General features: G+C 46.8%; 1 protein-coding gene across 1 annotated transcript; it reads right to left on the minus strand.

Annotated features, from left to right (window-relative positions):
- Positions 1 to 28,142: 28,142 nt before the first annotated feature.
- Positions 28,143 to 106,223, minus strand: LOC137385015 (lectin-like). The gene is made up of 6 exons (XM_068059751.1): positions 106,190 to 106,223; positions 106,029 to 106,111; positions 82,208 to 82,383; positions 47,573 to 47,713; positions 45,296 to 45,407; positions 28,143 to 28,292 (listed from the first exon to the last, which is right to left on the minus strand). Exons 2-6 carry the CDS (start codon positions 106,081 to 106,083, stop codon positions 28,213 to 28,215), a joined length of 564 nt encoding a protein of 187 aa, XP_067915852.1. The 5' UTR covers positions 106,084 to 106,111; positions 106,190 to 106,223; the 3' UTR covers positions 28,143 to 28,212.
- Between the last annotated feature and the right edge of the window lie 37,956 nt (positions 106,224 to 144,179).

Below are 144,179 nucleotides of genomic sequence, written 5' to 3' on the forward strand. Positions count from 1 at the left end.
ATATGCAAACTGCCTCCTGCATGCAGAAGAGGCTAACCTCATTAGACGTTCTGCCGTCCAAGGCTCAACTACATCCAGACGTCTGAGTGGCAGTGTCAGCGAAGATGGCGTCTCTCCATGGAGTCTGTCACTGACGTGTGTGCCATGCTGCAGGAGCTGAAACCCATGGTGGTTAGTGGACACCCAATGCCAGTGGTACAGAAGATCACCATGGCTTTCAACTTCTTCACCTCCGGATCATTCCAGGATACACTGGAGATATGTGTGGGATCTTGCAGTCTGCGGCACATCAGTGCATCAAGGAGTTGACCAATACCCTGTTCAAGAGGGACGGTGACTTTGTGCAATATCACACTGACCCAGATGGTCAGGCGGAGAGGTCCATTGGGTTCCGGGCCATTGCTGGATTTAGAAACCATAGAAAACATAGAAAAATTATGGCACAGGAAGAGGTCATTCAGCCCATTGTGTCTGCAACAGTTGAAAAATCTGATTCCACCTTCCAGCACCTGGTCCGTAGCTTGCAGGTTACAGTACTTCAAGTGCATTTTCAGGTACCTTTTAAAAGAGTTGAGCATTTCTGCCTCCACCACAGTTCCTGGCAATGAATTCCAGACACACACCACCCTCTGGGTGAAAAAGTTTTTCTTCATGTCCCCTCTAATCTTTCTACCAATCACCTTAAATTTGTGCCCTCTCGTAATTGACCTCTCTGCTCGGAAAACAGGTTCTTCCTGTCCACTCTATTTAGGCCCCTCATAATTTTGTACACCTCAATTAAGTCACCCCTCAGCCTCCTCTGTTCTGAGGAAAACAACCCTAGTCTATCCAATCTTTCCTCATTGCTGTAACTTTCAAGCCCTGGCAACATTCTTGTAAATCTCCGCTGTACTCTCTCCAGAGCAATTATGTCCTTTCTGTAATGTTGTGACCATAACTGTACACAATATTCCGGCTGTGGCCTAACCAGTGTTTTATACAGTTCCAGCATTACATCCCTACTTTTATATTCTATACCTCAGTCAATAAAGGAAAGCAATCCATATGCATTCTTCACCACTCTATCTACCTCTTCTGCCACCTTCAGAGACCTGTGGACATGCACTCCAAGGACTCTCACTTCTTCTACCCCTTTCAATATCCTCCCATTTATTATGTATTCCCTCTCTTTGTTTGCCTTCCCCAAATGCATTGCTTCACAATTCTCAGGATTGAATTCCATTTGCCACTTTTACACCCACTCAACTAAACCATTGATATAATTCTGGAGTCTAACCCTATCCTCTTCACTATCAACCACCTTTTGTGCCATCTGCAAATTTCCCAATCATGCCTCCCACATTTAAGTTCAAATCATTAATATATACCACAAACAGCAAGGGACCCAACACTGAAACCTGTGGAATGCCACTGGAAACTGCTTTCCATTCGCAAAAATATCTGTCGACTACTACCATTTGTTTCCTGTATCTGAGCCAATTTTAGATCCAACCTGCCACATTCCCCTGTATCCCATGAACTTTTATTTTTCTAAGCAGTCTGCCATGCGGGACCGTGTCAAATGCCTTACCAAAATCCATGCAGACCACATCCACTGCACTACCCTCATCAATCCTCCTTGTTACTTCCTCAAAAAAACTCAATCAGGTTAGTGAGACATGACCTTCCCTTAACACATTCATGCTGACTATCCCAAATTAATCAGTTTATCCTGTCTCTCAGAATTGTCTCGAATACTTTACCCACCAATGAGGTCAGACTGACCATTCTATAATTATTGGCCTATTCCTTGCGCACCTTTAAATAATGTTACAATGCTCTCAGACTCCAATCCTCTGGCACATCACCCGTATCCAGTGAGAATTTGAAGATGACCCTCAGTGCGACCTGTTATCCACTTTCAAGGATGTCAGACCCTCTAGTACTTCCTCTCTCATTATGCTTATCATATCTACTATTTCAAACTCCTCCTCTTTTACTACAATGTCTGCATCATCCCTCTCCTTTGTGAAGAGAGAGACAAAAAATTCATGAAGAACCATGCCCACATCTTCTGTATCTATGCATAGGTTCCCATGTACATCTCTGATAGACCCTACCCTTTCCTTAGTTATCCTCTTGCTCTTAATGTAATGACAAAACATCTTTGGGTTTTCCTTGATTTTACCTGACAATAATTTTCCATGTACTCTGTTTCTTTTCTAATTTCCTTTTTTACTTCACCCCTGCACTTTCCATACTCCTGTAGGCTTTCTACTGTATTAAGTTTTTTGTGACCATCATAAGCTTTTTTTTGCTGCTTTAATTTACCCTGTCCACCTCTGGATAACCAGGGGGCTCTAGATTTGGCAGTGCCACCCTTTATCTTTGTGGGGACATGTCTACACTGTGCCCATAGAATCGCGCTTTTGAATGCCTTCCTCTGGTTTGCCACTGGTTTGCCACTGATTTTCTTTTATGGGCGGCACAGTGGCGCACTGGTTAGCACCGCAGCCTCACAGCTCCAGGGACCTGGGTTCTCCCTGTGCAGAGTTTGCAAGTTCTCCCTCTGACCGCGTGGGTTTTCGCCGGGTGCTCCGGTTTCCTCCCACATCCAAAGACTTGCAGGTGATAGGTAAATTGGCTGTTGTAGATTGCCCCTAGTGTAGGGACGTGATAGGGAATATGGGATTACTGTAGGGTTAGTATAAATGGGTGGTTGTTGGTCGGCACAGACTCGGTGGGCCGAAGGGCCTGTTTCAGTGCTGTATCTCTAAATAAAAATAAAATAAATAGCTGTATCCAGTCCACTTTCGCCAGATCACCTCTCAGTTTTGGAAAATTTGCCTTCCCCCAATTTAGAACTTTTACTCCTGTTTTATTTTTGTCCTTTTCCATGATTATGCTAACACTAACTGTATTATGGTCACTATCTCCAAAATGGCTACCCACTGCTACTTCATCCACTTGCCCAGCTTCATTACCGAAGACTAAATCTAGAATAGTGCCCCCTCTTGTTGGGCTTGTGACGTGCTGGCTAAAAAAGTTCTCTTGAATGCAGTTCAAGAATTTGCTGCCCCCTGTGCCCTTCACACTGTTTGTATCCCAGTTGATACTAGAGTAGTTGAAATCCCCAACTGTTATCGCACTCTAGTTTTTGCACTCAGAAATGTGCCAACATATTTGTTCTTCTATCTCCCTCTCACTATTTGCGGGTCTATAGTACACTCCGAGTAGTGTGGCTGCCCCCTTTTTTATTTCTGAGCTCAACCCATATGGCCTCATTTGATGATTCCTTTAGCATAACATCCCTCCTGACATTGATTCCTTAACTAATAATGCTTCACCCCCTCCTTTTTTAACCCCCTGTCTATCCTGCCTGAAAACTCTACACCCAGGAATGTTGAGCTGCCATTCTTGCCCCCCATTTAAGCCAAGTTTCCGTTATAGCAATGATATCGTGTTGTTGTGTTTCTGTCTGTGCCTCAGCTCATCAGCTTTAATTGCTATACTCCTTGCATTTACATAAATACCTTTTCACACTGCCAAATTCCTGTGCGGCACACTTTTTAACCTTTGCTTCTTCTGCCTTCATGGTGCTCTGGTCATGACTTGCGTTGTACTCTTCAGAGGAACCTTCTCTCCTATTGGACGTCACGGAACGGCTACAGGACATTCTTTTGGGGGAGGCTGAACAGCCAGAGGCCATGGTCCATGTTGGCACCAATGACATAGGTAAGAAGGGGTATGAGGTCCAGAAAGCAGATTTTAGGGAGCTAGGAAGGAGATTAAAAAGCAGGACCTCAAAAGCAGTAATCTCAGGATTACTCCCAGTCCCACGTGCAAGCGAGCATCGGAATTGGAGAACTGAACGATTGAACACAAGGCTGGAGAACTGGTGTATGAGGGAGGGCATCAGATTTCTGAGGCATTGAGACCAGTTCTGGGGCAGGTGGGACCTGTACAAGATGGACGGGTTGCATCTTAACAGGCCTGGGACTAATATCCTCGCAGGGAGATTTGCTAGTGCTGTTGGGGAGGGTTTAAACTCGATTGACAAGGGGATGGGAACCTGAGAGGGAGCTCAGACTGGAGGGAAGCAAAACTGGTAACTTGTCAGCAGTGTGAACCAGGACCAAATATTAGAAAGGAATACCAAGGTGCACAGAATACTGGGGAGATAGATAGCACTGGAGTAGGGAAGAGTAAGTTATTAGGTGGGGTCAGAATAAGGGAAAAATGAATATCGAAACCATGGTTCATATGCATGTTTGTGAATGCACGGAGTGTGGTTAATAAGATTGGTGAGGTACAGGTGCAGATTGCAATGCAGAAATATGATGTTGTGGATATCACAGAGACGTGGCTCAAAGAAAGGTAGGACTGGGTGTTCAATGTTCCTGGATACAAGGTATTCAGGACAAATAAGAAAGGGAAAAAAGGGGGAGTGGTGGCGGTATTGATTCAGGAGCGTATTGCAGTGCTGGAGAAAAAGGATGTCCCAGAGGGGTTGAAAACAGAATCAATTTTACTAGAGCTAAGGAACAAAAAAGGTGCAGTTACATTGCTCAGTGTTGTCTATAGGCCACCAGCGAGTGGGAAGGATGCGGAGGAACAAATTTGCAAGGACATTAGAGAGGTGTAAAAATTATAGGTTAGATATAATGGGGGGTTTTAATTAACCAAACATAGACTGAGATAGCAGTCGTGTAAAGGGCAGTGAGGGGCAAACAGTTCCTAAAGAGTGTTCAGGAAAATCTTCGATAACAGCATGTTTCTAGCCCAATGAGAAAGGAGACAATGCTAGACCTGGTTCTTGGGAATGAGGTGGCCCAAATGGATCAAGTATCAGTAGGAGAGCATTTAGGGGATTGTGATCATTGTATTATAAGGTTTAGGCTGACTATGGAAAAGGACAAAGAGCAATCTAGAGTAATAATAATTAACTGGGGGAAGGTCAACTTCAATGGGGTAAGAATGGAGCTGGGGTGAATAAATTGGAGTCAAAAGTTGGCAGGAAAACCAATAGCTGAACAATGGGCTACCTTCAAAGAAGAGACAGTTTGGACTCAATCAAGGAATGTTCCCTCGAAGGGGAAAAGTAGGGCAAACAAATCCAGAGCTCTACAAAAGTGGTAGAGATTTAGATAAAGAAGATAAATTGTGCTTATGACAGGTACCAAGTAGAAAATACTATTGAGAACAAAGCTGAATATAGGAGGTCCAGAGGGGAAGTGAAAAAGCAAGTAAGAGAAGCAAAGAGAGAGCATGAAAAGAGACTGGCAGCTAGCATCAAAGGAAATCCCAAAGTTTTCTATAGACCTATAAATAGTACAAGGGTGGTAAAAGGAAGAGTGGGGCCGATTAGGGACTAAAAAGCATATTTATACATGGAGGCAGAGGGCATAGCCTCGGTATTAAATGAATACTTTGCATCTGTCTTTATCAAGGAAGAAGATGCAACACACGCAATGGTGCAGAGGAGGTAATTCAGACACTGGAAGAGTTTAAAATTGATAAGGAGGACATATTAGATAGACTGTCTGTACTTAAAGTGGATAAAGCACCAGGACCAGATGAGATGCATTCAAGGGTATTGAGGGAAGTGAGGGTAGAAATTGCAGAGGTGCTAGACATAATTTTTCACCCTTCCTTAGCTTTGGAGGTGGTGCCAGAGGACTGGAGAATTGCAAACATTACACTCTTGTTACAGGTCAGTCAGTTTAACTTCGGTGGTGGGGAAACTTCTCGAAAAAATAATTCGGGCCAAAATTAATAGTCACATGGACAAATGCAGGTTAATTAAGGAATGCCAGCATGGATTTCTTAGGGGAAAATCATGTTTAACTAATTTGCTGGAATTCTTTGAGGAGGTAACATTGATGAGGGTAATGCTGTTGATGTGGTGTACATAGACTTTCAAAAAACGTTTGATACAGTGCCACACAACAGACTTGTGAGCAAACTGAAAGCTCATGGAATAAAAGGGTCCGTAGCGACATGGACACGGAATCGACTGTGTGACAGGAAACAAAGAGTAGTGGTTAATGGATGTTTCTTGTGTTGGAGAAAAGTTTGTAGTGGAGTTCCCCAGGGGTTAGTGTTGAGCACTACCCAGAATTATACTCCAGGGTGAATGTTGTCACTGAGACTGCCCTCAATGCAGCCCAGCCTCTACCAGTCATGGTTGAGCTGGACAGACAGCCAACAAAATCGGAACTCAGTGATGCCATTGGCGGCTCTTCATCAGACCCCTTTCCTTTCCTGAGTGGTGTGAAACAGGGCTGTGTTCTCGCACCCACACTTTTTGGGATTTTCTTCTCCCTGCTGCTTTCACATGCGTTCAAGTCTTCTGAAGAAGGAATTTTACTCCACACAAGATCAGGGGGCAGGTTGTTCAACTTTGCCCGTCTAAGAGCGAAGTCCAAAGTACGGAAAGTCCTCATCAGAGAACTCCTCTTTGCTGACGATGCTGCTTTAACATCTCACACTGAAGAGTGCCTGCAGAGTCTCATCGACAGGTTTGCGGCTGCCTGCCATGAATTTGGCCTAACCATCAGCCTCAAGAAAACAAACATCATGGGGCAGGATGTCAGAAATGCTCCATCCATCAATATTGGCGACCACGCTCTGGAAGTGGTTCAAGAGTTCACCTACCTAGGCTCAACTATCACCAGCAACCTGTCTATAGATGCAGAAATCAACAAGCGCATGGGAAAGGCTTCCACTGCTATGTCCAGACTGGCCAAGAGAGTGTGGGAAAATGACGCACTGACACGGAACACAAAAGTCCGAGTGTATCAAGCCTATGTCCTCAGTACCTTGCTCTATGGTAGCGAGGCCTGGACAACGTCTGTCAGCCAAGATCGATGTCTCAATTCATTCCATCTTCGCTGCCTCTGGGCAATACTTGGCATCAGGTGGAGGACCGTATCCCCAACACAGAAGTCCTCGAGGCAACCAACATCCCCAGCTTATACACACTACTGAGTCAGCAGCGCTTGAGATGGCTTGGCCATGTGAGCTGCATGGAAGATGGCAGGATCCCCAAAGACACATTGTACAGCGAGCTCGCCACTGGTTTCAGACCCACCGGCCGTCCATGTCTCCGCTTTAAAGACATCTGCAAACATGACATAAAGTCCTGTGACATTGATCACAAGTCGTGGGAGTCAGTTGCCAGCGTTCGCCAGAGTTGGCGGGCAGCCATAAAGGCGGGGCTAAAGTGTGGCGAGTCGAAGAGACTTAGCAGTTGGCAGGAAAAAAGACAAAAGTGCAAGGGGAGAGCCAACTGTGTAACAGCCCCGACCAACAAATTTTTCTGCAGCACCTGTGGAAGAGCCTGTCACTCTAGAATTGGCCTTTATAGCCACTCCAGGCGCTGCTCCACACACCACTGACCACCTCCAGGCACTTACCCATTGTCTCTCGAGACAAGGAGGCCAAAAAAGTGTTGGGACCCTTGCTTTTCCTGATATTTATTAATGAGCTAGACCTTGTTGTACAGGGCACAATTTCAAAATCTGCAGATGATACGAAACTTAGAAGCATTGTGAAATGTGAGGAGGATAGTGTAGAACTCCAAAAGGACATAGACAAGTTAGTGGAATGGGCAGACAGGTGGCAGATGAAGTTCAATGCAGAGAAATGTGAAGTGATTCATTTTATTGTGAAGAACATGGACAGACAATATAAAAGAAAGGGTACAATTCTAAAGGGGGTGCAGGAGCAGAGGGACCTGGGGGTATATGTGCATAATTCATTGAAGGTGGCAGGGTAGGTTGAGAGAGTGGTTAATAAAGCGTACAGTATCCTGGGCTTTATTAATAGGGGCATAAAATACAAGAGCAAGGAAATTATGTTGAACTTGTATAAGACAGTAGTCCTGCCTCAGCTGGAGTATTGTGTCCTGTTCTGGGTGCCGCACTTTAGGAGAGATGTGAAGGCTTTGGAGGGAGTACAGAAAAGATTCATGAGAATGGTTCCAGGGATGAAGAATTTCAGTTATGAAGATAGATTGGAGAAGTTAGGACTGTTTTCCTTGGAGAAGAGAAGGTGATTTGATAGAGGTATTTAAAATGATGAGGAGCTGGACAGAGACGATAGAGAGAAACTGTTCCCACTCATGAAAGGATCGAGAACGAGAGGGCACAGATTTAAAGTATTTGGTGAAAGAAGCAAAAGACATGAGGAAAAACTTTTTCACGCAGAGAGTGGTTAAGGTTTAAAATGCGTTGCCTGAGAATGTGATGGAGGCAGGTTCAGTTGAAGCATTCAAAAGGGAATTCGATTGTTCTTTGAAAAGGAAGAATGTGCAGGGTTACGGGGAGAAGGCGGGGGAAAGAAACTGAGTGAACTGCTTTTTCAAAGAGCTGGTGCGGAAATGATGGGCCAAATGGTCACCTTCTGCACTGTAATAATTCTGTGATTCTATGATACAGTCTGTAGGAGTTGGGAGGAAGTCTGTAGGAGGCTGGGAATTCTGCACTGAGTAACTCACCTCCTGTCTCCCCAATGCCAATTCACCATCTACAAGTCAGGAGTGTGATGGAATATTCTCCACTTGCCTGGATGAATGCAGCTCCAGCAGCAGTCAAGAAGCTCGACACAACCCAGGACAAAGCAGCCCACTTTCAACATTCACTCCCTTCACGACTGACGCATAGTGAGAGCAGTGTGTACCATCTCCAAGATGCATTGCAGCAACGCAGCAGGCTCCTTCGAGCCTTCCACTCCTTCGAGTGGATTGCACGTTTCAGGAGGTGATCTTGCCACAGAGCTCAGGAGTAGAGGGAATGGGTGACCACCAGGCAGACTAGGAGGGATTAGGTTTAAAGTAGTTATGGAAATTGACAAAGAAAAATCTAAGATGAAACATAACTTGTAAAAGGATAGTTAAGGGAATGGCGGGATCGATTAGGGACAAAAAGTAATCTTCTTGTGGTGATAGAGGACATGACTAAGGTACTGAATGAATACTTTGCATTTGTCTTTACAAAAGAGGAGGATGAAGTTAATGTTGGTGTGGAGGAGAGGGAATAGGGATAGAGGATAGGATAAAAATAGATAGAAAGGAGGTGCTAAATGTGTTGTCATCACTCAAAGTTAACAAGGCACCCAGTTCAAAAGAGATGCAACCAAGGTTGCTGAGGGAAGATAGGAAGGGGATAGTAGAAATTCTGGCCATAATCTTTCAATCATCCTTGGATAATGGAGTGATGCCAGAGGTCTGGCAGATTGCAAATGTTACATCCCTGTTCAAACAGGAAGAGAAGAATAAACCTGGTAACTGCAGGTCAATGTCAGTGGTGGGAAAACTACTAGAGACCTTTGTCAAGGGCAAAATTAATTCTCACTTGAAGAAGCATGTCTGAGTAAGGAACAGCCAACATGGATTTGTCAGAGTTAAATCACGTCTGATGAAGTAACAGAGAGGGTTGATGAAGGTAGAGCAGTAGTTGTTTTACGTGTGGACTTTCAAAAGGCAGTTGATAAAGTACCTCATAACAGACTTACTTGGAAAATAGAAGCGTATGGTATGAAAGAAACAAGGGTTGTAACTTGGGTACCTAATTGGCAAAGGGGTAGGATGCAGATAGTACTGGTGAACTGACATTCTTCTGGCTGGATAGAAATGTGCAGGGCTCATTATTTGGACCATTATTTTCTCTTGTATAAGTGACCTGGACTTAGCGATGGGGAGCACAATTTCAATGTTTGCAGCTATCACAAAACATGCCAATATTGTAAATACAGTGTATGATAGTAGCAGACTTCAGAAGGACATAGATTGGTGAGGCAATGTAATCTAAATGGTACTAGGCTGAGTGGTGGAAGAACAGAGGGACCTGGGGGTGTATCTTCACAAATCCTTGAATGTGACAAATAAGTCGTTAAGAAATTATATGAGATATTTGGCCTTGTAAATGGAATATTAAATATAAAAGCAAGGAAGTCATGTTTAACCTTTACACATCCCTGGTTCAGCCTTATCTGAAGGATTCTGTACAATTCTGAGCACCAAACTTTAGGATGAATGTCAAGTCCCTGGTGAAGGTACAGAGGAGATTTACCAGGAATGTAGGAGCTCAGTTACATTGTTTTGTGTTGTTGCAGTTATGTGGAGGGATTGGAGAAGCTGGGATTGTTCTCCTTAGAGCAGAAAAGATTAAGGGGAGACCTAATAGAGGTATTAAAAATTATGGGAGGTGTTGATGGAGCATATGGGGAAAATAGTTTCCTCTGGTAAGTAGATTGTTAACCAGAGGTCAAAGAATTAAAATGATTGACAAAAGAACCAAAGGAGAAACGAGGAGAAATGTCTTCACATATGGATTGTTAAAATCTTTATTCTACTCGAAAGGCTGATGGAAACTGATTCCACAGGAACTTTCAAAATTGGACATGTACTTGAAGAGGACTAATTTACTGAGTTATGGGGAAAAACTGGGTTGTGGGACTAAACTGGACAGCTCTTTCAAAGAGCCAGCACAGACATCATTGGCCAAAGGCCTCCTTATGTACTGGATGATTCTATGATTATATTCTAACAACTCAGACAAAGTTACCTTGCACAAGTCAGTCGAACCAATCCAAGTCTCAGGATCTGATGGATTTGTTGCATTTATAACCTGTCCGATAAACTGGTTCTGTACTTTTGAATGTATCGAGGCAAGATGGCCACCTGGAGCCAATGCATGGCAGTAAATCTTCAAATAAAAATAAAAACAGACCATTTGTTGTTCATCCTGTGTATTATGTTTAATGTTGACACATTCTGATCTTTTGCTAAATGTGAGCAATAAAATATACAGCCTGCTGTTATATGTTGATGGGATCCTGAAATGGACTGACTCCAAACTTCACTGTGGATTAAGTGACTAGTGGAACACTGGCACTGGTTACTAGGAAACAATCTCATTGTGGCTTCAATGGCTTCAAACCACCAGACTGAAGTTTCAGCAGCTTCTAAGCATCAGCTGACACTGGGCAGGGTTTGTGGTCGAATGTTCTGGGTGCTATCTGGCATTGTTTCCTGTTCCCCCCAACCTTTATCCATACAGCTGCTTTCAATACAGATGTTGACAGTCATTGGAGCCCATGTCTGACCATGCCCACAAGAACAAATTTATCAAATATCACGATCCTGTGTTTTTTTTTCTCCTCGGGAAATATCACTTAATGCCTTTAAGGCTGTGAATGATCAGTACTTCATTAAGGCAGCCAGCTTCAGAGACTGTAAGCCAAAGTGCATTCTGGTTTCCTGGCAACAACCTACAGAGAGGGAGAACAGCTTTCAAATGTACCCATTTTGCCATTGAAACTGGCTGGCAAAAAACTGGTTTAGCAGAGACAAACAGCTGTGCCAGCTCAAGGAAGAAAGGAGAGCTCTCTAAGTCAATTTGTGTAGTTTCTCACTCAAAATTCTAAAAGAGTTTCAAGCCAGATTAATTTCTTAAAGACATAACAAATTATTGATCTACTGAGTTCATCACTGGAAAAAGAAACGTTTAATACTAGAACTGCTGAACTAAACTGCTGAACTGAACTGCTGAATTCCTATCTCTGGAAAGATATTTGGATTCATCGGACCTTGGAAGACTGCAAGTGAACTTGGACTGTGTTGTATCAGGAGACCATTCGTCGTAAGTGTAATCTGCAAAGACTTTATTGTTTTTTTCTACTTTTTGGGCAGCTAATAGAAATCCAAATTACTGTTAGTTTGAATATATGTATGTGAATGCGGGAGTTAGTTTTAAAAAAAAATAAGTTATAAGGTCTTTGGATACTTGTTTATCTTAGTAGTGCTTAAGATTTTAGTTTTTTTAAATAAATAGTTAATTTGTTGATATCTAAAGATACCTGGTTTGGTTTACCACATTCGGGGGTTACTAGGTCGATTCAATTCGGCTGCTGCTTTCTTCGATTTGGAAAGATTATGGATAGATAATACGACCTGTGGAGCGACGGGACTGAATTGACAGTGTGTTGCTCCCACCGCAATCAGAATCATATATTTTGATTGGGGACTTTGTCCTCACTGGTCATAACATATATATTTAATTGTGGGCTCGTCCACAGTCGAATCATACATTTAATTCGGCAGCTCACAACTGGCATCAGAATCAGACTAATTTGGAGGGCTTGCATTTGGAATCATATTAATTGCTCTCGCATCTGGGATTATATCAATTGGAAACTCAATTGTTGGGATCAAAATCTAACACCAACTATTGAAGAAATAAAAGGAACCAGATCTCTTGTATAATAAGGTACAGTCTATACCATAGTAATGGAATCAGTGATTGCAGAAGAGTTTTTGGGAAATCAGAATGTTTCCCTGGGTGACTTGATAACTTTAACTAAGAACAAACTAAAAGAATTGGCAGCAAAATTGCTGTTAGAATTGTAATTAGGTGCCAAAAAAGCAGAGATAATTGATATAATAGCCCACCATCTGGAATTAGAAGAAGAAGAAGAGAAGAAGAAGTAGAAGGGGAATATGAGGAACAAGGAAGTAGTAGGTCAGAGAGTGATGCAATGGTATTGGCTAGGATTCAGTTAGAAATGAAAAAAACTTGAACTGGAAGAAAGGGAGAAAGAGAGAGCATTTCAGAGAGAAAGTGTAAGAGAAGAGAGGGAATTTAGGCTAAAAGAGATGGAACTAAGACAAAGTGGTAGTCTTAAATCCAGGGAAAATTTGGGTCAGGAAGAATCTGAATTTAGCTCAGGACTCGCTGAAAAGTTGTTTAAATTTATTCAAGCTCTTCCTATGTTCGAGGAAAGGGGCATAGAGGCATTTTTCATATCATTTGAAAAAATAGCCAAAAAGATGAAATGGCTAGAGGAAATTTGGACACTGCTTATGCAAAGCAGGTTGGTTGGCAGAGCTCATGAAGTTTATGCCATGCTTCCAGAAGAGGGTTCTGCAGATTATGAGATGGCAAAAAAGACTATTCTCATTGCATATGAGTTAGTCTCTGAAACTTACCATCAGAAGTTTCAGAACTTACGGAGATTGGCTGGGCAGATGTATGTAGAATTTGAGAGGGTGAAGCAAAGTAATTTTGACATTTGGATATGGGCATTCAAGATGGAAACCAAATATGAGAACCTTCGAGAATTGATTGTCTTAGAAGAGTTTAAAAACTTAATCCCTTCTGTAGTGAGAACTCATATAGATAACCTGAAAGTTTTGAAAGCTAGGCAAACAGCGGAAATTGCTGATGATTTTGAGCTTGTGAATAAGCTAACCTCTTTTGTCCATTACCCCCATAAACCTGAGAAGGATAAAAAGTGGGAGAGTGAAAGGAAGGCAAGTAGCTGGGGACAAAATCTAAAATCTAAATCTAAATCTAAATCAAGAAGGAACAGCTGGGAATGCCCCTGGATCACCTCCTCAGGCAAGAAAGAAAGGTGCTGAGGGTAGAAGTGAGGTTCACAAGCCGAAGTATTATCATTGCCACAAAACGGGTCATCTTTGTTCAGGGTGCTGGAAATTGCGAGGTAAACCATAGGACCTGTTGGGGTACGCAAAGCTAGTGCAGAGGAAAAGACGATCACTGAGAGTATCGCAGACCAGGCTATAGCTTTAATGACTGCTGTAAAACTAGTTCCCAAAACTAAAAGGAGTGTAGAGCTTAAGAATAAAACACCTGAAAGTTATAATGAATTTTTGTCAAAGGGGAAAGTAACTCTATATCCTGTAAGTGAGGCAGGAAAACCTATCATTATCCTCAGGGACACAGGAGCAACCCAAACTCTCTTGCTGGGGAAAGATATAAGGTTTCCACCAGAGAACACCTTGAACACTAAACTTTTAGTTAATAGAATTAGCAGGGAGTATATACCCATACTTTATATAAAGTGCACGAAGAGAGCGTCTTAATATCTGGGATAGTAACTGTAGGAGCTGTCCACAGTTTGCCAGTAGAAAGAATTGATCTACTCCTAGGAAATGATTTGGTGGGATCAAAAGTATTAGCTTCTCCTATAATTACAGAGGAACCAAGTGAAATTAAGGAAACAGAGCAATGACAGGAACAAGTTCCGGGAATATTTCCTGCGAGTGTAGTCAGCCAAGCAATGGTTAAACAGGATCCCTTGTCGGAGGTAAAAGGGGCAGCACAAACAGATAGACAAGTATATGAAAGCTTACTTGGGGATTCAGATAATCCAAATGAGATGTTTAACAGATATTCTATCACAGCAGCACAGCAAGCTGATCCAGAGATCTACTGAATAGTATAGACGGCTCTGACAAAAGCTGAGGCAAAAGAGTTCCGGAAAACGGGTTTTGAGGAGGAAATGGAGACCGCCTCATAGACTAGCAGATGAAGACTAGACAGTTGTTGAACAGATAGTGGTACCACCTAAATATCGCCAAGGATTATCAAGGTTCGCACACGGTATTCCTTTTTCAGGACAGAGGGAAATTTGGAAGACCAAATCATAGGTCAACATTATTACTGGCATATCTTACAAAGCATGTGAAACAATATTATAGGATATGCCATACCTGTCAAATGGTGGAAAACCACAATCGACCATAAAACTTGCACCACTAGTTCCCATACCAGTGACTGAGGAACCATTAAGCACTATATTAGGAGATTCTGTAGGACCCTTGCCAAAAACAAAAGTGGGACATCAATACATACTTACTATCATGGGCATGGCTACTCGATATGACGATTTCTTTGAGGACAATTACTGCTCGAAAAGTAGTAGAATAATTAACCCAATTATTTACGAGATATGGATTGCCACTTGAAGTACAATCAGATCAAGGTTCTAATTTCATATCTAGGATTTTTCAATAAGTCATGGGAAATCTGGGGACAGTTGAAATCTTCAGCATATCACTCACAGTCACAGGGAGCTTTAGAGAGATTTCACCAAACTCTCAAAACAATGATTAGAACATATTGTCATGAATATCCACATGACTGGGATAAAGGACTAGACTTTCTTTATGTGCCACAAGAGACTACCGAATGAGTCTAGAGGCTTCAGTCCTTTCGAATTGGTTTATGGACGTGAAGTAAGAGGCCCTCTAAAACTCATAAAAGACAGATTCTTGGAACAAAAGAATGAATCTTCGATACTTGACTATGTATCTGTGTTCCGGGAAAGGCTCAGGAAAGCTTGCCGTGTAGCTCAGGAACACCTTAAAGCATCCCAAGCCAATATGAAAAAACAGGCAGACAAGAATGCAAAAGTCTGCGATTTTCAACCAAGGGATGAAGTATTAGTGTTGTTACCATTACAAGGAGAACCATTAAAAGCACGGTTCAGTGGCCCATATGGAGTGACCAAAAGAATGGGTAAGGTAGATTACTTGATGATACCCCTGATCACCGTGATAAGAACCGCTTGTATCACATCAATCTGCGAAAGCAATATTATCGCAGGGAGGAGGATAAGCTAGTACAGCTATGTCAGGTAAACGGGAATGTTTAGAAGGAAAAGGATAATCAGGATGAGGCAGAAGCAGGTCGAGGAAATTCTCAGATTGAACCTCCAACTATTAGATTAGCAAATCCAGACTGGCTAGGAAAATTATACCATATGCTTTTGCACTTAGAGGTAAAACAATTTGAAGACCTAACAAGGCTTTTCACAATGTTTAAAAGAGTTTGTAGGGAGAAGCTGGGATTTACACCCTTAGCCAGGCATGATGTGGGTATAGGGGGAACCATTCCTTTTAAACAGCATTCTCGCTGCTTAGGTCCAGATAGACAGGCCCAAGTGGAAGCAGAGGTACAATGCATGCTGAAGGGCAGTTTAGATAAACCTCGTCCGGACAGCTGGAACTCACAGGTGGTCTTGATGCCTAAACATGGTGGGTTGGCTCAAACTTGCATTGACGAGAGAAATGTAATTGCAGTAAAGAAGGCAGACTCCGACCCAAATTCTCACTTAAAGGACTCTATGGACAGACTGGGCAACACCATGTGTTGGAGGAATACTGTCAAATTCTTTTGACACCCCAGGATAAGAAAAAGTGAGCTTCTGTTACACTGGACAGTGTTTTCCAGTATCAAGTGATACCACACAGGTTAAGGAGTATTCGAGAAACTCGAGAATCAGAATCATATATTTTGATTGGGGGCTTTGTCCTGAGCAGTCGTAACACATAGGCCGGAATTTTACGCACCCCCCCCCCCTCAACGAATGGGAAGGTGGCGGGGGTAAAATGGAGTGGGAGGTTCGGCGGGCCCTTCACGACCCACACCCACCTCCACTGCCACTTTACACAGGGTTGCAGCGGTGATAAAAGTCCTGCCCACCCCAGGCCAATCATAGCCCTTAAATGGCCACTTAAGGGTATCTGCCCGGCACTACGGGGATTCAGACCCAAGAAAAACCACCTGTTAAAAGCAGACCTGGAGGGGGAGCCCTCATGATTGGGCACCCTGTGCCCAATGGAGGGCTGCCCTCGCTTCTCCAACCACCCCCAATACACAACTCGGCCTCCCTGTCCCCCCATTCGACAACCCTTGCCTCACCAGGGCCAGACCAATGACCCCTGGTGAGGCAACAAAAACTTACCTTGGTTCCGGGCTCGCTGACATCTTTGTCTTGAAGCTGGGCTGCAGTCCCAGCAATGGCCATTGCTCCCGATGGTGCTGCTGGGACTAAGAGCTGCTGGCCCGCTGATTGGCTGGCAGCTCTATTCGGCAGGATCTCCTTCCTCAAGTGGGGAGAAGTCCTGCCTCAGAGCACTTAAGGACCAGGGACCCGCAAAGCGCGGGTCAGATCCCTGGGCCAGGCGGAAGCGGGCTCGCCACCGAATTTTCAGTCGGTGGGCGGCTCCCGTCTGCCAAGAGTAAAATCTTGGCCATAGAATTTTGAATTTTAGAATTTAGCAAAGGAGGACCAAGAAACTGACAAAGAAAGAAAAAATAGAATATGAAAGTAAACTAGCGAGAAACATAAAAACCCATTGTAAAAGCTTCCATAAGTATACAAAAAGGAAAAAATTAGCAAAGACAAAAGTCAGCACATTAGAGGCAGGTAAAGGGGAATCATGGGGAAGAAGGATACACGACGTGCCCACGTTAGCATGCATATGCGATACACACATGCAAATAGAGATGGCAAAGAGCAGAAGAAAATGAAGTAGAAAGGATTGAGGCAATATCTGAAGAGTTTTTGTTATGGTTCTTTGAGCTCACTGTAGAGTCCTTGATTGTAGATCGATCTTGATTTTCATTGGGGCCCAGTATTCTTCTTAAACCTTGTTCACTGTAGGAGCTTTTTCTCTCTTGGGCTTCATGTGTCTTCAGTGGATTTGGAGGCTTGTGAGAAAGAGATGGGCGCAGACAGAAGAGATCTTCTCAGTTCAGGAGCAAACAGTCTTTCTCAGTTCAAACTGTTTGTGGCTAGTTCAAAAAAGCCTGGAACAACCAATTAGTCATGTGATCAGCTGGTCCAACCAGTCCTGGCCCCTGTGGATTGTATCACCCCAGCAGTCCCTGGAATGCACTTCCCCCACCTCCTCACAGTCCGGTGATCAACATCCATTGTGTGTTGAATGTGTCAGAGAATGGTCCTTTGTCTACACAAGTACCGTCTGTTAGTACGCAAATGTTTTTTCCAGCCACGGCTGATCTGTTCAACATTCATTTCCTCGCTCCAGCAACAGTTCAAAATCAATGTTCATATGACAAAATTAATATGCCTCATTCTTGGCAGGTGGAGGTCTGCATGATAATGTGAACATAGATCTCAAAATGTTGTGAAGCTAATAAGGGACCCAAGGTTTCTGGACTGTGGAGTACCTTTTCTGGCATCTGTTTAGCTTTTTTTGAGAAATATGAATTGGACACTGGATCCCAGAGTCATCTTCCTGATGCAGGACTGCTCCCACTTCTAAAACGCTGGCAGCAATGGCCACTCTGAAAGGTTTGCTGAAGTCTGAGGCAGCCTATACAGGCTTGTTCACCAGGATGGCTTTCAATTTTGTAAAAGCCTCCTGGCACGCCTCTGTCCATTTCACCTTTACTTTTTTCTTCATGGCATCTGTTAGTGGGGTGGCTGGGGGTTAAAGTTTGGGACAAACTTTCTGTAAAAACTGCATTTCCCTAGGAATCACCTGATTTCCCATTGGTTCTTAGGAGTAGATAATTCGACTAGGGCACGTACTTTGGATTTGCGGATTAACATAGTTCCTTGTCCCACTACATGACCAAGGTAAGTCACTCTGGCCTTAGTGAACTGGCTGTTTTCTAAATTCAGCACCAAGCCTCCCCTTTTCAGATCCTGGAACACAGCCTCCAGGTGTTTTAAATGCTCATCCCAGGTGTCGCTGTAAATGATCAGGTTGTCCAGGTACACAACACAATTGCTAAGTCCAGCTACTACCTGGTTTGTCAACCTCCGAAACGTTACTGGGGCATTTTTAAGACCAAAGGGTCTGATATAGGCCATCTGGGGTGACAAAGGCCTAGATTTCTCTCGCTCAGGGGGTTCATGGGGACTTTCCAGAACCCTTTTAAAAGGTCAATTTTGTTGAGGTAGGCCAAGTGGCCACCTTGTCTATGCAATCCTCAAGGCCTGGGATTGGATAGGAATCAGCTTTGGTTACAGGCGTTTACCCTTTGGTAATCAATACAGAACCGTATGGCTCCATAAGGCTTTGGAACCAGTACAATAGGTGAGCACCAAATACTTTGGCTCGGCTCTACCATGAGGGCCTCTGCTGGTCCTTTACTGGGATATCCTCCTCGGGTCTGACTTTGCGGAGACCTATTATTTCCATTTAGTCTCCATCATTCTGGCCTGGAGTGACCCATTTTATTGCAATGGGAGCACACTGGCCTCCGGGGTTTCTCTTTGTGGGTTTGGAGTGGACTCTTTGCACCCTCGTTTGTATTCCCCTTTCCATGTCCGGCTTTCTATCCCACTTTCCTTTCTTATCCTCCCACTATTTTTGGGGTTGACTTTTGTAAGGGACTGCTTGAGTTGCCAGGCCTATGTTTAAGATCATGTCTATCAGCAGCACCTGCGGCCTCTCTAGCTGTGCGGACTCTCTGCTGCTCCAAGTGCGCTCTCTGGTTGGGGGGCGGGGGTGGGTGCAGTGGGGTTAGGCTATTTTTAAAGTCCTCCAGCAATATTAGCTCACGTCATTTCTCATAGGAGCGCTGTATTTTTACAGATCTGACTCACTGGTCAAAAGTGATTTGCTTCCGCCTTTCGAATTTCAGATAACTCTGCATGGGTTCCTGTCGAGCATTCCTGAATTGCTGGCGATATGCCTCTGGGACCAACTCACTAAGGATGGCAGCTTTGGTCTGCTCGTATTTAGCGGACATTTCAAGTGTCAGCATTAAATACCCCTCTTGAGAGCCTTCCCTGATAACTGACCCTGAATTATGAGGGTCCACATTTCTTGCGACCATCGCAGCTGTCCCACTATCTTCTCAAAAGTGGCAAAAAAGGATTCCACCCCACCCTCTTCAAATTTTGGTACGAATTTTACATACTTAAGAGCCTCAAAATCTGATTCTGGGTTAGGGAGATTTGAGCGGTTGCCAGGTGAATAGAGATTTTCCCTCGCAACCTCCAACTGTCTTGCATCTCTCTCTCTTTCCTTTTTTCTCTCTTGAAACTCCAGTGCCATCCCGAATTTTGCCAGCTCCATTCTGGTCGTGGGACATGAGTCAGTTTCAGGAGTTAATTCTTCATCTACCTGTTCTGGAATGGGACTGTGTCCTAAGTGCTCAGCCACTTTGCTGGGCAGTTTCACTTAAAGGCCTGCTCAGGTCAGGAAAAAGAAACCCGACTCGAACCCGATAGAACCACATCGGACCTGAGCCCGACCCGACCCAAATCCTTCCATTTTTTCCGCGGCCGACCTGAGCCCGACCTGACCCGACCCCCGGAATGTTCACTTTACCAAACTGCCGATTCTGAATCTGTTTTTCACTTTTTCAGTTTGTGCAGATAAGCAACAAAAACTATAATTTGACTTGAAAGGTTGCTTAAAAAGATAAAATTGGAGCCACGAAGTCAGTGATTGTTTGGTCACCAGTTAAACAGAAACCCATGGAGTTGTGACCAGACAGGTTGTGCCACACTGTACCAGTATCTGAATTGCTTAAAATAAACACAGCAATTGCCTGAAGGCTCAGAAAATATCATTATACATTATCTAGGCTCTTGCTTTCCAGGTTGAAATACTTGCTGCAAGTTTATCCAGTGAGCAGCTGAGATGCAGAGGCCAGAAAGGTCCTGAATGATTAATTATTATAAAATATTCTGTATTTATATAAAAATATAAGATGATCACTGTCAGGACTCTAGTTACACACATACAGTAGAGTCGGTCCATTTTGGGATCCCATTGACAAATAACAGGAGGTTATGCACGTTTAACAAAAGAACAGAATGATTCAACATTGAATATATGATATGTACAATGTTTGAGTGATCTGGCACTCTTCAGTGTGAGATGTTAAAGCAGCATCGTCAGCAAAGAGGAGTTCCCTGATGAGGACTTTCCGTACTTTGGACTTCGCTCTTAGACGGGCAAGGTTGAACAACCTGCCCCCTGATCTTGTGTGGAGGAAAATTCCTTCTTCAGAGGACTTGAACGCATGTGAAAGCAGCAGGGAGAAGAAAATCCCAAAAAGTGTGGGTGCGAGAACACAGCCCTGTTTCACGCCACTCAGGATAGGAAAGGGGTCTGAGGAGGAGCCACCATGTTGAATTGTACCTTTCATATTGTCATGGAATGAGGTGATGATACTTAGTAGCTTTGGTGGGCATCCAATCTTTTCTAGTAGTCTGAAGAGACCACATCTGCTGACGAGGTCAAAGGCTTTGGTGAGATCAATGAAAGCAATGTAGAGGGGCATCTGTTGTTCACGGCATTTCTCCTGTATCTGACGAAGGGAGAACAGCATGTCAACGGTCGATCTCTCTGCACGAAAGCCACACTGTGCCTCAGGGTAGACGCGTTCAGCCGGCTTCTGGAGCCTGTTCAGAGCGACTCAAGCAAAGACTTTCCCCACTGTGCTGAGCAGGGAGATTCCACGGAAGTTGTTGCAGTCACCGCGGTCACCTTTGTTTTTATAGACGGTGATGATATTGGCATCGCGCATGTCTTGGGGTACTGCTCCCTCGTCCCAGCACAGGCATAGCAGTTCATGTAGTACTGAGAGTATAGCAGGCTTGGCACTCTTGATTATTTCAGAGATAATGCTGTCCTTCCCAGGGGCTTTTCCGCTGGCTAGAGAATGAATGGCATCACTGAGTTGCGATTTGGTTGGCTGTCTGTCCAGCTCAACCATGACTGGTAGAGGCTGGGCTGCATTGAGGGCAGTCTCAGTGACAGCATTCTCCCTGGAGTCCAGTTCTAGGTAGTGCTCAACCCAGCGGTCCATTTGTTTGCATTGGTCAGTGATTATGTCCCCTGATTTAGATTTGAGGGGGACGATATTCTTGATGGTTGGCCCAAGAGCTCTCTTCATGCTATCATACATTCCTCTGATGTTTCCGGTGTCTGAGGCCAGCTGAATATGACTGCATAGGTGTTGCCAGTAGTCGTTTGCGCAGCGCCTGGCTGTTCTTTGTGCAGTGCTTCTGGCTGCTTTAAGTGCTGCGGATGTTAAATCGCTGGGGGCTTTCTTGTAGCTCAACAGTGCAATGCGCTTAGCGGCTATGACAGGTTCCAGCTCTTCAGTATGAGATTGAAACCAGTCTGCATTTCTCTTCGCACTTTTGCCGTCGGTGGTTAAAGCTGACTCATAGATGGAGTCTCTGATGTGGGCCCACTTGGTCTCAGCATCCCCTGTGGGAGTGTTTTGAAGGGCTGTTACAAGTGAATTTAGAAATTTTTGTAACAGCTGTGGGTGAGAAATTCTGCTCGTGTTGATGCGCGGGTGGCCCTTCTGCTTGGAATGATGCAACTTCTTTGGTCTGAGTCTAACCTTGCTGCACACCAGGGAGTGGTCGGTGTCGCAGTCCGCACTGTAGAAGCTGTATGTGATTTGAACACTGTTTAAGGCGGCTCGCCTTGTGACGATGAGGTCTAGCTGGTGCCAACGACACGATCTTGCGTGCCTCCATGAAACCTGGTGACAGGGTTTAGTGTGAAAGAACGAGTTGGTGTTGCAGAGGTTATGATAGGTACACAACTCAAGCAGTCTCTGCCCATTTTCATTCATCCTTCCAACGCCATAGCGCCCAAGGCAGGAGGGCCATGAGTCATGGTCGGCCCCAACCCTGGCATTAAAGTCCCCCAGCAGGCATAGGTGTTCGGTGTTGGGGATGCTGCTAATGATGTTATGGAGTTCCTCGTAGAACTGATCTCTAGCTTCAGGTGGGGAGCAGAGTGTTGGAGCATAGATGTTGAGTAGGTGTACTGGACCAGAGGTGGAGAGCAGTCGGATGGACAGTATGCGTTCCGAGCCATTTGAGGGAGGCTCTATCATGCTGAGCAAGGAGTTTCTGATGGAGAAGCCCACTCCATGCTGTCTTGGTTCTTCAGGATCCCAGCCCTGCCAGAAGAAGGTGTAGTCTTGCTCTGCTAGAGATCCACTCGCGGGGAGGCATGTCTCCTGAAGTGCTGCAATGTCTCCATTGAGTCTACTAAGCTCGTTGTTAATGATGGCGGTCTTCCGAAAATCGTTGATTTGTATAAGGTCTTCCGACAGGCCAGGACACATAGTTCTGATGTTCCAGCTTGCAAAGCAAAGGGCTGGTACCTTCTTTCCTTTTTTTGTTTTGTTTGTTGCGGTGTTGCAGTCCACCTTTTGGTCAATGACCCTGAGCTCCAAGCACTCATTGAAGCAGGTAGACTGTGGTGGGACAGAACCTTAATGACCAGGGGCTGCCCGGTTTGAGGCGGGCGGTAGCGTCCAGTGAGGTGCGATGACCTCTCCCACCGACAAAGGCAACCCGTGGCGCCCAGTTTCTACGCCAATTTATCTGGACTTATAACCCGTAACTGCTTCCTTCCGTGTTGTTTCAGTCGCTGTGAGGCAACTATGGAGTGACCTTTGCATGGCGCATGCCTGGGCGAATTTATGGAGGTTGAGAGTTGCCCAGTCGTCAAATCCCCCCTCTCGGCCTTTCTGGTGGGGTCCAAAGGAGTGCAGAGCACGACGTTTGGCACTGGTATCGCTGCAGGAACTGCCGGAAACATGCCAAAGGTGACACATGACCGCCTACGGGGTTCCGCTCCGGATTATCTGTTAGGGTTTACTCCCTTAGCCTTGGTCTCTCCCGAGACGCCCACAAGGCAGTGGGGTTGTTAGGGCCCCTACACAGGGGTAGGATGATGCCGGTGGGAGGAGGGGGTGCGAGGGGGAGGGGTGGAGGGATGGGTGTGCGAGGGGGAGCTGGGCAGGGGGCTGTAAGGGGATGGGGGGGGTGCAGGGGAAAGGGGTGCAGGGGGAAGATGAAGATGGTGCGGGGGGGTGCTGGGACGGGGTCGTGAGGGGGTGAGCTGAGAGGGTGGAGCAGGGAGGGGGAAGGGGGGTGGAAGGGGGGAAGGAGGAGGGGAAGTGGGGGGAAAGCGGGTCCAGATAATAAGCCATTTCCTCAGTTCCCACCATCGACGTCCGGAAAGCTCATCCGCGTCCTTCAGGAGGTGAAGCATCTTTTGGCAGACTTACAAAGGTGATTATATTCGCTCAGGGTTTTTTGATGTGGTTGATATAAAGGCATACAGCATTGCCGACAGTGTGCTGCAGATGCTCTCCGAGCCATCTCCCGCGGGCACATCTCCCGTAACTTTATACATATATATATATATTATCCAGTTAAGTTATCATGATAAACAACATATTCTTTATATGTTACTTGGAGTCCTGTGAATCTTCCAATAGTTCACATGCCAAAGGAACAAGTCATATTGTAGGTGGTGGAAGTAACGGTTTGGGATGTGCTGTCAAAGAAGCTTTGGTGAGTTGCTGCAGTGCATGTTGTAGATGGTACACACTGCTGTGTCACTGTGTGCTGGTGGTGGAGGGAGTGAATCATAGAATTATAGAATCATAGAATGGTTACAGCACAGAAAGAGGGCATTCAGCCCATCATGTCTGTGCTGGCTCTCTGCAAAAGCAATTCACCTAGTCCTGCTCCCCTGCCTTTTTCCCATACTCCTGCAATTTTTCTCTCTTCAGATAATTATCCAATTCCCTTTTGAAGACCTTGATTGAATCTGCCTCCACTACACTCTCAGGCAGTGTATTCCAGATCCTGACAACTCACTGCGTAAAACGGGTTTTCCTCAGGTTGCCATTGCTTTTTTTGCCAATCATCTTAAATCAGTGTCCTCTGGTTCAAGATCCCTGGAAACAATTTCTCCCTATCGACTCTATCCAGACGCCTCATGATTCTGAACACCTCTATCAAATGTCTTCTGAATCTTCTCTTCTCCAAGGAGAACAGACCCAACTTTATAATGATGTTATTCTTTCAATCAGGATTGACTGTAACTGATGTGGTGGGTGTGTTGAGTTTAATCAGTGTTTAAGACACAATATAACACACTAGGTATACAGCAAAAGCATACGACCATGAAAAGTAGCAAGTACCAGTCCAGATCGGGCAGGTCAGTTGGCATGCATGAACAGCTCTTTTTCTTCTTTCACTTCTCTTCTCGGTGCTTCAAGCATTCTCGACTTCTCAAACCACTCTGGAGTGTTGGACCAGAGTCTTCCTTGAGAGACCTTCTTCATCACCTCATTACACTGAGGTCTCACAAAGTCTCTTACTTTATATCCTTTCTCAGCATTGTACACCTGGATGGATTATTGACAAGGTCTTTTCGCCCGATAAGGATTTGCTTTATTTTCAAGTAATCTATAAAACGACGGGTGCTTTGTCTAAACTATGGGTTGAAAACCCCACCTTTAATGCCATTCACCTGCCATCAGCTTTTTGAGTCTTTGCATGTTTCTTCTGTTCTTGATCAATCGTTTTTACTTCATCCTTTCTTTATTGCATCTCAAGCTGTTCTCTCTTCCTACTTCTACCCTCCCCAGAAGCATTCCATCTATGGTGTCAAACTAACTCCCAATTATTTCATTATCCATATTTGTCTTACAACCATTTATTTATGTCTAAGGTTGTTTGTAAGGTCTGTTAACAAGCTGTTCACAATGACCCTTCAATTCAGCTGTTCTTATATCTTATTAAACTATTGAACCATGGAGTGATTCACTAAAATAAGTTTGTTTCTACTTCCACACACTAAGTAACTTACATTCCAGCAGATAGACAATTAAGCAAGGTTGAACGAATAGCCCATCACAGTTTTGTAGTATGGTTGTTTGTTTTATGTATCCATGAGTTGCATTCACACTGGGCCTCGTCTGACCATGGCTCCTTTCTGGGCTAAGTACTGCTGCCACTACTTAAGAATAATCATTCCAGTGATTTGTTTCCAGAGAAACGTAACCTTGAGCAGTTTCCAGTAAAACAAACCTTACAGCAGTAATCTATTTCTTTACCTATTCCAGGTTGGTTTTACGAGGCATATTACTAATTGCTAATCGCTTCTCCAATTGATCCACGTAACTGAAGTTCCTCATGTCTGGAACTATTCTCATGAATCTTTTCTGCATCTTCTCTTTGTCATAACTTCCTTGTTTTTGTAATCTGTGCCCCTATTTATAAAGTCTAGGATGCCATATTCTTCATTAACTACTTTCTCAGTCTGTCCTGATTGGTGCACATTTACCCCCAGGTCCCTCTGCTCCTGTACCCCCTTCAGAGTTGTATCCTTTAATTTATATTGCTGCTCCTCATTCTGTTATGAAAATTAATCATTTCGCACTTTCCTGCATTAAATTTCATCTGCCACGTTTCTGTCCATTCCACCAGCCTGTCTCTTGAAGTTTATCACTATTCTCCCCACAGTTCATAATAATTTCAACTTTTGTGTCATCTGTAAATTTTGAAATTGTACTCTGCACACCCAATTTTAAGTCATTAAAATATGTCAAGAAAAGAAAATGTTTAAGGATAGGGTGTCAATCAAGCGGGCTGCTTTGTCCTGGATGGTGCTGAGCTTTTTGACTGGTTGGAACTGCATTCTGCCAGGCAAGTGGAGAATATTCCCTCACACTCCTGACTTGTGCCTTGGAGATGGTGGACAGGCTTTGGGGAGTCAGTAGGTGAGATACTCATCATTGAGATGTGGCACCAGCAGAGCCATGTATGTGCACTTGATGCCTCCCTGTACCATTGGCTAACCCACTACACTGGCCAAGCCATGTGCTCGCTCCTCCTGCTTCTCTCTGCTTAGAGAGAAGCCAATGAATTTCCGTCTGTTTGTGTACAGAGTGTTGGGAACCACCTGGATGCAGAGATGCTTGGAAAACTGAGACATGTTGGCAATGTCGCTGTCTCCAACCTGGGAGGATCTGCTGGTGTAGAAACTGAGGGCCACAGTGACCTTGATGGTCACTAACAGTGCCGTTCCCGCCCTGCTTTATGGCTGCAGGTTTGGTAGGAGGAGGTGGCACAGGTCTGTGACCACCTCTTTGCTGAAGCATAGCTGCTGCAGACACTGCTCCTGGCTGAGGTGCAGGGAGAAGTAATTCTCTCTGAAGACCTTAGGTGGGTTTGGCCTTGTGTTGAGAGCCCTCCTCCTCCCTCTGCAAATTTTTTCTCCTCTCTGCCGCCTCTGTTCCATCTTCCAGTCATGCTGCAGCCCAAGAGGAACTGCAACAGGAGCCCCCATGAGAGCAATTTTTCTGCTCAGAGGCCTTTCAAATGGATTCCACTCCTTCTGAAGTTCCAGCACCACTCCCTTCTGACTGAAAGAAGGTTTATCAACTCTTTTGACTATAAAGTACAAAATACTGACACTAACTCTGAGGCAGCTACAGGGAATCAAAAACACCTCACCTAAAATATTTCTGATGATCCCTTTAGCATTTGTTGTGGGGGTCTGGGGGGGAGTCACTCATGCAGCTGAATGCATGTTCACCTCTATGTATTTAAGAGAGGGAGTTAACAGGACCTACAATATCCAAAATGACAAGTTGTGTGTTAAATCAGTATTAGATACTGAATGATGCTACAATCTGCCCATTCTGCATGCTCTGTGGTGCTGCATGCATTCAGCTGCACAAGGGACCACCATCCCCTCCCCCCACCCCTCTCACCAGCATTAATTAAAGGTCTAACCATGCAACTTCCAGGTGAGGTGCTTTTGACTTATTTTTGCTGGTGCAGAATGAGTGAAAGTTCTGAGTTGTGTTAATGGGGAGGTTTTGCTAACTTGTTGTCTTTTCAAGGACAAAGGAGATCAGAGAAGCTGTTTGGCCTGTCAGGAAAAAGCCTACTTCAGAGATGGGGGCTCTGTAGTCACTGTCCTTCATGGGCTGATATGGGTCTCGTCACAGGGGGCTGAGGGTCAGTGCCAATAGCATCAGCGCCAGTGCCTGGATCCAATATAGAGAGACGATAGTGATCTCACAATCAGAACAAAACTGAGTCCTCCGTGTCCTCACATCCCTCTGTGTAAAACTCAGCTAAACTGTTACTTTGACTTTTTATTCCCATCCCTTGTGAACTGGCCAAGACTGTTGTACGTGTACAAATCAGCACATTGTTCGATTAATTACTCTACTTATTGAATCAAACTGTTTAACAGATAATACTAGGAATAAAACTAGTGCAGTGATGGAAAGTATGTGTCTGATCGGACGTGAGTATAATCCAGTGGTAAGTTTACAATAAATGGGAGGGAGGGGATCATTAGTCGATGTTTATCTTACACTCAATGTATAAGGTAAAGTGCCTGGAACCTGCTATTTATAGTGAAAGTTGTGATAACATATTGGGAGTGAGTCTGAATTGTAAATCTACAGTGGATCAGGATTAAAACAGTTCTATTTTCCATTGGCAGATTCTTTTCAGCAATATTTCCCATTTCATTTCTTTCAGTTCATCTCATTCCTTTCAAAATTGTCGTCTTAAAGTCAATAAGAACCTGTATTGAAAGTTAATTTTACAACGTCTGCATGATCTTCTCCCCAATGCAGTATTGAGTGAAGAGGTGGGTAGGAAGCTACAGTGGGACAGGGAGACTGTGATAAACTAGACTCACACAGCAGCAAACACACAGCTCAAGATGCAATTACATTTATTATTGACTGAGAGACTAAGTCAGTCCAGTCACCAAAGGCAGTGACTGCAGCAACAAACAAATCGAGACACTGAATCCACTCCTGGAAAGGATCTGTGGAGCATCGCCAGTTTCTTCTAACTTTGGTGCAGTTTATAGGAGCAAATAAATCTATTTTCGTGACCACATTTTTCATCACTCCATTTGAGGGGCAGCACTGCAAATAAAAGAGTTAAATCCAACATTCAGCATCAGTGAATCAGCTGCTGTTTATGACATTATTTCATCCTTTCTCTTTAAATAGAAATGTTTGCAATGGATCAATCTGTCTGAGTCAGTGTCTGTGATCCATTCGTTTTACCTGTCCCTCGATCGATTCATTGTGTCCAAATTATATCATCTTAACTCCGGGAAACTGTGTAAGACCATCAGTAAAGTGAGGAATAGATGCAGCAATGTTGAATAATGTTCCTGGGAATGTTATTCAGACAGACTGGAGATCATTAGGATCACAGATCACATCCACTAACCCAGAGTACATTCCTCTATCTGCATTGTTACACCCAGTGTGTATTACTATTTGTACAGCATTACATCCAGTGTACATTTATCTGTCTGCAGTGTTACACCCAGTGTACATTCCTCACCTGCATTGTTACACGCAGTGTACATCTCTCTATCTCCATGTTACACCCAGTGTACCTCTATTTGCAGTGTCAGACCCAGTATACCTTTCTCTATCTGCAGTATCACATGCAGTGTCGGTTCCTCTATCTGCAGTCTGTCACCCAGTGTACATTCCTTTATCTGCAGTCTTACATCCAGGATATGTTCCTCTATCTGCAGTTTTAAAGGCAGTGTAAATTTCTCTATCTCTCTGTTACACCCAGTGTCCAACCTCTGTCTGCAGTGTTACACCCAGTGTACATTCCTCTACCTGCAGTGTTACACTCAGTGTACGTTCCTGTACCTGCAGGTGTCAGATCCTGTATACCTTTCTCTATCTTCACTATCATGCACAGAGTGCGTTCCTTTATCTGCAGTGTCAGACCTAGTGTACATTCCTCGATCCACAGTGTTATACCCTGTGTATGTTCCACGATCTGCAGTGTTACACCCATTGTACTTTCCTATATCTGCAGTCTTACACCCAGTTTACATTCCTCCATCTGCAGTCTGATATCCAGTGTACATTTCTTTATCTGCAGTGTTACACCCAGGGTATGTCCCTCGATCTGCAGTGTTACACCCAGTGTACATTCCATTAATTGCAGTATGTGACTGATGGACATTCATCCAATTCACACTTTTAGCTGGATGGTGGCTGCAGTCTGCTCCAAACTGTACAGGAAGTAGTGCCCTGGTAAGAATCTAAATCTCAACCACACTGAGTTCACTGACAATCTCATTAGTTTCATCGGTTGATCTATCCCTTTGTCTGCACCTAACTTGCAATTCAACACTGGCTGGAATTTTATGGGGCCATTTTGAACGGTTTCAGAGTCTGGAGCTTGTAAAATAGGAACAGAAGATGTCGGTCTACAGGTCTGACGCCTTCACATCATTTCTGCATTATACCGATGTCGGCCAACATGGAGGGTGAACTTTGCACATCGACCCGGTGGGAAGGTAATAAAGGCACTTAACTGGCCAATTGACTGCAATTTTACAGCACATTTTGTATTTTACTCGTGGTGAACAGGATCCACGAGGCTCCAGAGCCTTGTCTGGTTAAAGGAGGTAGCAAGCAAGTGAGAGCTCAGTGCTGGCTCTCCAGCCGTCATCGAGAGATCCAGCGTGCCATGCCAGGGAGGGTGGAAGCAGCGTGGGCACCAGGAAACCAAAGGCAGGAGGAGGAAAAGGTGCCAGCACAGTGGGGGCATGCTGCCAGGCTGCCATTGGGGGAAGTGTCACATGTTGAAAAGAAATGAGTGTGGGAAAGCATGGGTGCTCGTCTGGATAGAAAGCTTTGCAGTAGGAGATAGGTCACCAGACTTGAGCCTTTTCCACCCAGGCTTCAGGGCCCTGATGAAGAGGAGGAGCAGCAGAGAGGGATGGAGGGAAGTTCAGGCACCATCAGTGGGACATAAGCATTGGGGTGGGGACACCAGAGAAGGATGCAGAGGGGAATACAAACTGTCTCCTGCATGCAGAAGAGGCTAACCTCATGAAAGGGTCTACCGTCGGAGCTCAACTCCATCCAAACATCGGAGCGGCAGTGTCAGCGCAGACTGTGTCTCTCCAGGGAGGCCATCACTGATCTCTGTGTCATGCTGCATGTTAGCTTATTACTTCCAGCACATTGAGGGAGCCAGGCGGTAAATGAAGTCCCAAAGGGCAGCAAGAATTGGAAGGTGATGTAGTAACAATACATCAACCCAGTATTACACGGCACAACAAATGCAAGGCTCAGCATCTAAACTCTCTTCACCCGTGATTGCCAAATGCAGCTACGAGCTCTTCGTAAATTTTTTACACGTGCTCCGATGTGATGCTCCCCCTGCCCAGTCAGCTGAGATGCAGACAGGCTGCTAACCGTGCTGCCCTCTGGCAGAATGACCTTGGCAGCCGTTCTCTGGCTTCCCAAGGCCTAGACGGCCCCAGCATGCTGAGGGGCTCCTGTACAGGTGCAGGATCCTCCTCTATCATCGCAGCTACGTGATGCACTGATGTCACTGTCAGAGGGGCCGAGGAGCCGCTGTCCACGCCAGGAGTTTCCTGAGAGGAGGACCCAGATTCGGAAGGCAGACACTCCTCCCCCCTTGCAAGGCACACTTGTACCTCCCTGCTGACCTGAGAAGCATGAAGACCTGGCAGAGACTCCTGGCACCTCGTCCCCTCTCAACTTCCTACCACTGTATGGAGCTCATGGACAAGGCAATGGCATGCAGGTCCATGTGCATCTCCGGCATCCACTGAGTGGTTTGCTGGATCAGGCTCTGCATGAGGGTCTCTAATCTCTCCATGGAGGAAGCCATGTGTGAACATGCCAGAGACATTGCAGCATTCATGGCCTGGATAGACTTCACCATCATCCACGCGTGGGTGCATATAGACTCTGGCAGCTCTGCCGGATGTTCCCTTACCTCTCGCTGTAGCTGCAGCAGCTGCCCTGTTGCTGACAACTCCAGGGGCACGACATCAGGCTGGCCTCCCACAGTCCTCTGACTGTCAGTGGCCTCGGCTGTCACAGCCTCGGTCAGCTGCTCAGGTGCATCCGTGCTGTGCTCACCAGGTGGTGTGCCCAATTCTAAACGCAAACAGGTACTCACCAATGTGAGAGTGTCTGTGCTGATGGAGAGTGTGGCGGAATGATATGATGGTGCACCCTCTGAGGATCCTTCCTCCACCTCAGAGGCAGCTGACTGGGCCCTGGTCTCTCCAGCTCTCGGCTCTTCAGCATGACCCTAACCTGCATTAGAGAACAGATACATCGAAGGATTAAGGGCTTCTCATTACATCATTCCAGCTTTCCAGCTTTCCCTACTGTGGAGTTTCATGTGTGCAGTGGTGGACATGTGCACTAGGTCTCATGTATTCCAGATGCAACCTTGTGCCCCTGCACTCATTCACTCACTCTCTTGCATTGACACTCATCCTTCATCATCTGTGATGGATCGGATGCCCAGCTGTCCTGTCAGTTCCCAGGCCGCCTCCTCCATGGGGTCAGGATGGATAAATACAGCACCCCTCCACCTGTCTTGGCCCTTTCCTTCATGTTATGGTCTCTCTTCTCCTGCAAGTACCAAGACAAGCACTGTTAATTTCCCCACGGAGACAAACACGATGCCCGTACTGGTGGCAGCCCAGTGGTACATGATAGGAGGCACATGAATGCCTTCTATATGTTGCCACTCATGAGGGAGCTTGTGGGCATCAGCAATGACAGATGGGCAGCTCTCACCGAGACCAACCGTGCCTCTGGCAGCATTTCCTGCTGCCTAACCCCATTGCCAGTGAGTGGGTGGTCACTGCCTCTTCACTAAATGCACCCTCTCACGTTGCCACATGCAAGGCCAAAAGGGAAAGGAGGTATCAGGTCATCACCTTGACAGACTGAATAAGGTCATTGATGCCTTTGCCGCTCTGCATCCAGGTTCACGGGGTGACCCCATGGCTGCTGACCTCCTCTGCAAACTCATTCCGGGCATACATGGTCAGGGGGTCAGACTCCCCCCCATCCCTGGGGAAGAGGCCCTCCCACCTTACCCTTGCAGCTTCGAGGAGAGCCTGGAGGGAGGCATCACTGAACCGTGGGGTCCATATTGGAGTCGACAATCTGCCATTGAGGCTGGAGGTTTCAATTCGATTTTTGGATTTCCAGGCAGGCAGTCTGTAGGAGCTTGGAGACAGTCTGCAGGAGTTGGGAGACAGTCTGTAGAAGCTGGGAGACAGTCTGTAGGAGCTAGCAGACAGTCTGCAGGAGCTGGGAAACAGTCTGTAGGAGCTGGGAGTCAGTATGTAGGGGCTGGGAGTCAGTCTGTAGGAGCTGGGAGTCAGTCTGTAGGAGCTGGGAGTCAGTCAGTAGGAGCTGGGAGTCAGTCAGTCGTAGCTGGGAGACAGTCTGTAGGAGCTAACAGGCAGTCTCAAAGAGCTGGGAGACAGTCTGTCGGAGCTGGGGGTCAGTCAGTAGGAGCTGGGAGTCAGTCAGTCGTAGCTGGGAGACAGTCTGTAGGAGCTAGCAGACAGTCTCAAGGAGCTGGGAGACAGTCTGCAGGAGCTGGGAGTCAGTCAGTCGTAGCTGGGAGACAGTCTGTAGGAGCTAGCAGACAGTTTCAAGGAGCTGGGAGACAGTCTGTAGGAGCTGGGAGTCAGTCTGTAGGAGCTGGGAGACTGTCTGTCGGAGATGGGAGTCAGTCTGTAGGAACTGGGGGACAGTCTGTCGGGAGTCAGTCTCTAGGAGCTGGGAAACAGTCTGCAGGAGCTTGGAGTCAGTCTGTAGGAGCCTGGAGACAGTCTGCAAGAGCTGGGAGACAGTCTGCAGGAACTGGGAGACAGTCTGCTGGAGCTGGGAGACAGTCTATAGGAGCTGGGAGTCAGTGTGCAAGGAATCAGTCTGTACGAGCTTGGAGACAGCTTGTCGGAGATGGGAGAGTGTGTAGTAGCTGGAAGACAGTCTGTCGGAGATGGGAGAAAGTCTGTAGGAGCTGGGGCTCAGGCAGTAGGAGCTGGGAGACAGTCTGCAGGAGCAGTGAGACAGTCTGTATGAGCTGGGAGTCAGTCTGTAGGAGCTGGGAAACAGACTTTCGGAGCTGGGAGCCAGTCTGTAGGAGCTGGGAGCCAGTCTGTAGGAGCTGGGAGTCAGTCTGTAGGAACTGGGTGTCAGTCTGTAGGAGCTGGGAGACAGTCTGCTGGAGCTGGGAGACAGTCTATAGGAATTGGGAGTCAGTGTGCAAGGAATCAGTCTGTATGAGCTTGGAGACAGTTTGTAGGAGATGGGAGAGTGTGTAGTAGCTGGAAGACAGTCTGTAGGAGATGGGAGAAAGTCTGTAGGAGCTGGGGCTCAGGCAGTAGGAGCTGGGAGCAGTCAGTAGGAGCTGGGAGACAGTCTGCAGGAGCAGGGAGACAGTCATTCGGAGCTGGGAGTCAGTCTGTAGGAGCTGGGAGACAGTCTGTAGGAGCTGGGGGTCACTCTGTAGCAGCTGGGAATCAGCCTGTAGGAGCTGGGAGTCAGTCTGTAGGAGCTGGGTGTCAGTCTGTAGGAGCTGGGAGACAGTCTGCTGGAGCTGGGAGACAGTCTATAGGAGCTGGGAGTCAGTGTGCAAGGAATCAGTCTGTACGAGCTTGGAGACAGCTTGTAGGAGATGGGAGAGTGTGTAGTAGCTGGAAGACAGTCTGTAGGAGATGGGAGAAAGTCTGTAGGAGCTGGGGCTCAGGCAGTAGGAGCTGGGAGCAGTCAGTAGGAGCTGGGAGACAGTCTGCAGGAGCAGGGAGACAGTCATTCGGAGCTGGTAGTCAGTCTGTAGGAGCTGGGAGACAGTCTGAAGGAGCTGGGAGACAGTCTGTAGGAGCTGGATATCAGTCTGTTGGAGCTGGGAGTCAGTCAGTAGGAGCTGGGAGTCAGTCTGTAGGAGCTGGGAGGCAGTCTGTAGGAGCTGGATATCAGTCTGTTGGAGCTGGTAGTCAGTCAGTAGGAGCTGGGAGACAGTCTGCAGGAGCTGGGAGACGGTCTGCAGGAGCTGGGAGACGGTCTGCAGGGGCTGGGAGACAGTCTGCAGGAGCTGGGAGACAGACAACAGGAGCTGGGATTCAGTCTGCAAGGAGTCAGTCTGTACCAGCTGGCAGACAGTCTGTAGGAGCTGGGAGTCAGTCTGTAGGAGCTGGGAGACAGTCTGCTGGAGCTGGGGGTCAGTCTGTAGGAGCAGGGAGACAGTCTGCTGGAGCTGGGAGACAGTCTGTTGGAGCTTGGAGACAGTCTGTAGGAGCAGGGAGACAGTCTGCTGGAGCTGGGAGACAGTCTGTTGGAGCTTGGAGACAGTCTGTAGGAGCAGGGAGACAGTCTGCTGGAGCTGGGAGACAGTCTGTTGGAGCTTGGAGACAGTCTGTAGGAGCTAGGAGACCGTCTGTTGGAACAAAGAACAAAGAACAAAGAAAATTACAGCACAGGAACAGGCCCTTCGGCCCTCCCAGCCTACGCCGATCCAAATCCTCTGTCTAAACATGTCGCCTATTTTCTAAGGGTCTGTATCTCTTTACTTCCTGCCCATTCATGTATCTGTCTGGATACATCTTAAAAGACGCTATCGTGCCCGCGTCTACCACCTCCACTGGCAATGCGTTCCAGGCACCCACCACCCTCTGCGTAAAGAACTTTCCACGCATATCCCCCCTAAACTTTTCCCCTTTCACTTTGAACTCGTGTCCCCTTGTAATTGAATCCCCCACTCTGGGAAAAAGCTTCTTGCTATCCACCCTGTCTATACCTCTCATGATTTTGTACACCTCAATCAGGTCCCCCCTCAACCTCCGTCTTTCTAATGAAAATAATCCTAATCTACTCAACCTCTCTTCATAGCTAGCGCCCTCCATACCAGGCAACATCCTGGTGAACCTCCTCTGCACCCTCTCCAAAGCATCCACATCCTTTTGGTAATGTGGCGACCAGAACTGCACGCAGTATTCCAAATGTGGCCGAACCAAAGTCCTATACAACTGTAACATGACCTGCCAACTCTTGTACTCAATACCCCGTCCGATGAAGGAAAGCATGCCGTATGCCTTCTTGACCACTCTATTGACCTGCGTTGCCACCTTCAGGGAACAATGGACCTGAACACCCAAATCTCTCTGTTCATCAATTTTCCCCAGGACTTTTCCATTTACTGTATAGTTCACTCTTGAATTGGATCTTCCAAAATGCATCACCTCGCATTTGCCCTGATTGAGCTCCATCTGCCATTTCTCTGCCCAACTCTCCAGACTATCTATATTCTGCTGTATTCTCTGACAGTCCCCTTCACTATCTGCTACTCCACCAATCTTAGTGTCGTCTGCAAACTTGCTAATCAGACCACCTATACTTTCCTCCAAATCATTTATGTATATCACAAACAACAGTGGTCCCAGCACAGATCCCTGTGGAACACCACTGGTCACACGTCTCCATTTTGAGAAACTCCCTTCCACTGCTACTCTCTGTCTCCTGTTGCCCAGCCAGTTCTTTATCCATCTAGCTAGTACACCTTGGACCCCATGCGCCTTCACTTTCTCCATCAGCCTACCATGGGGAACCTTATCAAACGCCTTACTGAAGTCCATGTCTACGACATCTACAGCCCTTCCCTCATCAATCAACTTTGTCACTTCCTCAAAGAATTCTATTAAGTTGGTAAGACATGACCTTCCCTGCACAAAACCATGTTGCCTATCACTGATAAGCCCATTTTCTTCCAAATGGGAATAGATCCTATCCCTCAGTATCTTCTCCAGCAGCTTCCCTACCACTGACGTCAGGCTCACCGGTCTATAATTACCTGGATTATCCCTGCTACCCTTCTTAAACAAGGGGACAACATTAGCAATTCTCCAGTCCTCCGGGACCTCACCCGTGTTTAAGGATGTTGCAAAGATATCTGTTAAGGCCCCAGCTATTTCCTCTCTCGCTTCCCACAGTAACCTGGGATAGATCCCATCCGGACCTGGGGACTTGTCCACCTTAATGCCTTTTAGAATACCCAACACTTCCTCCCTCCTTATGCCGACTTGACCTAGAGTAATCAAACATCTGTCCCTAACTTCAACATCCTTCATGTCCCTCTCCTCGATGAATACCGATGCAAAGTACTCGTTTAGAATCTCACCCATTTTCTCTGACTCCACGCATAACTTTCCTCCTTTGTCCTTGAGTGGGCCAATCCTTTCTCTAGTTACCCTCTTGCTCCTTATATATGAATAAAAGGCTTTGGGATTTTCCTTAACCCTGTTTGCTAAAGATATTTCATGACCCCTTTTAGCCCTCTTAATTCCTGGTTTCAGATTGCGCCTACAATCCCAATATTCTTTCAAAGCTTCGTCTTTCTTCAGCCACCTAGACCTTATGTATGCTTCCTTTTTCCTCTTAGCTAGTCTCACAATTTCACCTGTGATCCATGGTTCCCTAATCTTGCCATTTCTACCCCTCATTTTCACAGGAACATGTCTCTCCTGCACGCTAATCAACCTCCCTTTAAAAGCCTCCCACATATCAAATGTGGATTTACCTTCAAACAGCTGCTCCCAATCTACATTCCCCAGCTCCTGCCGAATTTTGGTATAGTTGGCCTTCCCCCAATTTAGCACTCTTCCTTTAGGACCACTCTCATCTTTGTCCATGAGTATTCTAAAACTTACGGAATTGTGATCACTATTCCCAAAGTAGTCCCCTACTGAAACGTCAACCACCTGGCCCGGCTCATTCCCCAACACCAGGTCCAGTATGGCCCCTTCCCGAGTTGGACTATTTACATACTGCTCGAGAAAACCCTCCTGGATGCTCCTTACAAATTCTGCTCCATCTAGACCTCTAACACTAAGTGAATCCCAGTCAATGTTGGGAAAATTAAAATCTCCTATCACCACCACCCTTTTGCTCCTACATCTTTCCATAATCTGTTTACATATTTGTACCTCTATCTCACGCTCGCTGTTGGGAGGCCTGTAGTACAGCCCCAACATTGTTACCGCGCCCTTCCTATTTCTGAGTTCTGCCCATATGGAGCTGGGAGACATTCTGTTGGAGCTGGGAGACATTCTGTAAGGGCATGGAGACAGTTTATAGGAGCTGGGAGACAATCTATCGGAGATGGGACTCAGTCTGTAGGAGCTTGGAGACAGTCTGTAGGAGCTGGGAGTCAGTCTGTAGGGTGTTAGTCTGTAGGAGCTGGTAGACAGTCTGCAGAAGCTGAGAGGCAGTCTATAGGAGCTGGGAGTCAGTCTGTTGGAGCTGGGAGACGGTCTGTAGGTGCTGCGACAGTCTGTAGGAGCTGGGCAACAGCCTGTAGAAGCTGGGAGTCTGTCTGTAGGAGCTGGAAGACACTCTGCAGGAGCTGGGAGACAGTCTCTAGGAGCTGGGACTCAGTCAGTAGGAGCTGGGAGACAGTTTTTTGGAGCTGGGAGAAAGTCTGCAGGAGCTGGGAGTCAATGTGCAAGCAGTCAGTCCGGAGGAGATTAGAGACAGTCTGTCGGAGATGGAAGAGTGTGTTGGAGCTAGGGAACAGTCTGTAGGAGCTGGGTGTCAGTTTGTAGGAGCTGGGAGACAGTCTGCTGGAGCTGGTTGACAGTCGATAGGAGCTGGGAGTCAGTGTGCAAGGAATCAGTCTGTACGAGCTTGGAGACAGTTTGTTGGAGATGGGAGAGTGTGTAGTAGCTGGAAGACAGTCTGTAGGAGCTGGGAGACAGTCTGTAGGAGCTGGGTGTCAGTCTGTAGGAGCTGGGAGACAGTCTGTAGGAGCTGGGAGTCAGTCGGTAGGAGCTGGGAGTCAGTTTGAAGGAGCGGAGACAGTCTGTAGGAGCTGGATATCAGTCTGTTGGAGCTGGGAGTCAGTCAGTAGGAGCTGGGAGTCAGTCTGTCGGAGCTGGGAGTCAATGTGCAAGGAGTCAGTCCGTAGGAGATTAGAGACAGTCTGTCGGAGATGGAAGAGTGTGTTGGAGCGAGGGAACAGTCTGTCGGAGCTGGGAGTCAGTTTGTAGGAGCTGGGAGACAGTCTGCTGGAGCTGGGAAACAGTCTCTCGGAGCTGGGAGTCAGTGTGCAAGGAATCAGTCTGTACGAGCTTGGAGACAGTTTGTAGGAGTTGGGAGAGTTTGTAGGAGCTGGGGAACAGTCTGTAGGAGCTGGGATTCTATCTGTCGGAGCTGGGAGACAGATTGCAGGAGCTGGGAGAGAGTCTGTAGCAGCTGGGAGACAGTCTGTAGCAGCTGGGTGACGGTCTGTAGGAGCTGGGAGTCAGTCTGTAGGAGCTGTGTGTCAGTCTGTAGGAGCTTGGAGACAGTCTGCAGGAGCTCGGAGGCCATCTGTAGGAGCTGGTGAACAATCTGTAGGAGCTGGAAGACAATCTGTAGGAGCTCGGAGACAGTCTATAGGAACTGGGAGACAGTCTGTAGTAGCTTGGAGACAGTCTGTAGGAACTTGGCACCAGTCTGTAGGAGCTGGGAGAAAGTCTGTAGGAGCTGGGGGTCAGTCTGTAGCAGCTGGGAGGCAGTCTGTAGGTGCTGGGACATTCTGTAGGAACTGGGAGACAGTCTGTAGGAGCTGGGAGTCTGTCTCTAGGAACTGGGAGACAGTCTGCAGGAGCTGGGAGTCAGTCTGTAGGAGCTGGGTGTCACACAGTAGGATTTGGGAGTCAGTCTGTAGGAGCTGGGAGTCAGTCTGTAAGAGCTGGGAGACAGTCGGAGCTGGGAGCCAGTCTATAGGAGTTATGGAACAGTCTGTCGGAGCTGGGAGAGAGTCTGTCGGAGCTGGGAGTCAGTCTGTCGGGAGTCAGCCTTTCGGAGCTGGGAGATAGTCTGTAGGAGCTGGGAGTCAGTCTGTCGGGAGTCAGCCTTTCGGAGCTGGGAGTCAGTCTGTAGGAGCTGGGTGTCACACAGTAGGATTTGGGAGTCAGTCTGTAGGAGCTGGGAGTCAGTCTGTAAGAGCTGGGAGACAGTCGGAGCTGGGAGCCAGTCTATAGGAGTTATGGAACAGTCTGTCGGAGCTGGGAGAGAGTCTGTCGGAGCTGGGAGTCAGTCTGTCGGGAGTCAGCCTTTCGGAGCTGGGAGATAGTCTGTAGGAGCTGGGAGTCAGTCTGTCGGGAGTCAGCCTTTAGGAGCTGGGAGACAGTGTGCCAGAGGTTGGAGACAGTCTGTAGGAGCTGGGTGTCATTCCGCAGGAGCCAGGAGACAGTCTGCAGGAGCTGGGGAACAGTCTGCAGGAGCTGGGAGACAGTCTACAGGAACTGGGACAGTCTGCAGGAGCTTGGTGACAGTCTGTAGGAGATATGACACAGTCTGTAGGAGCTGGGAGTCAGTCTATAGGAGCTCGGAGACCGTCTGTAGGAGCATAGAGACAGTCAGTAGGAGTTGGGAGACAGTCTGTAGGAGCTGGGTGTCAGTCTGTAGGAGCTGCGCAGTCAGTCTGTAGGAGCTGGGTAGTCAGTCTGTAGGAGCTGGGAAACAGTCTGTAGGAGCTGGGAGTCAGCCTGTAGGAGCTGGGAGTCAGTCTTCAGGAGCAGGGAGTCAGTCTGTAGGAGCTGGGAGACAGCCTATAGGAGCTGGGAGTCTGTCGATAGGAGCTGGGAGTCAGTCTGTAGGAGCTAGGAGTCGGTCTGTAGGAGCTGTGTGTCTGTCTGTAGGAGCTGGGAGACAGTCTGTAGGAGCTGGAGGTCAGATTGCAAGGAGTCAGTCTGTAGGGCCTTGGAGACAGTCTGTAGGAGAAGGTAAAGTGCGTAGGAGCTGGGAGACTGTCTATAGGATCTGCGAGTCAGTCTGTAAGGACCCAGTCGGTACGAGCTTGGAGACAGTCGGTAGGAGCTGGGAGACAGTCTGTAGGAGCTGGATGTCAGTCTGTAGGAGCTGCGCAGTCATTCTGTAGGAGCTGGACGTCAGTCTGTAGGAGCAGGGAGTCAGTCATTCGGAGCTGGGAGACTGACTGCAGGAGCTGCAAGTCAGTCTGTTGGAGCTGGGAGACTCTCTGTAGGAGCTGTGAGACAGTCTATAGGAGCTGGGAGTCAGTCTGTAGGAGCTGGGAGTCAGTCAATAGGAGCTCGGAGACCATCTGTAGGAGCTGGACGTCAGTCTGTAGGAGCTGGGAGTCAATCTATAGGAGCTGGGAGACAGTCTGCAGGAGCACGGAGTCAGTCGGTAGGGAGACAGTCTGTCGGGGCTGGGAGACAGTCTGTTGATGTTAGGAGACTCTCTGTAGGAGCTGGGAGACAGTCTATAGGAGCTGGGAGTCTGTCTATAGGAGCTGGTGACATCTATAGGAGCTGAAGGTCAGTCTGTAGTAGCATGGAGTCTGTCTGTAGGAGCTGGGATTCGGTCTGTAGGAGCTGGGTGTCTGTCTGTAGGAGCCTCGTGACAGTCTGTAGGCGCTGGGAGACGTCTGTAGGATCTGGGAGACAGTCTGTTGGAGCTGGGAGACAGTTTGTAAGAGCTGGGAGTCAGTCTGTAGGGAGTCAGTCTGTAGGAACTGGGAGACAGTCTGCAGGAGTTGGGAGTCAGTGCGCAAGGACACAGTCTGTAGCAGCTTGGAGACAGTCTGTAGGATCTGCGAGTCCGTTTGTAAGGAATCAGTCTGTAGGAAATTGGAGGCAGTCTGTAGGAGCTGGGAGTCAGTCTGTAGGAGCTGCGAGACAGTCTGTAGGAGCTGCGAGACAGTCTGCACGAGCTGGGAGACATTCTGTAAGAGCAGGGTGTCAGTAAGTAGGAGCTGGGAGTCTGTCTGTAAGAGCTGGGCGTCTGTCTGTAGGAGCTGGGAGTCAGTCTATAGGAGCTGGGAGACAGTCTGCAGGAGCTGGGAGTCCGTCTGCAGGGAGACAGTCTGTCGGGGCTGGGATACAGTCTGTAGGAGCTGGGAGACAGTCTGTAGTAGCTAGGAGACCGTCTGCAGGAGCTGGGAGACTGTCTGTAGGAGCAGGGAGGCAGTCTGTAGAAGCTTGGAGAAAGTCTGTAGGAGCTGGGAGGCAGTCTGTCGGAGCTGGGAGACAGTCTGTAGGTGATGGGTGTCAGTATGTTGGAGCTGGGTGTCAGTCTGTAGGAGATTGGAGGCTGTCTGAAGAAGCTGGGAGTCACTGTTGGAGCTGGGAGGCAGTCTGTAGGAGCTGGGAGTCAGTCTGTTGGAGCTGGGAGGCAGTCTGTAGGAGCTGGGAGGCAGTCTGTAGGAGCTGGGAGTGAGTGTGTCGGAGCTGGGAGTCAGTCTGTTGCAGCTGGTAGACAGTCTGCAGGAGCTGGGAGACAGTCTGCAGGAGCTGGGAGACAGTCTGTAGGAGCTGGGAGTCAGTCTGTTGCAGCTGGTAGACAGTCTGCAGGAGCTGGGAGACAGTCTGCAGGAGCTGGGAGACAGTCTGCAGTTGCTGAGAGACAGTCTGTAGGAGCTTGGAGACAGTCTGAAGGACCTGGGAGGCAGTCTGTATGTGCTGGGAGTCATCTGTAGGAGCTGTAAGACAGTCTGTAGGAGCTGGGAGTCAGTCTGTAGGAGCTGGGACTCAGTCTGTAGGAGCCTTGTGACAGTCAGTAGGAACTGGGAGACAGTCTGTAGGAGCTGGGAGACAGTCTGAAGGAGCTGGGTGACAGTCTGCAGGAACTGGGAGACAGTCTGTAGTAGCTGGGAGACAGTCTGAAGGAGCTGGGTGACAGTCTGCAGGAACTGGGAGACAGTCTGTAGGAGCTTGGAGACAGTCTGTCGGAGATTTGGCATAGTCTGTAGGAGCTGGGTGTCATTCCGCAGGAGCCGGCAGACAGTCTGTAGGAGCTGGGAGACAGTCTGTAGGAGCTGGGAGTCAGTCTATAGGAGCTCGGAGACCGTCTGAAGGAGCTGGGTGACAGTCTGAAGGAGCTGGGTGACAGTCTGCAGGAACTGGGAGACCGTCTGAAGGAGCTGGGTGACAGTCTGCAGGAACTGGGAGACAGTCTGTAGGAGCTTGGAGACAGTCTGTCGGAGATTTGGCATAGTCTGTAGGAGCTGGGAGTCAGTCTATAGGAGCTGGGAGACCGTCTGTAGGAGCTGGGAGACAGTCTGTATGAGCTGGGAGACAGTTTGTAGGAGCTGGGTGACAGTGTGTAGGGTGTTGGAGACAGTCTGTAGGAGCTGGGTGTCATTCCGCAGGAGCCGGTAGACAGTCTGTAGGAGCTGGGAGTCAGTCTATAGGAGCTCAGAGACCGTCTGTCGGAGCTGCGAGACAGTCTGCAGGAGCTTGGAGACAGTCTGTAGGAGCTTGGAGTCAGTCTGCAGGAGCTGGGTGTCAGCCTGTAGGAGGTGGGTAGTCAGTCTGTAGGAGCTGGGTATTCAGTCTGTAGGAGGTGGGAGACTGTCTGTAGGAGCTGGGTGTCAGTCTGTAGGAGCTGGGTAGTCAGTCTGTAGGAGGTGGGAGGCAGTCTGTAGGAGCTGGGAGTCAGTCTGTAGAAGCTGGGAGTCAGTCTGTAGAAGCTGGGAGTCAGTCTGTAGGATCTCGGTATCAGTCTGTATGAGCTGGGAGTCTGTCTGCAGGAGCTGGGAGTCAATCTCTAGGAGCTGGGGGTCAGTCTGTAGGGAGTCAGTCTGCAGGAGCTTGGAGAAAGTCTTTTGCAGCTGGGAGTTAGCATGTAGGAAGTCAGTCTCAGAGCTGGGAGTCAGTTTGTTGGAGCTGGGAGGCAGTCTGTAGGAGCTTGGAGACAGTCAGCAGGAGCTGGGAGACAGTCTGCAGGAGCTGGGAGACAGTCTGTAGGAGCCATGTGCCAGTCTATAGGAGCTGGGAGACAGTCTGAAGGAGCTGGGTGACAGTCTGCAGGAACTGGGAGACAGTCTGCAGGAGCTTGCAGACAGTCTGTAGGAGATTTGAGACAGTCTGTAGGAGCTGGGAGTCAGTCTCGGAGCTCGGAGACCGTCTGTAGGAGCTGGGAGACAGTCTGTATGAGCTGGGAGACAGTCTGTAGTAGCTGGGGGACAGTATGTAGGAGGTTGGAGACAGTCTGTAGGAGCTGGGTAACAGTCTGTAGGAGCTGGGAGACAGTCTGTATGAGCTGGGAGACAGTCTGTAGTAGCTGGGGGACAGTATGTAGGAGGTTGGAGACAGTCTGTAGGAGCTGGGTGTCATTCCGCAGGAACCGGGAGACAGTCTGTTGGAGCTGGGAGACAGTTTGTAGGGAGTCTGTCTGCAGGAGCTGGGAGTCAGTCTGTCGGGAGTCTGTCTGCAGGAGCTTGGAGAAAGTCTTTTGCAGCTGGGAGTCCATCTGCAGGAGCTGGGAGACAGTTTGTATGAGCTTGGAGAAAGTCTGCAGGAGCTGGGAAACAGTCTGTCGGAGCCTGGAGACAGTCTGCAGGAGCTCGGAGACAGTTTGTAGGAGCTGGGAGTCAGTCTGCAGGAGCTGTGAGACTGTCTGTAGGAGCAGGGAGGCAGTCTGTAGGAGCTGAGAGACAGTCTGTTGAAGCTTGGAGAAAGTCTGTCGGAGCTGGGAGACAGTCTGCAGGAGCTGGGAGACAGTCTGTAGGAGCTGGGAGTCAGTCTGTGGGAGCCGGGAGACAGTCTGTAGGAGCTGGGATTCAGTCTGTTGGAGCTGGGAGACAGACTGTAGGAGCTTGGAGACAGTCTGAAGCACCTGGGAGGCAGTCTGTAGGAGCTGTGAGCCTGTTTGTAGCTGCTGGGAGATAGTCTGCAGTCGCTGGGAGACAGTCTGTAGCTGCTGGGAGACAGTCTGTAGGAACTGGGAGTCAGTCTGTAGGAGCTGGGAAACAGTCTGTAGGAGCTGGGAGACAGTCTGAAGCAGCTTGGTCGCAGTCTGCAGGAACTGGGAGACAGTCTGCAGGAACTGGGAGACAGTCTGCAGGAGCTTGGTGAGAGTCTGTAGGAGATTTGAGACAGTCTACAGAAGCTGGGAGTTAGTCTGTAGGGAGTCAGTCTGTTCGAGCTTGGAGAGAGTCTGTATGAGCTGGGAGTCTGTCTGTTCGAGCTGGGAGACACTCTAAAGGAGCTGGGAGTCAGTCTGTAGGGAGTCAGTCTGTAGGAGCTGGTAGACAGTCTGCAGGAGTTGGGAGACAGTCTATAGGAGCTGGGAGTTAGTCTGGAGGGAGTCAGTCTGCAGGAGCTTGGAGACAGTCTGTAGGAGCTGGGAGTCCGTCTGCAGGAGCCTGGAGACAGTCTGAAGGAGCTGGGAGACAGTCTGTAGGAGCCTGGAGACAGTCTGCAGGAGCCGACTAGTAGGCGGGGAATTCTGTGGCGAGTAACTCACCTCCTGACTCCCCAAAGCCTCTCTACCAGCTACAAGGCAAGAGTCAGGAGTGTGATGGAATACTCTCCACTTGCCTGAATGGGTGCAACTCCAACAACACTCAAGAAGCTCGATACCATCCAGGACAGAACAGCCTGCTTGATTGGCAACGCATCCACCACCTTCAACATTCACTCCCTCCACCACCACAGTGGCAGCAGTGTGTACCATCACCAACAGGCACTGCAGCAAATCACCAAGACTCCTTTGACAGCACCTTCCAAATCAATGACCTCACCACCTCGAAGGACAGCGGCAGCAGATGCATGGGAACACCACCACCTGCAAGTTCCCCTCCAAGCCACACAACATCCTGACTTGGAACTATTTTGCTGCTCCTTCACTGTCACTGGGTCAAAACTCCCTTCCTAACAGCATTGTGGGTGTACCTACCCCACATGGACTGCAGCGGTTCAAGAAAGCAGCTCACCACCACCTTCGCACGGGCAATTGGGGATGGTCAATAAATGCTGGCCTAGTCAGTGACGCCCACATCCCATGAAAGATCTAAAAACGGTTGGGACACGGTCAACACTAATGTAGGGTTGGCAGTCCTTTAAGTATTTCACCAACAACTGCCATGGCGTCAGCTGATGTCACCTCCGCTGGCTCACTTCCCGCCTCTACACTGTGAGTGGGCAGCCCACACGCCTCCCCAGTGTTCAATGGCCGGCACGGGAAGATTGTTTGCAGCCAGCTGCTCAACGCCCGAACGGAAGCAGCACTTAGGACGGCCCTGATATCGGGACCTGCAGTCTCGCCACAAAATTCTGCCGACTGTTTCTGTCACACGTGGGTCAACTAACCATGATTAGTACGAACACAGTCTTCGTTTCTTCCAGCACCATTATTGGGTTCTCCTAAATACCAGTTACTGAAATCCACTGAAGATCCATCAGTCGAAAACCAAGTCCCTTCCTGTGGGATAGAATGAACATCATCATTTAAAAATGGGTGTTTCGGTTACAATAAACTATTGGTGATGTCACAAACGTGAGCTGAACAGTTAAAGAGCCTTATAACGAAAAACATTTTAAATAACTGTTATCTAACATGGCAGGACAGCTGGGTCCTGTCGCATCCAAATTCTGTGTCATGTGGGAACTCCTGAACACTTGGTCTCTCCAAGAAAACCACATATGCAGGAAGTGCCACTAACTGCTCGAGCTCGGAGTTTCTGAGCTTCGAGGCGACTGGTGTCATTTCAGTTCACACAGGAAGCTGATAGTCTTGTGGATTGCACGTTTCAGGAGGTAATCATGCCACAGAGTTCAGGAGTAGAGGGAATGGGTGACCACCAGGCAGACTAGGAGGAATTAGGTTTAAAATAGTTCTGGAAATTGACAAAGAAAAATCAAAGATGAAACATAAATTGTTAAAAGGGTAGTTAAAGGAATGACAGGGCCAACTAGAGACAAAAAGGAATTTCTCGTAGTGACAGAGGGCATGACTAAGGTATTGAATGACTTCTTTGCATTTGTCTTTGCAAAAGAAGAGGATGAAGTTAATGTTGGTGGAGAGGTGAGGGAGTAGGGATAGAGGATAGGGTAAAAATAGATAGAAAGGAGGTGCTAATCGGGTTGTCATCACTCAAAGTTAACAAGGCACCCAGTTCAAAAGAGATGCATCTAGGTTTGCTGAGGGAAGATAGGAAGGAGAGAGATAGTCGAAACTCTGGCCATAATCTTTCAATCATCCTTGGATAATGGAGTGATGCCAGAGGTCTGGAAGATTGCAAATGTTACATCCCTGTTCAAACAGGAAGAGAAGAATAAACCTGGTAACTACAGGTCAATGTCAGTTGTGGGAAAACTACTACAGACCATTGTCAAGGGCATAATTAATACTCACTTGGAGAAACATGGGTTAATAAGGAACATCCAACATGGATTTGTTAGAGGCAAATCACGTCTGACTAACCTGATTGAATTATTTGATGAAGTAACAGAGAGGGTTGATGAAGGTAGTGCAGTGGATGTTTTACATGTGAACTTTCAAAAGGCAGTAAAGTACGTCATAACAGACTTACTTGGAAAATAGATGCACATGGTATTAAAGGAACAATGGTCGTAGCTTGGGTATCTAATTTGCAAAGGGGTAGGATGCAGAGAGCTATGATGAACTGACGTTCTTTTGGCTGGATAGAAATGTTCAGAGCTAATTATTTGGGCCAATATTTTTGTTGAATATAAATGGCCTGATTTGGGAATGGGGAGTACAATTTCAATGTTTGCAGTTGTCACAAAACAAGGCAATATTGTAAATACAGAGCATGATCAGAGCAGACTTCAGAAGGACATAGTTTGGTGAAGCAGCGTATTCTGAGGGATTGCAAAAACCGAGGGACCTGGAGGTGTATCTTCACAAATCCTTGAATATGACAGGGCAAGTTGATAAATGGTTAAGAAATTATATGAGATATTTGGCCTTGTAAATGGGATATTGAATATAAAAGCAAGAAAGCCATGTTTAACCTTTACAAATCTTTGGTTAGGCCTTGGCTGAAGGATTCTGTACAATTCTGGGCACCAAACGTTAGGAAGAATGTCAAGTCCCTGGTGAGGGTACAGAGGAGATTTACCAGGAATGTAGGAGCTTGTTTTGTGTTGCAATTACATGGAGTGATTGGAAAAGCTGGGATTTTTCTCCTCAGAGCAGAGAAGATTAAGGAGAGACCTGATAGAAGTATTAAAAATTATGGGAAGTTTTGATAGAGCAAGTGGGGAAAATCTGTTTCCTCTGGTAAGTAAATAGTTAACCAGAGGTCAAAGAGGTAAAATAATTGGCAAAAGAAGCAAAGGGAAACTGAGGAGAAATTTCTTATGAGGAGAAATGCCTTCACACATGGATTGTTAAGATCTGGATTCTACCTGAAAGGCTGATGGAAACTGATTCCACAGGAACTTTCAAAATTGGACATGCACTTGAAGAGGGCTAATTTACTGGGTTATGGGGAAAAACTGGGGTATGGGACTAAACTGGACAGCTCTTTCAAAGAGCCAGCACAGACATCATTGGCTAAATGGCCTCCTTATGTTCTAGATGATTCTATCATTCTATTCTAACAACTCAGACAACGTTACCTTGAACATGTCATTCACACCAATCCAAGTCGGAGGATCTAATGCATCTGTTGCATGTATAACTTGTCCGATAAACTGGTTCTGTACTTTTGAATGTATCGAGGCAAGATGGCCACCTGGAGCCAGAGCATGGCAGTAAATCTTCAAATAAAAATAAAAACAGACCATTTGTTGTTCATCCTGTGTATTATGTTTAATGTTGAAACATTCTGTTCTTTTGTTAAAGGTGCACAACCTCCTGTTATATGTTGATTGGCCCTGCAATGAATTGACTCCAAACTTCACTGTGGATTAAGTGAATAGTGAAACACTGACACTGAAACAATCTCATTGTGGCTCCAATGGCTTCAACCCACCAGACTGAAGTTTCAGCAGCTTCTGAGCATCAGCTGACACTGGGCTGGGCTTGTGGTCGAATGTTCTGGGGGGTATATTGGAATTGTTTCCTGTTCCTCCCAACCTTTATCCATACAGCTGCTGTCAATACAGATGTTGACAGTCACTGAAGTGCATGTCACTGTAAAGTGACCACACCCACACTAACAGATTTATCACAGTATTTTGAATTTTAGATTTGAGCAAAGGAGGACCAAGAAACTGATAAAGAAAGAGAAAACAGAATGTGAAAGTTCACTAGTGAGAAACATAAAAACACACTGCAAAAGCTTCTATAGGTATATAAAATGGAAAAGATTAGCAAAGACAAATGTCAGCCCATTACAGGCAGAGACAGGGGAATCATGGGGAATAAGGAAATGGCAGAGAAACTCAACCAATACTTTGTGTCTGTCTTCATCAAGAAAGATAGAAAAACCTCCCTGCAATACTAAAGAACCAAGGGACCAGTGAGAATGAGGAACTGAAAGAAATTAGTATTCGTAAAAAAGTATTACTGGAGAAATTAATGGGACTAAAAGTTGAAAAGTCCCCAGGACCTGATGATTGACATCCCAGAGTGTTGATAGAGAGGCTGCAGAGATAGTGGATGCATTGGTGATCATCTTCCAAAATTCTATAGATTCTGGAACAGTTCCTGAAGATTGGAAGGTAGCAAAGGGCGGCACAGTGGCGCAGTGGTTAGCACCGCAGCCTCACAGCTCTCGGGACCCGGGTTCGATTCCGGGTACTGCCTGTGTGGAGTTTGCAAGTTCTCCCTGTGTCTGCGTGGGTTTTCTCCGGGTGCTCCGGTTTCCTCCCACAAGCCAAAAGACTTGCAGGTTGATAGGTAAATTGGCCATTATAAATTGTCACTAGTATAGGTAGGTGGTAGGGAAATATAGGGACAGGTGGGGATGTTTGGTAGGAATATGGGATTAGTGTAGGATTAGTATAGATGGGTGGTTGATGTTCGGCACAGACTCGGTGGGCAAGTTTCGGGAAACTTGGATAACACGGGATATTGTGAGCCGAGTCAAAAAGAAAAAGGAAGCATTTGTAAGGGCTGGAAGGCTAGGAACAGATGAAGCACTTGAGGAATATAAAGACAGTGGGAAGGAACTTAAGCAAGGAATTAGGAGGGCTAAAAGGGGTAATGAAAAGTCATTGGCAAGCAGGATTAAGGAAAATCCCAAGGCTTTTTATACATATATAAAGAGAAAGAGGGTAACCAGGGAAAGGGTTGGCCCACTCAAGGACAGAGATGGGAATCTATGTGTGGAGCCAGAGGAAATGGGCGAGGTGCTAAATAAGTACTTTGCATCAGTATTCACCAAAGAGAAGGAATTGGTGGATGATGAGCCGAGGGAAGGGAGTGCAGATAGTCTCAGTCATCTCATTATCAAAAAGGAGAAGGAGTTGGGTGTCTTGCAAAGCATTAAGGTAGATAAGTCCCCAGGGCCTGATGGGATCTACCCTAGAATACTGAGGGAGGCAAGGGCAGAAATTGCTGGGGCCTTGATAGAAATCTTTGCATCCTCATTGGCTACAGGTGAGGTCCCAGAGGACTGGAGAATAGCCAATGTTGTGCCTTTGTTTAAGAAGGGTGGCAAGGATAATCCAGGAAATTATAGGCCGGTGAGCCTTATGTCAGTGGTAGGGAAACTATTAGAGAGGATTCTTCAGGACGTGATTTACTCCCATTTGGAAACCAACGAACTTATTAGCAAGAGGCAGCATGGTTTTGTGAAGGGGAGGTCGTGTCTCACTAATTTGACAAGGTCCCGCATGGCGGACTGGTACAAAAGGTGAAGTCACACGGGATCAGAGGTGAGCTGGCAAGATGGATACAGAACTGGCTCGGTCATAGAAGACAGAGGGTATCAGTGGATGGGTGTTTTTCTGAATGGAGGGATGTGACTAGTGGTGTTCCGCAGGGATCAGTGCTGGGACCTTTGCTGTTTGTAGTATATATAAATGATTTGGAGGAAAATGTAGCTGGTCTGATTAGTAAGTTTGCGGACGATACAAAGGTTGGTGGAGTTACGGATAATGATGAGGATTTTCAGAGGATACAGCAGGATATAGATCGGTTGGAGACTTAGGCCGAGAAATTGCAGATGGAGTTTAATCGGGACAAATGTGAGGTAATGCATTTTGGAAGGTCTAATGCAGGTGGGAGGTATACAGTAAATGGCAGAACCCTTAGGACTATTGACAGGCAGAGAGATCTGGGTGTACAGGTCCACAGGTCACTGAAAGTGGCAATGCAGGTGGATAAGGTAGTCAAGAAGGCATACGGCATGCTTGCCTTCATCGGATCGGGGCATGGAGTATAAAAATTGGCAAGTCATGTTGCAGCTGTACAGAACCTTAGTTAGGCCACACTTAGAATATTCTGGTCGCCACACTACCAGAAGGACGTGGAGGCTTTGGAGAGGGTACAGAGGAGGTTTACCAGGATGTTGCCTGGTCTGGAGGGCATTAGCTATGAGGAGAGGTTGGAAAAACTCAGATTGATTTCACTGGAACGACGGAGGTGGAGGGGCGACATGATCGAGGTTGACAAAGTTATGAGCAGCATGGACACAGTGGATAGTCAGAAGCTTTTTCCCAGGGTGGAAGAGTCAGTTACTAAGGGACATAGGTTTAAGGTGCGAGGGAAAAGTTTAGAGGGGATGTGCGAGGCAAGTTTTTTACACAGAGGGTGGTGAGTGCCCGGAACTTGCTGCCAGGGGAGGTGGTGGAAGCAGATACGATAGCAACGTTTAAGAGACATCTTGACAAATATATATGAATAGGAAGGGAATAGAGGGATATGGGCCCGGAAGTGCAGAAGGTGTTAGTTTAGGCAGGCATCAAGATCGGCGCAGGCTTGGAGGGCCGAATGGCCTGTTCCTGTGCTGTACTGTTCTTTGTTCTTTGTTCTTTGAAGCATACAAAATTCTTACAGGGCTCGACAAGGTTGATACAGGAAGGATGTTTCCCTTAGATAGGGGTCCCGAGCTTGGGGACACAGTCTCAAAATAAGGGATAGGCTATTTAGGACTGAGATGAGGAGGAATTTCTTCACTCAGAGGCTGGTGAATGTATGGAATTCTCTACCCCAGAGGGCTGTGGAGGGTCAGCCATTGAGTATGTGCAAGACAGAAATGAGATATTAAAGATATCAAGGGATAGGGGGGTGGTGCAGGAAAATAGTGTTAAGGTAGAAGTTCAGCCATCTAATTGAATGGTGGAGCAGGCTCGAGGGGCCGAATGGGCTACTCCTGCTTCTATTTCCTATGTTCCTGTAATGACAGACCACTGCTAATATTTATATGTGTTTATATTCAGTTTAATTTAATTTAGATACAGTTGTTACCTGGAGATCATGTGGCTCTGTGTCAGGAACACAGTGAACAAGTTGATGCTGCGGGAGGTGAAATGTTACGCAATAATCTGCTCTGTTTAGATCTGGTATGTGTAAATAATGAATGAACACTGCGGTTGACTGCAGATTAAAAGGGGATGTGAAAACTGGAAGGTAATTGTGATGGGTAACTTCAATCACTGATATCTGGTTCCACTGTGCACTGACAACACCCAGATCTACCTCATCACCCTCTCTGTCGACCCCTCCTTTGCCTCTGTTTTGTCACACTGTTTGTCCAACATCCAGTTCTGGATGTGTAGGAATGTTTTCCAATTAAATATTGAGCAGCCATCAAATTCGTTTCCCGCAACAAACTCCGTTCCTTAGCAAGCGTCTCCACCTCTCACCCAGCATTGTCTGAGTCTGAACCAGACTGTTCATAACCTTGCTGTCCAATTTGACCCTGAACTGAACTTCTGACCTCAGATCATCTCCATTTACAAGACTGTCTATTTCCATCTGTGTAACATTGCCCAAGGCTGCCCCGCCTCCACTCATCAGCTGCTGAAATCCACACTCACGCCTTTGTTATCTCGACACTCAATTATTGCAATGATCACCTGTATAATCAGGACATGGTGTACATTAAAGGAAAATAAAGACTTACATTTATACAGTGTCTTTCATGACCACAGGACATCCCAAATTGGTTAACAGCCAATTCAGTACATTTTGGAGTGTAGTCACTGTTATAATGTAGCAAAAGCAGCAGCCAATTTACACGCTGCAAGTACCCATATCCAACAGTGTGATAATGACCAATGAATCCCTGTTTATGATGCTGATTGAAGGCTAAATATTGCCCAGGACACCAGGGATAACTCACCTGCTCTTCTTCAAAATAGTGCTATGGGAGCTTTTACATCCATCTGAGGGCAGATGAGGCCTCGCTTTAACGTCTCATGCAAGAAGACAACTTATCTGACAGTGCAGCACTCCCTCAGTGTCACCCAGAATTTTTTCTTGCTCAAATCCTGGAATGGGACTTGAACCCAGAACCTTCAGACTCAGAGGCAAAAGTGCGAGCAACTTGTAGGATAAGGGTCCAAAGGGTTAATGTGAAAGAGTATCAAGAATACCTTGATGATGATGTAAGAGATCACATGTGAGAGTCACACAGATTGGTGTGAAGTGTAAATAGTTATAATGCAATAAAAGTTAATTCAGACTAAAGAATCTCTCTAGCTCGATTAACTAAGGTGACAAAGGACTGAACAAACATATATGGTGATCAGCGGTGAGATGGAGAACAGCAGACGTTCTTACCATCCCACACCCAGGAGAAGAATTTAAAGCAAGTGATTAAAAAGGTCTGACCTGGGAAAAAAGCACCAACAAACAGCAGAACATGAGAGGAGGCTGTGGTAGAGCTACAGACACAGAGAGTCGGGGAATCAGCGGTAGAAATTCAGTCCAGCAATCGCAGACTTGAGTCGGAGAACAAAGCAATGTTCCAGGATGTGGTGAGCGACCCTGAAAGAGGCGAGAAAACTTTGTCCATAAAAGCATTAGACAGCAGCACTGGGAAAAGTCTGTAGTGAGGGCTGATCCGAGATCGACACCATTACACATGGTGTCCGGAGCGACAGAAATAAAAAGCAAGCAATGAGGCTGCAAATACTCGATTCTCCACGAGAAGGGAGTTAAAGGAATATAATAGTAATGCTATAAAATGGAGCTTAGTACAAGGAGAAAATTAATCCTTAGTCTAGCAGTGAGATTTCTAAGGCTAAAACATTTGCCATTGCGGGAATTACTGTGGAGCTGGAAAAACGTGGGAAAATTCTGATTCTGGAGGGAAAAACTCAAAAGAGAAAGTAGAATAAATTGAAACAATGCAGCTTAAATTTCAGTTCCAGAAAGTTTAGGACAAATGGACGTCCAAATTGAATCCAAAATTTGTTGCTCTGGAGAAAAAGATGTCTCAAATATAAAATTGCATCTAAGTTAGAAAGCCTGTTAGAAGTAGAGCAAAGTGAATACACTATTGTATTCTGTTGGGGCTATAGCAGATCATTGCCAGACAAGGTCTTAATGAGGGATCTGCCAAATTGAACAAAGTTTTAAAAGTGTTTGATTTTTATTTCAACTTGCCGATCAATAAGATTTTAGAAAGAGCAACAAAGGGGTCCAGAAACCGAATGAAACAATCGATGCTTTTATCAATGTCCTTTACAGGCTAGCTGAAGGATTTGACTATGGAGACCTTAAAGCAGAATTAATAAGAGACTGCATTGTTGTGGGTATTGCTGATGTGTCCCTATCAGATTTATTGCAGTTGAAAGAAGATAAAGCTATTCAGCTGGTGAGACAAGCTGAGGTCCGAAAGAACAACAGAGCAATCCTGTGAGATGAAGACAGGCCTCAGGAAACCTCCAGCAACTGGTCAGTTCCTTCACCAGAGGACTGAAAAAGAGACACCAGGAGAAGAGGTACACTGAGGGGGAAAGTGAAAGATGCCAATAAACTCTGCCAGCAATGTGGCACCAAAAGTACCCACAGGAACAATGTCCTGCAAATAGAGCAGAGAGCTTTAATTGTAGAAAATTAGGGCATTTTGGTAAATGTGCCAAAATAACATCTCGACTACATCAAGTTCTAAAGAAAAAGCATTTAAGAATAGATTGATTAACAGAGTTAAACAACCTCCTGCAGCAGACCAATCGATACATTTTCTTGGCGACATCAATGATCTGAATCAGACATTTTGAACTGCAGACATAGATGTCAACAAACATATCACTAATTTCAAACTCGACACGTGAGCAAGTGTAACGGTCTGATCAGACAAAGAGCTGTGGCTTCCCACACACTTTCTGCAACAAACAGAAACTCAGTTACATGGTCCAGGAGGGTTGAACTTGAACAAAAGGGAAAGTTACAAATAACAACTCAGTACATCGGAAAGCAGATATTAGAAACATTGAACGTTTTAAGAAATTAGGAGTTCTCACTCTTTAACCAGAAGACTTTTTATTGACCTTCAACTCACAGAGAAAGTAGAAGAAATTAAACAATAAGAATCCAGGAGTCACTTGCAAGAGGAATTCCAGAAATTGTTCAATGGTCTAGGGAAACGGAAGACCGAAGATAGTATTACTTTGCGAAAAGATGCTCAACAGTTTGTCTCTTCACGCCCAGGAAGATTCCACACCCACTAATGAAGCAAGTCCAACATCAACTAGAAGACATGTCCAGGATAGGAGTCATTTCTCCTGTTACTGAACCTACAGAGAGATGTTCAGGAATAGTTCCAGTTCCTAAACCTAACGGTGATCTTCCCATTTGTGTAGACATAACTCAACTTAATAACACTGTGGCACGAGAAGTCCATCCGATGTCCTCAGTGGATGAAAATTTGGCAAAGTTATCCAGAAGTACTGTCTTCACGAAACTTGACATGAATAGTGGTTTTTGGCAAGTTCCATTGGATAAGAAATCAAGGTTATTGACAATTTTCATTACACTGTTTGGAAGATTTTGTTTTAACTGTCTTCCATTTGGTATCATGTCAGCACTGGAAATCTTCCAGAGAACTATGTCAAATATTATAAAGGGCCTTGAAGGTGTAATATGCCATATGGATGACATCTTAATTCATTGAAGAAGATTACCTCAGGGTTATAGCGGTTTTGAATTATCTGCGGGTATAATATTTAATGAGAAATGCGAGTTTTCAGAAATGTCCATTCATTTTTTAGGACTCATTGTCAGTCCGACAATGGCAGACCCTGAAAAGATGAGAGCCATTAGTGAAGACCCACTTCCCACTTCTGTCCATGATCTCCAACAGTTTCTTGGCATGGTCAGTCAGTTGGCAAAATTACAACCTAATTTAACCCAAGTTACTGAATCTTTGTGAGAACTGTTGAGGAAAGCTTAAACATAGTGCTGGGATGCACATCAGAAACAAGCATTTCAGTGGATCAAGGAGATGCTGATTTTGCTGGATGTTTTAGCGCATGGTAACCCTTCACTTCCCACTACAGTCACAGCCAATGCCCTGACCACAGTGATAGGGGCAGTCCTTTTCCAAGAACAGCCCAATGGAAATCAAAGACCGGATCATTACAAGTCACGAGCACTGTCTGACACTGAGATGAGGTACACATGATAGAGAAGGAAGCTCTCGCAGTCACTTGGGCTTGTGAGAAGTTTTCAAACTACATTATCAGCTTAATGTTTTTCATCATGACAGACCACAAATCCCTAGTTTCCTTACTCGATGAAAAGGAACTCATTAGGATGCCACTGCCGATCCACAGATTGCAGGTGAAGCTCATGAGGTTCATGTATGAAACAGTATATGTACAGGGCAAGCAACAAACCATAGCAGGTGCATTGTCTCAAGTGACGGTCGACCATCCTACTCAACAGGATGTTAACTTTATTAACAAAATTGAATCATATTCACAGGTCACTGCATCACAATGGCCGGCAAGTTCAAACAGACTCCAACAAATTCAACAGGTGCAGATGCAAGATGAAGAATGCATCGATGTTCACCAATATTGCGAGTAATATTGCGACAACAGAGTCCCAAGGGGAAGAGGATGAAAAACTCCTTTGAATACAGAAAACACTTTCCCATCGTGGATGATTTGCTGATATATTTAGTTTAGTTTTAGTTTAGTTTAGAGATACAGCACTGAAACAGGCCCTTCGGCCCACCGAGTCTGTGCCGACTATCAACCACCCATTTATACTAATCCTACACTAATCCCATATTCCTACCACATCCCCACCTGTCCCGATATTTCCCTACCACCTACCTATACTCGTGGCAATTTATAATGGCCAATTTACCTACCAACCTGCAAGTCTTTTGTTTGTGGGAGGAAACCGGAGCACCCGGAGAAAACCCACGCAGACACAGGGAGAACTTGCAAACTCCACACAGGCAGTACCCGGAATTGAACCCGGGTCGCTGGAGCCGTGAGGCTGCAGTGCTAACCACTGATTCCAGAGTCACTCCAAGTAGATATCTTGTAGAAAATACACCAGGGTCATATGGACATAAGTAAATGTAGAGCACGGGCTCAGGCATCCGAGTAGTGGCCAAGAATCTCGAAGGATCTCAATGAACTGATTTTGAATTGTGACGTATGTGCAGTTCACAGATAGGATCAGAGAGAACCTCGCATTTCCACCCAATTCCCAACTCGGCAGCTGGCGAGGGATCTAATATAAAAGCAAAATATTGCAGATGCTGGAAATCTGCAATAAAAACAAAAAGTGCAAGAAATACTTAGCAGGTCTGGCAGCATCTGTGGAGAGAGAAGCAGAATTAATGTTTCAGGTCAGTGACCTTTCCAGTTCTGATGAAAGGTCACTGACCTGAAATGTTAACTCTGTTTCTCACTCCACAGATGCTGCCAGACCTGCTGAGTATTTCCAGCACTTTTTGTTATTATGGTGATGGATCGATTCTTCTTCGATGGAAAATCCTATCTAATTGTAGTCAATTACTTTTCAAGATGGATTGAGGTTAAACAGATATACAGAAAAACAACTGAAGCAGTTATAAACATTTTTACACAAAACTTTCACAACACATGGTATATCTGTTCAAATAGTATCTGATAATGGACCACAATTTGCAAATGATTACTTCACACACATTGTGGAAAAATGTGGATATGTACATCTAGCAAGTTCCTCAAGGTATCAACAGTCTAATGGAGAAGCTGAGTGAGAAGTCAGGACTGTTGAAGCAATGTTAAAGAAAAATCAAAATTTCCAACTCGCACTTCTGACCTACAGAACTACTCCACAGTTATGTGGATTAGCACAATCCAAAGTTCTAATGGGAAGAAAACTTTGAATGCAACTTCCAATCCTACCCAAGAATTTACTTTTGAGTATTACAAAGCAAGGATTATCAGAATACAAGACAACGAAGAGTCTTACTGAAAGAAACAAACTCATAATTATAACAAGACATATCATACCAGAAACCTACTGAAGTTGTCAGAAGGGCAAAAGTTATGGGTATGAGACAAAAACAGAGACGGAGTAATTCTCAAGAAAGAGGAATATCAACTGTGATCTTATTTACTAAGAACTTCAGAAGGAATTGTTACGAGGATATTTTATGTATTAAAAACTTAGGATTCTGCGTTTTTAAAAACTGAGAAAGGATTTCAGTGAACATTGAGACACCTGCAAATAGTTGAACTTTATGGATGTTTTGAAAGGAAGTCCAACAAAAGCTGAACTGGTAAGCAATGTCTGGAATGCAGGTAATTTCAAGGAAATCAGCAGGGGGTTGACCTCAGAGCTACCCTCTGTTATGCCAAAGAGAATTTATGACTGGGCCTGTGACCTGTTTCAGGAAGGTTTTGGTTTCAGTTTGGAACTTTTAAAAGCCAGTGAGTTTGGACAAAAAAGCAGGCATTTGAAATTTGATTTTGACCTGCATGGAGATCCGAAGACGATGCAGAAAAATTATTATCTCTCTGTAAAGGAATCCTGAATTTCTTGAGAAGAAACCCTGGATCCCAAATGTGGCAGATTCCTATTGCCTCCTTGCTCTGAAGAATCCCTGCATCAAATGTAGTTCACGTTGCCTCCTGTGTTTGAAGAAATCCTGAAATTTTAAGAAACCTTGGAAGACCTGTGGCTACACCCCCTGATGGAATATATTATATGAAGTCTTCTACTGCTGAATTTCTTGGAACGCCTGCCCATCACAGACTGTTCATCAACCTCGCCTGGAAAGACTTTGAGTGGCATCCAGATATTCGACTTTAGGACACCTCGTCAAACTGAAGAACTTCCTTCCAGATCATGACAATCTAAGTTTCTTTGATTCCTTTCATTCCTATGAAACAGCTGCCAACAAAAATCCTTTTTTTTTGGATGTATGTGTGTGAGTGCATGAGGGCTAGGGAAAATAAGGAGCTTTAATATCTCAATTCGTATATAGATTTACTTCATTATTGGTTAAGACTTGGTTTTATAATGAACAGTTACATTTTGTTGTTGATTGAAGAAACCTGGTTGGTGTGCTTTATCTGGGGACAAATAGAATATCTAATTGGCTGTTTTGGTAGGTGGGAAAATTTTTGATACGTTGTGACCTGTGGAGAAGTGGGACCGAATTAACAGTGCACTCCTCCCACCTTGGTCATAACAGTACTATAAAAAGAAATAGAAGAAATTGCATTCCTATTCAGCAAAGACGCTTATCAGTCCTACATTTGGGCGAATCAGATGTTGAACCTGAAATTTAGAAATTTAGGAGAGGTGTCGTCGGGCATTTTCTCGCATTTATTTAGTCGTTTTGGAGATTTCAGTCTGCTTCATTTTTATTAGACAGAGGTTGCTCTGCCGTTGTAAGTTGCTCTGAAAACATTTCCATTGTCTGGGGCACTGCATGTGCTCCAGTGCCTGTTGTAAATTGCTCGGAAAACATTTTCATTGTCTGGGGAATGCATCTCAGCGCTGATCTTCCACAATAGTGTCCTGGATTGGGAGCGCTCCTATTACACATTCCTGCAGGGAGCCTCTTTCAAGCGCATCACTGAGGCACCAGCAAATCTACAATCATTTTACACAGGATTCACCAGACATGCTGTGAAGATGATGCATCAGGATCATAGCCACATTCAGCGCGTACATGTCAAGCAGCAGGATGAAGGCACAGTGACTGTGATTTCTGGTGCCAAACAGTACACACTGCAGATACATGATGGCCAGGCTACCTGCAGCTGCAACTTCTCCATTCAGACTTTGTTGCCCTGCAAACATGCTATTGTTGTGCAGCGGCATCTGGGTCTGCCTTTGGAGAGGCTTGCCCCCAATTGTCGCTGGCGTGCATCTCAGACACCGACGACGACAGGCATGGCTGCTGCCATTGTGATTACAGAGGAACAGCCAAGGCCCCTCAGCTACAACTAAAAATACCGCTGGCTTTCAGATCAATGGTACCAGCTACAACAGGCCGTTCTGCAGAGTGGAAAGGCATCATTCAAGCGGAAACTGGACTGGCTGCAGCGACAGACTCTCCGCTGGCAGCAAGGATTGGCTGATGAGATGGAGCCAATTAATTTGCCCAACAATTGCCTGGAGGCACCTTCGGATGGAGGTGGCCACGCGCTGGACATCAGTCGCGTGCCACAATCCATGGATCCTGAGCGATTCACCCTCTGGCCTAATGATCTGATGGACCAGACAAACGCCTGCCTGTTCAAAGCTTCACTTCCCCTACCTGCGGTACCCTCTCCTTGCTGTTCAGATACACAGATACCTGCTCCTGCACCCATCAGAGCAGTACACATGGACACACAGCCATCTGTTCCCGCATCCATCAGAGCAGTGCACATGGACACACAGCCACCTGTTCCTGCACAGATCCGAGCAGTGCACATGGACACACAGCCACCTGTTCCTGCACCCATCACAGCAGTGCACATGGACACACAGCCACCTGTTCCTGCACCCATCACAGCAGTGCAAATGGACACACAGCCACCTGTTCCTGCACCCATCCGAGCAGTGCACGTGGACACACAGCCACCTGTTCCTGTACCCATCTGAGCAGTGCACATGGACACACAGCCACCTGTTCCTGCACCCATCAGAGCAGTGCACATGAACACACAGCCACATGTTCCTGCACCCATCAGAGCAGTGCACGTGGACACACAGCCACCTGTTCCTGCACCCATCTGAGCAGTGCACATGGACACACAGCCACCTGTTCCTGCACCCATCAGAGCAGTGCACGTGGACACACAGCCACCTGTTCCTGCACCCATCAGAGCAGTGCACGTGGACACACAGCCACCTGTTCCTGCACCCATCAGAGCAGTGCACATGGACACACAGCCACCTGTTCCTGCACCCATCAGAGCAGTGCACATGAACACACAGCCACATGTTCCTGCACCCATCAGAGCAGTGCACGTGGACACACAGCCACCTGTTCCTGCACCCATCAGAGCAGTGCACATGGACACACAGTCACCTGTTCCTGCACCCATCAGAGCAGTGCACATGGACACACAGCCACCTGTTCCTGCACCCATCAGAGCAGTGCACGTGGACACACAGCCACCTGTTCCTGCACCCATCAGAGCAGTGCACATGAACACACAGCCACCTGTTCCTGCACCCATCAGAGCAGTGCACGTGGACACACAGCCAGCTGTTCCTGCACCCATCCGAGCAGTGCACATGGACACACAGCCACCTGTTCCTGCACCCATCAGAGCAGTGCACATGGACACACAGCCACCTGTTCCTGCACCCATCAGAGCAGTGCACATGAACACACAGCCACATGTTCCTGCACCCATCCGAGCAGTGCACGTGGACACACAGCCAGCTGTTCCTGCACCCATCCGAGCTGTGCACGTGGACACACAGCCACCTGTTCCTGCACCCATCAGAGCAGTGCATGTGGACACACAGCCACCTGTTCCTGCACCCATCAGAGCAGTGCATGTGGACACACAGCCACCTGTTCCTGCACCCATCCGAGCAGTGCACGTGGACACACAGCCACCTGTTCCTGCACCCATCAGAGCAGTGCACATGGACACACAGCCACCTGTTCCTGCACCCATCAGAGCAGTGCACATGGACACACAGCCACCTGTTCCTGCACCCATCAGAGCAGTGCACCTGGACACACAGCCACCTGTTCCTGCACCCATCCGAGCAGTGCACATGGACACACAGCTACCTGTTCCTGCACCCATCCGAGCAGTGCATGTGGACACACAGCCAGCTGTTCCTGCACCCATCCGAGCTGTGCACCTGGACACACAATCACCTGTTCCTGCACCCATCCGAGCAGTGCACCTGGACACACAATCACCTGTTCCTGCACCCATCAGAGCAGTGCACATGGACACACAGCCACCTGTTCCTGCACCCATCCGAGCAGTGCACCTGGACACACAATCACCTGTTCCTGCACCCATCAGAGCAGTGCACATGGACACACAGCCACCTGTTCCTGCACCCATCAGAGCAGTGCACGTGGACACACAGCCACCTGTTCCTGCACCCATCAGAGCAGTGCACGTGGACACACAGCCACCTGTTCCTGCACACATCCGAGCAGTGCATGTGGACGCACAGCCACCTGTTCCTGCACCCATCAGAGCAGTGCACGTGGACACACAGCCACCTGTTCCTGCACCCATCAGAGCAGTGCACGTGGACACACAGCCACCTGTTCCTGCACACATCCGAGCAGTGCATGTGGACGCACAGCCACCTGTTCCTGCACCCATCCGAGTAGTGCACATGGACACACAGCCACCTGTTCCTGCACCCATCAGAGCAGTGCACATGGACACACAGCCACCTGTTCCTGCACCCATCCGAGCAGTGCACCTGGACACACAGACACCTGTTCCTGCACCCATCAGAGCAGTGCACCTGGACACACAATCACCTGTTCCTGCACCCATCCGAGCAGTGCACGTGGACACACAGCCACCTGTTCCTGCACCCAGCAGAGCAGTGCACGTGGACATACAGCCACCTGTTCCTGCACCCATCAGAGCAGTGCACGTGGACACACAGCCACCTGTTCCTGCACCCATCAGAGCAGTGCACATGGACACACAGCCACCTGTTCCTGCACCCATCAGAGCAGTGCACATGGACACACAGCCACCTGTTCCTGCACCCAGCAGAGCAGTGCACATGGACATACAGCCACCTGTTCCTGCACCCATCAGAGCAGTGCACGTGGACACACAGCCACCTGTTCCTGCACCCATCCGAGCAGTGCATGTGGACACACAGCCAGCTGTTCCTGCACCCATCCGAGCAGTGCACGTGGACACACAGCCACCTGTTCCTGCACCCATCCGAGCAGTGCACGTGGACATACAGCCACCAGCTCCTGCACCCATCCGAGCAGTGCACATGGACACACAGCCACCTGTTCCTGCACCCATCAGAGCAGTGCACGTGGACACACAGCCACCTGTTCCTGCACCCATCCGAGCAGTGCACGTGGACATACAGCCACCAGCTCCTGCACCCATCCGAGCAGTGCACGTGGACACACAGCCACCTGTTCCTGCACCCACCCGAGCAGTGCACATGGACACACAGCCACCTGTTCCTGCACCCATCAGAGCAGTGCACGTGGACACACAGCCACCTGTTCCTGCACCCATCCGAGCAGTGCATGCGGACACACAGCCAGCTGTTCCTGCACCCATCCGAGCAGTGCACGTGCACACACAGCCACCTGTTCCTGCACCCATCCGAGTAGTGCACATGGACACACAGCCACCTGTTCCTGCACCCATCAGAGCAGTGCACGTGGACACACAGCCACCTGTTCCTGCACCCATCCGAGCAGTGCACATGGACACACAGCCACCTGTTCCTGCACCCATCAGAGCAGTGCACGTGGACACACAGCCACCTGTTCCTGCACCCATCCGAGCAGTGCACGTGGACATACAGCCACCTGCTCCTGCACCCATCAGAGCAGTGCACATGGACACACAGCCACCTGTTCCTGCACACATCCGAGCAGTGCACGTGGACATACAGCCACCTGCTCCTGCACCCATCAGAGCAGTGCACAGGGACACACAGCCACCTGTTCCTGCACCCATCCGAGCAGTGCACGTGGACACACAGCCACCTGTTCCTGCACCCATCAGAGCAGTGCACGTGGACACACAGCCACCTGTTCCTGCACCCATCCGAGCAGTGCACATGGACACACAGCCACCTGTTCCTGCACCCATCAGAGCAGTGCACATGGACACACAGCCACCTGTTCCTGCACCCATCAGAGCAGTGCACGTGGACACACAGCCACCTGTTCCTGCACCCATCCGAGCAGTGCACGTGGACATACAGCCACCTGTTCCTGCACCCATCAGAGCAGTGCACGTGGACATACAGCCACCTGTTCCTGCACCCATCCGAGCAGTGCACGTGGACATACAGCCACCTGTTCCTGCACCCATCAGAGCGGTGCACGTGGACATACAGCCACCTGTTCCTGCACCCATCAGAGCAGTGCACGTGGACATACAGCCACCTGTTCCTGCACCCATCAGAGCAGTGCACATGGACACACAGCCACCTGTTCCTGCACCCATCAGAGCAGTGCACATGGACACACAGCCACCTGTTCCTGCACCCAGCAGAGCAGTGCACATGGACATACAGCCACCTGTTCCTGCACCCATCAGAGCAGTGCACGTGGACACACAGCCACCTGTTCCTGCACCCATCCGAGCAGTGCATGTGGACACACAGCCAGCTGTTCCTGCACCCATCCGAGCAGTGCACGTGGACACACAGCCACCTGTTCCTGCACCCATCCGAGCAGTGCACGTGGACATACAGCCACCAGCTCCTGCACCCATCCGAGCAGTGCACATGGACACACAGCCACCTGTTCCTGCACCCATCAGAGCAGTGCACGTGGACACACAGCCACCTGTTCCTGCACCCATCCGAGCAGTGCACGTGGACATACAGCCACCAGCTCCTGCACCCATCCGAGCAGTGCACGTGGACACACAGCCACCTGTTCCTGCACCCACCCGAGCAGTGCACATGGACACACAGCCACCTGTTCCTGCACCCATCAGAGCAGTGCACGTGGACACACAGCCACCTGTTCCTGCACCCATCCGAGCAGTGCATGCGGACACACAGCCAGCTGTTCCTGCACCCATCCGAGCAGTGCACGTGCACACACAGCCACCTGTTCCTGCACCCATCCGAGTAGTGCACATGGACACACAGCCACCTGTTCCTGCACCCATCAGAGCAGTGCACGTGGACACACAGCCACCTGTTCCTGCACCCATCCGAGCAGTGCACATGGACACACAGCCACCTGTTCCTGCACCCATCAGAGCAGTGCACGTGGACACACAGCCACCTGTTCCTGCACCCATCCGAGCAGTGCACGTGGACATACAGCCACCTGCTCCTGCACCCATCAGAGCAGTGCACATGGACACACAGCCACCTGTTCCTGCACCCATCCGAGCAGTGCACGTGGACATACAGCCACCTGCTCCTGCACCCATCAGAGCAGTGCACATGGACACACAGCCACCTGTTCCTGCACCCATCCGAGCAGTGCACGTGGACACACAGCCACCTGTTCCTGCACCCATCAGAGCAGTGCACGTGGACACACAGCCACCTGTTCCTGCACCCATCCGAGCAGTGCACATGGACACACAGCCACCTGTTCCTGCACCCATCAGAGCAGTGCACATGGACACACAGCCACCTGTTCCTGCACCCATCAGAGCAGTGCACGTGTACACACAGCCACCTGTTCCTGCACCCATCCGAGCAGTGCACGTGGACATACAGCCACCTGTTCCTGCAACCATCAGAGCAGTGCACGTGGACATACAGCCACCTGTTCCTGCACCCATCCGAGCAGTGCACGTGGACATACAGCCACCTGTTCCTGCACCCATCAGAGCGGTGCACGTGGACATACAGCCACCTGTTCCTGCACCCATCAGAGCAGTGCACGTGGACATACAGCCACCTGTTCCTGCACCCATCCGAGCAGTGCACATGGACACACAGCCACCTGTTCCTGCACCCATCAGAGCAGTGCACGTGGACACACAGCCACCTGTTCCTGCACCCATCCGAGCAGTGCATGTGGACACACAGCCACCTGTTCCTGCACCCTTCCGAGCAGTGCATGTGGACACACAGCCAGCTGTTCCTGCACCCAGCCGAGCAGTGCACATGGACACACAGCCACCTGTTCCTGCACCCATCAGAGCAGTGCACATGGACACTCAGCCACCTGTTCCTGCACCCACCCGAGCAGTGCACATGGACATACAGCCACCTGTTCCTGCACCCACCCGAGCAGTGCACATGGACACACAGCCACCTGTTCCTGCACCCACCCGTGCAGTGCACATGGACACACAGCCACCTGTTCCTGCACCCATCACAGCAGTGCACATGGACACACAGCCACCTGTTCCTGCACCCACCCGAGCAGTGCACATGGACACACAGCCACCTGTTCCTGTACCCATCAGAGCAGTGCACATGGACACACAGCCACCTGTTCCTGCACCCATCAGAGCAGTGCACATAGACACACAGCCACCTGTTCCTGCACCCACCCGAGCAGTGCATATGGACACACAGTCACCTGTTCCTGCACCCATCAGTGCAGTGCACCTGGACACACAGCCACCTGTTCCTGCACCCATCAGAGCAGGGCACCTGGACACACAGCCACCTGTTCCTGCACCCATCAGAGCAGTGCACGTGGACATACAGCCACCTGTTCCTGCACCCATCAGAGCAGTGCACCTGGACACACAGCCACCTGTTCTTGCACCCATCAGAGCAGTGCACCTGGACACACAGCCACCTGTTCCTGCACCCATCAGAGCAGTGCATGTGGACACGCAGCCACCTGTTCCTGCACCCATCAGAGCAGTGCACCTGGACACACAGCCACCTGTTCCTGCACCCATCAGAGCAGTGCATATGGACACACAGCTACCTGTTCCTGCACCCATCAGAGCAGTGCACATGGACACACAGCCACCTGTTCCTGCACCCATCAGAGCAGTGCACATGGACACAGTCACCTGTTCCTGCACCCATCAGAGCAGTGCACCTGGACACACAGCCACCTGTTCCTGCACCCATCCGAGCAGTGCACGTGGACACACAGCCACCTGTTCCTGCACCCATCCGAGCAGTGCACGTGGACACACAGCCAGCTGTTCCTGCACCCATCCGAGCAGTGCATGTGGACACACAGCCAGCTGTTCCTGCACCCACCCGAGCAGTGCATATGGACACACAGCCACCTGTTCCTGCACCCATCAGAGCAGTGCACATGGACACACAGCCACCTGTTCCTGCACCCATCCGAGCAGTGCACATGGACACACAGCCACCTGTTCCTGCACCCATCAGAGCAGTGCACGTGGACACACAGCCACCTGTTCCTGCACCCATCCGAGCAGTGCACATGGACACACAGCCACCTGTTCCTGCACCCATCAGAGCAGTGCACGTGGACACACAGCCACCTGTTCCTGCACCCATCCGAGCAGTGCACGTGGACATACAGCCACCTGCTCTTGCACCCATCAGAGCAGTGCACATGGACACACAGCCACCTGTTCCTGCACCCATCCGAGCAGTGCACGTGGACAGACAGCCACCTGCTCCTGCACCCATCAGAGCAGTGCACATGGACACACAGCCACCTGTTCCTGCACCCATCCGAGCAGTGCACGTGGACACACAGCCATCTGTTCCTGCACCCATCAGAGCAGTGCACGTGGACACACAGCCACCTGTTCCTGCACCCATCCGAGCAGTGCACATGGACACACAGCCACCTGTTCCTGCACCCATCAGAGCAGTGCACATGGACACACAGCCACCTGTTCCTGCACCCATCAGAGCAGTGCACGTGGACACACAGCCACCTGTTCCTGCACCCATCAGAGCAGTGCACGTGGACACACAGCCACCTGTTCCTGCACCCATCAGAGCAGTGCAGTTGGACATACAGCCACCTGTTCCTGCACCCATCAGAGCAGTGCACGTGGACACACAGCCACCTGTTCCTGCACCCATCCGAGCAGTGCACGTGGACATACAGCCACCTGTTCCTGCACCCATCAGAGCAGTGCACGTGGACATACAGCCACCTGTTCCTGCACCCATCCGAGCAGTGCACGTGGACATACAGCCACCTGTTCCTGCACCCATCAGAGCGGTGCACGTGGACATACAGCCACCTGTTCCTGCACCCATCAGAGCAGTGCACGTGGACATACAGCCACCTGTTCCTGCACCCATCCGAGCAGTGCACGTGGACACACAGCCACCTGTTCCTGCACCCATCTGAGCAGTGCACATGGACACACAGCCACCTGTTCCTGCACCCATCAGAGCAGTGCACGTGGACACACAGCCACCTGTTCCTGCACCCATCAGAGCAGTGCACATGGACACACAGCCACCTGTTCCTGCACCCATCCGAGCAGTGCATGTGGACACACAGCCACCTGTTCCTGCACCCTTCCGAGCAGTGCATGTGGACACACAGCCAGCTGTTCCTGCACCCAGCCGAGCAGTGCACATGGACACTCAGCCACCTGTTCCTGCACCCACCCGAGCAGTGCACATGGACACACAGCCACCTGTTCCTGCACCCACCCGTGCAGTGCACATGGACACACAGCCACCTGTTCCTGCACCCACCCGAGCAGTGCACATGGACACACAGCCACCTGTTCCTGTACCCATCAGAGCAGTGCACGTGGACACACAGCCACCTGTTCCTGCACCCATCAGAGCAGTGCATGTGGACACACAGCCACCTGTTCCTGCACCCATCAGAGCAGTGCATATGGACACACAGCTACCTGTTCCTGCACCCATCAGAGCAGTGCACATGGACACACAGCCACCTGTTCCTGCACCCACCCGAGCAGTGAATGTGGACACACAACCAGCTGTTCCTGCACCCATCCGAGCAGTGCACATGGACACACAGCCAGCTGTTCCTGCACCCATCCGAGCAGTGCATGTGGACACACAGCCAGCTGTTCCTGCACCCATCCGAGCAGTGCATGTGGACACACAGCCAGCTGTTCCTGCACCCATCAGAGCAGTGCACGTGGACACACAGCCAGCTGTTCCTGCACCCATCCGAGCAGTGCACATGGACACACAGCCAGCTGTTCCTGCACCCATCAGAGCAGTGCACGGGGACATACAGCCACCTGTTCTTGCACCAATCAGAGCAGTGCATATGGACACACAGTCACCTGTTCCTGCACCCATCAGAGCAGTGCACCTGGACCCACAGCCACCTGTTCCTGCACCCATCAGAGCAGTGCACGTGCACATACAGCCACCTGTTCCTGCACCCATCAGAGCAGTGCACGTGGACACACAGTCACCTGTTCCTGCACCCATCCGAGCAGTGCACATGGACGCACAGCCACCTGTTCCTGCACCCATCAGAGCAGTGCACGTGGACACACAGCCATCTGTTCCTGCACCCATCCGAGCAGTGCATGTGGACACACAGTCACCTGTTCCTGCACCCATCAGAGCAGTGCACATGGACACACAGCCACCTGTTCCTGCACCCATCCGAGCAGTGCATGTGGACACACAGCCAGCTGTTCCTGCACCCACCCGAGCAGTGCATATGGACACACAGCCACCTGTTCCTGCACCCATCAGAGCAGTGCACATGGACACACAGCCACCTGTTCCTGCACCCATCCGAGCTGTGCACATGGACACACAGCCACCTGTTTCCCCATCCGCCCTTGAAACAACCATGCAGAGCCTTGTGAGACTCCGCAATTGCCAGCTGCTGCCTGTCAAGCAGAGAGGGCGTCCAAAGGGGTCAAGCACTTGGGGAACATTCAGCAAGAAGAGACTGAGCACTAAAAGAAACAAGCATGCCGTGTCCAGTGGTAGCACGAATGTGAATGCTCTTGCTGCGTCCACAACTGGTGAGGTGGGAGTGCAGCCACACCATTCTCCATCCCCAATGTTGCTTGAAGGCAAAGGTAGGTAAGAGTGAAAGAGATGGGTGATGCTGATAGTAGTAGGCAGGATTAAATGGGAGTGTATGGGAAGGCGCACGAGTAGCATAACCACTAGCAGGGAACAGCTGGGCTAAATGGCCTGCTTTATGTTCATAGTCCAATAGAAATGTGCTTCTTTTTCCAGCACCCTCACATCATTCATGTTTTCCCTGAGAGCAGCATTGAACCATCACGAGATAGGAGCAGTTACATCATCCTGACTCCTACAGCTGAGGTGGGTACTAAGTGATTCATTGGCAGTGTTATCAGTACATGCGTTTACTGCAGCACATAAAGCATGCTCAACAGTAAGTTCATTGGAGGGAGGGAAGCTCTGACACTGATGTTCTTTCCTTATTTCTTTTCATGTAAAACGTGCCCTTGAGAAAACAATCCTTGAGATTTAAGGACGGCATTCAAGCAAAGGAGGCAGTGCAGGAGAGGACACAATGATGTGCTGATTCCTGCATCTGAGGTGGGTAATAAGTGCTTCATTGGCGACGTTATCAATTGGTGCCTTCACTGCAGAACTTAAAAAGGTGTGCACAACAGTAATTTCAGTGGATGGAGGGAGGCAAGCTCTGACTCTGATTTGCTTTATTTCTTTTCATGTAAAACATGCCGTCGAGAAAACAATCCTTGAGACTTAAGGTCAGCATTCAAGCAACGAAGGCAACTGGATCATGCTGCGGAGCTTGTCACGATGTGGAAAGGAACATTGCATTTATGGATGAATTGGGAATGCACATTGGGATGCGCTTGGGGAACATTCACCAAGAATAGACTGAGCTCAGACTCTTGTGACTTTGCCTTCTTCACATGGACAATACAGTAGTGGAATAGAGAGCCAAGCGTTTATTCACCACAAGGCTCCACAGGAACAATCTCTTTAGCTGTGCATAGCAGAGACTCGGCCTGTCTGTCTCACGGGAATGCTGGAGACACAACACTCATGTATCCATGCACAGCAGTTCCTCGGACGCTTCATGAACTTAATAAAACTTCTCAATAATTAAACCCAGAATTGTTGAGGTTTTGTTTTGCATGCTATTTCCCCGACTTTGCAACAGCACTTCAGATATTCAACTGTGGTGGAGGCGTGGAGGTAGGGGGGTGGAGGGAGGGGTGGAGGTAGAGGGCTGGAGGTAGGGGGGCAGAGGGAGGGGTGGAGGTAGGGGGTAGAGGGAGGGGTGGGTGACGAGGGGGAGGGAGGGGTGAGTGAAGAGGGAGGGGTGGGTGAAGAGGGAGAGGGAGGGGTGGGTGAAGAGGGACCGGGGGGAGGGGTGGGGAGAGCAGGGAGGGGTGGGGAGAGGGAGCATGCAAAAGGCAGGGACCAGACAGTTGCAATTCCTCAAGTACTGCTGAAGAGTAGGGGAGAAAGAAACTGGATTGGGGATCCGCAGCTGGAGGGAACGGCTGGATGGAGAAGGCCGGAAGCGAGAGGCCATAGAGAGCCGCAGGGAGCGAGCAGCCGAAGACCTTGGTGTCGCTGGGCATGGGGACCGGCCGGTAAGTCTTTTGCTGTTGTGTTTATGGAGCATGCACAGAAAAACGCACTCCTCTTCCACTCCGCTGCTCCCCCTTCCCCCAGCTCTCCCCCCTTCCCCCAGCTCTCCCCCCCTCCTTCCCCCAGCTCTCCCCCGTTCCTTCTCCCAGGTCTCCCCCCCCTCCCACCCCCCTCCTTCCCCCAGCTCTCCCCCCCCCCCTCCCACCCCTGCTCTTCCGACCGCACCCACTTCCCCACCTCCGCTGCCGCTGCCCTCCACGCCCCACCCCCCCCGCGCTGCTCTCCCCGCCCTCCGCGCTGCTCTCTCCGGCCCACTCCACTCTCTCACTCCGGCCATTGTATGCTGCCACGTGTTTGTTCGGTTGCCTGTGTGTGATTCTTTGAGCAGCGCCATCTTTAGTCCTGGCAGCTGCTACAGTCGCAAGCTGTGACGTTTTAGTGGCACATGCGCAAATGCAGCATGTGCCACAACAGCGCCACCTACTGATAGCATTGTCAACAAATGCAGTCATTTAGAAAACACTGAATGTTACAACTCTTAATGAACTCTTAATGTTCCAGTTCAGAAGAAGGGTTACTGATCCGAAACGTTAACTCTGCTTCCCTTTCCACAGATGCTGCTAGACCTGCTGAGTGATTCCAGCATTTCTTGTTTTTATTATAACTCTTAATGAAGGCTGCCCAAGTCAAGACATAAGAGATCAGAGAAAGATAACCCATCTTCCACATTTGACGACAACAAGATCAGGAAGAGTTGTGAAGCCTCCTGACAGATTGAATCTACGATGTCAGAGACTTGGGGGGAGATTGGGTCGTATGTAAATAAAATATGAATGTACGTAAATGTATATTTCGATAAAGACTTGGGGGAGAGATGTAGTATAAGGGTCGGAATGGGTTAATGTGAAAGAGTGTAACGAATACCTCCTACCATGTTGATGTAAGAGATCATATCTAAGAGAGACTCAAAGATAAATGCTGTGTGGCTTTGGAGGAGTCACACAGACTGGTGTGAAGTGTAAATAGTTATAATGTAATAAAGGGTAATGTTTTAACTCATCCAGACTAAAGAATATCTTTAGCTAGACTAACGAAGGTGGCAGTGCACTGAACAAACAGATAATACAACTGAGCCATAATTGACACTTCAGTTCAGTTTTGGGCAGCAGAGTTTTGGATCAGCTCAATTTTAGAGAGGGTGCAATGTGAAAATGCTGGCCTGGAGAACATTGGAATGGTCAATTCTCGAGTTAACAAAGTTAGGGATGAGTTTCAGCAAGAGATAAGCTGAATGGGGCAGAGATGTGTTATGTTAGTGGATTATCATTTATTAGGTAGAGATGACTAAGCACATGGACAAAATGAACTTTTCAGAGAGAACAGGCATGGATTTGTAAAGGATAAAACATGTCGAAGGAACGCAGTTGAATTTTTTGAGGAGGTAACTAACATGATAGATAATAAAGTGCCTGTGGATGCTCTTTCTATAGACTTCCAGAAGGCTTTCGATAAGATTCTACATAAGAGATTAATAACAAAAATGATAGTATATGGAATTAGCGGAGACCCTGCAGAGATCCCTGTGGACAATATCAGTCACATCCTGCTAATTTGAGTACACACCCATTATCCCTAGTCTCTGTCTCCTAACTCCTAAGCAATTCCCTATCCATATCAAGCTGGCTACAACACAAAACAGTGTAGGGGTTAAAATTAGTTACTCACACTGGGAAAAGTGGGGAATTGTTGTTCTATAAGCATGCCTTCTGGAAGTACTGTTCTTCATCTTTAGCATAAACAATCTGGACTTGGGAATTGGAAGTACAATTACAAAATTTGCAGCTGACACCAAATTAGGGGGTATAATTAATACAGAAAAGGACTGCAACAAAATAGTGGAAGACATGAATAAACTTGAAGAATGAGTGTGTAATTGCCAAACTAATATCAATATAGACATGTGCGAGGTTGCGCATTTTGGTAGGAAAAATATGTTCACCGCATACTCCTTAGAAAATATGTGCCAAGATGGGGTGGAGGAAGAGTGAGATCCGCAAGTATAGATATTCAAAACACTATAGTAGCAACATTGGTTAAGGCCATAAAAAAAGCAAACAAAACACTGGAATAAAAGCTAAAAATGCTGGAAATACTCAGGAGGTCTGGCAGCACCTGTGACAGAGAAACAGTTAACGTTTCAGGTCTGTGACCTTTCATCAGAACTGGCAAAGGTTAGAAATGTAATAGGCTTTGAACAAGTGAAAAGGAGGAGGGGGAAGAAGAACAAAATGTCCTGTATACAAAAAGCAGGACAAGTCCAACCCGGCCAATTATCGCCCCATCAGTCTACTCTCAATCATCAGTAAAGTGATGGAAGGTGTCATCAACCGTGCCATCAAGCAGCACTTGCTTAGCAATAACCTGCTCAGTGACGCTCAGTTTGGGTTCCGCCAGGGCCATTCAACTCCTGACCTCATTACAGCCTTGGTTCAAACATGAACAAAAGAGCTGAACTGAAGAGGTGAGGTGAGAGTGACCACCCTTGACATCAAGGCAGCATTTGACGCAGTATGGCATCAAGGAGCCATAGCAAAACTGTTGTCAATGGGGATCAAGGGGAAAAACTCTCTGCTGGTTGGAGTCATACCTAGAGCAAAGGAAGATGGTTGTGGTTGTTGGAGGTCAATCATCTGAGCTCCAGAACATCACTGCAGGAGTTCCTCAGGGTAGTGTCCTAGGCCTAACCATCTTCAGCTGCTTCATCAATGACTTTCCTTCAATCATAAGGTCAGAATGTTCAGAATGCACAATGTTCAGCATCATTTGCGACTCCTCAAACACTGAAGCAGTCTGTGTAGAAATGCAGCAAGACCTGGACAATATCCAGGCTTGGGCTGATAAGTGCAAGTAACATTTGCGCCACACAAGTGCCAGGCAATGACCATCTCCAACAAGAGAGAATCTAACCATCTCCCCTTGACATTCGATGGCATTACCATCGCTGAATCCCCCACTATCAACATCCTAGGGGCTACCTTTCAGTAGAAACTGAACTGGAGTAGCCATATAAGTACTGTGGCGACAAGAACAGGTCCGAGGCTCGGCATCCTGTGGCGAGTAACTCACCTCCTGACCTCCCAAAGCCTGTCCACCATCTACAAGGCACAAGTCAGGAGTGTGATGGAATACTCTCCACTTGCCTGGATGGGTGCAGCTCCAACAACACTCAAGAAGCTTGACGCCATCCAGAACAAAGCAGCCCGCTTGATTGGCACACCATCCACAAACATTCACTCCCTCCACCACCGACGCACAGTGGCAGCAGTGTGTACCATCTACAAGATGCACTGCAGCAATGCACCAAGGCTCCTTAGACAGCACCTTCCAAACCCACAACCTTTACCACCTCGAAGGACAAGAGCAGCAGATGCATGGGGACATCCCCATCTGCAAATTCCCATCCAACTCACACACCATCCTGACTTGGAACCATATCGCCGTTCCTTCACTGTCGCTGGGTCAAAATCCTGGAACTTCCTTCCTAACAGCACTGTGGGTGTACCTACCTCACATGGACTGCAGCGGTTCAAGAAGGCAGCTGACTACTACCTTCTCAAGGGCAATTAGGGATGGACAATAAATGCTGGCATTGCCAGTGATGCCCACATTCCATGAATGAATGAAAAAAAGGGAAGGTATGGGATAGGGCAGAGGGCAGGAGACATTAAATGACAAAGATGTCATGGAACAACGGCAAAACCGGTTGTATTAAAAGACAAAGCATTAGTCCAGAGAGACTGTTAATGGCAGAATAATTAACAGCTCTGTGCAAAAGCAAAAATCTGATAACAAGTTTCAGACAGGCTGTCAGGCAAGCCCCCCACCTGCCAAGAATGAGGAAAATTAATTTCGCCACATGAACATTGATTTTAAACAGTTGTTGGTGAAGTAAGAACTTGCTTTAAAAACAATTGGAGACTTTGGTTGGAGAGAGACATTTGCATATCAACAGGCAGTACCTGAAAGAACAATGGGGATATTCCCATTTCCAATTTAATCCACAATGGACATTTGATTGCCAGACATTGAAGGTGGAAAGGCAAGCATTCCAAGCTAACTGCTAAGATGGCTGAATACAAAAACAGACGTAGTCGGACCGGTTTGGTCACAAGGCTGGCTAACTGTTGGAGTTTTTTGAATTTGAACGTCCAACAAGGAATTTGAAATCAGAAGGATGTTTGCTCCTGGACTGAGAATACCTCTCTCCTGTCTGTTCCCATTTCTTTCTCACAGAATGGAAGAACCATTGAAGACACATAAACTCAAGAGAAAAAAGTCTCCTACATAAACAAGGTTTAAGAAGAATACTGGGCCCCAGTGAAAAGTAAGAGGGGTCTACAATCAATGACTCTACGGCAAGCTGGAAACACTGAAACAGTAACAAGAAATCCTCTTCTGATACTGTCCTAAACCTCTCTATTTTATTTTTCACCTGCTCTTTTCTGTCTCTATTTGCATGTGAGTATCGTGTATGCACGCTAGCGCGGGATGCGGCGTGTATCTGTGGGAATTAACCTCATTAGAGCTTAAGTTTAAGGTTTAATAAATTTCACTTTTCTTTTTTAGACCTAAAGAAAACCTGGTGTGCTTGTTTCTTTGCCTTATAATTGGAAAGCTGCGAAAAAGGATTCACAAAGGTGCAGCTCAAAACACAGTGTGTTTAAAATTAAACCCTGTTACAGTAAGACCAGGTGAAGACACTAAAAGACCCCTACACAGCTTTCACACCTGGTCGTAACGCAGGCCCATGGTTCGAAAATAAAATAATTATTGCTGAAAACAGAGATATTTTGTTGAAGCTTTTCATCTTGCACTCATCAGGACAATTTGAAAGAATACCAGTATAAGGGAAACAACAAATTTATACTGTATGAGAAGAGAGTGCTGATTAGTTGGCAAGTGGATTCTGATTGGTAGAGGCGTTGCCATGGAGAATGCACAGTTTATGGTGACTGACCGTTCACTCCCCAGCTTTGCTTGAAATTTAAACCAGGCAGCTTGACTCTGATTGGTCAAGGCATTGCCCTGAGGAGTGAACCAGCGATTGGCTCTCACTATCCCAGGCCCCAAACACTCCTTTCAGGTGAAGCAGCAATTTACTTGTACTTCTTTCAATGTAGTATACTGTATTCGCTACTCACAATGTGGTCTCCTCTACATTAGGGAGACCAAACACAGACTGGGTGACCGCTTTGCGGAACACTTCCACTCAGTCCACAAGCAGGACCCCGAGCTTCCGGTTGCTTGCCATTTCAACACTCCCCCCTACTCTCATGCTCACATAGAACATTACAGCGCAGTACAGGCCCTTCGGCCCTCGATGTTGCACCGACCTGTGAAACCATCTGACCTACACTATTCCAACATCTTTGTCCTGGGCTTGCTGCAGTGTTCCAACGCAAGCTCGAGGAACAGCATCTCATTTACCGATTAGGCACACTACAACCTGCCGGACTGAACATTGAGTTCAATAATTTCAGAGCATGACGGGCCCCCCATTTTACTTTTATTTTTAGTTATTTTTTCTTTTTCCTATTTTTATATATTTCTTTGTGTTTATTTTATTTTATTTCATCTTAGTTTGTTCAGTTTGCTTACCCACTTTTTTTCATGTTTGTACTTGCGGCTGTACGAATGCTTAGTCTTTCAACACACCATTAACATATTGTTTGCCTTTGCTCCACGACCTTCTGGTCAGCTATTCTGTGACTTTATCCTATCTACACCTTCTCCTTTGATATCTCTTGCCCCACCCCTGCTTTACTTGCTTATAACCTTTTACATTTCTAATATTTGCTGTTCTGAAGAAGGATCACTGACCTGAAACATTAACTCTGCTTCTCTCACCACAGTTGCTGCCAGACCTGCTGAGTATTTCCAGCATTTCTTGTTTTTATTACATTATATTAGCTGTCACTTATTTTGTTTCGCTGAAACAGGAGCTATGTATGTACATGCTCTTTCTGTCTGAAAAGAACAGGGCCTGGGTATTAATATATGCAGCCTCCAGTACATGCAAATGCACCACACTGCAAGCCGGACTGACAATCTTAAATTAGTTGTCAGTGTAATTCTTAGCACACTGAGGATTATTTAGCAAATGTTGTCCAATTGCGGAATCACATCTAATGTTGGACACTGTGTTTTAAGTTTTGCAGGCACGGGCTGGTGGGTACGGTCTGAACCTTGTCCATTGTGAACAGCAGAAGGAACATGCTGTTTGATATGATCCACCAGTCTCTGGGACATTACAGACCTTACCCAACCAGTCCCTGCTTTCCAAACTCAAAATGCTGAGGAGACTTGACAGGGTGGATGTTGAAAGGACATTTCCCCTCGTGGGAGAGACTAAAACTAGGAGACACAGTTTAAAATTAAGGGGTCTCCCATTTAAGACAGAGATGACGAGAAATGCTTTCTGTCAGAGGGTCATGAGTCTGTGGAACTCTCTTTCCTACAGAGTGGTGGAGGCAGGGTCATTGAATGTTTTTAAGGCAGAGGTAGACAGATTCTTCACAAACAAGGGAGTCAAAGGGTATCGAGGGTAGGCAGGAAAGTGGAGTTGTGTCCACAAAAAATCAGCCATGATCTTATAGAATGGCAGAGCAGGCTTGAGGGGCTGAATAGCCTACTCCTGTTCCTAGTTTGCATGGACATATATGCGTCTGATTGCCCTGTTGTTCTTCCTGTCATCGGCTTGCCTCATCAGCTGAATGGCTTTGTTCCAGGGTGGAGCTGGTGGTGGTGGGGGATCTTCTTTAGACTGTAAAAGATCTGATCTGGATTCATCAGCAACACCCACAACAATATGATGTCTTATCAATTTATTTTAAAGGTTTCCACATTCAAATGCCTCTGCAAGCTTGTAAAGGTCATTGATAAAAGAATCGACTGCTTGGCTCAGTTTCTGGACCCTTTTTCTGAATTTTGCTCTTTCTGAAATCTTATTACCCCACAAGTTGAAATAGGAATCAAAAGGAGCAACACCTTGTTGAATTTGGCAGATGTTTCGTGAAGACATTGTCTTGCTATTTTCCAATCAGCCAAAGCAGCAATTGATTTGATTACAACAGTGCATTCATTTGCTCTGCTTCAGACTTCCTGTCCAATTTAGATGCAATTCTGCATCTGAGGAGCCTTTTTCTCCAGAATACCCAGTTTTGAATCTGATTGGGTTCCTCTTGCCTTTTGAAACTCTCTGGCATTCCCAACTTTTGATCCATGTTGCTTTATTTTATGGACTTTTTTAGTGTTCCCCTTTAAGAAACTTTTTTTCTGGTGAGCTTGCTTTAATGGAGTGCAGCAGGTGCTTTGCTGTTTTTAATAGGCTGTTTTAGGGTTTTTCCCTTTGCTTGAGCATTTCACTTTGAATGTATATTCAGTTTTCCTAATGGAGTTGAATCAGCTGTCTGAGAGCTCCCTGCTGTTTTAATGGACTGTTCTAGGGCTTTCCCCTTTCTTTGAGAACTGCAGGTACTTAGTTTCTCTTTTTTGGGCTTTGCTGTGTTAATGGAATCTCCCTGCTGTGTTTCGGGGTTTCCTGCGCTTTTCAGCAGTTTGCACGCTTATTGGGAGTTTCTTGCTCTTCACCCTGGTGCTCAGCCCAAGTGAAGGATTGGGTTTTCCCCTTTTTTTTCAACCTTGGTGGCTTCAGAAAATTACATTAAGCTCTTCAAAAGCTCTTTACCATGATTTCTCAACTGTGACAGTAGAACTCACCCAATCAATGGATTTGATCAGTAGGCAGCCATACTTCTGTTCTATGGAGCTTTTCTCAGCCTCTGAAGGCCTGCAGTTTTTTTTTCCTCTTTTCAGCTATTTGCTGTATGCTGCCACCGTATTGAATCCAGACAGAGAAGTTCTTAGATTTTAGTATTTTAACATTAATATTTGTTTAGTAGAAGCTATATACACTCCACTCTAGCCTGTGTGTCTCCTTCAAAAGCCATGCTGTATTGGTTCTCGAGTCTCCCACATGATCTCTTACATCATCATGGCTGGCAGTATTCTTTACACGCTCTCAAGATTAACCCTTTCAGACTGTTGTAGTATTGCTGGGGGACTTCAATGCCAGGGTTGGGGCTGACCATGACTCATGGCCCTCCTGCTTTGGGCGCTATGGCGTTGGAAGGATAAATGAGAATGGGCAGAGACTGCTTGAGTTGTGTACGTATCATAACCTCTGCAACACCAACTCGCTCTTTCTCACTAAACCCTGTCACCAGGTTTCATGGAGGCACCCAAGATCGCGTCGTTGGAACCAGCTAGACCTCATCGTCACAAGGCGAGCCTCCTTAAACAGTGTTCAAATCACATACAGCTTCTACAGTGCGGACTGCGACACCGACCACTCCCTGGTGTGCAGCAAGGTTAGATTCAGACCAAAGAAGTTGCATCATTCCAAGCAGAAGAGCCACCCAGCGCATCAACACGAGCAGAATTTCTCATCCACAGCTGTTACAAAGATTTCTAAATTCACTTGTAACAGCCCTTCAAAACACTCCCACAGGGGAGGCTGAGACCAAGTGGGCCCACATCAGAGACGCCATCTATGAGTCAGCTTTGACCACCTACGGCAAACGTGCGAAGAGAAATGCAGACTGGTTTCAATCTCATACTGAAGAGCTGGAACCTGTCATAGCCGCTAAGAGCATTGCACTGTTGAGCTACAAGAAAGCCTGCAGCGAGTTAACATCCTTAGCACTTAAAGCAGCCAGAAGCACTGCACAAAGAACAGCCAGGCGCTGCGCAAATGACTACTGGCAACACCTATGCAATCATATTCAGCTGGCCTCAGACACCGGAAACATCAGAGGAATGTATGATGGCATTAAGAGAGCTTTTGGGCCAACCATCAAGAAGATCGCCCCCCTCAAATCTAAATCAGGGGACATAATCACTGACCAACGCAAGCAAATGGACCGCTGGGTTGAGCACTACCGAGAACTGTACTCCAGGGAGAATATTGTCACTGAGACTGCCCTCAATGCAGCCCAGCCTCTACCAGTCATGGATGAGCTGGACGTACAGCCAACAAAATTGGAACTCAGTGATGCCATTGATTCTCTAGCCAGCGGAAAAGCCCCTGGGAAGGACAGCATTGCCCCTGCAATAATCAAGAGTGCCAAGCCTGCTATACTCTCAGCACTACATGAACTGCTATGCCTGTGCTGGGACGAGGGAGCAGTACCTCAGGACATGCGCGATGCCAATATCATCACCCTCTTTAAAAACAAAGGTGACCGCGGTGACTGCAACAACTACTGTGGAATCTCCCTGCTCAGCATAGTGGGAAAGTCTTTGCTCAAGTCGCTTTAAACAGGCTCCAGAAGCTGGCCGAGCGCGTCTACCCTGAGGCACAGTGTGGCTTTCGAGCAGAGAGATCGACCATTGACATGCTGTTCTCCCTTTGTCAGATACAGGAGAAATGCCGCGAACAACAGGTGCTGCTCTACATTGTTTTCATTGATCTCACCAAAGCCTTTGACCTCGTCAGCAGACGTGGTCTCTTCAGACTACTAGAAAAGATTGGATGTCCACCAAAGCTACTAAGTATCATCACCTCATTCCATGACAAAATGAAAGGTACAATTCAACATTGCGGCACTTCATCAGACCCCTTTCCTATCCTGAGTGGCGTGAAACAGGGCTGTGTTCTCGCACCCACACTTTTTGGGATTTTTTTCTCCCTGCTGCTCTCACATGCGTACAAGTCCACAGAAGAAGGAATTTTCCTCCACATAAGATCAGGGGGCAGGTTGTTCAACCTTGCCCGTCTAAGAGCGAAGTCCAAAGTACGGAAAGTCCTCATCAGGGAACTCCTCTTTGCTGACGATGCTGCTTTAATATCTCACACTGAAGAGTGTCTGCAGAGTCTCATCGACAGGTTTGCGGCTGCCTGCAATGAATTTGGCCTAACCATCAGCCTCAAGAAAATAAACATCATGGGACAGGATGTCAGAAATGCTCCATCCATCAATATTGGCGACCACGCTCTGGAAGTGGTTCAAGAGTTCACCTACCCAGGCTCAACTATCACCAGTAACCTGTCCCGAGATGCAGAAATCATCAAGCGCATGGGAAAGGCTTCCACTGCTATGTCCAGCCTGGCCACGAGAGTGTGAGAAAATGGCGCACTGACATGGAACACAAAAGTCCGAGTGTATCAAGCCTGTGTCCTCAGTACCTTGCTCTATGGCAGCGAGGCCTGGACAATGTATGTCAGCCAAGAGCGACGTCTCAATTCATTCCATCTTCGCTGCCTCTGGAGAATACTTGGCATCAGGTGGCAGGACCGTATCTCCAATGCAGAAGTCTACGAGACGGCCAACATCCCCAGCTTATACACACTACTGAGTCAGCGGCGCTTGAGATGGCTTGGCCATGTGAGCCGCATGGAAGATGGCAGGATCCCCAAAGACACATTGTACAGCGAGCTCGCCACTGGTATCAGACCCACCGGCCGTCCATGTCTCAGTTTTAAAGACGTCTGCAAACGTGACATGAAGTCCTGTGACATTGATCACAAGTCGTGGGAGTCAGCTGCCAGTGATCGCCAGAGCTGGCGGGCAGCCATAAAGGCGGGGCTAAAGTGTGGCGAGTCGAAAAGACTTAGCAGTTGGCAGGAAAAAAGACAGAAGCGCAAATGGAGAGCCAACTGTGTAACAGCCCCGACAAACAAATTTTTCTGCAGCACCTGTGGAAGAGCCTGTCACTCTGGAATTGGCCTTTCTAACCACTCCAGGCACTGCTTCACAATCCTCTGACCACCTCCAGGCACTTACCCATTGTCTCTCAAGACAAGAAGGCCAAAGAAGAGTACAAAGGCCTTTTTTAATTTTAAATTCTCTGCCCCAGTGAGCTGTGGATATTAATTTATTCATGGGATGTGGGCATCGTTGGCAAACCCAGCATGATAGCCCATCCCTAATTGCCCTTGAGAATGTGGTGGTGAAGTGACTTCTTAAACCACTGCAATCTGTGTGGTGAAGGTACTCCCACAATGCTGTTCTGTGGGGAGTTCCAGGATTTTGTCTTGTTACCTCAAAGATTTGTGCATGTATATCCCCAGGTCTCTCTGTTCCTGCACCCCTTTTAAATTTGTACCATTTAGTGACCCATTCAGTGAAAGTGACCTGGAGAAACCATTCAATATAAATTCGTATTAAGAAGACTAACCAAAGATCAGATTATTTCTTGCAGGTTTTCCAAATGTCTAATCACTTAGCTGAACAGATACAGTGTTGGATTTTTACACTATCTGCTCATTCAATAGCCTGACAGGAAATCCTTTAAAGTGACCTTGTCCCGTTCGATCTGAAGAGCAGGATCCGCTCTCCCCAACAAACTTCAACACAATGCATTTTGCAGAAAGTTTCACTCGACGGTGACCAGGATCAGGGAGTTGTGCTGATTTTACTCTTTTCTAATCCAGAGACACTCAGACCAGTTATAACACCCTCACCACAGTCCATGGATGAACCTGGGCCCTTGTCTGTAGGATTCAATGTCACAGTTCAGTGTCCTCAGTGTTTAACGTAGAATACATTGTAGACCATGTTACCCAGGTGATGGGACACACTGAGTCAATCAGAACTGTCCAGATACAAACAAGAAGGTTCTTTCATTCTCTGTGTCTGGTCACATTTAGAAACACTGAGGAACAAACCCAATAACTTACAGTGGAGACTTCAGAGACTTACCTCAGCATCTATCCAAGACTTTTTCATGGAGTTGAACTTGTAACAATAACCAAGATAAAACCAACCGTCAGAACAAGTTCCTCTCCCAAATGCACTACGTTTTTCAAGGTCCTGATCCCAATCAGTCTCTGTCTCTGGTTCCCCGTTCTCCATTGTTCCATTCAGAGCAACACGAGCTGTAGTTTAAGGGAATTAGATTAAAACAAGCTGCAATAATCGCAACAGCAATCGCCACTGTTTATACAATCATAGAATGATACAGCACAGAAAGAGGCAACAAGTCATAGAGTCATAGAGTTATACAGCACAGAAACAGGCCCTTCAGCCCATCGTGTCTGTGCTGGCCATCAAGCACCTAACTATTCTAGTACCATTTCCCAGCACTTGGCCCGTAGCCTTGTATACTGTGGCGTTTCAAGTGCTCATCTAAATACTTCTTAATTGTTGTGAGGGTTCCTGCCTCTACCACCCCTTCAGGCAGTGTGTTCCAGATTCCAACCATCCTCCGCGTGAAAAATGTTTTCCTCAAGTCCCTTCTAAACCTTTTGCACCTTACCTTAAATCTATGCTCCCTGGTTATTGGCCCCTCTGGTAAGGGAAAAAGTTTCTTCCTATCTAACCTATCAATGTCCCTCATAATTTTGTATACCTCAATCAGATCTCTCCTCAGTCTTCCCTGCTCTAAGGAAAACAACACTAGCCTTTTCAGTCTCTCTTCATTGCTGAAATGCTCTAGCCCAGGCAACATCCTGGTGAATCTCCTCTACACCCTCTCAAGTGCAATTACATCCTTCCTATAGTGTGGTGCCCAGAACTGTACACAGTACTTCAGCTGTGGCCGAACTGGCATTTTTTACAGCTCTATCATAACCTCCCTGCTCTTATATTCTATGCCTCGGCGAATAAAGGCAAGTATCCCATATGCTTTCCGAACCATCTTATCTACCTCTGCTGCTGCCTTCAGTGATCTATGGACAAGTACACCAAGGTCACTCTGACCATCTGTACTTCCTAGGGTCCTACCATCCATTGTATATTCCCTTGCCCTGTTAGCCCTCCTAAAATACATCACCTCACACTTTTCACTGCCACAGCTCTGCCCAGCTGACCAGCCCATCGATATCATTCTCTAATCTAAGGCTTTCCCCCTCACTATTGACGACACGAATTTTCATGCCATCTGCGAACTTACTGATCATACCTCCTATATTCATGTCTAAATCATTAATGTACACAACAAACAGCAAGGGTCCCAGCACCAATCCCTGCGGTACACCACCGGTCACAGGCTTCGACTCGCAAAAACAACACTCGACCATTACCCTCTGCCTCCTGCCACTCAGCCAATTTTGGATCCAATTTGCCAAATTGCCTTGGATCCCAATCTCCCATTCGGGACCTTATCAAAAGCCTTACTGAAGTTCATATAGACTAAATCAACTGCTTTACCCTCATCTACACATTTCGTCACCGCCTCAAAAAATTCAATCAAGTTAGTCAGACACGATCTACCCCTGACAAAGCCATGCTGACTATTCCTGATTAATCCCTACCTCTCCAAGTGGAGATTAATCCTGTCCCTCAGAATTTTTTCCAATAGTTTCCCAGGCCCAGTAAAGACTCAGTGGCCTATAATTAGCTGGTTTATCTCTGCTACCCCTTTTGAATAATGTAACCACATTCACTGTCCTCTAATCCTCTGGTACCTCTCCTGCGGCCAGAGAGGATTTGAAAATTTGTGTCAGGGCCCCTGCTATCTCCTCCCTTGCCTCACATAACAGCCTGGGATACATCTCATCTGGGCCTGGGGATTTATCACTTTTAAGTCCGCTATAATACTTCCTCCCTTTCAATGCGAATACGCTCAAGTATATCACGATCCCCTCCCTGATCTCTACACCTACATCGTCCTTCTCCATAGTGAACACAGATGAAAAGTAATCATTTAAAACCTCACCTTTGACCTCCGGCTCCACACACAGATTGCCACTTTGGTGCCTAATGGGCCCTAGTCTTTCCCTGGTTATCCTCTTGCCCTTAATATACTTATAAAACGCCTCAGGATTTTTCTTTATCTTGTCCATCAATGTTTTTTCATGTCCCCGCTTCGCTCTCCTAATTACTTTTTTAGTACCCCCCTACATTTTCTATACTCCTCTAGTGCCTCCGCTGTTTTCAGCACTCTGAATCTGCCATAAGCCTCCTTTTTTTCACTGATCCAATCCTCTATATCCCTTGACATCCAGGGTTCCTTGGAGTTGTTGGTCCTACCCTTCACCTTCATGGGTACATTTTGGCTCTGAACTCTCGTTATTTCCTTTTTGAATGACTCCCACTGATCCGATGTTGACTTTCCTACAAGTAGCTGCTCCCAGTCCACTTTGGCCAGATCTTGTTTTATCATCTTAAAATTGGCCTTCTCCCAGTTCAGTACCTTTATTTTCGGTCCATCTTTGTCCTTTTCAGTAACTACCTTAAATCTTACAGAGTTATGGTCACTATCTCCGAAATGATCCCCCACTGACACTTCTACCACTTGTCTGGCTTCATTCCCTAGGATTAGGTCCAGTACTGCCCCTTCTCTTGTAGGACTATCTACGTCCGGGCACATAAAAGCTCGCCTGTATGCATTTTAAGAATTCTTCCCCCTTTAAGCCTTTTGCACTAAGACTATCCTAGTTGATATTGGGGAAGTTGAAATCCCCTACCATTATTACCCTATTATTTTTACACCTCTCTGAGATTTGCTTACATATCTGCTCCTCTATCTCTCCCTGACTGTTTGGGGGCCTGTAGTACACTCCCAGCCAAGTGATTGCCCCCTTTTTTTTTAAGTTCTACCCATATGGCCTCATTTGAGGAACCTTCTAAGATATCATCCCTCCTTACTGCAGTGAATGACTCCTTGATCAACAGTGCAATGCCACCTCCTCTTTTACCCCTTCCCCGTCATGCCTGAAGGTTCTATACCCTGGAATATTGAGTTGCCAGTCCTGCCCCTCTCTCAACCATGTATCTGTGATAGCAATAATATCATAATGCCATGTGCTAATTAATGCCCTCCGTTCATCTGCCTTACGAGTAAGACTCCTTAAAATAAATGCAATCCAGCCTTGCATTTTTCACTTGTATCTATATTTGCTCTGCCTTCCAGACTGACTCATCTTCTCTTTTATATTTGACTGTGCATCACCCTTTACTGTACCTCCACTCTGTATCCCACCCCCCTGCCAAATTAGTTTACTCCCCCCCACCCCCAACAGCATGATCAAACCTCCCTGCCAGGATGTTGGTCCTGTTCTGGTTCAAGTGCAACCCCTCCAACTTGTACAGGTCTCACCTTTGCCAGAAACAGAGCCAGTGATCCAGGAAACTAAAGCCTTCCCTCCTGCACCACCTCCTCAGCCACGCATTCATCTGCTCTATCCTCCTATTCCTATACTCACTAGCACGTGGCACTGGCAGTAATCCAGAGATCACAACCTTTGAGGTCCTGCTTTTTAATCTGCTACCTAGCTCCCTAAATACTTGTTGCAGGACCTCATCCCTCTTTCTACTTATGTCGTTGGTACCAATGTGTACCACAACCTCTGACTTTTCACCCTCAACCTTCAGAATGTCCTGCTGCTGCCCAGAAACATCCTTGACCCGAGCACCAAGGAGGCAACATTCCATCCTGGATAGTGTAGATTCAATTTCCTTTTGAAAGTTAATATTGAATCTGCTCCACCAACCCTGTCAGGCAGTGCATTCCTGATCATAACAACATGCTGTGTATCATCAAATTCTCCTCATCTCCCCTCCAGTTTTTATTGTCAATTAACTAAAATCTGTGTCCTCTGATTACTGACCTATCTGCTACGAGCAGCCACTTTTACACTTATCAATCTCTGGGAGCAATTTTCAGCAATGGGCTCAGGCATTAATGATCTGTGGAGATGGTCAAGGTGGGGCCTTGAGATGAAACACTGGTTTAGCCCCTGATTACTACAATATACCATCATGGTAAAGGAGTTGACACCAGCACTAAGAACAGCCACTCGAAGGCTTGTTCAAAAACTGATTGCACTTAAAATGCCTGCTAGTGCTCAGTAAAGAGGCTGATCGGTATTTTGATGGCCATCACCTCAACTAACACCCTCTCCTAACAGCAACCAGCCACTTGGGAGTAAGCACAGCGTTGATGTCAATTTCAAGGCCTCCTTAAAGGGATCCTCACCATTTCTTGTTCACTGCTGCTGCAGCTGTGAAGAGGACATCAGAAATACATCGGGAGACTTTCTTATACCTTTGTCAAGACTTGATCAACACTCTATCAACATGTATTCTGGTAACTCTCTGAGGAGGAGTAAGCCCTGTGCTTCACCACCGTATTGGACAACTTATCGGAGAAAAGGAATGCTTGATCATCAGCATCTTGCTGGGGTTCCTCTTTAGTCTGTGTCAGGAATGGGAGGAGGATATGAGACCAGGCAGAGCAGCACCAGATGCTGCAGGAGAGATCGACAAGAGGGTGAGGTGGCCTCCTTCCCCTCTGCGGTTACATGAAATCCCTCTTCCTCTGGATGTCCTCCACCAGGAGCTCCAGAACTGCATCTGAGAACCTGTGTGCTCTCTCCCTTTGTGCATAGGAACATCGGAACAGGAGGAGGCCATTTAGCCCCTCGAGCCTGTTCCACAATTCAATGTGATCATGGCTGATCTTTGACCTCACTCCATATACCTGCCTTTGCTCAATATCCCTTAATACCTTTGGTTAACAACAAGCTATCAATCTCAGATTTAAAATTTACAATTAATCTTGCATCAATTGCCATTTGCGGAAGAGAGTTCCAAACTTCAATCACCTATTGTGTGTAGATGTGTTTCCGAATTTCAGTCCTGAAATGTCTGGCTTTAATTTTTAGACTATGCCCCCTAGTCCTAGACTCTCCAACCAGTGGAAATTGTTTCTTTCCATCTACCTTATCTGTTCCCTTAATATCTTGAAAACTTCAATCAAATCACCCCTTAACCTTGTAAATTCGAGGGGATACATCGCTGGTTGGATTGGAGAGGGCGGGAACCCCAACCACCAGGAATTTTAAAATGCCAGCACAGCACAGCAAGTAGGGGATTGGTTGGTGAGTATTACAGCTTTACAGTTTTTTTTCTAAACTAGGAAACTGTAACTTGCTGTTACTTTACTTAAATTAATTACTAAATTTGTAACTTAAGCTAAATGAACCAATGAATAAATAAATCTAAAATAATTAATTCAATTAAAAAAACGAATCAAATAAATAAATAGATATGGTTAGATAGTCATGGCCGGGCAGGAGGTGAGCAATAACTGCAGCATGTGGGAGTTTCTGGAGAGGATTGTGATCCCAGAAAACCATATCTGCAGTAAGTATCTGCAGCTCGAGGAAATTCAGTTTAGAGTTGTTGAGCTGGAGTCCGAGCTGCAAACATTGTAGGGCAGCAGTGAGGGGGAGAGTTACCTGGACACTTTGTTCCACGAAGCAGTCACACTCCTTAGGTTAAATGGAGAGTTGATCAATGGTCAGGGACAGGAGGGAGTGACTCCATGTCAGGCAGTATGGGAATCCAGGAGCAGCTCAGCCCTTGACTTTGATCAACTACAAAGTACTTGCTATCTGTGTGGATGAGAACAGAGACTGCAGGATGGATGGACAAACTGACCATTGTACCATAATGCAGGAGGCCATTTAAGTGAGGGCTCCACTTAAATTGAGCTGTGGCCAGGGTCCTGGAAAATCTAATAACCAGAGTGTTAGACAGGGCTGCAAACTGATGTGGGGCGGTGGGGGGTGGGGCTGAGTGGAGGGGGAGAATTCTGGAAAGGTAAATTACAAATCAGCAAGGGAATTGTTAAGGCTCTAGAGCAGAGCAGAGTTTTGGGTAAAAATAAGCAGAGTGGGTCAGGAAGGGACAGAGAGAATAACAAAGGTAACAGGGCATTAGTGACCAAGGTAACATCAGGGAAAATTAGAAAAAATCAAAGCTAAAGGCACAGTATCTGAATGCGAGAAACATTCACAAGAAAACAGATTAATTAATAACATAGATAGTAATTAATAGCCTTGATCTAATAGCCATTTTGGAGATATGGTTACAAAGTGGTCAAGGTTGAGAACTAAATATTCCAGGATAGTTCACTTTCCAAAGAGAAAGGCAAAATGGTAAAGGAGGAGGGATCGCCCTGATAATAAAGGGAGGGACAAAGACAGTAGAGAGAAAGGATCTTAGCTCAAGTAGTATCAGTTTGGGTGGAACTAAGAAACATCAAGGGGCAGAAAACATTGGTGGGAGTTGTTTATAGGCCCCCTTATATTAGCTGTAGGGCAGTGCAGTGACTATGGAGCATTGGATGTGACGGGACTCCCATTAACAAACATAATCTGTGGATTAACATACTAGAGCTGCAGTTAGTGTTGTTGCCCAGTCTGTACACTGAGCTGATGGAAAATGAAGATCTGCTATTTCTGGCTGAAACTTGTAACAATTCATAAAGGAAAAATAGGAAAATTAATCTAAAAGATTATAAATCCAATAAAGTATAAATCATGGAATTATAGGTGCATGTAAGAAGGGTAATACAACAATCATAGGGAACTTTAATCTTCATATAGACTGAGTGTTGTAATACATTTTTGCGTGGATGAGGTTACATTTTCAGTACACCTTGCTGGAGAGGAAATGCTGTAACATACCATGTGACTGAGTCTCACTCTCAGTCTGCTGCTGATCATCAAACAGACCAGACATGTACAGATATTCTCTTTCAATGCAATGCCATGCTATTACCCTCAATAAAGGGACCCATTATTTAAGTGTTAACTGATCTCTGATGCATGATTAGTGCCTTGATGTCCAAAATCTTAGTAAGTACAAGGAAACAAAACCACTACACTGGGCAAATCAAATTCATGGAATGTATGCAAGACAGTTTTCTAGATCAGTATGTTGAGGAGCCAACTTGGAACAGGCTACTTTGGATTTAATACTGTGTAATGAGAATGGATTAATTAATAACCTTGCAGTAAAGGGGCATCTAAGGAAGAGTGACCATAATATGTTAGCATTTTATATTGCTTGTGAAAGTGATTTAGTTAAGTACGAAACTATGGTTTTAATCTGGGAAACTACATTAAAAGATATGATGCTAGACAAGCAGTGGATAGCATTTAAAGAATAAATATGTAATTTGCAAAAAATTTGCATTCTTTTGAGGTACAAAAACCTCGCAAAAAAGTGGATGGTGATGGCAGTGTCTGGGACAAATTTAAATGACAAGAGGAGTTAAAGATAGTATAAAATCAAAGGATTGGGTTTATAAAATTGCCAAAAAGAGCAGCAAGCTTGACAATTGGGACGATTTTGGAATTCAGCAAAGGAGAACCAAGAAATTGATAAGGACAGAGAAAAGAGAATTTGAGAGTCAACGAGCAAGAGAACATAAAAACAGATTGTGAACATTTCTATAGGTATGTAAATAGAAAGAGTTAAGTGAAAGTAAACACGAGCCCATTCGAGACAGAGACAGGCGAAACAAAAATGGGAAATAAGGAAATGGCACAGACATTAAACCAATACTTTGTATGTGTCTTCATTGTAGAAGACACAAGAAACATTCTGGAAGTAATGGGGAACAAAGAATCTTGTGAAAATGAGAAAATTAAAGAAATCAGAATAAGTAAAGAAATAGTGCTGGAGAAATTAATGATGTAAGAATACAAAATATTTTTGTAACAACCAAATTTTTCAGCAGCAAACTTCTTGAGACCAAAAGACATTTTCCAACACAAAGTAAAAATTGCTGAGCGCTGCAAGCTGTAAGATGCTTGCTGGAATACAAAAGTTAGTTAATGTGTAGACCCTAGTGAAACACTTGGGCTGAATTTTCCCCCCAAACCGTGAGGTCAGGAATGGAGGCAGGCTCCCTGAAATTACTGGTGCAGCCAGCCTGTCAGTCTTAGGATGCAGCCCCTAGAATCGACAATGTTAACCAGGGCAGGCGGAGGGTGGAAGAGCTTATTGGAGGGGGAAGGTGGAATCTTGAAGGTGGGTCATGGGTTTCAGGAGGTGTCTGTGGCAGGTCAGCTGAAGCAAAGTGGGTACAGAGTAAGGAGCCAATTAAGGCCACCCAGGGCATCAGCCTGACCCTAGAAGAGGCTCAAAAGGGCTAAGGGGGACTCGCCATTTGGTGAAAAGGTGCCCTTGGTATTATGCAGGTGGTGGGGAGAGTAGGCACTCAGCGCTCAGGCATTGAACAGGGCCATCACCCACCCTGCCAGCATTGTCTCTGCAAAGTCCTCCTTACTAACATCTGGGGGCTTGTGCCAAAGTTGGGAGAGCTGTCCCACAGACTAGTCAAGCAACAGCCTGACATAGTCATACTCACGGAATGATACTTTACAGAAAATGTCCCAGACACTGCCATCACCATCCCCGGGTATGCCCTGTCCCACCAGCAGGACAGACCCAGCAGAGGTGATGGCACAGTGGTATACAGTCGGAAGAGAGTTGCCCTGTGAGTCCTCAATATTGATCCGAGACCCCATGAAGTATCATGACATCAGGTCAAATATGGGCAAGGAAACCTCCTGCTGATTTCCACCTCCTGCCTTCCTTCAGCTGATGAATCAGTACTCCTCCATGTTTGATCACCACTTGGAGGAAGCACTGAAGGTGGCAAGTGTGCAGAATGTACTCTGGGTGGGGGACTTCATTGTCCATCACCAAGAGTGGCTCGGCAGCACATTACTGACCGAGCTGACTGAGTGCTCAAGGACATAGCTGTGAGACTGAGTATGCAGCAGGTGGTGAGGGAACCAACAAGAGGGAAATACATACTTGACCTCGTCCTCACCAATCTGCCTGCTGCAGACCACCGCACAGTCCATGTGGAGACAAAGTCCCGTCTTCACATTGAGGATACCCTCCATTGTGTTGTGTGGCACTACCACCGTGCTAAATGGGATAGATTTCAAACAGTTCTAGCCATGCAAAACTGGTCATCCATGAGGCACTGTGGGCCAACAGCAGCAGCAGAATTGTATTCAACCACAATATGTAACCTCATGGCCCGGTAGATCCCCCACTCTACCACTACCATCAAGCCAGGAGACCAACCCTGGTTCAATGAAGAGTGCAGGAGGGCATGCTAGGAGCAGCACCAGGCATACTTCAAAATGAGATGTCAACCTGGTGAAGCTACAACGCAGGACTATCTGCGTGCCAAACTGCGTAAGCAGCATGAAATAGACAGAGCCAAGCGAACCCACAACCAACGGACCAGATCTAAGCTCTGCAGTCCTGCCACATCCAGCCGTGAATGGTGGTGGACCATTAAACAACTAACTGGAGGAGGTGGCTCCACAAGTATCCCCATCCTCAATGATGGGGGAGCCCAACATATCAGTGCAAAGATAAGGCTGAAGCATTTGCAGCAATCTTCAGTCAGAAGATCCAAGTTGAAGATCCATCGCAGCCTCCTCCGGAAGTCTCCAGCATCATAGATGCCAGACTTCAGCCAATTAGATTCACTCCACATTATATCAAGAAACAACTAAAGGCATTGGATACTGCAAAGGCTATGGACCCTCACAATATTCCGGCAAGAGTACTGAAGACCTGTGCTTCAGAACTTGCCACACTCCAAGCCAAGCTGTTCCAGTACAGCTACAACACTGGCATCTACCCTGCAATGTGAAAAATTGCCCAGGTATGTCCTGCACACAAAAAGCAGGACAAGTGCAAACCAGCCCCATCAGTCTACTCTCAATCATCAGTAAAGTGTTGGAAGGTGTCATTAACAGGGCTATCAAGCGGCACTTGCTTAGCAATAACTTGCTCAGTGAAGCTCAGTTTGGTTTCCATCAGGGGCACTCAGCTCCTGACCTCATTACAGCCTTGGTTTAGACATGGACAAAGAGCTAAATTCAAGAGGTGAGGTGAGGTGAGAGTGAATGCCCTTGACATCAAGGCAACATTTAACTGAGTATGGCATCAAGGAGCCCAAACAAAACTGAAGTCAATGGGAATTAGGGGAAACGTTCTTCACTGGTTAGAGTCAAACCTAGCGCAAAGGAAGATGGTTGTGGTTGTTGGAGGTCAATCATCTGAGCTCCAGGACATCACTGCAGGAATTCCTCAGGGTAGTGTCCTAGGCCCAACCATCTTCAGCTGCTTCATCAATGACCTTCCTTCAATCATAAGGTCAGAAGTGGGGATGTTTGCTGATGATTGCACAATGTTCAGCACCCTTTGCGACTCTTCAGATACTGAAGTAGTCCATGTAGAAATGCAGCAGGACCTGGACAATATCTAGATTGGGCTATTAAGTGGCAAGTAACATTCGTGCCAGACAAATGCCAAGCAATGACCATCTCCAACAAGAGAGAATCTGACCTTCTCCTTTTAACATTCAATGGCATTACCATTGCTGAATCCCCCACTATCAATATCCTAGGGGTTACCATTGACCAGAAACTGAACTGGAGTAGCCATTTAAATACTGTGGCTACAAGAGCAGGTCAGAGGCTAGGAATCCTGCGGCGAGTAACTCATCTCCTGACTCCCCAAAGCCTGTCCACCATCTACAAGGCACAAGTCAGGAGTGTGATGGAATACTCTCCACTTGCCTGGATGGATGCAGCTCCAGCAACACTCAAGAATCTCAACACCATCCAGGACAAAGCAGCCCGCTTGATTGGCACCCCACCTACAAACATTCACTCCCTCCACCACCGACGCACAGTGGCAGCAGTGTGTACCATCTACAAGATGTACTGCAGCAACGCACCAAGGCTCCTTCGACAGCATCTTCCAAACCCATGACCTCTTCCAACTAGAAGGACAAGGGAAGCAGATGCAGTGGAATACCAGCACCTGCAAGTTCCCCTCCAAGTCACACACCATCTTGACTTGGAACTATATCACCGTTCCTTCACTGTTGCTGGGTCAAAATCCTGGAATTCCCTTCCGAACAGCACTGTGGATGGACCTACCCCAGGGACTGCGTCAGTTCAAGAAGACAGCTCGCCACCACCTTCTCAAGGGTAATTAGGGATGGGCATTAAATGCTGGCCTGGCCAGAAATCTCCACATTTGATGAATGAAAAAAAAATTGTGGGGGCAGAAGAGCAGGGGACAGGATTGCTGAGGACAATTGGGAGGCCATCTGTCTGAAAGGAAGGATACGGTTGGCAACGCGGTCACAACTGGCAGCTTTAAGGCCTAGTGGCGATGTGGGGAAACACCCTCTGCAGGAAGAGTGGAACCCTGATCAGCAGGAGGGCATGGGAGAGGAAAGAGGGGCAGGAAGACAATGGATGCCATACCCTCGAACAGGATCTTCCACCGAAGATTGCGCTACCTGGAGATTACCAAGAACTAATGCCACAAGAGACTGCGTCTCTGCAGGCAGATGGTCACAGACATCTGTGAACCCGTCACTGAAGACCTTCCACCTCGCAGCAATGGTGTCATACTCTGTCAGTAGCTGTCACTGTGGCCTTGAATATCTTCAGTTCTGCCTTTCTCTTAGGATCAGCTACAGACCTTAATCTCACAAACAGCTGCATACCACTGCATCTTGCAGGTCACTGATGCCTTCTTTGCCAGAACTGGACAGGAGACTCATTTCACAACAGAAATGGCCTCACAGCCACACAGGACATTGGGTTTCGCCACCATCACTGGAGTCATGGACAGGTGGCAGGACCGTATCTCCAATGCAGAAGTCCTTGAGGCGGCCAACATCCCCAGCATATACACCCGACTGAGGCAGCGGCGCTTGAGATAGCTTGGCCATGTGAGCCGCATGGAAGGTGGCAAGATCCCCAAGGACACATTGTACGGCGAGCTCGTCACTGGTATCAGACCCACCGGCCGCCCATGTCTCCGTTTTAAAGACGTCTGCAAGTGCGACATGAAGTCCTGTGACATTGATCACAAGTCATGGGATTCAGTTGCCAGTGATTGCCAGAGCTGGCGGGCAACCATAAAGGCGGGGCTAAAGATTGGCGAGTCGAAGAGACTTAGTTGTTGGCAGGAAAAAAGACAGAAGCACACGCAAAGAGCCAACTGTGCAACAGCCTCAACAACCAATTTTATCTGCAGTGCCTGTGAAAGAGTCTGTCACTCTAGAATTGGCTTTTATAGCCACTCCAGGCGCTGCTTCACAAACCACTGACCACCTCCAGGTGCTTACCTATTGTCTCTGAAGACAAGGAGGCCAAAGAACTGGAGTCACTCAGCAACAGGGCATCATCGATTGAACCCATATGGTCAACACAGCACCCAGTGATCGGCCAGTTAGATTCATCAACAGGAAAGGCTTCCACTCTGTCAACATCCAACTAGTCTGCAACCACAACAAGAGCTTCCTCCATGTGTGCACTCACTTTCCCGGCAGCTTCCATGACTCCTTCATCCTCTGCCAATCAACCCTGCCTCAGATCTTCACTCCAAACACCAAGTGTGTGGATGGATCCTAGGGAGTAGGGATATCCTTTGAAGACATGGTTACTAACCCTTCATGAAAGCCTGCAGACAAAGACACAGAGGTGATCCAACCAATGCCACTTGCTCAGTAGAACAACCATTAAACAGACTATCAGGCTTCTGAAGATTCGATTCTGTTTCTTCAACTGGTCGGGTGGCACCCTCCAATACCCTCCTGCATGAATCTCTGTCATTGTGATGCTCTGCTGCACTTTGCAGAACATGGCCATCCAGAGAGGTGTGGATCTTGAGGACAGTGAGGCCCTGGAATGAGACTGATTCTCTGAGGAGAAGGAGGAGCAGGAGGTGTGAGAGGAGGAGGAATTGGAGGTGGAGGGAGATGATGCTGAACAGAGAGGTGCCTCTGATGCACAATAAGGTGGTCTCCTTTTGCCACCCTCTAGGATGAGGACCTCTTTCCTGTCCCTCATGGTCTCATTAGATCCAGGTTGGCATCGATGAAGCGAGGGGCAGCCCTACCCCAGATGTCAGGCATCCAGCTCTCCTGTGACATCTCACTTCACTCTGGTGCTGTGAAAGGCTTTGGTACAAATCAGCAGATTTCTCCCTTGGGACAGCCAACAGCCTCAGTGATGGCTGCTGAGGGGAGTCTAAATCTGTCCCACACTTCACCCACATACCTGTGTTCCTGCCTCCACTGGTTCTAACTGGACAGAAAATCCATCTCCATATCAAATAAGGGTTCACCCCCATGAAAATCTTAATTTGAATCGCTTTCCCACTGGAGGTGATTTTACGACCAAAAAACAAATCCAGCTCTGTTTCCCGCTTCTGTGATGAAAATTCAGCCCTTTACGTTTCAATAGCCTGATATTGGATGGCCACATTGAACAACTTTGAGCATAAATAATTGATACAGGCAAATATGAATAATGAAGTCTTTGAAAGTAGGCCTGAAGGTTGAAGGTGGTATTTGAGACAGTTATGGACTGGTCATGGAAAACAGAAAGAGATAAGGAATGTAGTCCTGACCATGCTGTACGTGCAAAGGCTAGAGCAGGGAATGGAAGGTGTAAAGTAAGTTAAAAGTGAGCTTTTACCCCATAGTTTAAAAAAGGAACTTGACGTACCATTGGACATTTTGTACTAAGAATAACTTTTATAGGACAATAAGGTCCTGTCAACCTAATAACCTCGGTCCACCCCTGAAAAAGGCGATAAGAGATATTGCAAAAAGATAATCCGCATGGTAGTTGGAATCGGGTGACTTGGCCAGTTACCCAGAACTTAAGTTCAACAACCAAGTCATTTGTCTCTGGTGGATCATATATGTAATTCTTTGTGAAACTTTTTCTGAGACATTTGGTGTAATCTCTGTGGTTTTGAATCAGTTTAAGTAAACGTTAACTCTTTAAGCAGAGCTCATTTTTTGTAATTTGTCAATATCTTGGATCGGAACCTAAGTAAGTGAGGTCTTAAAATGGGTCGAAATGGTGACAAATCTCCTGGACCTTATCATCTGTATCCATCACATTCAGGTTGGCAGGCTGTGACTCACTAGTGAGGTCCTGTAAGGATCAGTGCCTGGTCCTCAGCTATTTATAATCTGTATCAATGACTTAGATGAGGGAACTGAGTGTAATGTATCCACGTTTGCTCACAAGACAAAGTTAGGTGGGAAAGTAAACTGTGAAGAGGAAGCAAAACAAACAAAAGAATGAAAGAACAACAGAAACACTGCATTTATATAGCTCCTTTCATGATCACTGGAAATCCCAAAGTGCTTGACAGCTAATTAAGTACTTTTTGAAGTTTAGTCACTGATGTAATGCAGGAAACATTGTATTAAAGAGGCCATAAATGGAGTTAGACTGGTTAAGTGATCGGTCAAGAATGTGACAGATGGAATATAATGTGGATAAATGTGCAGTTATTCACTTTGGTAGGAAAATTAAAAAAGTAGAATATTGTCTAAATGATGAGAGACTTGGAAATGTTGCTATTTAGATAGTTCTAAGTGTTCTTGTACCCAAATCACAGTAAGTACAGCAAGGAATTAGGAAAGCAAATGGTACATTGGCCTTTTTATACAAAGGGATTGTAGTAAAGGAGTAATGGAACGTGAAATTTGTCTCAAAGAACAAAGAACAAAGAACAGTACAGCACAGGAACAGGCCATTCGGCCCTCCAAGCCTGCGCCGATATTGATGCCTGTCTAAACTAAAACCTTCTGCTCTTCCGGGGATCGTATCCCTCTATTCCCATCCTATCCATGTATTTGTCAAGATGCCTCTTAAACGTCGCTATCGTACCTGCTTCCACCACCTCCCCCGGCAGTAAGTTCCTGGCACTCACCACCCTCTGTGTAAAGAACTTGCCTCGCACATCCCCTCTAAACTTTGCCCCTCTCACCTGAAACCTATGTCCCCCAGTAACTGACTCTTCCACCCAGGGAAAAAGCTTCTGACTATCCACTCCGTCCATGCCGCTCATAACTTTATAAACCTCTATCATGTCGCCCCTCCACCTCCGTCATTCCAGTGAAAACAATCCGAGTTTATCCAACCTCTCCTCATAACTAATGCCCTCCAGACCAGGCAACATCCTGGTAAACCTCTTCTGTACCCTCTCCAAAGCCTCCACGTCCTTCTGGTAGTGTGGCGACCAGAATTGCGCGCAATATTCTAAGTGTGGCCTAACTAAAGTTCTGCACAGCTGCAGCATGACTTGCCAATTTTTATACTCTATGCCCCGACCGATGAAGGCAAGCATGCCGTATGCCTTCTTGACTACCTTATCCACCTGCGTTGCCACTTTCAGTGACCTGTGGACCTGTATGCCCAGATCTCTCTGCCTGTCAATACTCCTGAGGGTTCTGCCATTTACTGTATACTTCCCACCTGCATTAGACCTTCCAAAATGCATTCCCTCACATTTGTCCGGATTAAACTCCATCTGCCATTTCTCCACCCAAGTCTCCAACCGATCTATATCCTGCTATGTCCTCTGAAAATCCTCATCATTATCCGCAACTCCACCAACCTTTGTGTCGCCCACAAACCTACTAATCAGACCAGCTACATTTTCCTCCAAATCATTTATATATACTACAAACAGCAAAGATCCCAGCACTGATCCCTGCGGAACACCACTAGTCACATCCCTCCATTCAGAAAAGCACCCTTCCACTGCAACCCTCTGTCTTCTACGACTGAGCCAGTTCTGTATCCATCTTGCCAGCTCACCTCTGATCCCGTTTGACTTCACCTTTTGTACCAGTCTGCCTTGAGGGACCTTGTCAAAGGCTTTACTGAAGTCCACATAGATAACATCCACTGCCCTTCCTTCATCAATCATCTTTGTCACTTCCTCAAAAAACTCAATCAAATTGGTGGGACACGACCTCCCCTTCACAAAACCATGCTGCCTCTTGCTAATAAGTTCGTTGGTTTCCAAATGGGAGTAAACCCTGTCCCGAAAAATCCTCTCTCATAATTTCCCTACCACTGACGTAAGGCTCACCGGCCTATAATTCCCTGGATTATCCTTGCTACCCTTCTTAAACAAAGGACCTCACCTGTAGCCAATGAGGATACAAAGATTTCTGTCAAGGCCCCAGCAATTTCTTCCCTTGCCTCCCTCAGTATTCTGGAGTAGATTCCATCAGGCCCTGGGGACTTATCTACCTTAATGCTTTGCAAGACACCCAACACCTCCTCCTTTTTGATAACGAAATGACTGAGACTAACTACACTCCCTTCCCTAGGCTCATCATCCACCAAGTCCTTCTCTTTGGTGAATACTGATGCAAAGTACTCATTTAGTATCTCGCCCATTTCCTCTGGCTCCACACATAGATTCCCTTCTCTGTCCTTGAGTGGGCCAACCCTTACCCTGGTTACCCTCTTGCTCTTTATATACGTATAAAAAGCCTTGGGATTTTCCTTAATCCTGTTTGCCAATGACTTTTCATGACCCCTTTTAGCCCTCCTGACTCCTTGCTTAAGTTCCTTCCCACTGTCTTTATATTCCTCAAGGGATTTGTCTGTTCCTAGCCTTCCAGCCTTTATGAATGCTTCCTTTTTCTTTTTGACTAGGCTCACAATCTCCAACGTTATCCAAGGTTCCCGAAACTTGCCAAACTTATCCTTCTTCCTCACAGGAACATGCCGGTCCTGGATTCTAATCAACTGACGTTTGAAAGACTCCCACATGTCAGATGTTGATTTACCCTCAAACAGCCGCCCCCAATATAAATTCTTCAGTTCCTGCCTAATATTGTTATAATTAGCCTTCCCCCAATTTAGCACCTTCACCCGAGGACTACTCTTGTCCTTATCCACAAGTACCTTAAAACTTATGGAATTATGGTCACTGTTCCCGAAATGCTGCCCGACTGAAACTTTGACCACCTGGCCGGGCTCATTCCCCAATACCAGGTCCAGTACAGCCCCATCCCTAGTTGGACTATCTACATATTGTTTCAAGAAGCCCTCCTGGATGTTCCTTCCAAATTCTGCCCCATCCAAGCCCTTAGCACTAAGTGAGTCACGGTCAAAAGAGGGGAAGTTAAAATCACCCACCACTGCAACCCTGTTACCTTTACATCTTTCCAAAATCTGTCTACATATCTGCTCCTCTCCCTCACGTTGGCTGTTGGGAGGCCTGTAGTAAACCCCCAACATCGTGACTGCACCCTTCCTATTCCTGAGCTCTACCCATATTGCCTCGCTGCATGATCCCTCCGAGGTGTCCTCCCGCAGTACAGCTGTGATATTCTCCTTAACCATTAATGCAACTCCCCCACCCCTTTTACATCCCCCTCTATCCCGCCTGAAGCTTCTAAATCCTGGAACATTTTGCTGCCAATCCTGTCCTTCCCGCAACCACGTCTCTGTAATAGCAACAACATCATAGTTCCAAGTACTAATCCAAGCTCTATGTTCATCTGCCTTACCTGTTATACTTCTCGCATTGAAACAAATGCACATCAGACCACCAGTCCCGCTGTGCTCCACAACATCTCCCTGCCTGCTTTTCCTCTTAGTCTTACTGGCTTTATTTACTGGTTCCCCCTCATTTATTTCACTTGCTGTCCTACTGCTCTGGTTCTCACCCCCTGCCACACTAGTTTAAACCCTCCCAAGTGATGCTCGCAAACCTCGCAGCCAGGATATTTATGCCCCTCCAGTTTAGATGCAACCCGTCCTTCTTGTACAGGTCCCACCTGTCCCTGAAGAGATCCCAATGGTCCAGATATCTGAAACCCTCCCTTCTACACCAGCTGTTCAGCCACATGTTTAGCTGCACTATCTTCCTATTTCTAGCCTCACTGGCTTGTGGCACAGGGAGTAATCCCGAGATTACAACCCTAGAGGTCCTGTCTTTTAACTTTCTACCTAACTCCCTAATCTCCCCCTGCAGGATCTCGTTACTCTTCCTGCCTATGTCGTTGGTACCGATGTGTACCACAACCTCTGGCTGTTCACCCTCCCCCTTCAGAATGCCCCCTGTCTGTTCAGAGACATCCTTGACCCTGGCACCAGGGAGGCAACATACCATCCTGGAGTCTCTTTCACGTCTACAGAAGCCTATCTGTGCCCCTGACTATAGAGTCCCCTATATTTATTGCTGCTGGTGCTGGCACTATGGAAACCCTGAGCTGAACAAATAATGTGCACAGCTCTTCCAGCCACTTCCGGCACAGCACACACAGTGCCCATGCTGGGAAAGGTGGTAGCCTGGGCATGCTGTGCATGTGCCAGAAACAACAGGAATGCTCAGACTGTGACACCAATCAACTGGCCCAGCTGATTTGATGCACTGTTTTGAAACTTGGACCATGTGGGGCCAGTGAAGATAGCGGTATCCTGTAATATATTTTGTATACTGCCTCTCTGCTGCCCTCCCTGGTGGGAAGTGTAAATAAAAGTGTCCGACATGGCTGCTCCCAGTTATGAGCTCATGTTAGTTTTACTCGGTAAATAATCAACAAAGACCTGTGCTAATCATTCTCAGCTGAACATGAGCTCAGCTGTACCAGGGCCCCCCAACTTGTGCTATTTAAAGGGACAGTCAGTCAACATTTAGGGGAGGTGCTTTTGACTGATATCTGCTGGAGCAAGGACTGTGGATTGTTTTTGAATGTGTTCTAGGGAGTTGATACATCCATACAGGGAGGGCAGAGTATTTGGTCACCAGTCCACACCAAGTCTGCAGCAGGTATGTGGGCTGCACTTGCAGTGCCTCTGGGTCTCCAAAATGAGCAAATGGAGCAGAGGCTGCAGAGAGGGGAAGCTCTGTGCAGAGGGAGGAGCAGGAGCCACTCCACAGAAGGTCCGAACCAACATGGGTTTTCAGGAAGCACTTCCCCCACCTCCACCTCAGCCAGGAGCAAAGCCTGAGGGGCCTCAGGTTCAATAAGGAGGTGGTCATAAAACTGTGCCATCACCTTCAACAGGACCTGCAGCCTCACCCCAGGGCTAGGATGATGCTGACAATGTCCATCAAGGTCACCGTCACCCTCAACTTCCACACAACCAGATCATTCCAGGCAGGAGCAGGTGACATGATGAACATCTCCCAATACATCGCCCATTACTGCATTGGGGAAGTGATTGAGGCCCTGAATGCGAGGAGATAAATTTAATCATTTTCTCCCTCAGCACAGAGAAGCAGGATGTGCAGGCACGTGGATTGCCAGGACAACAGGATTTTCAATGGTACAGAGACCCATGGCACATGGCTCTGTGGGCCCTCGATGTCAATGAGAAGATGTACAGAAACCACAAAGGCTACCACTCCATTACTGTGCAGTTGGTGTGTGACTATGAACCCCTCTGCCACCCATCCAGGTGAGAACAATGGGTGTACAATGTGATCCACACTGCCACCAGAAACAATGTGGGGCAGACCCTTGGCATGTTTAAGCAGTGGTTTCCATACCTGTACCACTCACTGTACTCTCCAGAGCAGGTATCAATATTCCGTGGTGGTTTACTGTGTCCTCCACAACATCCCAACAATGAGGGTGCAGTCATTGCAACTAGGCCTCCAGAGGCAACCTCAGGAGAAGGAAGAAGAGGAGGAGGAAGAAGGAGGAAGAGGACAAGGCGAAATGATAAGAGGCAGGAGGAGTCATCTGTAAATGCTTCGCTTTGGATAGGCTGTCCTGGAGCACCTACTCAGACTCCAATTCCCTTAGGAGATCATGTTTCACTCTCATGGCTCCACTATTCCCCACGTTCCCATTTATCTGGGATACCCGGTCACAGTGTCCTCTTGGCCAAGAGCCTGCAACAAAAGGCACCAACGATAATCATTTCATCACTTCTTTATCCAACAACACATCTAATTATACAATCATAAATGAATTATTCATCCTTGTGCATTCCCTTAGTGCCTGTCTTGTGGGTGTGTTTGCCTGGCTTATTGTTCCTGCACAGTGCTACCCCAATGGCTGCAGCATGCCTGGTGGAAGGCTGCTGACTTTCATTGAGACAGATTGCAGATGGTCTGACATGACACCCTGGTGTATCTCTGGCCCTAGAAGGCCCAGCTTCGGACTGCACCAACTCAGCATGGGTGGCAACAGTTTGACCTGGCTGGCTGAGAGGCACAGGTAAGAGCAGTGGCAGAGTGCCAGTGGTGGGAGAACAAATGCTGTCATCCTGAGTGAGGACAGTAGATTCGTGTTCCACTGTGTCACTGTCACTCCCCTGGGGTGATGTCTTTCCAATTCTGATCATCTATTGGAGGAGAGATTTCTGGACTACCACGAGAACCTGCATACCCAGTTCAGCACTGAGATCTGCAGCCATGATGGCAGCAGTCTGAGCTTACATGGCAGCAAGCATGGATCTGATGACCTCTGTCTGAGCTTTCACTGCAGCTCTGAGACATTGGGTATCTTGTACCAATGCTGCAGTGAAAGCTGAGACAGTAGCCACCAGATGCTGCATCATAGCTGGGTCTGCAATTGCAGTCATGGAGTTGGCCACCACTTCCACATTGGAAAGGATGGTCTCCAAGCTCAGTGTGATGCTGTTGGCTAAACTCCTCCATACTCCTTGACATTGACTGGAGGGTCTCTGGCAGGCCCAAGGCCTCCAGCATCTCGGGTACATTGATATCAGCATTCCCCTGTATGTTGCATCATTGAAATCCTCATGTGAGTCCCCTGTAGCAGAACTAATGTGTGACCTTGCCTTCTGGTGAGCTGGCACACCAAATATCCTTTCACCCTGGTCTGGCTGCAGCCCCCTCGTGCTCGGTGACTCACCACGTGCAGATCCTGACTCTATATTACCCTCAAGGATACGCTCAGTGCCAGTATCTGAGCTGTGGCAGCAAGCAGCAGCTCACGTGTCGGAGCTTCTGCGTTAGTGGTGTGATGCTGGTCTTGTCTTTCCTCCTGAGGCTGCTGTGATTGAGCACAAGGCAGTTCTTGGGTGTGTGAGAAATGAAATCAGAGGAGGAGAAGGATTGGGGTGAGGGTATGGGGGTGGCATGGAAAGCAAGAGGTCCATGGTCACACCATTAGCAGGATGAGGGTGAGGTGGGAGTTGAAAAGAGGCATAAGGCAGGAACCAGAACGTTCTCAGCAACACCAGATGCAATGGATTCTGTTGCAGTTGTTCCTGTGATGTGGAGCACTGTCTCTCCATAGGGATTAAATGATGCAGACGTGTCTGTCCATCACCAGTTCAGCTTTGTTCCATTTGATTATTTGCCACCTTGTCTTGTAGGAGAGAGGGAAGAATGTCAGTGATTGTGTTGCACTGTGTTTGGTTGATGCTCCTGCCTCAGCTGAATAGCTGGAGGTATGTGGAGGCAGTGAGAGGTGGGTGTGAGGTTGGCATCATTGGAAGGAATGAGGGTGAGGTGAAGTATCTGAATGTTAGACCTGAGTCCTGAGTGTGAGGGACAGCTGATGGGTGAGTGATGGAAGTGTGATGCATTGAGCAGCGTGACGGGTTGGTGTTGCAATGGCTATGAGATATCCTTGAGGATGCGTTCACTCATCTCGACCACCCAAGTGAGGTCAATGAACTTCTTGCTGTACTGTTGCCAGGTCCTCTGGGCCAGTCTCCATGGGTGGAACACCCCGACCACCTGTTCCCATCTCACTCCGTGAGACCAGGTGGGGGCATATCACGAATCACAATCCCTGCATCAGAAAACAGGAGCAGACAAATACTTAACCATAGAGGACTTTCTGTAATTGTATAAGGCCTTGATGAGACCATATGTGGACTACTGTGTCCAGTTTTGGCCTTCGTAGATAAGGAAGGATATAGTTGCATTCAGCGGTGTACAATGAAGATTCATCAGACTGATTCCTGAGATGAGGGGGTTGTCCTATGAGGAGAGATTGTATAGACAAGACCTATACTGTCTGGAGTTCAGAAGAATGAGAGCTGATCTCACTGAACCTTAAAAATTCTAAAAGGGTTTGACAGGGTAGATGCTGGGAGGATGTTTCTCCTGGCTACGGAGTCCATAACGAGGGGTACAGTCCCAGAATAAAGGGTTGGTAATTTAAGACTGAGATGAGGAGAAATGTCTTCACTGAAACAGAAGTAATACTTTGGAATTGTCTACCCCAGAGAACTGTGCATGCTCAGTCATTGAGTATACGCAGGCCAGAAAACAATGTCTTTTGGATACTAAGGGAATCCAGGGATATGGGGATAATGTGGAAAGATGTAGCTGATGTATCAGATCAGCCGTTACTTTTTTGAATGGTGAAGCAGGATCAAGGGGCTGAATGGCCTCCTCGTTCTCCTATTTTTTATGTTCTTTTTAAAATCCTGTCATGTGGACTCAACACCAAGTGACAAATTCACTGAATTCATTTCTCCAGTTCATTGGGAGGATAATGCTTTGAAAGTGCTGCTAATTTTTAATTTTTTTGAGGACTCGTGGTTGAAGTTTGTGAACATGGATTGATTTGGGGCTGATGCAATTCCAGAGATGCTGGACATTGTTTTTTTTTAAAAAAAGGTAATTGAAAGGACTTGAGCTTTCTGTTTAAAAACAACATTTACTGAATGCTGCATGTGTTCCTATTGGAGTTGTTTACGGAGAAGTGACATGTCAAAATTTATGGTGGTCAATAGTTGGTTTCATTTTGAATACAGTTTTGAGTCTGTTGAGGTCAGCCTGCTAAGAGAGAAACACCCAACTTATCATTTTTCCACCTCTCTGAGAAACCCTGCACAATCCAATGTGTGATAGCTGAAACGCCAGATGTCACATTTCTCCTGGAAAGCCTTCCAAATGAATTCTTGATGCCGCTTGAAAAGAACGGCTGCAAAAAGATCCCGGGGACTGTACTCTATTCATATTTGGGATGCAGAATAAAGTGTTATGAACAGGTGAGATTTTATTCTGAAATAAAATAGAGTATATAATTGGCCGTATCGGTAACTGTGCAAACATTTAAATAAATGCTGTGAAGAAGTGGAACTAGTGAAAGACAGTACACTCCTTCCACCTCGGGCGGAACAATAATGAGGGACACAAATTAATAATAAACAACATTCGCAAACTGGCACAGCTTCCCGACACATTCCAGCTGTAACTCGACAGGATCAGGACACAGGATCCGGTTCATTGGGGGCAGGGAATCCAGGCTGGAGAAACAGCCTGGAAGTTTGAGTACTGGCGGCTGAAGGGGACACAAGAATGATTGTGAAGGGGAAGGAAGTGGGAAAAAATCTGGATGCAGTAGGTGCCCATTTTGTGGGCAGAGTGGAGCCTGAGACAACCTCTTTGTATTCACCATTGCCCACTGACTCCATGCTAATGAGGGGCCTCCCGCTGACCACACCCTTACTCCAGGGCAGGGTCAATGCTGGAGGACACAGTTGGGCACAATCCCAGCATCACTGTCCACACTGCGGGCCGTGGAATTTCAGAGAATATTTCTCCACAATAAATGGTGACATTGTGGAATTCTCTGTCACAAACTGATGTTGAAGCAGAGCCCATCAATTCTTTAAAAAGGGAAATATACAGTTCCTTAAAAATAGATTATTGGAGGGAATAGGGATTGAGTAGGGGAGTGGAATTAGTTTGGGTGAGATATTAAATGTCATGGGGCGTGAGTAGGAGATTTTGATTAAATTGACAGGAATTTTAAAGGCTGTTGGGAATGAGCAGAGAGTGAGATTGTACTCGGTATAATATTGAAGATTTGTGAAGGTTGATAATTGCCCATTTTAGGACATTCCTCCAGGTGCTGCCTCTTCCTGTTCCCTTTAATTTACACAGCAGGTAATCCTCTAACTCCTCACCTCTCAGCACTAACCTGTCCTCACACATCATGTTTAATTGACCCTACCTGTCACATCACTGACGAGCAATTCACTCAGCACCAAAACCATCACCAGCATCATGTCTGCAGTGAAGATCCTTTCCTCAAACCTGAAACACAACAAAAAGATTCAACATTAGTGTCAAAGTTTCAAATTAAAAGTGAAGATTTCCTGCTCCCATTCCTACCTCTCTCTCTCCCATTTGTCTGATGTGATGAGGTTTCAAGTGTTACTGTAAATATATAAATTCACAGATTGTGGAGACCTTTGGAACCATTGAAATCAGATCCAATTGGCTGGAAAATAAATGATATCAGTATTACTCTTGACCAATCAGTGACTGGCAGCTCAGAACAGGATGGAGTGGAAACCACAGGAATGTTCTGTGAGCTACACATGAGATTGTACAACGTGGCACTGTAACTGTTCAGTGAGAAATGGAAACTGCAGTCACAGTTCCTGACCCAGTCATCAACTTGTAAGAGAATACATTTGTGATATTATGATTTGATCGATATTCTCAATGAGAACATTTATGAAACAAAAGTAGAAAATAATGGAAATACTCAGCAGGTCAGCCCGCATCTGTGGAGAGAAAAACAGAGTTAATGGGGGGAGTTTTATGCTCAGCCCGTGGTGGGGTTGAAGGTGGAGAGCGCATAAAATCGGGTGGAATGGTGGTGAGGGAGTTCCCGTCATCTTCCCGCTTCTGCTAAAATTAAGTCTGGGGAGGGAAGACCTCACTGCCAATTGAGGCCATTAACCAGTCAATTAATGCCCTATTTACTGCCACATCCCACCGCTGCTGCAAGTAGCTGTGTGGTGGGTTTTCCTCTTGCCGCATGAGAAATACAGCATGAAAAACCCTATGGGTTGTTTCTGGTTCTTAGTGGGGTGGGTGGGGGGGAGGGGGCAGGTCGGAGGTATTCCTCTTTCAAAGGCACTTAGAGCCTGAACTAGGGACAACATCAGGAAGGGGTGCAGACACCCTGAGAGCCATCCCCCTGCCCTTGCTACCAACCCATCTACACCCACCTCCCCCATGACTCCCACAATGGAAAACCCTTCCCCACCAACCTACCAGTGGCCTGGGTCCAGCGACGCTCCTGGGCCTCAGGTAAGTGCTCCTCCAGCAGCAGCCATCGCCTCCGCAGTGGCACCACTCAGTGGAAGATCTGCCAACTGAAGCAAGAGAGGACTTTTGGAGTTTGATGAAGAGGCTTGCAGGGTTACAACACTGTTGGTTCAGTGAAAGTTCTGTTTTGTCCCTGAAAATCCATCAAATCGTTCCATTATTCCCCATCTCTCAATCTCACTTCTCAACAGACACCTGAACAACTCCATTTTGAAAGCTGTCAATGATTCTGAATTGACCCTGTTCTTTTCCAAACGGGTTCAATCTCACTGCAGTCAGTGCATGAAGGAGACCTTCCACTCCAGTGAGATTGGCTGGCGGCTCGCCAAGAGCAGGACTTCCAGCACCGGGGTCCTTGATCCTGTGGAAGGCCCGCCGCTGAGCACCTAAGTGCCGAATTGTCACTCGATTCAGCGCCCTCCCACTACAGAAGAGGCGTTGCTGGGCTCTTCACGTTGCTTTTTCCGGACGTCGACACCCCCTTCACCAACAGAAAATCCTGAGAAATTCTTTAGGTTGATGACAGTTCATCAGAACCCAAGATCCCATTTACGATGTGGTGACCATTATATGGAGGCGAGGACACCGAATATAAAAGAATACAAAAACAGGAGAATATCTATGCCATTCCTCCAATCCCTTTTGTAATAGATCTGAACCCTATCAATTCCCCGTGTTTCTCACTGGGGTGGAAGGTCTCCTTCATGCACTGACTGCAGTGAGATTGAACCCATTTGGAAAAGAACAGGGTCAATTCGGAATCATAGACAGCTTTCAAAAAGGAGTTGTTCAGGTGTCTGTTCAGAATTGGGATTGAGAGAGGGGGAATAATGGAACTGCTTGATGTCTTTTCAGGGACAAAACAGAGCGTTCCCTGAACCAACAGTGTTGTAACCCTGCAAGCCTCTTTATCAAACTCCAAAAGTCCTCTCTTGCTTCAGTTATACAGAGTCTTGGTCAGACCCCTTTTGGAATTCTGAGTTCACTTTTGGCCACCACAACTCAGGAGGGATATCGTGGTCTTGAGTGGGTGAAGTCAATTTCACTGGAATGACACTGGGGCTTAGAGGGTTAAATTATGAGGCCGGGTTACATTAACATGTGATATCTATTTCTCAGAGTAGTGGAGACTGAGGGGTTCAGATTGAGGTACAGATCAGCTGTGATCTAATTAAATGCTGGAGCAGATTTGAGGGGCTGAATGACGTACTCTAGTTCCTAATGAACTATGTTCCTCTGACTGACCAGAGTATGTGATGGTTACACTGGCAATTGTATTTTACATGACTGACTCATTTTAGTCTGTGGGAGATGAGCCAATGTACTGAGCACCAATGTAGTTGTTAAGTCAGCAAATGTTTTCACCCTGAAATGAGACAAAAAGCGTTTGAAACAGGAGGGTTTATGTTCCCGATTTCACGACCCACACTGGCTCCTTGCCCCCAGCAGGAGATTGTAAAATCAAGGCTGAGGAGTTGTGGGAGTTACCAGGGGAGGACTTTGAATCTGAGGGTACAAATGGGTTTAAGAAACCACTTGTTGTGTCTGTGGAGTGAGAAGTGATTGGAGGATGTGTGGAAGGATCTGATCTGTGTACTGGGTGCAGTGAAAATGTAAACCCATTCATTGGAACAGGAGACAATGTGCAGTCAGAAAAGGCCATTCGGCCCATCAATCCCACTCCATTCAAGGTCCGGCTCTCATCATTCCATCATGGACTCCCTCCCACACCACCTGTTTGTTTAGGGAACATTCTGTTCTGCCCCTGGAAAACATTGAACAATTCAATTATCCCCCCATCCCACAATCCCCTTCTGAGCAGACATTGACCCAGCACCTTTTTGAAAGCTGCCAATGATTCCTACATTCTCTCCAAGTTGATGACTGGGTCAGGAACCGTGACTGCAGTTTCCATTTCTCACTGAGCAGTTACAGTGCCACGTTGTGCAATCTCATGTGTAGCTCACAGAACATTCCTGTGGTTTCCACTCCATGCCAGTCACTGATTGGTCAGCAGGAATACTGACATCTTTTATTTTTCAGCCAATTGAAACTGATCTCAATGGTTCCAAACGTCTTCACAGTCTCTGATATTTATATATTTACAGTCAAAACCTCATCAGATCAGACAAAGAAAATCCCCACCTTTAACTTGTAGAATTTTTTTGTTGTGTTTCAGGTTTGAGGAAAGGATCTTCACTGGAGACATGATGCTGGTGATGGTTTTGGTGCTGAGTGAATTGCTCGTCAGTGATGTGACAGGGAGGGTCAATCAAACATGATGTGTGAGGACAGGTTAGTGCTGAGAGGTGAGGAGTTAGTGGATTACCTGCTGTGTAAATTACAGGGAACAGAAAGGGGCAGCACCTGGAGGAATGCCCTAAATTGGGCAATTTTCAAACTTCATAAATCTTCAATTTGTGGCACAGTGGCGCAGTGGTTAGCACCGCAGCCTCACAACTCCAGCGACCCGGGTTCAGTTCTGGGTATTGCCTGTGCGGAGTTTGCAAGTTCTATTTGTGTCTGCGTGGGTTTCCGCCGGGTGCTCCGGTTTCCTCCCACAGCCAAAGACTTGCAGGTTGATAGGTAAATTGGCCATTGTAAATTGCCCCTAGTGTTGGTAGGTGGTAGGAGAATGGTGGGGATGTGGTTGAGAATATGGGGTTAATGTAGGATTAGTATAAATGGGTGGTTGTTGGTCGGCACAGACTCAGTGGGCCAAAGGGCCTATTTCAGTGCTGTATCTCTAAATAAATAAAAAGAAATATACCGAGTACAATCATTGCTCTCTGCTCACTCCCCATTGCCTTTCAAATTCCTGTCAATCTAATCAAAATCTCCTACTCACTCCCCATGACATTTAATATCTCACCTTGAAATGAAAAAAAAAGCTAAAAAGATAGATGAAACAAAGAACAAGCTTTAAAAGACCTTGGATACATGAAATTGCTGAGACAGACAGCATCGGACAAGCAGGGGGGAAGGTGTTGCTTTCTGATAACAAACTGGTGTTCAGCAGATGTGTGTGGCGGTGTTGTACGAGTCGTGATTGGCTCATTTAAATCACTGTGTATAATCTGATTGGTGTATGTAAACAATGTCAGATAAGTAATCCCATAAACATGTATGACCATTGTGTTTCGGGGAGCTTGCACGTTTCGAATTGATTTGCGTGGCTCCCCTGCATGCTTGAATAAACCGGTGTTCAAACAAAGCAACTGGAGTCTTGAGTCTCGCCTGGTAACCACTTACACGTGGAGAGGGAGAACCAACTCTCATGGGTAGCAGAACAAGGGAGGGTGATTGAACTCCCAGAAGCGGTCACGGGAGGGTGACTGAACTCCCACAAGCACCAGGGATAAGGGAGGGTGATTAAACTCCCGAAAGACAAGGGAGGGTGACAGAACTGCCTCATGGGGAGGATGAATGAACTCCGCGCAACCCACCCAAACAAATTCCACTCCCTGACTCAATCCCTGTGCCCTCCAATAAACTATTTTTAAGGACCTGTATAATTCCCTTTATAAAGAATTGATGGGCTCTGCTTCATCATCAGTTTGTGACAGAGAATTCCACAATCTCACCATTTATTGTGGAGAAATATTCTCTGAAATTCCACGACCCGCAGTGTGGACAGTGATGCTGGGATTGTGCCCAATTGTGCTCTCCAGCATTGACCCTGCCCTGGAGTAAGGGAGTGGTCAGCGGGAGGTCCCTCATTCGCGTGGAGTCAGTGGGCAATGGTGGATACGAAGAGGTTGTCTCAGGCTCCACACGGCCCAAAAAATGGGCACCAGCCGCCATCCAGATGTTTACCCACTTCCATCCACTCCACAATCATTCTTGTGTCCCCTTCAGCCACCACTACCCACCTTCGGGGTTCAGGCTGTTTCTCTGGCCTGGATTCCTGCCTCTGGTAGGCCGGATCGTGTGTCCTGATCCTGTCGAGTTACGGCTGGAATCTTTTGGGAAGCTGTGCCAGTTTGTGAATGTTGTTGATTATTAATTTGTGCCCCTCGTTATCCTCTCTCTGAACTGCAGAAACAGACTCAGTGGAATGCTCGCTTGGTGTTGGGTAAGTCCACATGACAGGATTTCTTAAGAAGATAAGAACTAGGAGCAGGAGGAGGCCATTCAGCCCTTTGATCCTGCTACACCATTCAATAAAGTCATGGCTGATCTTATATCTCAGCTACACCTTCCTGCACAATCCCCATATCCCTGGATTCCCTTCGTATCCAAAGTCCATTGTTCTTTGACTTGACTATGCTCAATGATTGAGCATGCACAGTTCTCTGGGGTGGACAATTCCAAAGATTTACAATTCTTTGAGTGAAGAAATTTCTCCTCATCTCAGTCCTAAATGACCAATCACGTATTCTGAGACTGTGTCGCTAGTTCTAGATTCCACAGCCAGGTGAAACGTCCTCTCAGCATCTACCCTGTCAAACCCTTTTAGAATTTTGTGAGGTTCAATGTCTCCTCATATGAGAATCCCCTCATCTCAGGAATTAGTCTGGTGAATCTTTGTTATACACCCACTAATGCAACTATATCCTTCCTTATGTACAAAGGCCAAAACTGTAGTCCACACATGGTGTCATCAAGGCATTATACAATTACAGAAAGTCCTCTATGGTTAAGCATTTGTCTGCTCCTGTTTTCTGGTGCAGGGATTGTGATTCGCGATCTGCCCCCGCCCGGTCTCACGGAGACAGGTTGCATACAAACTGTGTGCTGCCTCCTCATTTCCATGATTGCAGCATTCAGCCGAGCACGACCCACACTGCTGGCTGGCTGAACACTCAGGTGGAGGCCTAGCAGCGTGTGTGGTAGCATACGTTCCAGCGAGCCTCCAACTCCTAAAGGCAGCCTTCCCTATTGAGAAGGAAGCTGCTGCTGACTGCCTGAAGGGGAATTGGCTGCAAGTGGGAGCAAAATAATGGAGCACCAGGGAAAAGAGAGGCTCGCAGGTTCACAGGTGCAGCACTGGAGGCCGAAGTGATGGAGGTTGACAGGAGGAGAGAGACCATGTTTCCACAGGGTTGGAGGGATGTGGTCAGAGGGATGGATGAAGGAGGCCATCACAGAACATCCTCCAAATGAAATGGGAACAGGTGGTCAGGGTGTTCCACCCATGGAGACTGGCCCAGAGGACCTGATAACAGTATGGCAAGAAGTTCATTGACCTAACTTGGTTGGTCGAGATCTGAATCCTGTGGAAGAGATAATAGATGAGTGACCATCTGGTAGAGTAGGAAGAGGCCCAAAGTGCTGGAGTATTCAGGGTGTGTGCCGCTCTCAATGCAGTGTTCACATGGGAGACTGCTGGGAGTGACGACACCTTGGGAAGGAGTGTAGACCTGACCATGGCACCAATCAGCAAAGGATTGCACAGGAGGGAACAGCAAAGAGTAGAAATGTCATCATTATAGGAGATTCTATAGTTAGAGGGATAGACAGGCATTTCTGTAACCATCATCATGGGTCCTTTTTATTTTACCTCCATGGTGCCAGGGCAAAGGACATCGAGGGGAGGCTGCAGAATATTTTGCCGGTGGAAGCAAGTGATCCAGAAGTTGTGGTACACGTCAGTGAGAGAGCAGGTATTGCAATCCTACGGTCAGATTTTCAGGGGCTAAGGAGGATTTAAAAAGTATCAACTCCAAGGTAGCAATCTCTGGGATACTCCCAGTGCTGCTCACTTGTGGGATTAGAACTAGGAAGATAGGGAGGGTCAATGCTTGGCTTGAGGTATGGTGTAGGAGGGAGGGCTTCAGATTCTTGGGGTATTGGAACCAGTTCTGGGGCAGGAGGCACCTATTCAAAAAGGATGGTTATACCTCAACAGGACTGGGACCAATACCCTTGCAGGGAGGTTCACTAGTGAGGTTGAGGAGGTTTAAACTAAATTAGCAGAGGGGTTGACACCAGCATTGAGAAGTGGTAGAAAAGAGGAATAAGCTGCATAAAGGTGTGAGAGTGTTGGATAGTACTATAGAAGGAAGTAGTACCATATCAAACAAAAAAATCTGGAATTAAAAAAGCTAGCCTCAGTCGTGGTGAGCATGAAACCATTGCCGATTGTCATAACAACCCATCTGTTTCACTAATGTCCTTTAGGGAAAGAAATCTGCCGTCCTTACATGATCTGGCGTATATGTGACTCCAGACGCACAGCAGTGTGGTTGTCTCTGAATACCCTCTGACGTGGCCTCGCAAGCTACTGTCCCAAACCGCTAGAGAAAAGTCTGAAAGGAATGAAACCGGATGGAAAACCCGGCATCAACCTCTGCACCGGAAATGACAAAAGCACATTCAGCTAGAGGCCTGCTTCCCGACCCGAACCTGACGGGACCCGATGCCATGTGTCGGGTTCAGGTCGGGTCGGGCCCATCTTCAGGCTATGGCTTTTGGGCTCAGGTCGGGTCAGGCCGAATCCAGGTCGAGTCAGCTCGGGTCGGGCTGGACACACACGGTAAGTGCTCTGCTGATAAGCATTAAAATTTAAAAAACTTACCTGAGCTGGAAGTCCAGGACCAAACTGAGTCTGCGCAGTGAGCGAATGACATCACTATGACATCATCACGCATGCGCTGCAGCTTCATGGAGCTTCCCAGTCGGAAGGTAAGAACCGGGATAGTTGGGTCGGGTCAGGGCGGGTTTGGGTCGGGTCGGGTCGCTCTCAGGGCAAAATTGGAGGGACTTGGGCCGGGTCGGGCTTGGGTCCGCTGTGGCTCGGTTGGATTCTTTTTTCCTGACCTGAACAGACCTCTATATCCAGCCCTGTTGACCCTGCAAATTCGTCCTTACTAACATCTGAGAGCTTGTGCTAAAATTGGGAGAATTGTCCCACAGCTTAATCAAGCATAAGCCTGACATAGTCATACTCACCAAATCATACCTAACAATGTCCAAGATGCCACCATCACCATCCCCTGTGTCTGTCCCATTCCACTGGCAGGACAGACCCACCAGAGGTGGCGGCACAGTGGTATACAGTTGGGAGGGAGGTGTCCTGGGTTTCCTCAACATTGACTCTGGACTCCATGAAATCTCATGGCATCGGGTCAAACATGGGCACGGAAACCTCCTACCGTTTACCACCTACTGCCTCCCCACTCGCCTGATGAATCAGTGCTTCTCCATGTTGATCACCAACTAGAAGAAACACTGAGGGTGGCAAGGGCACAGAATAAACTCTGAGTGGGGAACTTCAATGTCCATCGCCAGGAATGGCTTGGTAGCATCATGATGGACCGAGGTGGCTGAGTCCTAAAGGACGTAGCTAATAGACTAGCTCTTTGGTAGGTGGTGAGGGAGTTACCAAGAGGGAAAATCCTACTTGACCTCATCCTGACTGATTTACCTGTCGCAGATGTATCTGTTGACGACAGTACTGGTAGCAGTGACCACTGCGCAGTCCTTGCGGAGATGAAGACCCGTCTTCACATTGAGGATGTCCTCCATTGTGTTGTGTGGTACTACCACCGTGCTAAATGGGATAAATTGAACAGATCTAGCAGCTCAAAACTGGGCATACATGAGGTGCTGTGGGCCATCAGCAGCAGCAGAATTGTACTCAACCACAATCTGTAACCTCATGGCCCGGCATATCCCCCACTCTACCAATACCATTAAGCCAGGGTATCAGTGACCCTTCTTCAGAACTGTTCTGAAGAAGGGTCACTGAACTGAAACATTAACTCTGCTTCTCTCTCCACAGATGCTGCCTGATCTGCTGAATATTTTCAGCATTTCTTGTTTATATTTCAGATTTCCAGCATGCGCAATATTTTGCTTTTATATTAAGCCGGGGGATCAACCCTTAAAAATGAGGTGCTAACCTGGTAAAGCTACAACACAGGACTAGATGCATGCCAAATAGCGGAAGCAGCATGCAATAGACAGGGATAATTTATCCCACAACCAACGGATCAGAACTAAGCTCTGCAGTCCTGCCACATCCAGTTGTGAATGGTGGTGGACAATTAAACAACTAAAAGAAGGAGGAGGTTCCACAAATATCTCCATCCTCAACAATGGGGGAGCCTCGCACATCAGTGCAAAAGTCTAGACTGAAGCATTTGCAACAATCTTCAGCCAGAAGTGCCGAGTTCATGATCCATCTCGGCCTCCTCCTGAGGTCCCCAGCATCACAGATGTCAGGCTTCAGACAATTCAATTGATGCCACGTGATGTAAGGAAACGGCTGAAGGATACTGTAAAGACTGTGAGCCTTGACAACATTCCAGAAATAGTACTGATGACGTGTGCTCCAGAACTGGCCGTATCCCTACCCAAGCTGTTCCAGTACAGCTACAACACTGGGATCTACCTGACAATGTGGAAAATTGACCAGGTATGTCCTGTACACAAAATTCAGGAAAAATCCAGTCTGGCAAATTACCCCCCATCAGTCCACTCTCGATCATCAGTAAAGTGATGGAAGGTGACGTTGACAGTGTCATCAAGCACTTACTCAGCAATAAACTGCTCAGTGACATTCAGTTTGGGTTCCGCCAGGGCCACTGAGCTCTTGACCACATCACAGCCTTGGTTCAAACATGGACAAAAGAGCTGAACTCAAGAGGTGAGGTGAAAGTAACTGCCCTTGACATCAAGACAGCATTTAACTGAATGTGGGATCAAGGAGTCCCAGTCAGACTGGAGCCAATGGGAATCAGAGGAAAATTCTCCACTGATTGGAGTCATACCCAGCACAAATGAAGATGGCTGTGGTTGTTGGAGGACAATCATCTCAGCTCTAGGACATCACTGCAGGAATTCCTCAGGGTGGTATCATAGGCCCAACCATCTAGAGCTGCTTCATCAATGACCTGTCTTCAATCATAAGGTCAGAGGTGGAGATGCTCGCTGATGATTGCACAATATTCAGCACCATTCATGACTCCTCAGATACTGAAGCAGTCTGTGCCCATATGCAGCAAGATCTGGATAACATTCAGTCTTGGGCTGATATGTGGCAAGTAACCAAGGTTCCTTTGACAGCACCTTCCAAACCCATGACCTCTACCATCTAGAAGGATAAGGGCAGTAGATGAATGGGCACACCGCCACCTGCAATTTCCCCTCCAAGCCACAAACCATCCTGATTTGGAACTATATCACCGTTACTTCATTGTCGATGGGACAAAATCCTGGAACTCCCTACCTAACGGCATTGTGAGTGTAACTACACCACATGGACTGCAGCGCTTCAAGAAGACAGCTCATCACCACCTTCTCAAGGGCAATTATGGATGGGCAATAAATGCTGGCCTGGCTAGCGATGCCCACATTCCAAGAAAGAATTAAAAAATTAGACATGAGCAGACTAAGAAGGGCGACAAGGAATAGAAAGACCGGTTTATAATGCAAGTATATAATAGCCCAAAGTGTGCTGAATAAGGTTGGTGAGCAACAAGCACAAATAGCCATGTGGGAATATGATGTGGAGGCAATCATGGAAATGTGACTTAAAAATGGTGAGGACTGGGCGCTTAATATTCAAGGATACAAAGTGTTAAGAAAAGATAGGGAAGGGAAAATGGGAGGTGGGATGGCAGTATTGATCAGGGAAGACATTATAGTGTTGGAAAGAGAGGATGTCATTGAGGGGTCAAGGACAGAATCCATTTGGTTAGAGTTGAGAAGTGAGTCAGGTACGATCACACTATTGTGGGTATGTTACAGAACTCCAACTAGTGAGAGAGGGATAGAAGAGGAAACCTGCAAGGAAATCACAGAGATGTGTAAGAACTATAGAGTGGTGATATTGCGGGACTTTAATGATCACAATATTGATTGGGTTAATGTTACAGTAAAGGGAAAGGAGGGGGAAGAATTTCTGAAATGTGCTCAGGAGAACTTTCTTGACCAGTATGTTCACGGTCCATGCAGGAAGGAGGCATTGCTAGATCTGGTGCCGGGAGGTGGGCCAAATGGAACAAGTGTCTGTGGGGAAACATGTGGGTAAGAGTGATCAGTGTATGATAAAGTTTAGATTAGCAATGGAGAAGAGGAAGGAATAATCAAAAGTAGAATTTCTAAATTGTAAGAGATCTAACATCAATGGGATAAGAGAGGATCTACACAGGGTAAAATGGAACCAAAGACTGACAACAAAAGCTGTAACAGAGCAATGGGAGATCTTTAAGGAGAAGATTTCCTGTTACAGGCTGGGTACATTACAACAAGGACAAAAAATAGGGGAACAGAAGCCAGGGCTCCTTGGATGATGAGGAGGAAAGGTAAGAGCAACATCACACCACTGATACAGAAACATTGTCACTTGATCTGTGTTTGCACCCACCAGTTCAGATACTGGCACTGCACGTATCTTTGAGGGTAGTAGAGAGACAGGATCTGCACGTGGTGAGTCACTGAGGATGAGTGGCCTGCAGCCTGACAATGGTGAAAGGATATTTGGTGCACCAGTTCACCGGAAGGCAAGGTCACACATGTGTTCTGCTACAGGGGACTTAGATGAGGATTTCAGTGATGCATCATGCAGGAGAATGCTGTTGAGAATGTACACCAACATGCTGGGTGCCTTGGACCTGCCAGACAGCCTCCAGTCACTGTCAAGGAGCAGAGAGGAATTTGGCTCCAATGTGGGCAGAGGACAGCACGCAGAGCTTGGAGCCCATCCATTCTAGTGTGGAAGTGGTGGCAACTCTGTGTGTGCACTTGTGGACCCAGCCCTGATGTAGCACCTGTCTCAGCTTTCACTGCAGCGCTGGCAGAACCACCCGACATCTCAGTGCTGCAGTGGAAGCTCAGACACAGATGATCAGATCCATGCATGTTGCCGTGCAAGTTCAGACTGCGGCCACCGTGGCTGCAGGTCTCAGTGCTCAAAGGGGAATACAGGCTCTCATGGCAGTCCAGTATTCCAACAGATTACTGGGATTGCTGAGGTGCTGCCCAGGGCAGTGGCAATGGCACATTGGAGTACAAACCTGCTGTCCTCTCTCATGGCAGACTGGTTAAAAAATAAAATCCCATGGGATCCAGGACAAGGCAGCAAGTGGACACAAAATTGGGTCAGTGGCAGGAAACAAAGTGTAATTGTTGACGGGTGTTTTAGCAACTGGTGGGCTGTTTCCAGTGGCGTTCCGCAGGGCTCAGTACTTGGTCCCTGCTTTTTGTGGTATATATTAACCACTTGGACATATATGTAGGGGGCAGAATCAAGAACTTTGCAAACGATGCAAAGATTGGCTGTGTGGTAGGTAGAGAAGAGGATAGCTGTAGGTTGAAGGAAGATAATGATATTCTGGTCAGATAGGCAGAGAAGTGGCAAATGGAATTAAACCTGGAGAAGTGTGAGGTGATGCATTTGGGGAGGTCAAACAAGGCAAAGGAATACAGGATTAATGGGGAAATACTGAGAAGTGTCGAGGAAGTGAGGGACCTTGGAGTGAATGTCCACAGATCCCTGAAGGTAGCAGGACAGGTCGATAAGGTGATTAAGGAGGCATATGGAATCCTTTATAATATATATACATGAAATGCTGGAAATACTCAGTAGGTCTGGCAGCATCTGTGGAGAGACAAGAAGAGTTAACGTTTCAGGTTAATGACCCTTTTTCAGAACTAGCAGAAACTTTTTCAGCCAGAGGGTGGTGGACGTTTGGAACTCACTATCTGAAAGGGTAGTTGAGGCAGAAACTCTCAAATCATTCAAAAGGAGTCTGGATATTCACCTCAAGTGGTGCAATCTGTTGGGCTACGGGCCAAACACTGGATGGTGGGATTAGACCAGGTGGATCATTTTTAGGCCGGCCCAGACTCGATGGGCCAAGTGGCCTCTTTCTGTGCCTTTAACTTTCTATAATTCTATGATGACAACATTCATGCTCTGCTGCCCACCCTCATTTCCCAGAGCTTCTCAAGGGTGTCCTGCAAGGCCATCTGCAGTTTCCCCCACGGGATTCCAGCAACCTTCCACCAGCCATGCTGCAGCCACTGGTGTAGCACTGTGTAGGAACACAGGACCAGGCAAAGGCACCCACAAGACAGGCACTAAGGGAATGCACAAGGGTGAATAATTCATTTATGATTGTATAATTAGATGTGCTGTTGGATAAAGATGTTATGGAATGATTATCGTTTGTGCCTTTTGTTGCAGTCTCTTGGCCAAGAGGACACTGTGACCGGGTATCCCAGATAAATGGGAACGTGGGGAATAGTGGAGCTATGAAAGTGAAAAGTGATCTCCCAAGGGAATTGGAGTCTGAGAATGTGCTCCAGGTCGACCCGTGCAGAGTGAAGGGGTCCCAGATGACTCCTCCTGTTCCTCCTTCCCCTATTGCTCCTTCTTTACCTTCTCCTTGAGGTGGCCTCCGGTTGCCTGGTTACCATGACTGCAACCTCATGATGGCAATGTTGTGGAGGTCTTTGATGCTTCGGAAACTACTATGGGATTGTCTCTGAGTGGTGCAGGCATGAAAACCACTGCTTAAACATGCCAATGGTCTGCCCCACAATGTTTCTGGTGGCAGTGTGGCTCTCATTGTGCACCCATTGTTCTCTCCTGGTTGGGTGGCAGAGGGGTCTTTACCATGTCTATAGTGAGTAGCCACTGTCTCTGAGCAGCCACCCTCTGTTTCTTCTTGGTGGCTTGAAGACGGCGGGAGCAGCAGACTGTCTCAGGATGATGCCACCACGGCTGCTGCCAGGATAGTGGGCATTCACCGATATAATGGATCGTACATGGTCACACACCAACTGTACATTATTGGAGTGGTAGCCCTTTCAGTTCCTGTACATCTTCTCATTGACATGGGGTCATTTGACTGTTCTCAGAACTGTTGGGAATCCTGCTACCTCGACAAAGCCCATACCCACTCATTCTGCTTCTCTCTGCTTAGAGAGAAAATGATGAAATCACCTCTCCTTGCATACAGGGCCTCCATCACCTCCCTGATGCAGTAATGGCTGTACTGGAAGATGGTCGCCATGTTGCCTGTTCCGGTCTGGAATGATCTGGTCGTGTAGAGGATGAGGACGCCGGTGAACCTGATGGCCGTTGACAGTGCCATCCTCGCCCTGGTGTGAGGCTTCAGATTCTGTTGGAGGAGGTGGCACATTTCTGTGACCATCATCTTAATGAACCTGAGGTCCCTTAGGCTTTGCTCCTGGCTGAGGTGGAGGTGGGAGAAGTGCTCCCTGAATTCCCATAGTGGGTAGGACCTTCTGTGTTGAGTCTCTTGCTCCTCCCTCTGTGCAGAGCTTCCCCTCTCTGTAGCCTCTGCTCCATTTGCTCATGTTGGAGACCCAGAGGCACTGCAACTACAGCCTGTTGTACAGGTGACGTTTGCTATCTTCCTATCCATGAGGATCATTCTAGAATCTAGTGAATTCTAGAAGATCAAAACTAATAGCACGACTGGGTTATCGCTTGTGCAGCTGAGATTGATTAGCACAGGTCTTCACTAGACCTGCATGGTCTAAGTTTCAAAATATTGCATCAATTCAGCAAACCACAGAAAACAGTTGAGGCCAAATCATTAAATATATTCAAGAAAGAGTTAGATATAGTTCTTTGGCTAAAGGGATCAAGGGATATGGGGAGAAAGTGGGAACAGGATACTGAGTTTGGATGATGAATGGCCTACTCCTGCTCCTATTTTCCATGTTTCTATAATTTGAGCATTGATTCATAGAATCATAGAATGGTTACAGCACAGAAGGAGGACAGTTTGCCTGTTCTTTCTGTGCTGGCTCTATATAAGAGCTATTCAGTTTGCCCCACTCCCCTGCATTTTCCCTGTAGACCAGCAAACCTTTTCTCTTCAGATAATTATCCAATTTCTTTTGAAAGCCACAATTGAATCTACCTTCACCACAGTCTCAGGTAGTGCATTGCAGATCCTAACCACACATCCTGGAGCTCTGGCACTCGCCCATGTCTAAGCAGAATTAGACGATTATGGTCAGTGCCTTTTGCAATTTCCGCCATTAGTTCCCTTCGTATCCTTGGATGCATCTCATCCAGTCCTGATGACTTATGAATCTTGAAGTACAGCCAACCTTTCTAATACCTCCTCTTTATTAATTTTTAGCCCATCCAGTTTCTCAATGATCGACTCTTTTAATACTTTTGGCAACATCTTCCTTAGTAATGACAGATGCAAAGTAATCATCTCGGACTTCAGCCATGCTCTGTCTCCATGTGTAGATCCTCTTTTTAGTCCATAATTGGTCCTGCTCCTCTTTGCGCTGCCCTTTTACTATTTACATGCCTAGAGAAGACTTTATGACTCCTTTTTATGTTAGCTGCCAGTCTCTTCTCAAACTCTCTTTGCTTCTCTTATTTCTTTTTTCACTTCTCTTTTGAACTTTCTATATTCAGCCTGATTCTCACTTGTATTATCAAGCTGATATCTGTCATAAGCACCCTTTTTCTGCTTCATCTTACTCTCTATCTCTTTCATTTTCTTTTGTCCTATCTTTCTCCCACAAGGGAATGCACCTTGACATTACCTGAAATATCTGTTCTTGGACTGAGGCTGTAATGAGTTTGGGAACTGAATGGCCCAGGCAGAACCCAAACTGACAAACTGAACATAATTAAGCCATTTATTGCCGCTTGATAACCCCGTCAGTGACACCATCCATCACTTTGCTGATGATTGAGAGTAGACTGATTGAGCAGTCATTTGCCGGCTTGGATTTGTCCTGTGTTTTGTGGACAGTCCATGCCTGGAATATTTTCCACATTTTCAGGTAGATGCCTATGTTGTAACTGCACTGGAACAAATGGGCTAAAGGTACGGCTAGTTCTGGAGCAGAAGTTCTGGCTACTTTGTTCTACACTCTCAACATTTCTCTCATGGCTTTAGAATATCATCTTTGCTGAATCATCCCACAACCCTTCCCCCTTCATTCGTTTAAATCTCTCACAATCTCTTCCCATATGCAAGCTGCAGACTGGATAATCATGCAACTCTGACTTCACACCCACTCCCTTCACAAACACTATCCTTGTGCCTTGTTCCCTTCAGTTACCCAAGAACTGACACCAGGCCAGATACTGGTGCAGGTATGGGAAATCCAAGAGGAGCAGGCCACTGCTGATGAAGAAATACCATAACTCGATCACACACTCACAGCCACCAGCTCAGCGACTGGCACTATTTTCGAGGGTAGCAAAGATTCGGGACCTGCACGTGGTGAGTCACCAGGCACGAGTGACCTGCAGCAAAGTCAGGTAAAGGATAGAGTGAGTGCCAGCTGCTTGGAGGGCACAGTCACACATGAGTTGAACTGCCGAGGACTCGGCGAGGATTTCTATAGGGCGATGTGCAGAAAAAGATGGATGTGCATGAAATGCTCAATGCATTAACAGGCCTATTAGAAAGCCTGCTGTCACTGTTGAGGAGCTTAGGGCAGTCTGGCACCAACTTGGCACAGGGCTTTCTGCAGAGCTTGAAGCCCATCCTTTCCAGTATGATAGTGGTATCCAGCTCCAAGAGAACATTGGTGGATGTGACCATGACCCAGCACTTGTTTGCTGCAGTGGAAGCTTAGACTGAGATCATGAAACCTGTTTGTTGCCATACAGGCTCGGACTGCTGCCGTCATGACCATTGATAGTGTTCAAAGCAACATACTGGTTTTCACAGCAGTCTGGCAATCAGTGCTCCAGCAGATTACCAGGATTGCTGAGGCGCTGCCCTGGAGAAATGGCAGTGACTTTGTGGTGCAAGGATGACAGCATTCGTGCTCCCTCCAGTGTCACTCTGCCAGTGCCCCTACATTGCCTCTTAGTCAGCCAGCCCAGACTGCTGCCACCTTTGGCATGGTGGCAGGGGTCAGCAATTTGTCTGTACAGGGAACACCAGTGTCCATTGTAAAACATTTTGAGCTCTGTGACTGGTAATTTCAGGGATGAGAATATTTCCCATTGGCTTCTTCTTTCCAACCAGATCAGATATAAAAAATAATTGCACTGTCATTTCATAGCTGAATTGGAATTTCTAGGCTCAGATCTTTATCTAAAGCTCATTAACACTCCTTTCCATATTCACAGCTGACAGGTGCTGGGAGCAGGCAGAGTGGCTTCCGAACTTTGGACAGACTCGGTTTTCTGGTGGGTACCAATTATTTTCTTAAAAGCCTGCCGGAAAACCTCAAATCTGTCTAATGTTTGGTAACTGCTGTTTCCACTGTGAGCAATGGTCAGGGGGGAGGAGGGGCAGTTGAGAAAGAGAGAGAGAGGGCAGAGAGAGAGAGGGGCAGAGAGAGAGAGGATGTGGGAGAGGTGGTCCGAGAGAGAAAGAGCAGGAGAACAGAGAGTGGGAAATGAGACAGAGAGGGGGAAAGAGGGAGAAAGGGGACAGGGAGATAGGGGAGTCAGAGAAAGGGGCCGACACAGAAAGGGAGGGCAGCAGAGAGACAGGGGGGTGGGGGGGGGGGGGGCAGTGACACAGAGAGGGAGATAGCACAGAGGGGGTGGGATGACATGGGGGAATGATACAGAGACGAGGAGACAACATGGGGAGAATGACACAGAGCAGGGGACAACACAGAGAAAGTACAACAACACAGAGAATGAGGGACAACACAGGGAGGGGGAGAGAGACAGATAGAGAGAGAGGAGGGTCAGAGAATGATCAAGATTACTCCTGACAGATGGGCATCTATCCAGAATACTCCACATTGCTACAACAAGTGTGTGGGTTCGCACTGACTACTTGTTCAAGCAAAAAAATCTCACTAAATCAGTACTCAACATAGTGACAAGAAAGTAAGTTGATAAATTAACCTTCTCATTTAAAGGTTCTTCACAAAAGTGCACATTTGTTGTTTTGATTAATAGTAAGATATATTTTAAATAAGGCAGTAGGAGGAAAAAGTGCCAGCACTGTGGTTGTGTGCTGCTAGGCCGCCATTGGGGAAGTGTCACATTTTGAAAATAGACGAGTGTGGGAAAGCGTGGGGGCCTGTCTGGATGGAAAGCTTTGCACTAGGAGGGAGGCGACCTGTCTTGGGCCACATCCACCCGACTTTGGGACTCTAGTTGAGGAGGAGTAGCACAGTGGGAGGGAGGGAGGTTCAGGCACCAGCAATAGGACATAAGCAAACTCAGGACAACAAGAGGGCTAGCCTCAGGGTGGGAACACCAGAGAAGGATGCAGAGCAATATGCAAACTGCCTCCTGCATGCAGAAGAGGCTAACCTCATTAGAGGTTCTGCCGTCCAAGGCTCAACTACATCCAGACGTCTGAGTGGCAGTGTCAGCGAAGATGGCGTCTCTCCATGGAGTCTGTCACTGACGTGTGTGCCATGCTGCAGGAGCTGAAACCCATGGTGGTTAGTGGACACCCAATGCCAGTGGTACAGAAGATCACCATGGCTTTCAACTTCTTCACCTCCGGATCATTCCAGGATACACTGGAGATATGTGTGGGATCTTGCAGTCTGCGGCACATCAGTGCATCAAGGAGTTGACCAATACCCTGTTCAAGAGGGACGGTGACTTTGTGCAATATCACACTGACCCAGATGGTCAGGCGGAGAGGTCCATTGGGTTCCGGGCCATTGCTGGATTTAGAAACCATAGAAAACATAGAAAAATTATGGCACAGGAAGAGGTCATTCAGCCCATTGTGTCTGCAACAGTTGAAAAATCTGATTCCACCTTCCAGCACCTGGTCCGTAGCTTGCAGGTTACAGTACTTCAAGTGCATTTTCAGGTACCTTTTAAAAGAGTTGAGCATTTCTGCCTCCACCACAGTTCCTGGCAATGAATTCCAGACACACACCACCCTCTGGGTGAAAAAGTTTTTCTTCATGTCCCCTCTAATCTTTCTACCAATCACCTTAAATTTGTGCCCTCTCGTAATTGACCTCTCTGCTCGGAAAACAGGTTCTTCCTGTCCACTCTATTTAGGCCCCTCATAATTTTGTACACCTCAATTAAGTCACCCCTCAGCCTCCTCTGTTCTGAGGAAAACAACCCTAGTCTATCCAATCTTTCCTCATTGCTGTAACTTTCAAGCCCTGGCAACATTCTTGTAAATCTCCGCTGTACTCTCTCCAGAGCAATTATGTCCTTTCTGTAATGTTGTGACCATAACTGTACACAATATTCCGGCTGTGGCCTAACCAGTGTTTTATACAGTTCCAGCATTACATCCCTGCTTTTATATTCTATACCTCAGTCAATAAAGGAAAGCAATCCATATGCATTCTTCACCACTCTATCTACCTCTTCTGCCACCTTCAGAGACCTGTGGACATGCACTCCAAGGACTCTCACTTCTTCTACCCCTTTCAATATCCTCCCATTTATTATGTATTCCCTCTCTTTGTTTGCCTTCCCCAAATGCATTGCTTCACAATTCTCAGGATTGAATTCCATTTGCCACTTTTACACCCACTCAACTAAACCATTGATATAATTCTGGAGTCTAACCCTATCCTCTTCACTATCAACCACCTTTTGTGCCATCTGCAAATTTCCCAATCATGCCTCCCACATTTAAGTTCAAATCATTAATATATACCACAAACAGCAAGGGACCCAACACTGAAACCTGTGGAATGCCACTGGAAACTGCTTTCCATTCGCAAAAATATCTGTCGACTACTACCATTTGTTTCCTGTATCTGAGCCAATTTTAAATCCAACCTGCCACATTCCCCTGTATCCCATGAACTTTTATTTTTCTAAGCAGTCTGCCATGCGGGACCGTGTCAAATGCCTTACCAAAATCCATGCAGACCACATCCACTGCACTACCCTCATCAATCCTCCTTGTTACTTCCTCAAAAAAACTCAATCAGGTTAGTGAGACATGACCTTCCCTTAACACATTCATGCTGACTATCCCAAATTAATCAGTTTATCCTGTCTCTCAGAATTGTCTCGAATACTTTACCCACCAATGAGGTCAGACTGACCATTCTATAATTATTGGCCTATTCCTTGCGCACCTTTAAATAATGTTACAATGCTCTCAGACTCCAATCCTCTGGCACATCACCCGTATCCAGTGAGAATTTGAAGATGACCCTCAGTGCGACCTGTTATCCACTTTCAAGGATGTCAGACCCTCTAGTACTTCCTCTCTCATTATGCTTATCATATCTACTATTTCAAACTCCTCCTCTTTTGCTACAATGTCTGCATCATCCCTCTCCTTTGTGAAGAGAGAGACAAAAAATTCATTAAGAACCATGCCCACATCTTCTGTATCTATGCATAGGTTCCCATGTACATCTCTGATAGACCCTACCCTTTCCTTAGTTATCCTCTTGCTCTTAATGTAATGACAAAACATCTTTGGGTTTTCCTTGATTTTACCTGACAATAATTTTCCATGTACTCTGTTTCTTTTCTAATTTCCTTTTTTACTTCACCCCTGCACTTTCCATACTCCTGTAGGCTTTCTACTGTATTAAGTTTTTTGTGACCATCATAAGCTTTTTTTTGCTGCTTTAATTTACCCTGTACACCTCTGGATAACCAGGGGGCTCTAGATTTGGCAGTGCCACCCTTTATCTTTGTGGGGACATGTCTACACTGTGCCCATAGAATCGCGCTTTTGAATGCCTTCCTCTGGTTTGCCACTGGTTTGCCACTGATTTTCTTTTATGGGCGGCACAGTGGCGCACTGGTTAGCACCGCAGCCTCACAGCTCCAGGGACCTGGGTTCTGCCTGTGCAGAGTTTGCAAGTTCTCCCTCTGACCGCGTGGGTTTTCGCCGGGTGCTCCGGTTTCCTCCCACATCCAAAGACTTGCAGGTGATAGGTAAATTGGCTGTTGTAGATTGCCCCTAGTGTAGGGACGTGATAGGGAATATGGGATTACTGTAGGGTTAGTATAAATGGGTGGTTGTTGGTCGGCACAGACTCGGTGGGCCGAAGGGCCTGTTTCAGTGCTGTATCTCTAAATAAAAATAAAATAAATAGCTGTATCCAGTCCACTTTCGCCAGATCACCTCTCAGTTTTGGAAAATTTGCCTTCCCCCAATTTAGAACTTTTACTCCTGTTTTATTTTTGTCCTTTTCCATGATTATGCTAACACTAACTGTATTATGGTCACTATCTCCAAAATGGCTACCCACTGCTACTTCATCCACTTGCCCAGCTTCATTACCGAAGACTAAATCTAGAATAGTGCCCCCTCTTGTTGGGCTTGTGACGTGCTGGCTAAAAAAGTTCTCTTGAATGCAGTTCAAGAATTTGCTGCCCTCTGTGCCCTTCACACTGTTGGTATCCCAGTTGATACTAGAGTAGTTGAAATCCCCAACTGTTATCGCACTCTAGTTTTTGCACTCAGAAATGTGCCAACATATTTGTTCTTCTATCTCCCTCTCACTATTTGCGGGTCTATAGTACACTCCGAGTAGTGTGGCTGCTCCCTTTTTTATTTCTGAGCTCAACCCATATGGCCTCATTTGATGATTCCTTTAGCATAACATCCCTCCTGACATTGATTCCTTAACTAATAATGCTTCACCCCCTCCTTTTTTAACCCCCTGTCTATCCTGCCTGAAAACTCTACACCCAGGAATGTTGAGCTGCCATTCTTGCCCCCCATTTAAGCCAAGTTTCCGTTATAGCAATGATATCGTGTTGTTGTGTTTCTATCTGTGCCTCAGCTCATCAGCTTTAATTGCTATACTCCTTGCATTTACATAAATACCTTTTCACACTGCCAAATTCCTGTGCGGCACACTTTTTAACCTTTGCTTCTTCTGCCTTCATGGTGCTCTGGTCATGACTTGCGTTGTACTCTTCAGAGGAACCCTCTCTCCTATTGGACGTCACGGAACGGCTACAGGACATTCTTTTGGGGGAGGCTGAACAGCCAGAGGCCATGGTCCATGTTGGCACCAATGACAGAGGTAAGAAGGGGTATGAGGTCCAGAAAGCAGATTTTAGGGAGCTAGGAAGGAGATTAAAAAGCAGGACCTCAAAAGCAGTAATCTCAGGATTACTCCCAGTCCCATGTGCAAGCGAGCATCGGAATTGGAGAACTGAACGATTGAACACAAGGCTGGAGAACTGGTGTATGAGGGAGGGCATCAGATTTCTGAGGCATTGAGACCAGTTCTGGGGCAGGTGGGACCTGTACAAGATGGACGGGTTGCATCTTAACAGGCCTGGGACTAATATCCTCGCAGGGAGATTTGCTAGTGCTGTTGGGGAGGGTTTAAACTCGATTGACAAGGGGATGGGAACCTGAGAGGGAGCTCAGACTGGAGGGAAGCAAAACTGGTAACTTGTCAGCAGTGTGGGAACCAGGACCAAATATTAGAAAGGAATACCAAGGTGCACAGAATACTGGGGAGATAGATAGCACTGGAGTAGGGAAGAGTAAGTTATTAGGTGGGGTCAGAATAAGGGAAAAATGAATATCGAAACCATGGTTCATATGCATGTTTGTGAATGCACGGAGTGTGGTTAATAAGATTGGTGAGGTACAGGTGCAGATTGCAATGCAGAAATATGATGTTGTGGATATCACAGAGACGTGGCTCAAAGAAAGGTAGGACTGGGTGTTCAATGTTCCTGGATACAAGGTATTCAGGACAAATAGGAAAGGGAAAAAAGGGGGAGTGGTGGCGGTATTGATTCAGGAGCGTATTGCAGTGCTGGAGAAAAAGGATGTCCCAGAGGGGTTGAAAACAGAATCAATTTTACTAGAGCTAAGGAACAAAAAAGGTGCAGTTACATTGCTCAGTGTTGTCTATAGGCCACCAGCGAGTGGGAAGGATGCGGAGGAACAAATTTGCAAGGACATTAGAGAGGTGTAAAAATTATAGGTTAGATATAATGGGGGGTTTTAATTAACCAAACATAGACTGAGATAGCAGTCGTGTAAAGGGCAGTGAGGGGCAAACAGTTCCTAAAGAGTGTTCAGGAAAATCTTCGATAACAGCATGTTTCTAGCCCAATGAGAAAGGAGACAATGCTAGACCTGGTTCTTGGGAATGAGGTGGCTCAAATAGATCAAGTATCAGTAGGAGAGCATTTAGGGGATTGTGATCATTGTATTATAAGGTTTAGGCTGACTATGGAAAAGGACAAAGAGCAATCTAGAGTAATAATAATTAACTGGGGGAAGGTCAACTTCAATGGGGTAAGAATGGAGCTGGGGTGAATAAATTGGAGTCAAAAGTTGGCAGGAAAACCAGTAGCTGAACAATGGGCTACCTTCAAAGAAGAGACAGTTTGGACTCAATCAAGGAATGTTCCCTCGAAGGGGAAAAGTAGGGCAAACAAATCCAGAGCTCTACAAAAGTGGTAGAGATTTAGATAAAGAAGATAAAGTGTGCTTATGACAGGTACCAAGTAGAAAATACTATTGAGAACAAAGCTGAATATAGGAGGTCCAGAGGGGAAGTGAAAAAGCAAGTAAGAGAAGCAAAGAGAGAGCATGAAAAGAGACTGGCAGCTAGCATCAAAGGAAATCCCAAAGTTTTCTATAGACCTATAAATAGTACAAGGGTGGTAAAAGGAAGAGTGGGGCCGATTAGGGACTAAAAAGCATATTTATACATGGAGGCAGAGGGCATAGCCTCGGTATTAAATGAATACTTTGCATCTGTCTTTATCAAGGAAGAAGATGCAACACACGCAATGGTGCAGAGGAGGTAATTCAGACACTGGAAGAGTTTAAAATTGATAAGGAGGACATATTAGATAGACTGTCTGTACTTAAAGTGGATAAAGCACCAGGACCAGATGAGATGCATTCAAGGGTACTGAGGGAAGTGAGGGTAGAAATTGCAGAGGTGCTAGACATAATTTTTCACCCTTCCTCAGCTTTGGAGGTGGTGCCAGAGGACTGGAGAATTGCAAACATTACACTCTTGTTACAGGTCAGTCAGTTTAACTTCGGTGGTGGGGAAACTTCTCGAAAAAATAATTCGGGCCAAAATTAATAGTCACATGGACAAATGCGGGTTAATTAAGGAATGCCAGCATGGATTTCTTAGGGGAAAATCATGTTTAACTAATTTGCTGGAATTCTTTGAGGAGGTAACAGAGAGGGTTGATGAGGGTAATGCTGTTGATGTGGTGTACATAGACTTTCAAAAAACGTTTGATACAGTGCCACACAACAGACTTGTGAGCAAACTGAAAGCTCATGGAATAAAAGGGTCCGTAGCGACATGGAACGGAATCGACTGTGTGACAGGAAACAAAGAGTAGTGGTTAATGGATGTTTCTTGTGTTGGAGAAAAGTTTGTAGTGGAGTTCCCCAGGGGTTAGTGTTGAGCACTACCCAGAATTATACTCCAGGGAGAATGTTGTCACTGAGACTGCCCTCAATGCAGCCCAGCCTCTACCAGTCATGGTTGAGCTGGACAGACAGCCAACAAAATCGGAACTCAGTGATGCCATTGGCGGCTCTTCATCAGACCCCTTTCCTTTCCTGAGTGGTGTGAAACAGGGCTGTGTTCTCGCACCCACACTTTTTGGGATTTTCTTCTCCCTGCTGCTTTCACATGCGTTCAAGTCTTCTGAAGAAGGAATTTTACTCCACACAAGATCAGGGGGCAGGTTGTTCAACCTTGCCCGTCTAAGAGCGAAGTCCAAAGTACGGAAAGTCCTCATCAGAGAACTCCTCTTTGCTGACGATGCTGCTTTAACATCTCACACTGAAGAGTGCCTGCAGAGTCTCATCGACAGGTTTGCGGCTGCCTGCCATGAATTTGGCCTAACCATCAGCCTCAAGAAAACAAACATCATGGGGCAGGATGTCAGAAATGCTCCATCCATCAATATTGGCGACCACACTCTGGAAGTGGTTCAAGAGTTCACCTACCTAGGCTCAACTATCACCAGCAACCTGTCTATAGATGCAGAAATCAACAAGCGCATGGGAAAGGCTTCCACTGCTATGTCCAGACTGGCCAAGAGAGTGTGGGAAAATGACGCACTGACACGGAACACAAAAGTCCGAGTGTATCAAGCCTATGTCCTCAGTACCTTGCTCTATGGTAGTGAGGCCTGGACAACGTCTGTCAGCCAAGATCGATGTCTCAATTCATTCCATCTTCGCTGCCTCTGGGCAATACTTGGCATCAGGTGGAGGACCGTATCCCCAACACAGAAGTCCTCGAGGCAACCAACATCCCCAGCTTATACACACTACTGAGTCAGCAGCGCTTGAGATGGCTTGGCCATGTGAGCTGCATGGAAGATGGCAGGATCCCCAAAGACACATTGTACAGCGAGCTCGCCACTGGTTTCAGACCCACCGGCCGTCCATGTCTCCGCTTTAAAGACATCTGCAAACATGACATAAAGTCCTGTGACATTGATCACAAGTCGTGGGAGTCAGTTGCCAGCGTTCGCCAGATTTGGCGTGCAGCCATAAAGGCGGGGCTAAAGTGTGGCGAGTCGAAGAGACTTAGCAGTTGGCAGGAAAAAAGACAAAAGTGCAAGGGGAGAGCCAACTGTGTAACAGCCCCGACCAACAAATTTTTCTGCAGCACCTGTGGAAGAGCCTGTCACTCTAGAATTGGCCTTTATAGCCACTCCAGGCGCTGCTCCACACACCACTGACCACCTCCAGGCACTTACCCATTGTCTCTCGAGACAAGGAGGCCAAAAAAGTGTTGGGACCCTTGCTTTTCCTGATATTTATTAATGAGCTAGACCTTGTTGTACAGGGCACAATTTCAAAATCTGCAGATGATACGAAACTTAGAAGCATTGTGAAATGTGAGGAGGATAGTGTAGAACTCCAAAAGGACATAGACAAGTTAGTGGAATGGGCAGACAGGTGGCAGATGAAGTTCAATGCAGAGAAATGTGAAGTGATTCATTTTATTGTGAAGAACATGGACAGACAATATAAAAGAAAGGGTACAATTCTAAAGGGGGTGCAGGAGCAGAGGGACCTGGGGATATATGTGCATAATTCACTGAAGGTGGCAGGGTAGGTTGAGAGAGTGGTTAATAAAGCGTACAGTATCCTGGGCTTTATTAATAGGGGCATAAAATACAAGAGCAAGGAAATTATGTTGAACTTGTATAAGACAGTAGTCCTGCCTCAGCTGGAGTATTGTGTCCTGTTCTGGGTGCCGCACTTTAGGAGAGATGTGAAGGCTTTGGAGGGAGTACAGAAAAGATTCATGAGAATGGTTCCAGGGATGAAGAATTTCAGTTATGAAGATAGATTGGAGAAGTTAGGACTGTTTTCCTTGGAGAAGAGAAGGTGATTTGATAGAGGTATTTAAAATGATGAGGAGCTGGACAGAGACGATAGAGAGAAACTGTTCCCACTCATGAAAGGATCGAGAACGAGAGGGCACAGATTTAAAGTATTTGGTGAAAGAAGCAAAAGACATGAGGAAAAACTTTTTCACGCAGAGAGTGGTTAAGGTTTAAAATGCGTTGCCTGAGAATGTGATGGAGGCAGGTTCAGTTGAAGCATTCAAAAGGGAATTCGATTGTTCTTTGAAAAGGAAGAATGTGCAGGGTTACGGGGAGAAGGCGGGGGAAAGAAACTGAGTGAACTGCTTTTTCAAAGAGCTGGTGCGGAAATGATGGGCCAAATGGTCACCTTCTGCACTGTAATAATTCTGTGATTCTATGATACAGTCTGTAGGAGTTGGGAGGAAGTCTGTAGGAGGCTGGGAATTCTGCACTGAGTAACTCACCTCCTGTCTCCCCAATGCCAATTCACCATCTACAAGTCAGGAGTGTGATGGAATATTCTCCACTTGCCTGGATGAATGCAGCTCCAGCAGCAGTCAAGAAGCTCGACACAACCCAGGACAAAGCAGCCCACTTTCAACATTCACTCCCTTCACGACTGACGCATAGTGAGAGCAGTGTGTACCATCTCCAAGATGCATTGCAGCAACGCAGCAGGCTCCTTCGAGCCTTCCACTCCTTCGAGTGGATTGCACGTTTCAGGAGGTGATCTTGCCACAGAGCTCAGGAGTAGAGGGAATGGGTGACCACCAGGCAGACTAGGAGGGATTAGGTTTAAAGTAGTTATGGAAATTGACAAAGAAAAATCTAAGATGAAACATAACTTGTAAAAGGATAGTTAAAGGAATGGCGGGATCGATTAGGGACAAAAAGTAATCTTCTTGTGGTGATAGAGGACATGACTAAGGTACTGAATGAATACTTTGCATTTGTCTTTACAAAAGAGGAGGATGAAGTTAATGTTGGTGTGGAGGAGAGGGAATAGGGATAGAGGATAGGATAAAAATAGATAGAAAGGAGGTGCTAAATGTGTTGTCATCACTCAAAGTTAACAAGGCACCCAGTTCAAAAGAGATGCAACCAAGGTTGCTGAGGGAAGATAGGAAGGGGATAGTAGAAATTCTGGCCATAATCTTTCAATCATCCTTGGATAATGGAGTGATGCCAGAGGTCTGGCAGATTGCAAATGTTACATCCCTGTTCAAACAGGAAGAGAAGAATAAACCTGGTAACTGCAGGTCAATGTCAGTGGTGGGAAAACTACTAGAGACCTTTGTCAAGGGCAAAATTAATTCTCACTTGAAGAAGCATGTCTGAGTAAGGAACAGCCAACATGGATTTGTCAGAGTTAAATCACGTCTGATGAAGTAACAGAGAGGGTTGATGAAGGTAGAGCAGTAGTTGTTTTACGTGTGGACTTTCAAAAGGCAGTTGCTAAAGTACCTCATAACAGACTTACTTGGAAAATAGAAGCGTATGGTATGAAAGAAACAATGGTTGTAACTTGGGTACCTAATTGGCAAAGGGGTAGGATGCAGATAGTACTGGTGAACTGACATTCTTCTGGCTGGATAGAAATGTGCAGGGCTCATTATTTGGACCATTATTTTCTCTTGTATAAGTGACCTGGACTTAGCGATGGGGAGCACAATTTCAATGTTTGCAGCTATCACAAAACATGCCAATATTGTAAATACAGTGTATGATAGTAGCAGACTTCAGAAGGACATAGATTGGTGAGGCAATGTAATCTAAATGGTACTAGGCTGAGTGGTGGAAGAACAGAGGGACCTGGGGGTGTATCTTCACAAATCCTTGAATGTGACAAATAAGTCGTTAAGAAATTATATGAGATATTTGGCCTTGTAAATGGAATATTAAATATAAAAGCAAGGAAGTCATGTTTAACCTTTACACATCCCTGGTTCAGCCTTATCTGAAGGATTCTGTACAATTCTGAGCACCAAACTTTAGGATGAATGTCAAGTCCCTGGTGAAGGTACAGAGGAGATTTACCAGGAATGTAGGAGCTCAGTTACATTGTTTTGTGTTGTTGCAATTATGTGGAGGGATTGGAGAAGCTGGGATTGTTCTCCTTAGAGCAGAAAAGATTAAGGGGAGACCTAATAGAGGTATTAAAAATTATGGGAGGTGTTGATGGAGCATATGGGGAAAATAGTTTCCTCTGGTAAGTAGATTGTTAACCAGAGGTCAAAGAATTAAAATGATTGACAAAAGAACCAAAGGAGAAACGAGGAGAAATGTCTTCACATATGGATTGTTAAAATCTTTATTCTACTCGAAAGGCTGATGGAAACTGATTCCACAGGAACTTTCAAAATTGGACATGTTCTTGAAGAGGGCTAATTTACTGAGTTATGGGGGAAAAACTGGGGTGTGGGACTAAACTGGACAGCTCTTTCAAAGAGCCAGCACAGACATCATTGGCCAAAGGCCTCCTTATGTACTGGATGATTCTATGATTATATTCTAACAACTCAGACAAAGTTACCTTGCACAAGTCAGTCGAACCAATCCAAGTCTCAGGATCTGATGGATTTGTTGCATTTATAACCTGTCCGATAAACTGGTTCTGTACTTTTGAATGTATCGAGGCAAGATGGCCACCTGGAGCCAATGCATGGCAGTAAATCTTCAAATAAAAATAAAAACAGACCATTTGTTGTTCATCCTGTGTATTATGTTTAATGTTGACACATTCTGATCTTTTGCTAAATGTGAGCAATAAAATATACAGCCTGCTGTTATATGTTGATGGGATCCTGAAATGGACTGACTCCAAACTTCACTGTGGATTAAGTGACTAGTGGAACACTGGCACTGGTTACTAGGAAACAATCTCATTGTGGCTTCAATGGCTTCAAACCACCAGACTGAAGTTTCAGCAGCTTCTAAGCATCAGCTGACACTGGGCAGGGTTTGTGGTCGAATGTTCTGGGTGCTATCTGGCATTGTTTCCTGTTCCCCCCAACCTTTATCCATACAGCTGCTTTCAATACAGATGTTGACAGTCATTGGAGCCCATGTCTGACCATGCCCACAAGAACAAATTTATCATATATCACGATCCTGTGTTTTTTTTTCTCCTCGGGAAATATCACTTAATGCCTTTAAGGCTGTGAATGATCAGTACTTCACTAAGGCAGCCAGCTTCAGAGACTGTAAGCCAAAGTGCATTCTGGTTTCCTGGCAACAACCTACAGAGAGGGAGAACAGCTTTCAAATGTACCCATTTTGCCATTGAAACTGGCTGGCAAAAAACTGGTTTAGCAGAGACAAACAGCTGTGCCAGCTCAAGGAAGAAAGGAGAGCTCTCTAAGTCAATTTGTGTAGTTTCTCACTCAAAATTCTAAAAGAGTTTCAAGCCAGATTAATTTCTTAAAGACATAACAAATTATTGATCTACTGAGTTCATCACTGGAAAAAGAGACGTTTAATACTAGAACTGCTGAACTAAACTGCTGAACTGAACTGCTGAATTCCTATCTCTGGAAAGATATTTGGATTCATCGGACCTTAGAAGACTGCAAGTGAACTTGGACTGTGTTGTATCAGGAGACCATTCGTCGTAAGTGTAATCTGCAAAGACTTTATTGTTTTTTTCTACTTTTTGGGCAGCTAATAGAAATCCAAATTACTGTTAGTTTGAATATATGTATGTGAATGCGGGAGTTAGTTTAAAAAAAAAATAAGTTATAAGGTCTTTGGATACTTGTTTATCTTAGTAGTGCTTAAGATTTTAGTTTTTTTAAATAAATAGTTAATTTGTTGATATCTAAAGATACCTGGTTTGGTTTACCACATTCGGGGGTTACTAGGTCGATTCAATTCGGCTGCTGCTTTCTTCGATTTGGAAAGATTATGGATAGATAATACGACCTGTGGAGCGACGGGACTGAATTGACAGTGTGTTGCTCCCACCGCAATCAGAATCATATATTTTGATTGGGGACTTTGTCCTCACTGGTCATAACATATATATTTAATTGTGGGCTCGTCCACAGTCGAATCATACATTTAATTCGGCAGCTCACAACTGGCATCAGAATCAGACTAATTTGGAGGGCTTGCATTTGGAATCATATTAATTGCTCTCGCATCTGGGATTATATCAATTGGAAACTCAATTGTTGGGATCAAAATCTAACACCAACTATTGAAGAAATAAAAGGAACCAGATCTCTTGTATAATAAGGTACAGTCTATACCATAGTAATGGAATCAGTGATTGCAGAAGAGTTTTTGGGAAATCAGAATGTTTCCCTGGGTGACTTGATAACTTTAACTAAGAACAAACTAAAAGAATTGGCAGCAAAATTGCTGTTAGAATTGTAATTAGGTGCCAAAAAAGCAGAGATAATTGATATAATAGCCCACCATCTGGAATTAGAAGAAGAAGAAGAGAAGAAGAAGTAGAAGGGGAATATGAGGAACAAGGAAGTAGTAGGTCAGAGAGTGATGCAATGGTATTGGCTAGGATTCAGTTAGAAATGAAAAAAACTTGAACTGGAAGAAAGGGAGAAAGAGAGAGCATTTCAGAGAGAAAGTGTAAGAGAAGAGAGGGAATTTAGGCTAAAAGAGATGGAACTAAGACAAAGTGGTAGTCTTAAATCCAGGGAAAATTTGGGTCAGGAAGAATCTGAATTTAGCTCAGGACTCGCTGAAAAGTTGTTTAAATTTATTCAAGCTCTTCCTATGTTCGAGGAAAGGGGCATAGAGGCATTTTTCATATCATTTGAAAAAATAGCCAAAAAGATGAAATGGCTAGAGGAAATTTGGACACTGCTTATGCAAAGCAGGTTGGTTGGCAGAGCTCATGAAGTTTATGCCATGCTTCCAGAAGAGGGTTCTGCAGATTATGAGATGGCAAAAAAGACTATTCTCATTGCATATGAGTTCGTCTCTGAAACTTACCATCAGAAGTTTCAGAACTTACGGAGATTGGCTGGGCAGATGTATGTAGAATTTGAGAGGGTGAAGCAAAGTAATTTTGACATTTGGATATGGGCATTCAAGATGGAAACCAAATATGAGAACCTTCGAGAATTGATTGTCTTAGAAGAGTTTAAAAACTTAATCCCTTCTGTAGTGAGAACTCATATAGATAACCTGAAAGTTTTGAAAGCTAGGCAAACAGCGGAAATTGCTGATGATTTTGAGCTTGTGAATAATCTAACCTCTTTTGTCCATTACCCCCATAAACCTGAGAAGGATAAAAAGTGGGAGAGTGAAAGGAAGGCAAGTAGCTGGGGACAAAATCTAAAATCTAAATCTAAATCTAAATCAAGAAGGAACAGCTGGGAATGCCCCTGGATCACCTCCTCAGGCAAGAAAGAAAGGTGCTGAGGGTAGAAGTGAGGTTCACAAGCCGAAGTATTATCATTGCCACAAAACGGGTCATCTTTGTTCAGGGTGCTGGAAATTGCGAGGTAAACCATAGGACCTGTTGGGGTACGCAAAGCTAGTGCAGAGGAAAAGACGATCACTGAGAGTATCGCAGACCAGGCTATAGCTTTAATGACTGCTGTAAAACTAGTTCCCAAAACTAAAAGGAGTGTAGAGCTTAAGAATAAAACACCTGAAAGTTATAATGAATTTTTGTCAAAGGGGAAAGTAACTCTATATCCTGTAAGTGAGGCAGGAAAACCTATCATTATCCTCAGGGACACAGGAGCAACCCAAACTCTCTTGCTGGGGAAAGATATAAGGTTTCCACCAGAGAACACCTTGAACACTAAACTTTTAGTTAATAGAATTAGCAGGGAGTATATACCCATACTTTATATAAAGTGCACGAAGAGAGCGTCTTAATATCTGGGATAGTAACTGTAGGAGCTGTCCACAGTTTGCCAGTAGAAAGAATTGATCTACTCCTAGGAAATGATTTGGTGGGATCAAAAGTATTAGCTTCTCCTATAATTACAGAGGAACCAAGTGAAATTAAGGAAACAGAGCAATGACAGGAACAAGTTCCGGGAATATTTCCTGCGAGTGTAGTCAGCCAAGCAATGGTTAAACAGGATCCCTTGTCGGAGGTAAAAGGGGCAGCACAAACAGATAGACAAGTATATGAAAGCTTACTTGGGGATTCAGATAATCCAAATGAGATGTTTAACAGATATTCTATCACAGCAGCACAGCAAGCTGATCCAGAGATCTACTGAATAGTATAGACGGCTCTGACAAAAGCTGAGGCAAAAGAGTTCCGGAAAACGGGTTTTGAGGAGGAAATGGAGACCGCCTCATAGACTAGCAGATGAAGACTAGACAGTTGTTGAACAGATAGTGGTACCACCTAAATATCGCCAAGGATTATCAAGGTTCGCACACGGTATTCCTTTTTCAGGACAGAGGGAAATTTGGAAGACCAAATCATAGGTCAACATTATTACTGGCATATCTTACAAAGCATGTGAAACAATATTATAGGATATGCCATACCTGTCAAATGGTGGAAAACCACAATCGACCATAAAACTTGCACCACTAGTTCCCATACCAGTGACTGAGGAACCATTAAGCACTATATTAGGAGATTCTGTAGGACCCTTGCCAAAAACAAAAGTGGGACATCAATACATACTTACTATCATGGGCATGGCTACTCGATATGACGATTTCTTTGAGGACAATTACTGCTCGAAAAGTAGTAGAATAATTAACCCAATTATTTACGAGATATGGATTGCCACTTGAAGTACAATCAGATCAAGGTTCTAATTTCATATCTAGGATTTTTCAATAAGTCATGGGAAATCTGGGGACAGTTGAAATCTTCAGCATATCACTCACAGTCACAGGGAGCTTTAGAGAGATTTCACCAAACTCTCAAAACAATGATTAGAACATATTGTCATGAATATCCACATGACTGGGATAAAGGACTAGACTTTCTTTATGTGCCACAAGAGACTACCGAATGAGTCTAGAGGCTTCAGTCCTTTCGAATTGGTTTATGGACGTGAAGTAAGAGGCCCTCTAAAACTCATAAAAGACAGATTCTTGGAACAAAAGAATGAATCTTCGATACTTGACTATGTATCTGTGTTCCGGGAAAGGCTCAGGAAAGCTTGCCGTGTAGCTCAGGAACACCTTAAAGCATCCCAAGCCAATATGAAAAAACAGGCAGACAAGAATGCAAAAGTCTGCGATTTTCAACCAAGGGATGAAGTATTAGTGTTGTTACCATTACAAGGAGAACCATTAAAAGCACGGTTCAGTGGCCCATATGGAGTGACCAAAAGAATGGGTAAGGTAGATTACTTGATGATACCCCTGATCACCGTGATAAGAACCGCTTGTATCACATCAATCTGCGAAAGCAATATTATCGCAGGGAGGAGGATAAGCTAGTACAGCTATGTCAGGTAAACGGGAATGTTTAGAAGGAAAAGGATAATCAGGATGAGGCAGAAGCAGGTCGAGGAAATTCTCAGATTGAACCTCCAACTATTAGATTAGCAAATCCAGACTGGCTAGGAAAATTATACCATATGCTTTTGCACTTAGAGGTAAAACAATTTGAAGACCTAACAAGGCTTTTCACAATGTTTAAAAGAGTTTGTAGGGAGAAGCTGGGATTTACACCCTTAGCCAGGCATGATGTGGGTATAGGGGAACCATTCCTTTTAAACAGCATTCTCGCTGCTTAGGTCCAGATAGACAGGCCCAAGTGGAAGCAGAGGTACAATGCATGCTGAAGGGCAGTTTAGATAAACCTCGTCCGGACAGCTGGAACTCACAGGTGGTCTTGATGCCTAAACATGGTGGGTTGGCTCAAACTTGCATTGACGAGAGAAATGTAATTGCAGTAAAGAAGGCAGACTCCGACCCAAATTCTCACTTAAAGGACTCTATGGACAGACTGGGCAACACCATGTGTTGGAGGAATACTGTCAAATTCTTTTGACACCCCAGGATAAGAAAAAGTGAGCTTCTGTTACACTGGACAGTGTTTTCCAGTATCAAGTGATACCACACAGGTTAAGGAGTATTCGAGAAACTCGAGAATCAGAATCATATATTTTGATTGGGGGCTTTGTCCTGAGCAGTCGTAACACATAGGCCGGAATTTTACGCACCCCCCCCCCCTCAATGAATGGGAAGGTGGCGGGGGTAAAATGGAGTGGGAGGTTCGGCGGGCCCTTCACGACCCACACCCACCTCCACTGCCACTTTACACAGGGTGGCAGCGGTGATAAAAGTCCTGCCCACCCCAGGCCAATCATGGCCCTTAAATGGCCACTTAAGGGTATCTGCCCGGCACTACGGGGATTCAGACCCAAGAAAAACCACCTGTTAAAAGCAGACCTGGATGGGGAGCCCTCATGATTGGGCACCCTGTGCCCAATGGAGGGCTGCCCCCGCTTCTCCAACCACCCCCAATACACAACTCGGCCTCCCTGTGCCCCCATTCGACAGCCCTTGCCTCACCAGGGCCAGACCAATGACCCCTGGCGAGGCAACAAAAACTTACCTTGGTTCCGGGCTCGCTGACATCTTTGTCTTGAAGCTGGGCTGCAGTCCCAGCAATGGCCATTGCTCCCGATGGTGCTGCTGGGACTAAGAGCTGCTGGCCCGCTGATTGGCTGGCAGCTCTATTCGGCAGGATCTCCTTCCTCAAGTGGGGAGAAGTCCTGCCTCAGAGCACTTAAGGACCAGGGACCCGCAAAGCGCGGGTCAGATCCCTGGGCCAGGCGGAAGCGGGCTCGCCACCGAATTTTCAGTCGGTGGGCGGCTCCCGTCTGCCAAGAGTAAAATCTTGGCCATAGAATTTTGAATTTTAGAATTTAGCAAAGGAGGACCAAGAAACTGATAAAGAAAGAAAAAATAGAATATGAAAGTAAACTAGCGAGAAACATAAAAACCCATTGTAAAAGCTTCCATAAGTATACAAAAAGGAAAAAATTAGCAAAGACAAAAGTCAGCACATTAGAGACAGGTAATGGGGAATCATGAGGAAGAAGGATACACGACGTGCCCACGTTAGCATGCATATGCGATACACACATGCAAATAGAGATGGCAAAGAGCAGAAGAAAATGAAGTGGAAAGGTTTGAGGCAATATCTGAAGAGTTTTTGCTATGGTTCTTTGAGCTCACTGTAGAGTCCTTGATTGTAGATCGATCTTGATTTTCATTGGGGCCCAGTATTCTTCTTAAACCTTGTTCACTGTAGGAGCTTTTTCTCTCTTGGGCTTCATGTGTCTTCAGTGGATTTGGAGGCTTGTGAGAAAGAGATGGGCGCAGACAGAAGAGATCTTCTCAGTTCAGGAGCAAACAGTCTTTCTCAGTTCAAACTGTTTGTGGCTAGTTCAAAAAAGCCTGGAACAACCAATTAGTCATGTGATCAGCTGGTCCAACCAGTCCTGGCCCCTGTGGATTGTATCACCCCAGCAGTCCCTGGAATGCACTTCCCCCACCTCCTCACAGTCCGGTGATCAACATCCATTGTGTGTTGAATGTGTCAGAGAATGGTCCTTTGTCTACACAAGTACCGTCTGTTAGTACGCAAATGTTTTTTCCAGCCACGTCTGATCTGTTCAACAAGTCATTTCCTCGCTCCAGCCACAGTTCAAAATCAATGTTCATATGACAAAATTAATATGCCTCATTCTTGGCAGGTGGAGGTCTGCATGATAATGTGAACATAGATCTCAAAATGTTGTGAAGCTAATAAGGGACCCAAGGTTTCTGGACTGTGGAGTACCTTTTCTGGCATCTGTTTAGCTTTTTTTGAGAAATATGAATTGGACACTGGATCCCAGAGTCATCTTCCTGATGCAGGACTGCTCCCACTTCTAAAACGCTGGCAGCAATGGCCACTCTGAAAGGTTTGCTGAAGTCTGAGGCAGCCTATACAGGCTTGTTCACCAGGATGGCTTTCAATTTTGTAAAAGCCTCCTGGCACGCCTCTGTCCATTTCACCTTTACTTTTTTCTTCATGGCATCTGTTCGTGGGGTGGCTGGGGGTTAAAGTTTGGGACAAACTTTCTGTAAAAACTGCATTTCCCTAGGAATCACCTGATTTCCCATTGGTTCTTAGGAGTAGATAATTCGACTAGGGCACGTACTTTGGATTTGCGGATTAACACAGTTCCTTGTCCCACTACATGACCAAGGTAAGTCACTCTGGCCTTAGTGAACTGGCTGTTTTCTAAATTCAGCACCAAGCCTCCCCTTTTCAGATCCTGGAACAGCCTCCAGGTGTTTTAAATGCTCATCCCAGGTGTCGCTGTAAATGATCAGGTTGTCCAGGTACACAACACAATTGCTAAGTCCAGCTACTACCTGGTTTGTCAACCTCCGAAACGTTACTGGGGCATTTTTAAGACCAAAGGGTCTGATATAGGCCATCTGGGGTGACAAAGGCCTAGATTTCTCTCGCTCAGGGGGGTCATGGGGACTTTCCAGAACCCTTTTAAAAGGTCAATTTTGTTGAGGTAGGCCAAGTGGCCACCTTGTCTATGCAATCCTCAAGGCCTGGGATTGGATAGGAATCAGCTTTGGTTACAGGCGTTTACCCTTTGGTAATCAATACAGAACCGTATGGCTCCATAAGGCTTTGGAACCAGTACAATAGGTGAGCACCAAATACTTTGGCTCGGCTCTACCATGAGGGCCTCTGCTGGTCCTTTACTGGGATATCCTCCTCGGGTCTGACTTTGCGGAGACCTATTATTTCCATTTAGTCTCCATCTTTCTGGCCTGGAATGACCCATTTTATTGCAATGGGAGCACACTGGCCTCCGGGGTTTCTCTTTGTGGGTTTGGAGTGGACTCTTTGCATCCTCGTTTGTATTCCCCTTTCCATGTCCGGCTTTCTATCCCACTTTCCTTTCTTATCCTCCCACTGTTTTTGGGGTTGACTTTTGTAAGGGACTGCTTGAGTTGCCAGGCCTATGTTTAAGATCATGTCTATCAGCAGCACCTGCGGCCTCTCTAGCTGTGCGGACTCTCTGCTGGTTGGGGGGGGGAGGGTGGGTGGGTGCAGTGGGGTTAGGCTATTTTTAAAGTCCTCCAGCAATATTAGCTCACGTAATTTCTCATAGGTGCGCTGTATTTTTACAGATCTGACTCACTGGTCAAAAGTGATTTGCTTCCGCCTTTCAAATTTCAGATAACTCTGCATGGGTTCCTGTCGAGCATTCCTGAATTGCTGGCGATATGCCTCTGGGACCAACTCACTAAGGATGGCAGCTTTGGTCTGCTCGTATTTAGCGGACATTTCAAGTGTCAGCATTAAATACCCCTCTTGAGAGCCTTCCCTGATAACTGACCCTGATTATGAGGGTCCACATTTCTTCTGACCATCGCAGCTGTCCCACTATCTTCTCAAAAGTGGCAAAAAAGGATTCCACCCCACCCTCTTCAAGTTTTGGTACGAATTTAACATACTTAAGAGCCTCAAAATCTGATTCTGGGTTAGGGAGATTTGAGCGGTTGCCAGGTGAATAGAGATTTCCCCTAGCAACCTCCAACTGTCTTGCATCTCTCTCTCTTTCCTTTTTTCTCTCTTGAAACTCCAGTGCCATCCCGAATTTTGCCAGCTCCATTCTGGTCGTGGGACATGAGTCAGTTTCAGGAGTTAATTCTTCATCTACCTGTTCTGGAATGGGACTGTGTCCTAAGTGCTCAGCCACTTTGCTGGGCAGTTTCACTTAAAGGCCTGCTCAGGTCAGGAAAAAGAAACCCGACTCGAACCCGATAGAACCACATCGGACCTGAGCCCGACCCAACCCAAATCCTTCCATTTTTTCCGCGGCCGACCTGAGCCCGACCCGACCCCCGGAATGTTCACTTTACCAAACTGCCGATTCTGAA

Source organism: Heterodontus francisci, chromosome 27 (genome assembly GCF_036365525.1).
Source record: "Heterodontus francisci isolate sHetFra1 chromosome 27, sHetFra1.hap1, whole genome shotgun sequence".
In the NCBI taxonomy this organism is placed as follows: domain Eukaryota; kingdom Metazoa; phylum Chordata; class Chondrichthyes; order Heterodontiformes; family Heterodontidae; genus Heterodontus; species Heterodontus francisci.

Bases quoted from the DNA above. Each gene is read 5' to 3' on its own strand.
- LOC137385015 (XM_068059751.1), bottom strand. From the start codon at position 106,083: ATGATGCTGGTGATGGTTTTGGTGCTGAGTGAATTGCTCGTCAGTGAT. The intron at 45,408-47,572 runs GTAACGTTGTCT...TCTATCCCACAG, and splicing joins GTGTGAATGACATGTTCAAG to GAAGGGACTTGGTTTTCGAC. The intron at 28,293-45,295 runs GTTAGTTGACCC...TTTTATTTGCAG, and splicing joins CTGTGTTCGTACTAATCATG to TGCTGCCCCTCAAATGGAGT.